General features: G+C 48.3%; 5 protein-coding genes and 1 pseudogene across 18 annotated transcripts; 2 read left to right on the top strand and 4 right to left on the bottom strand.

Moving 5' to 3' along the window:
• Positions 1-2,752, top strand: part of LOC121482495 — a 19,019-nt pseudogene extending 16,267 nt beyond the window's left edge.
• A 37,629-nt stretch (positions 2,753-40,381) lies between these two features.
• Positions 40,382-57,924, bottom strand: USP11 (ubiquitin specific peptidase 11). Of its 6 annotated transcripts, none has more exons than XM_041740944.1 (21): positions 57,654-57,924; positions 49,687-49,796; positions 49,398-49,528; positions 48,999-49,116; positions 48,481-48,626; positions 48,299-48,360; positions 48,076-48,175; positions 47,591-47,764; positions 47,322-47,480; positions 46,782-47,006; positions 46,565-46,648; positions 46,364-46,458; positions 44,580-44,786; positions 43,878-43,930; positions 43,440-43,664; positions 43,296-43,366; positions 42,979-43,091; positions 41,464-41,613; positions 41,257-41,372; positions 40,995-41,083; positions 40,382-40,910 (listed from the first exon to the last, which is right to left on the bottom strand). In XM_041740944.1, exons 1-21 carry the CDS (start codon positions 57,797-57,799, stop codon positions 40,773-40,775), a joined length of 2,712 nt encoding a protein of 903 aa, XP_041596878.1. In that variant the 5' UTR covers positions 57,800-57,924; the 3' UTR covers positions 40,382-40,772. The 6 variants fall into 6 exon arrangements, with proteins under 6 accessions (XP_041596878.1, XP_041596875.1, XP_041596874.1 ...); XM_041740941.1 differs by having other exon boundaries at positions 43,440-43,697; positions 57,654-57,923; XM_041740940.1 differs by having other exon boundaries at positions 43,440-43,700; positions 57,654-57,922.
• Positions 57,925-61,343: 3,419 nt separating this feature from the next.
• Positions 61,344-73,209, bottom strand: CDK16 (cyclin dependent kinase 16). Of its 4 annotated transcripts, none has more exons than XM_041740946.1 (16): positions 73,183-73,209; positions 68,174-68,381; positions 67,459-67,592; positions 67,232-67,357; positions 67,051-67,107; positions 66,839-66,953; positions 66,045-66,139; positions 65,898-65,960; positions 65,522-65,645; positions 65,203-65,323; positions 64,996-65,093; positions 64,805-64,910; positions 64,676-64,739; positions 64,409-64,499; positions 61,705-61,782; positions 61,344-61,618 (listed from the first exon to the last, which is right to left on the bottom strand). In XM_041740946.1, exons 1-16 carry the CDS (start codon positions 73,192-73,194, stop codon positions 61,581-61,583), a joined length of 1,530 nt encoding a protein of 509 aa, XP_041596880.1. In that variant the 5' UTR covers positions 73,195-73,209; the 3' UTR covers positions 61,344-61,580. The 4 variants fall into 4 exon arrangements, with proteins under 4 accessions (XP_041596880.1, XP_041596883.1, XP_041596882.1 ...); XM_041740949.1 differs by having other exon boundaries at positions 64,676-64,718; XM_041740948.1 differs by lacking the exon at positions 73,183-73,209 and adding an exon at positions 72,742-73,133.
• A 3,408-nt stretch (positions 73,210-76,617) lies between these two features.
• Positions 76,618-96,009, bottom strand: UBA1 (ubiquitin like modifier activating enzyme 1). Its single transcript, XM_041741470.1, has 25 exons — positions 95,785-96,009; positions 91,213-91,329; positions 91,019-91,077; positions 90,751-90,919; positions 90,522-90,656; positions 89,394-89,500; positions 89,046-89,136; positions 88,803-88,935; positions 88,193-88,290; positions 87,969-88,115; positions 87,441-87,839; positions 87,266-87,346; positions 86,733-86,888; positions 84,721-84,886; positions 84,382-84,578; positions 82,478-82,542; positions 82,044-82,239; positions 81,234-81,308; positions 80,900-81,089; positions 79,026-79,114; positions 78,647-78,739; positions 78,326-78,517; positions 77,288-77,389; positions 77,079-77,179; positions 76,618-76,954 (listed from the first exon to the last, which is right to left on the bottom strand). The coding sequence occupies exons 2-25, from the start codon at positions 91,327-91,329 to the stop codon at positions 76,819-76,821; spliced, it is 3,294 nt and encodes a 1,097-aa protein (XP_041597404.1). The 5' UTR covers positions 95,785-96,009; the 3' UTR covers positions 76,618-76,818.
• An 11,233-nt stretch (positions 96,010-107,242) lies between these two features.
• Positions 107,243-136,030, bottom strand: RBM10 (RNA binding motif protein 10). Of its 6 annotated transcripts, none has more exons than XM_041741487.1 (24): positions 135,704-136,030; positions 133,715-133,856; positions 121,974-122,157; positions 120,304-120,534; positions 118,309-118,378; positions 116,400-116,473; positions 114,925-115,011; positions 112,816-112,876; positions 112,515-112,691; positions 111,975-112,135; positions 111,691-111,788; positions 111,517-111,604; positions 110,733-110,847; positions 110,474-110,616; positions 110,236-110,353; positions 110,046-110,137; positions 109,792-109,956; positions 108,756-108,905; positions 108,595-108,660; positions 108,327-108,515; positions 108,167-108,241; positions 107,883-107,989; positions 107,677-107,806; positions 107,243-107,584 (listed from the first exon to the last, which is right to left on the bottom strand). In XM_041741487.1, the coding sequence occupies exons 1-24, from the start codon at positions 135,966-135,968 to the stop codon at positions 107,459-107,461; spliced, it is 3,114 nt and encodes a 1,037-aa protein (XP_041597421.1). In that variant the 5' UTR covers positions 135,969-136,030; the 3' UTR covers positions 107,243-107,458. The 6 variants fall into 6 exon arrangements, with proteins under 6 accessions (XP_041597421.1, XP_041597419.1, XP_041597420.1 ...); XM_041741485.1 differs by having other exon boundaries at positions 110,733-110,919; positions 135,704-136,028; XM_041741486.1 differs by having other exon boundaries at positions 110,733-110,919; positions 111,978-112,135; positions 135,704-136,026.
• Positions 136,031-136,361: 331 nt separating this feature from the next.
• NDUFB11 (NADH:ubiquinone oxidoreductase subunit B11) lies at positions 136,362-138,735 on the top strand. The gene is made up of 3 exons (XM_041741492.1): positions 136,362-136,728; positions 138,211-138,341; positions 138,509-138,735. Exons 1-3 carry the CDS (start codon positions 136,522-136,524, stop codon positions 138,633-138,635), a joined length of 465 nt encoding a protein of 154 aa, XP_041597426.1. The 5' UTR covers positions 136,362-136,521; the 3' UTR covers positions 138,636-138,735.
• The last annotated feature ends 2,098 nt before the right edge of the window (positions 138,736-140,833 follow it).

Raw genomic sequence — 140,833 nt, 5'->3', positions numbered from 1 at the left:
CTAGATAAAATGTCAAATCATTCTGATTACCAAGAAATCGATCTGAGGTTGGACAGAACAAACTGCACAATAAGAGGAAGAGAGGAGGCCATGTTGTGGAAGGGAAGAGGTGTGGAGATGTGGGTTGGGGGAGAAGCAGATCTCTGGTATTGCACAGAGGAGGGAGGCCTGGTCACAGAGAGAGGCAAGAGAGATTAGTGCACAGGGTACAGACAAGGAAAATACTTCCCAAAAACTATTGACTGGGAAAACGAGAGGGGCTGATTTTTGTGAGGTTTTACAACCAGTGGTGCTCAGAGACTGGACTTTTTGAGATCTGGGGTGTGGCTGCTAGGGAGCCCCGAAGACACAGCACTGGCCCCGTGGAGGGCGGCAGAGAACCTGGGGCAGACAGCACAATCTGAGGATCCCTCTGGGAGAGATGGTTCCCTTCTTGGAGCCCATCTGGAAGAAGTGGCATTGCCTCTCAGGGGACAAGAACTGGTGGGCACCATTACCCTCCCCCACCCTCCAGCATAGGGGCAGAGACACCTGCTGAGGGTGACTAACCTGGATGCCAGCTCTTTGCTCACTTTACTCCGAACACCATGCCCTTGCACTTTGGCACAACTGCCCACTTGATACAAACCTGTATCAGTCCCAGGTCAGCAAGACCCTGCCCCAGGGGACCATCATGGATCCCTGACATGCCAGGTGCCTAAAGTTTGGAGTTTTGAAACTCAGGCGGCCTGCCAGGGATAGAGTCCAAGGTGTACTGCCCTGCTAGGTGGGCAGATGGCCCAGACACAGACAGGATGAAAGTAGCGAGCTGAGGGACACCTGGGGCACACGAGGGGAGATGTGTCTTCCACTGAAGTCTAAAGACTTCCCAGACAGTGGAGGTTGCAAACTCCCCTCTGGGACGAGGGAGCTGGCTGGCACCATTTCCCTCCCCCACCCCTCAGCATAAACTAACTTCAGTAAGCAAGTGTGCTAACCTGCTACACCAAGCCCCACCCCCCAGCCCTCTGCAGGTGCTTCTGAGTGTGTCTGAGAACCACAGCAGCGGCCCCTTCCCAGAAGACCAGCACAACCCCCCACCACATGTATCACGTCTACTGACCATAGAGGTCTAAAGCTTCAGCTCTAGTGGGAATAAGCATCAGGTTGGTTTTAACAAATAGACCCTAGAGCACACCTAGTTAAAACTTGCCACACTCAGGACAAGGTCCAAACACTCCCTACTGCAGGCAAGGAGAAACTGCAGAGGACTGACCTGAGGGAAAGAGCAGCCACAAAACAGCAGCAGAGTGCACATAGTATATACGAGGGACACTACCTGAAGTGCCAGGCCCTGGACAGTATATGACCTTTTCTTCATTAAGCCATTAACTGTCAGAAGCAGGAAACATAACATGCTTTCCTTTTCTTTTTTTTTTTAATATATTTTATTTATTTATTCATGAGACACACAGAGAGGGAGGCAGAAGAAGAATCAGGCTCCTTGTGGGGAGCCCGATGTGGGACTCAATCCCAGGATCCCGGGATCTCGGCCTGAGTCCAAGGCAGACACTCAACCATTGAGCTACCCAGATGCCCCTCCTTTTCTTTTTAAGTAGGCTTCCCCATGGGCATGGGGCCCAGCCTGAGGCTTGAACTCACAACTCTGAGATCAAGATCTGAGCTGAGATCAAGAGCCTGATGCCTAACTGCCTGAGCCACCCAGGCTCCCTTGTAACAGGCTTTCCTAATACACAAAAGAAGACAGAGACCTAGACAAAATGCCAAGATGGGGGAATTCATCCCAAAAGAAAGAACAAGGAAAGGTCACGGCCAGGGATCTAATCAAAACAGATTAAGTAATATGCCTGATCCAGAATTTAAAGCAACAATCATAAGGATACTAGATGGGCTTGAGAAAAGCATAAAAGACACCAGAGAGTCCCTTACTGCAGAAACAAGAGACCTAAAAACTAGTCAGGCCAAAATTAAAAATCCTAGAACTGAGATATAAAACCAAGTGAATGGGCGGTGCTCTCGGCGGTCCTGCGGATCTGTCTCTTGCTTCAACAGTGTTTGGACGGAACAGACCCAGGGACGCCCCTTCTACCAGCCAACGGCCACCCTCCAACCTTTTTTCCAGTCGCAACCTTCGGAGCCATCTTCCTGGCCATCTTCTGCCACCGGCAGCGAACACCCAAGTTTGAATTTAACTCCTTGTCCAGGATCAACCGTGAGCTCCCAGATTCGTCAGAATTATTCTACCGAGGTGGAGGCCGCCGTCAACCGCCTGGTCAACATGCACCTGCGGGCCTCCTACACCTACCTCGCTCTGGGCTTCTATTTCGACCGTGACGATGTGGCTCTGGAGGGTGTGGACCACCTCTTCCGCGCGTTGGCTGAGGAGAAGCGCGAGGGCGCCGAGCGTTTCTTGAAGATGCAGAACCAGCGCAGCGGCCGCGCCCTCTTCCAGGACGTGCAGAAACCGTCCCAAGATGAGTGGGGGAAGACCCTGGACGCCACGGAGCCGCCCTGCTTCTGGAGAAGAGCCGGAACCAGGCCCTTCTGGATCTGCATGCCCTGGGTTCTGCCCGCGCGGATCCTCATCTCTGTGACTTCCTGGAGAACCACTTCCTAGATGAGGAGGTCAAACTCATCAAGAAGATGGGCGACCGCCTGACTAACCTCCGCAGGCTGCCCCCCCCAGGCTGGGCTGGGCGAGTATCTTTTCGAAAGGCTCACTCTCAAGCACGACTAGGATCCTCTGGAGACCAGCAGCCTTTGAGCGGCTCCTCTGGCAACCCCCGGGTGCCAGGGCTTGTGCCTGAACCTTTTCCCATGCAGCCACTAGGCAGCTTTTTAACCATTCTGGAGCCCTTTCCCAAAACGTGGACCAAATGGAGACAATAAAGCTTTTTGCAGCAAAAAAAAAAAAAAAAAAAAAAAAAAAACAAACAAACAAACAAAAAAAACCAAGTGAATGGAAGAAGCAGAGGAACAAATAAGTGATAAAGAAGATAAAATTATGGAAAATAATGAAGATGAAAAGAAGAGGGAAAGAAAAATACTGGATCATGAATATAGATTGATTGAACTCAGCAACTCCATAAAGCATAATAACATTTGTTTTTTTTTTTTTAGATTTTATTTATTTATTCACGAAAGACACAGACAGAGAGAGAGAGGTAGAGACACAAGCAGAGGGAGAAGCAGGCTCCATGCAGGTAGCCTGATGTGGGACTTGATCCTGGGACTCCAGGATCACGCCCTGGGCTGAAGGCAGGCACTAAACCACTGAGCCACCCAGGGATTCCCCATAATAACATTTGTATCATAGGAATCCCAGAAGAAGAAGAGAGGGAAAAGGGGACAGAAGGTTTATTTGTGGAAATGATAGCTGAAAACGTCCCTGATCTAGGGAAGGAAACAGATCTCCAAATCCAGGAGGCACAGAGAACTCCCAACAAAATCAGTAAAAGCAAGCCAAGACATGTTATAGTTAAATTTGCAAAATATAGAGATAAGGAAAAAAATCCTAAAGCAACAAGACAAAAGACATCCCTCCCTTATAAGGGAAGACAAATAAGATTAGCAGCAGGTCTTGCCACAGAAACTTAGCAGGCCAGAAGAGAGCACCAGGATATATTCAACGTGCTGAATGGGAAAAATCTGCAGCCAAGAATACTCTACCCAGCAGGGCAATCATTCAGAATAGAAGGAGAGATAGTTTCCCAGACAAACAAAAACTAAAGGAGTTGGTGACCACTAAACTAGCCCTGCAAGAAACATTAAAGGGGATTCTGTGAGTAGGAAAGACCAAAGCAGCAAAGACTAGAAAGGAAAGGAGAAAGTCTCCAGAAACAACAAAACAAGTAATAAAGTGCATTAAACTCATATCAAAAAATTACTCCAAAAGATAATAATAATTACTCTGGGGATGCCTGGCTGGCTTAGTTGGTGGAGCATGTAACTCTTAATCTTGGGATTATAGGTCTGAGCTCTACGTTTTGTGTAGAGATTACTTAAAGATAAAATCTAAAAAAAAGAAAAAATTACTCTGAATGTAAAAGAACTAAACGCTCCAATCCAAAGACACAGGCTATCAGAATGGATAAAAAAAAAAAACAAGACCCATCTATATGCTGCCTACAAGAGACTTATTTTAGACTTTAAGACATCTTTAGGGGACGCCTGGGTGGCTCAGCGGTTGAGCGTCTGCCTTTGGCCTGGGGCGTGATCCTGGAGACCCTGGATCGAGTCCCGCGTCGGGCTCCCTGCATGGGGCCTGCTTCTCCCTCTGCCTCTCTCTCTCTGTATCTCTCATGAATAAATAAATAAATAAATCTTAAAAAAAAAGACATCTGTAGATTGAAAGTGAGGGGATAGAAAAATATTTATCATGCAAATGAATGTCATAACAATACTTATATCCGAAAAACTAAAATGTTTTTTTTCTTTTTTTTATATTTTTTTAATTTATGATAGTCACACAGAGAGAGAGAGAGAGAGAGAGAGAGAGAGAGGCAGAGACATGGCAGAGGGAGAAGCAGGCTCCATGCACCGGGAGCCCAACATGGGATTTGATCCCGGGTCTCCAGGATCGCACCCTGGGCCAAAGGCAGGCGCTAAACCGCTGCGCCACCCAGGGATCCCCCTAAAATGTTTTTAAGTAGGCCCTACTCCCAATGTGGATCCCAATGAAGGACTTGACTTCATGATCCTGAGATCAAGACGTGAGCTAAGATCAAGAGTTGGATGCTTACTTAAATTGACTGAAAGACCCAGGCACCCCAGAAAAACTAGATTTTAAACCAAAGCCTATAACAAAAGATGAAGAAAGGAACTACAAGAAGATCTAACAACTGCAAATATTTACACTCCCAACTTGGGAGCACCCAAATATTTAAATATAAAGGACAAATATAAAGGACCTCATTGTTAATAATACAATAATAGTAGGGGCCTTTAAGACCCCACTCACAGCAATGGACAGATCATCCAAGCAGAAAATCAAAAAGGAAACAATGCCTTTGAATGACACACTGGACCAGATGGACTTAACAGATATATTTAGATCATTTCATCCTAAAGCAGCAGAATACACATTCTTTTCCAGTACACATGAGATATTCTCCAGAATAGATAACATACTGGGTCACAGATCAGCTCTCAGCAAGTACAAAGAGATTGATATCATATCGTGCATATTTTCTGACCACAATGCGATGACTTGAAGTCAAGCAAAAGAGAAATATTTGGAAAGACCACAAATACATGGAGGTTAAAGAGCATCCTACTAAAGAATGAAGGAGTCTACCAGGAAATAAAGAAGAAATTAAAAAGGGGCACCTGGGTGGCTCAGTCAGTTAAGTGTCTGCCTTTGGCTTGGGTCATGATCTCAGGGTCCTGGGATTGAGCCCCACATTGGGCTTCCTGCTCAGTGGGGAGTCTGCTTCTTCCTCTTCCTTTCCCTCTGCCTCTAAACCTGCTCATGTGCTCTCTCTCTCTCTCTCAAATAAATAAATAAATAAATAAATAAATAAATAAATAAAATCTTTAAAGAAAAATATATGGAAACAAATGAAAATGAAAATGTGATGGTCCAAAATCCTTGGGATACAGCGAAAGCAGTCATAAGAGTGAAGTATATAATAGTACAGGCCTTCCTCAAGAAGCAAGAAAAATCTCAAATACACAGCCTAACCTTATACTCAAAGAGTTAGAAAAAGAACACCAGGGATCCCTGGGTGGTGCAGCGGTTTGGCGCCTGCCTTTGGCCCAGGGCACGATCCTGGAGACCCGGGATCGAGTCCCATGTCGGGCTCCTGGTGCAGGGAGCCTGCTTCTCCCTCTGCCTGTGTCTGCCTCTCTCTCTCTCTATCATAAATAAATAAATAAAATTAAAAAAAAAGAAAAAGAACACCAAATGAAGCCTAATGCCAGCAGAAGAAGGGAAATAATAAAGATCAGAGCAGAAATACATGATATAGAAACAAACAAACAAACAAACAAAAAACCCAACCCAGTAGAACAGATTAATGAAACTAGGAGCCAGTTCTTTAAAAGAATTAATAAAACTGATAAATCCCTAGCCAGACTTATCAAAATGAAAAAAGAAAGGACCCAACGAACTAAAATCATGAATGAAAGAGGAGATATCACAACCAACACCCACAGAAATACAAACAATTATTAAGAGAATATAATGAAAAACTTTATGCCAACAAATTGGGCAACCTGTAAGAAACAGATAAAATCCTAGAAACCTATAAACTACCAAAACTGAAACAGGAAGAAATAGAAAATTTGAAGAGACCCATAACCAGGAAAGAAATTGCTTCAGGAATAGAAAATCTCCCAACAAACAGAAGTCCAGGGCCAGATGGCTTCCTAGGGGATTCTATGAAACATTTAAAGAAGAGCTAATACTTATTCTTCTCAAACTGTTCTAAAAAATAGAAATGGAAGGAAAATTTCCAAACTTACTCTACAAGACCAGCATTACCTTGATTCTAAAACCAGACAAAGATAAAAAAAGAGAGAGAGAGAGAGAACTATAGGCCTACATCCCTGATGAATATAGATGCACAAATTCTTTTTTTTTTTTTTTACAAATTCTTTTTTTTTAAAGATTTTATTTATTCATGAGAGGCACAGAGAAAGAGAGGCAGAGACACAGGCAGAGGGAGAAGCAGACTCCATGTGGGGAGCCTGATGCGGGACTGGATCCTGGAACTCCAGGATCATGCCCTGGGCCAAAGGCAGGCGCTGAACCGCTGAGTCACCCAGAGATCCCAGATTCACAAATTCTTAATAAAATACTAGCTGGGCACCTGGGTGGCTCAGTGGTTGAGCATCTGCCTTCAGCTCAGGTCGTGATCCCCGGGTCTTGGGATCCAGTCCTGCATCAGGCTCTCCACAGGAAGCCCGCTTCTCCCTCTGCCTATCTCTGCCTGTCTCTCCGGGTCTCTCGTCAATAAAGAAATAAAATCTTTTAAAAAAAATTATTTATTTATTCATGAGAAACACAGACACACACAGAGAGAGGCAGAGACACAGGAAGAAGGAGAAGCAGGCTCCACGCAGGGAGCCCGATGTGGGACTCGACCCCGGGTCTCCAGGATCAGGCCCTGGGCTGAAGGCGGTGCTAAACCACTGCGCCACCCAGGCTGAAATAAAAATCTTTTAAAAATCTCCAAAATACTAGCTAGTCCAATCCAACAGTATATTAAGAGAATTGTTCATCTCAATCATGTAAGATTTATTCCTGGGTTGCAAGGGTGTTTCAATATTTACAAATCAATCAACATGATACACCACATTAATGAAAGAAAGGATAAAAACCATATAATCCTCTCAGTAGATGCAGAAAAAGCATTTGACAAAGTACAGCATCCATTCTTTTTTTTAAGATTTTATGTATTTATGTATGTATGTATGTATTTATTTATTGAGATTTGAGAGAGTACAGTGAGCCCAAGCAGGGGGAGGAGCAGAGGGAGAGGGACAAACAGACTCTGCACTGAGCATGGAACCTGATGTGCGGCTTGATCCCAAGACCCCAAGATCATGACCTGAGCTGAAATCAAGAGTTGGACGCCTAAGTGACTGAGCTGCCCAGGCGCCCCTACAGTATCCATTCTTGATAAAAACCCTCAACAAAGTAGGAATAGAGGGAACATATCTCAACATCATAAAGGCCATATATGGAAGACCTACAGCTAATACCTCAATGGGGGAAAAACTGAGAGCGTTTCCTCTACAGTCAGGAACAAGCCAGGGATATCCACTCTCACTGGTGTAACTTCACGTAGTACTGGAAGTCCTAGCCTCAGCAGGCAGACAACAACAAAAAAAATAAAAGGCAATCAAATCAACAAGGAAGAAGGCAAACTTTCACTCTTCAAAGATGATGTGATGCCCTATATAGAAAACCTGAAAGACTCCCAAAAAATGGCTAGACCTAACATATGAATTCAATAAAGTCACAGGATGCAAAATCAATGTACAGAAAGCTGTTGCATTTCTTTTTCTTTAATTTTTTTTAGCTGTTGCATTTCTATGCACTAATAATGAAGCAGCAGAAAGAGAAATCAAGGAATTGATGGCATTTACAGTTGCACCAAAAACCATAAGATATCTAGGAAAAACCTAACCAAAGAGATAAAAGATCTGTACTCTGAAAACTATAAAACACTTAAGAAAGAAATTGAAGAGGACAGAAAGAAATGGGAAAACATTCCATGCTCATGGATTGGGAGAGCAAATATTGTTAAAATGTTTATACTAGCTTGTGGCGCCTGTGTGGTGCAGTTGGTTAAGCATCTGACTCTTGGTTTCAGCTCAGGTTGTAATCTCAGGGTTGTGGGATCAAACCCCGTGTTGGGCTCTGTGCTCAGCGTGGAGGCTGCTTGGAATTCTCTCTCCTTCTCCCTTTGTCCTTCCTGCTTGTTCTCTCTCTCTCTCTCTCTCTCTCATAGATAAATAAATCTTAAAAAAAATAAGTTGACTAATTAAAGAAAAAGAAACTAATGTAAGATTGTATGTTAATTTTACTCCAATTAAAAAAAAACAGAAAAAAAGTGAAGAAGGGAGGAAAGTTCTCAAATCAATAATCTGATTCCTACCCCCAAGAAACTAGAAAAAGAAGAGTGAAACAGATCCAAACCAAGCAGGAGGAATGAAATTATAAAGATCAGAGCAAAACCCAAGAAAATGGAAAATAGAAAAGTAATAGATAAAATCAGTGAAACAAAGGGGTAGAGCATTAGAAAGAGCAGTAAAACTGAAAACCTCTGGCAAGGGAATCCTTGGGTGGTTCAGCGGTTTAGCGCCTGCCTTCAGCCCAGGGCGTGATCCTGGGGACCCCGGATTGAGTCCCACGTCGGGATCCCTGCAGGGAGCCTGCTTCTCCCTCTGCCTGGGTCTCTGCTTCTCTCTCTCTCTGTATCTCTCATGAATAAATAAATAAAATCTTTAAAAAAAAAAAAAAACCTCTGGCAAGACCAAGAAAGATAAAAAGAGAGAAAATACAAATCACCAATATCAGGAATGAAATACAGGACCTCTCCGTAGATCCTATTAAAAAGATAGTAAGATAACCTGGTGAACAGCTTTATGTTCATAAATTCAACAACTTAGAAAAAAATCGACCAAGTGCTCTGAGAATACAAACTACCAGACTCCTCCAAATAGTCCTAGAACCATTGAAGAGATTACATGTGTTGTTTTGCCCTCAAGAAAGGAGTCTCCAGGTCCGGATGTTTTCACTGGAGAATTCTACCAAACATTGAAAGAGAAATTAGCACCAACTTTGTAGAATCTCTTCCAAATAAAAGGACATTTCCCACCTCATTTTATGAGGCTAGTTTCATTTTGCTACCAAAACCAGGAAAAAAGCACACACACACACACACACACACACACACAAAACCCCACAACAGACTGAAAGATCTCACTAACTCAGCCAGAGAAATTCAACAAAATAGTAACAAATCAAACCTGGCAATGTTTAAAAAGAATTATACAGTATACCACAACCAAGTGGGATTTATTCTAGGTAAAAAAATCACTCAACATAATTCACCATATCAAAAGAAGACAAATCATATGATCATATCAATTGATGCACACACACACACACACACACACACACACACACACAAAACCCCACCAGCATTTGACAAACTCCATCAGCCAGACTTCTGGTGCCCGGAAAAGATGGAGTGGACACACCTCTCCCTATTTCTAGTATTAATTAGGGAACCCGGAGCAATGATCAAATAAATAGTATTTCTTATTATAAGTCACAATATCACAGTAACAAAGACAAGCTATTTACATTCCTGGCTATGAGTGATTTTCTGTCTAAATATTTCATCCAGAGGAAAAAAGCATCAAAGAGATTATTTTTGGTCAGCCCAGGTGGCTCAGTGGTTTAGCACCGCCTCAGCCCAGGGCGGGATCCTGGAGACCTGGGATTGAGTCCCACATCAGGCTCCCTGCATGGAGCCTACTTTTCCCTCTGCCTGTGTCTCTGCCGCGCTCTCTGTGTCTCTCATAAATAAATAAATAAAATCTTTTAAATAAAAGAGATTATTTTCATTTGATTAGGGGAACTATGAAAAGGATCCAGAACTTTTTAAAAGATTTTATTATTTATTTGACAGAGAGGGAGCACAAGCAGGGGGAGGGTCAGAGGAAGAGGGACAAGCAGGCTCCCTGCTGAGCACAGAGCCTGACATTGGGCTCGATCCCAGAGTCCTGGAATCATAACCTGAGCCGAAGACTGATGCTTAACTGCCTGAGCCACCCATATGTCCCCAGGATTCAGAATTTATATGACTTAGCCATGGAGTTATGCATTAGGTTGTGTACCTGTGGCCTAAAGTACCTGTAATATTACTATTGGGAATTATACTTTAGAAATTTTCAAACTAGAAAGACAGTTGATTGCCTTTTTTGTTGTTTATTTAGTAATAATGGAAATCTGCCTTTGAGAGGAAACTCGGAATATTTTCTGCTTTAAGTTATTTTCGTGTTCTCTTAGAATAAGGACCAGCAAACTATGGCCCATGAACAAATATGGACTGCTGTCTGTTTTTGTAAGTAGTTTTTTTGCAACACACACACACACCCTAATAGCATTTCTATATGCTAACGAAGGTAAAAACACAATGCCATATATAATTGCTCCAAAGAACATAAAATACTTAGGTATACATTTAACAAAAAACATACAGGGTCTGTATGCTAAAAATTATAAAATATTGATGAAGAAAGTAAGAGGAGATCTAAATAAATGGAGAGATGTGTTATGAATTTTAAGAGTCAACATGGTAAAAAATGTCAATTCTCCCCAAATTGATCTATAGGGTTAATGCAATTACTATGAAAATACCAGCAAAGTTTTCCATAGATAGAGACAAGCTTTTTCTAAAACTTATATGGAAAAGCAAAGAGTAAAATACCAAAGACTAAAATAATTTTGATCAAGGAAGAAAACAGCAGGAGAAATCACACTCTACCTGATATTAAGGCTTATTATATAGCTACAGGAATCAAGAGAGAGTGGTACTGGCAGAGGAATAGACACATAGATCAATGGAACAGATTATAGAACCCAGGCATAGATCCACACAAATGTGCCCAACTGATTTTGGTCAAGGGAGCAAAAGCAATTCAAGGGAGGGACAGCTTATTTGACAAAGGTGCTAGAGCCAAGTGGGCATCAATGGAATTAAAAAAAAATGCGTCTGGACCAAACCTTGCACCTTACACAAAATTAACTCAAAATAGACCATAAACTTAAATATAAAATGTAAAACTTCTAAAAAAAAAAAACAGGAGAAAATCTTCAGGATATCAGGCTACAGAGTTCTTATAGATGACACCAAAAGCAAAATCCATAGAAGGGAAATGTGACAACTTGGGCTTTATCAAAACTAAAAGTTTTGGGGATGCCTGGGTGGCTCAGTGGTTGAGTGTCTGCCTTCAGCTCAGGGCGTGATCTTGGGATCCTGGAATTGAGTCCCACATCAGGCTCCCTGCAGGGAGCCTGCTTCTCTCTTCTGCCTATGTCTCTGCCTCATTCTCTGTGTCTATTATGAATAAATAAATAAAATCTTTATTAAAAAAACCACTAAAAATTTTTGCCCTGGAAGAGATGAAAAGATGAGCTACAGACTGGGAAAAAGTAGCCACAAAACATATATCCAACAAAGGACTTGTATCTAAAATACATTTAAAAACTCTCAAAACTCAACCAAACAACCCAATTAGAAAACCAAACAATTCCATTAGCAGATGGTGCAAAAGACATGAAGAAACATTTCACCCAAGAGGATGTACAAATGGCAAATAACGATGTCAATATCACTAGCCACCAGGGAAATGCAAATGAAAGCCACAATGAAATATCCCTGCATACCTATCAAAATGGTTAAAATAAAAAATAATGATAATACTAAATGCTGGAGAGGATGTAGAGAAACTGGATCACGTATGAAGTTGATTCTTGAATAATGCAAGGTTGGGGCACTGACCCACCCAGCCATGTATAACTTGTGACTTCCCAAAAATTTAACTACTAATAGCCTACTATTGACCAAAAGTCTTACTGATAATTAAAGAATCGATGAACACATATTCCATATGTTATATGTACCTTATGCTGTATTCTTAAAATTAAGCAGCTGGAGAAAAGGAAATGTTATTAAGAAAATCATAAAGATAGGAAAATATATTTATACTATTGTACTGTATTTATGGAAAAAATTCCACCTATAAGTGGACCTGTGCAGTTCAAGGGTTAACTGTTCGTTGCTAGAGAGAATGCAAAATGATCCAGCTACCCTGGAAAATAGTTTGGCAGTTTCTTATAAAACTGAACATGCAACTACCATATGGTCCGGCACTGCATTCCTGGGCATTTATCCCGGAGAAATGGAAACTTACATTGACACAAAAACGTGTACATGAATGGTCTTAGCAGCTTTGTTCATAATAGGCAAAAACTGGAATTAGCCCAGATGTCCTTCAGTGGGTGACTGGTTAACAAGCAGCAGACACATCCGTCAGATGGAATATACTCAGGGATGAAAAGCAACGGTCTATTAAAACATGCAGCAACTTAGTCGGATCTCAAAGGAATCATGCTGAGTGAAAAAGCCAATCTCAGAAGGTTTCATATTGTGTGATTCCATTTATGTAACATTCTTGAAATAACACAATTATAGAGATGGAGAAAGGATTAGTGGTTGCCAAGGAGACAGGGATGGGGGAAGGGGACTGTAAAGGCAATAGCACAGGGCTCTTTGTGCTAACAGTTCCCCGCCCTTACTGCAGTGCCATTAATCTACAATTGTGATAGAATTGCACAGCACTACACACACACATACACACGAGTGCACATAAAGCTGGTGAAATCTGAACAAAGTTGGGTTGTGCCAATGTCAAGTTCCTCTTTTTTTTTTTTTAAGATTTATTATATTTATTTGAGAGAGAGAGAGAGAACGAGTGGAGGGAGGGGCAGAGAGAGAGGGAGAGAGAATCCTCAAACAGACTCCCTGCTGAGCGCGGAGGGGGGGAGCTTGAGATCTCAGGACCCCAAGATCATGACCAGAGCCTATATCAGGAGCTGGCTGCTTGACCCACTGAGCCACCCAGGTGCCCCGAGTTTCCTCTCTTTGATATTGTACTATAGTCATGCAAAAGCTAAAAAAAAGGACACACGGGGCAATTTGGTGTGAATTTATGATCATTTCAAAATCTAAAATTTAAAAAAATTTGGGACGTCTGGGTGGCTCAGCGGTTGAGCATTTGCCTTTGGCTCAGTGCGTGATCCCAGGTCCAGGGATCGAGTCCCACATCAGGCTCCCTGCATGGAGCCTGCTTCTCCCTCTGCCTGTGTCTCTGCCTCGCTCTCTCTCTCTGGGTCTCTCATGAATCAATAAATAAAATCTTTAAAAAAAAAAAACTCTAAAAAAAAGTCTAAAAAATTTTAAGAATTAAAAAAAACCATGGAATCTCTTTGTATCATTTGGAGGGGCAATTTGGTGTGAATTATGATTATTTCAAAATTAAAAATTTTTTAATTAAAAAAAATGTTTTTTAAAGTAGCCTGTGTGGAGAGGAAGGCTGCATTCTGTGGGCAGAGTTGCAGGCTGTGGAGCTGCCCCGAACTCGGACAGGAGCCTGGCAGCGAGGCCACAGGGTTACCATGTGTCAGCCTCCACAGGGACAAACTTTCTGGCAGATCGCACAAGACCTACACCCTTGTCTGTGACCTATGTAAACGGATGCCGCGGAACAGGACCCACTTTGGGATGTGTCAATGGATCGACCAGCTAGTTGGCCCTGCATTGCCTGCATCAGGACCACGGACACCCAGACACGGCTGCACAGGGCCCGGGAACTGGCCACCATTCACGACTGGACCCCAGAACAAGGCCCGTGATTCCAGCACAGGAGACCAGGAAACCCAGCAAATGTGCTGAGGCTGCAGGTTAGTTACACAGTAAGGGTGACAAAGAGAGCATCAGGGCCCAGAGACCTCTAGAATCCTTCCCTCTTCGACTCTTTGAAGGTGGGGTTCGCTGACTGCAGTAGGTGCCTCTTCAGGGCATGGCCCGGCCACTCAAGGTCTGCACAGCAGGTGGGGACCTAGCACCCTAGCACTCCTAACTGGGCTGGGCTACATTTTGAATTATCCCAACACATCTGATCACACCAAACAGTGCAGCCTCTGAGCGCAGATGACCAGGCAGTGGGCTGTGTCGCAGAACGTTCCCTGGCCTGTATCACCTCCAGCTATGAATGCCATTAAAAAAATAATAAAACAGATTCATGAAAGAAAAAAAAATTTTTTAAACATTTTATTTATTCATGAGAGACACACACACAGAGAGAGGCAGAGACAGGCAGAGAGAGAAGCCGGCTCCATGCAGGGAGCCTGACATGGGACTCGATCCCGGGTCTCCAGGATCACGTCCTGGACTGAAGGCGGCACTAAACCCACTGAGCCACCAGGGCTGCCCCATGAGAGAAAAAATTAGACACCTGGGCCACCACAGCACAGCTCCTCAGGGGGAGCACACATTTTAATCAGGCAGTATGGGCTCCAGACGTGGCAATTCTCCTCAAGAGAACCTCCCACTTGAAGAAAATGTTTAATTACAAAGTTGAGGGCAAGAGGAGGAGGCCCAGACTGGCTGTAAGAGACCCGAATCACATGAGGGGTCCTTTTTACCTTATTTCTTCCCCTCCCATGCCTACCAGCAGGAAGCCAAACAACTGGAGTGGCTGAGAAGAGATGGGGTGAGGGGGGAGGAGACACTAACCTGGTGTTTCTCTTCCCATCCCGTTAGCCAGCAGGGCTGGATGGTTAGAGACTGATGACAATGACAGGAGACAGGAGGTGATGACTCCTCCGCTGGTCCTGGAGTGGTACACCCAACCCTAGGAAGGCCCGAACTACATAAAGAAACCACTGGACTGGGCAGCCCTGGTGGCTCAGCGGTTTAGCACCTGCCTTCAGCCCGGGGCATGATCCTGGAGACCCGGATCGAGTCCCACGTCAGGCTCCCTGCATGGAGCCTGCTTCTCCCTCTGCCTGTGTCTCTACCTGTTTCTCATGAATAAATAAACTCTTAAAAAAAAAAAACCACTGGACCATCTCAGGATGAGTCTAGACACACGGGGGTGGGGGGATATGGGGAAGATGACAATGCCTGAGTGCTTCAGAGACTGGACATGCCCATCACGCGGCCACCAGAGCACAGTGCCGTCCTGGGCGAAGGAACATGTCAGGCTAGGGGGGTTTGGTGTAGCGAGGGGTGTGTGTAGGGGAACCATTAGGTTTGCTTGGCTCTTGCCACAGGACACCCGACTCGTCTTGTCATCTCCAAATGCTGGGGAAACCTTGCTCTAGAGCCCAAGTCAACAAAGTGCTGCTGTAGAGTTGGCTACAAACCAAATCCAGGTCTCACCGAGCAGGCCGTGGCAGGTGGCTGGGCTGCCTGGGCTAGCCTAATGGTTCTCTGCAGAAACATTTGAGCCCATTCAAACGGTTTGTCTGTATTAAGGGATGCAAAATTGGTTTATTCTGGTTATAATAAATGTAATAAATTATTCCATCCTACTACAGCTTCTGTCCCAATAGGGTATCACTTCTTCTTCTTCTTCTTCTTCTTCTTCTTCTTCTTCTTCTTCTTCTTCTTCTTCTTCTTCTTCTTCTTCTTCTTCTTTTAGAATTTTATTTATTCATTTGAGAGAGAGAGAGAGAGAGCAAGCACAAGCAGGGCAGGGGGGAGGAGGCAGAGGGAGAGGGAGAAGCTGACTCCCTGCTGAGCCAGGACCCTGATTTTGGGGGGGGGGGGGTTGTGAGACTTGATCCCAGGATCTGAGCCGAAGGCAGATGCTGAACGATTTGAGCCACCCAGGCACCCCTAGGGTATCACTTCTAACACGGACATCAGGCCTGTACTTGCCTGCCATACACAAACCAGTCCCAACTCGCCGGCGTGCCTAGGGATGCACAATCCCATTGCCCTGGACTTCCTGCTGGCCACCCAAGGCAGGCTGTGTGCAGCTGCCAATACCTCTTGCTACATCTGGATTCATGGCATATTTAGGTGGCTTGGCTCTGGACCAGGAGCCTGGCTGTGGTCTGTCTGTCTACTGGGAGTCATAGCCATGATACACCCATCTGATTTTACTCAAGACAAATGGAAAAGCTTTCATTCAAGCCCCTGTCAGTTACAATTGATGTAGTTTTTTAATATCTATCTATCTTTTTTTAAAAAAGATTTATTGGGATCCCTGGGTGGCGCAGCGGTTTGGCGCCTGCCTTTGGCCCGGGGCGCGATCCTGGAGACCTGGGATCGAATCTCACGTCAGGCTCCCGGTGCATGGAGCCTGCTTCTCCCTCTGCCTGTGTCTCTGCCTCTCTCTCTCTCTCTGTGACTATCATAAATAAATTTTAAAAAATTAAAAATAAATAAATAAAAAAGATTTATTTATTTATTCATTCAGAGAGAGAGAGAGGCAGAGACACAGGCAGAGGGAGAAGTAGGCTCCATGCAGGAAGCCCGATGTGGGACTCGATCCTGGGTCCCCAGGATCACACCCTGGGCTGCAGGCGGCGCTAAACCACTGTGCCACCGGGCTGCCCCTCTGTCTATCTATCTATCTATCTATCTATCTATCTATCTATCTATCTATTTATCTATCTAGTCTGGTGTGGTCTGGAGCTGGCGACCAAGAAAGAATTCTTGAGGCATCTTCAGTGCAAAATGGTGTTTTTTTTTTTTTCAAAGCACAAGGACAGGACCCACAGAAAGAGCTGTGGCTGCCTGCTGCTCCCCGCTGCATCTGATGGCCTGAGATTATTAGGAGCAGATGATTATGTATTTTGGGATTGAGGGAAGTAAAGATAAGGGAAATCCCAAAAGGATCTTCATATGCTAAAGAAGACACAGGATACCAGAGGCCTGGCTATTGTCAAACCAAGGTTACTTTCCCCTCTAGCAAGACATTAACAGGAAGATAGTTAGGAACTTCCTGGAGGAACCTGTACTTTGCCTGCCTCAAGTATTTGTCAATGGGCTGCAGGTGATCTGGACATTTAATTTTATCTACATTTCCTTCTGCTTTTGTTTCCCACATCACAGTTACTTGGGCATCTGATGGGGTGGCCCATGCTTCTAAATTCTCAGGTGAATACATGAGAGATGGGCAGTCGGTTGTAGGGAAACAGCTCTTTTGTCATGGCGCCATGGTGACTTGGCACAGCCTCACACAGGCCACAAGGCGAAGGCCTGACCAAAGTCTGACAGGAGTCTTGGCAGAAGGTCCTTTGATCTTCTTTGGGACATGACTAGACAAGCAGCCTGGTGAGGCCTGGTAAGGAGTATCCCTTGCCTCCCTGGTTCTGGTCGCAGCTGGGACTTCCCACCTTGACTACATGTAGGGTCCAGACTCAGGCTTCTGTGGAAGTCCACAAAACTGGAGTTTTGTAGTTCTGGAAACAGAACTCCTTCTGTTTAGAATTGGCTCTTCAGTAACAGAGTGGCTCCCTGCCTGTGCTGCCTGTCATCTGGCTTCTCTGGTTCGGTGTCATCCTGTGGGACTAGGGACATGCAGCTGTCACCACGCTGGTCTTACTTTCTGTTGCCTCTGTAAGTAAAAAACTGAATGTATTTGGGCTTGTTGTCTCTTTCTTGGCTGGATCTGGGGACATGTGACAAGCTAGCCTAGCAGCTGCTACCACACTGCTGCTTAAGAACTGTTTGCCTGAGTGACATAAATGTTCTGAAATGCGAGGGAGGATAGGCTTCCTCATACTTTGGCATTTGGATGAAACGTCTTCCCAAAGTCACCTTATCTTACAATTGCCCACGTCAGTTCCCGGAGTCACATTGCCCTGGACGCACCGCCACCCGTGAGGAATGCAGAACTCTGCTGCACGTTAGCCATTGCGAGCCCCCTGGAAGCTGGGAGGTTGCTTAAGAGATTCTAAAGGGCAAGACAGGAAACCCTAACTGCCATTTTTCTTTTTTTTTTTTCTTTTAAGATTCTATTTATTCATTTGACAGAGAGAGAGAGAGAGAGAGAGAGAGCAGGAGGGGAGTGGCAGAGGGAGAGGGAGAAGCAGACTCCCCGCTGAGCAGGGAGCCCATCCTGGGCCTCCATCCCAGGACCCCGGGGCCATGACCCCAGCAGAAGGCAGACTTCCAACCAGCTGAGCCACCCAGGTGTCCCTGCCATTTTTTCTAGACAACAACCCCAATGGAAGGAAATGAGTTCATCCGTGTTAATATGTAAGATCACAGATCACAGACGTTTGACAGTGAAAAGGGTATTTGGAGAGTAGTTCAGCCAACAGCAGCCTCAATCAAACAGGCAAGGATTTCTGGACCTGTCTTACAGGTCAGGAACGGAGCCACAGAACACCGTAAGGTGCCTTGTCCGAAATCCCAGGCCTGGATTTGGGATTGACGATTGTCCCTTTCTTGCACCTACAGCCTGGCTCCTTACACGAGCTGTTGTTGCTGGAGCAAACAGCAACAATGACAACAAAGAATATGTGCTCACTCTTCGGCTCTTCGGTTTCTGATTCTCTTCCCCTTTGAAAAGTTAAAGCCTAACTCTTAGATACCGAGAACAAACCGGTAGTTGCCAGAGGGGAGGTGGGGGGGGGGAATGGGTGAAATAGGGGGTGGGGATTAAGACTTCACTTACATCCTGGTGAGCACTGAGTAAGTGATACATGGAAGTGTTGAATCACTATCTTGTACACCTGAAACTAATATAACAGTGTGTGTTAGTTTTACGGGAATTGCAATTTTTTAAAAAAGATTTTATTTATTTATTTGAGAGAAAGAGAGTGAGCGAGAGAGTGAGCACGCAAGTCGGGGAAGCAGCAGAGTCGGAGGGAGAAGCAGATTCCCCGCTGAGTGGGAAGCCCCAAAGAGGGCATTGATCTCAGGACCCCCAGATCATGACCTGATTTTTTTAAAGATTTTATTTATTTGTGAGACACACACACACACAGAGAGAGAGAGAGAGAGAGAGAGAGAGAGAGAGGGGCAGAGCCACAGGCAGAGGGAGAAGCAGGCTCCATGCAGGGAGCCCGACGTGGGACTCGATCCCAGGTCCCCAGGATCACACCCCGGGCTGAAGGCGGCGCTAAACTGCTGGGCCACAGGGGCTGCCCCTGACCTGATCTGATATCAAGAGTTTGACCCTTAACTGACTGAGCCACCCAGGCACCCCTGGAATTAGTTTTTTAAAACATTACAGTGTTACATGAAACAAAGCAGGCAAATAGATGAACGCTTTCACCCTTACAGAAAATGCCTGCCTTACAAATAAGACTACTTGGCATGCTCTAGTCATGTTGCCAACACTAATGTGTAGCACCAGTAGGTGCTGTCTTGTCTTTGCACAGTGCACATACATGAAGGGCGCCAGTCGTCTACACACTGGTCTTCCTGTGTTTAGAATGACTTTGTGCCTGGCCGCCTTTCGCTCCCAATCTCTGTTCTGAGGCTGTCATCCCTCCCCAGCCTGGTGTATTCTGAAATGGATATGCGGGCTTAGAGAAGGATGATTAGCAAGAGAACCAAAACCTTATTTTATTTGCAGTTTTTGGCCAAATACATTAATCAGAATTGCACAATAGCTATACAGTTAGTTGACCCTTGAACAAAGCAGAGGTTAGAGGTGCTGGTCCCCACACCATGCAGTCAAAAATCCGTGTGTAACTTTTGGCTCCCTAAAAACTTAACTACTAGGGGCACCTGGGTGGCTCAGTTGGTTAAGCATCTGCCTTTGGCTCATGGTCCCAGAGTCCCAGGATAGAGCCCCACATCAGGCTCCCTGCTCAGAGGGAAGTGGCTTCTCCCTCTATCCTTCACCCAGCTCATGCTCTTTCTCTTGCTCACTCTCTCTCTGTCTCAAATATATTAATATTTTTTAAGATAAACTAAAAAAAATATTGAAAAAAACCTGAACTACCAATAGCCTACTGTTGACCAGGAGTCTTACTGACAAAAGCCAATGAACACATTTTTTTGTTTTATCAGTTATATGCTGCATTCTTACACTCCAGTAAGCTAGGAAAATAAGAGGTTATTCAGAAAGTTATAAGGAAAAAATGATAAGGAAATGAAAATACATTTCCAGCACTATACTGCATTTATTTAAAAAAATCTTGTATATCGTGGGCCTACACAGTTCATACCCGTGTTGTTCAAGGGTCACCAGTATAGCAACTCACAGTTTGTTATATAACATAATCTCAGATAGTTGAGAAAGAAGCAAAATACTGGAAAGATCTGGCTTTTCCTTTGGCATTCCTATTTCTTTTCTGAGTTTCAGTGTGGCTGTTTGAAAAATCTCTACAGGAACGCCTGGGTGGATCAGTGGTTGAGTGTCTGCCTTCGACTCAGGTCATGAACCCCAGGGTCCTGGGATTGAGTTCTGCATTGGGCTCCCTACAAGGGGCCTGCTTCTCCCTCTCCCTGTGTCTCTGCCTCTCTCTCCGCATATCTCATGAATAAATAAATAAAATCTTTATTTTATTTATTTATTCATGAGAGACACACAGAGAGGCAGAGACACAGGCAGAGGGAGAAGCAGGCCCCAATGCAAGGAGCCTACATTGGATTCAATTCCAGGTCTCCAGGATCAGGCCCTGGGCTGAAGGCGGCACTAAACTGCTGAGCCACCCGGGCTGCCCAATAAATAAAATCTTTAAAAAAAAGAAAAGGAAAGGAAAGGAAAGAAAAATCTCTACAATTGTGAATTGCTTTGATTGAGCAGAGAACCTGATGCGAGGCTTGATCCCAGGACCCTGGGATCATGACCTGAGCTGAAATCAGATACCCAGCAGACTGTGCCACTGAGACACCCCGCTTTTGTTTCTAAGTTATTACTTTTTCCTCCCTTTATATACTGGGGGTCAGTACAATGAAAACAAAATAATCCTACTGAGTCATAGCTAAATCCTACCATTTGGTGGAGGCTCTGAGCCTGAGGCCTGCTCTTCTGTTGTCATAAATTCCAAACTGAGGCTTTCTACCTGCTGTAGCCACAGATGCTGAAGGAGCCCGGGGAAAGTGCCATCTCTCTCATCCTGTGATTCACTGATATTTAGTGCTGTGTCCATAGTTACCATCAGTGATAAAAGCATCCTGCACTTAGGACTGAGCGTCATTTTATTTAACCTTCAAAATATGCATCTGTTTAGGGATGCCTGGCTGGCTCAGCTGGTGAAGCATGAGACTCTTGATCTTGGGTGTGAGTTTAGCCACCCCCCGCCGTTGGAATAGAGTTTACTTAAAGAAAAAAAAACTCAAGTATTTTTAAAATGAGCTTCAGTTTAAATAAACAGATGAAATGGATAACTTTTATGTGGTATATGGATATGGCAAAAGTAGTGATGGTTGCACACGAATTAATGAAATCAGCACTGCATCATCTTGTATGTATGTGTTTTTTTTAAGATTTTATTTATTTATTCATAAAAGACACAGAGAGAGAGGCAGAGACACAGGCAGAGGGAGAGGCAGGCTCCATGCAGGGAGCCTGACATGGGACTCAATCCCGGGATTCCAGGATCACGCCCTGGGCTGAAGGCAGGCACTAAACCATTGAGCCACCCAGGGATCCCCTGTATATGTTTTATATGTATGTGTGCCACATAGGTATGTCACCTGTGTCATATGTAACAGATATAATATGAAATCCAAATATCTAGTTTTTATATATATCCTATATATTAAAGCTCTGGAAATCATGAAGAAAGCATCAGAGTCTCTGGATTTCCTTTTTTCTTCCATTCACACCTAAAATCTTTATGACAGAGGGGTACCTGGCTGGCTCAGTGGGTGGAGCATGTGATTGACTCTTGATCCTGGGATTGTAAATTGGAGCCCCACATTGGGTGTAGAGATTACTTGAAAAAATAAAATCTTAAAAAAAAAATCTTGGGGCACTTGAGTGGCTCAGTGGTTGAGCGTCTGCTTTTAGCTCAAGCTGTCATCCTGGAGTCCTGGGATCCAGTCTTGCACTGGGCTCCCCGTGGGGAGCCTGCTTCTCCCTCTGCCTATGTCTCTGCCTCTCTGTGTGTGTCTCTCAGGAATAAATAAATTTAAAATATTTTTTAAAAGATTTTATTTATTCATGAGAGACAGAGAGAGAGAGAGAGAGAGAGAGAGAGGCAGAGACAGAAGCAGGCTCAATGCAGGGAGCCCGACGTGGGACCCGATCCTGGGACTCCAGGATTACGCCCTGGGCTGAAGGCAGGCGCCAAACCACTGAGCCACCGAGGGATCCCCCAAATTTAAAATAAATTTAAAAAATCTTCATGACAGAGTGAATTGAGGGGAAGTCATTGGGAAAATTAGGCTATCAATTAATATATCACACACCAACTTCAGAGAATGGACTTCTATGGCCCTTTGCCATAGTGTTTCTAGCCTTACTTGATCACTAAGCCGGGACTCCAACCAGTTCTCTTGACTCCAGTGCTCCAGTAGTTTCTCCTATGCCTTGTGCGTAGTAAGTGGAAAAACCATAAAAGATAGGAAAAACACACAGTTAATGGGAACGGAAATTGATACATTCCACAGTGTTCACACAACATAAATGTGTCAAAGGAAGGATTTATGGTGAACACATTTGCATTATAACATAATTATGCACTGTTATGGGTGAGATTTTTTTTAAAGGGGGGGCATTAGGGACGCCTGGGTGGCTCAGTCAGTTAAGCATCTGACTCTTGGTTTCCGCTCAGGTCATGATCTCAGGGTTCTGAGATTTCGGGCCCTGAGGCAGACTCCCTGAGCAGGGAGTCTGCTTCCCCTCTCTCTCTCCCTCTGCTCCCCACCCCTGCTCGCGCTCTCTCTCAAATAATTCAATAAATCATTTTTTAAAAGAGGGGCTGGCATTATGGGACATTTCAATTCAAAATATTGCCCTGTGGTGACAAAAATTGGGTGGGGGGTGGATATTTATTCCATTGAGTTTAAGATAGATCAGTCCTGTAAATTGATCCATTTGAATGGTACTCTCTGAAATCCAAATGTTCAAAAGGCCAATCTTAAAATTTATAAAAAGGCTGCAACTGGATCCCTGGGTGGCTCAGCAGTTAAGCACCTGCCAGGGCGTGATCCTGGAGTCCCAGGATTGAATCTCACATCGGGCTCCTTGCACAGAGCCTGCTTCTCTCTCTCTTTCTGTGTCTCTCATGAGTGAATGAATGAAATATGTAAAAAAAAGAAAAAGGCTGCAACTATCACTTTAACACCCATTCTGTAAGTTCTTTTTTTTAAATTTTATTTATTTATTCACAAGAGACACAGGCCAACTCCATGCAGGGAGCCCAATGTGAGACTCTATCCCGGGTCCCCAGGATCAGGCCCCGGGCTGATGGCAGCACTAAACCTCTGGGCCCCCCGGGCTGCCCTCGGTTGGTTCTATTCACTGACCATTTGTTCAAAGCCTAGCAAATGAGGGACCCTAACAGGTGGCCTTCTGCCTCCTTTCTCTGGCTACTTCTCATAGCAGCTGAGTTAATCTATAAGGTAAAGCAGTCATTAAGGAGCAAAAAGTATAAGGGGCACCTGGGTGGCTCAGTCGGTTAAGCATCTGCCTTCAGCTCAGGTCATGATCTCAGGGTCCTGAGATCTAGCACCAGGTCAGGCTCCCTGCTCAGCTGGGGAGCCTGCCCCTCCCCCTGCTCGTGCTTACTCTCTTTCTTAAATAAATAAAATCTTTTTAATTTTTAAAAATATTGTGTTTTTTTATTCATAAGAGACACACAGAGAGAGGCAGAGACATAAAGGGAGAAGGAAGCTCCTCACAGGGAACTTGATGCGGGACTTGATTCCCAGACCTGGGATCACGCCTTGAGCTGAAGGCAATTGCTCAACCACTGAGCTACCCAGGTGTCCCAATAAAATCTTTTTTTAAAAAAAGAAACAAAACGTATGTTCACAAAATCCTCCAACTCACCTTTCAACTTTTTTCCAGAGGAAAACAAGAACTCTGCAATTCACATATTGAGACAACTTTATTACTAGGACTCAGAGGAAAAGCCTGTTTGGGTCTAGCAAAGTTCTACAGAAAGCTCCTATATTTGGTAAAGCAGAGAATATTTTTTTAAAAGATTTTATTTACTCATGATAGTCACAGAGAGAGAGAGGCAGAGACACAGGCAGAGGGAGAAGCAGGCTCCATGCAGGGAGCCCGACGTGGGATTTGATCCTGGGTCTCCAGGATCGCACCCTGGGCCAAAGGCAGGTGCTAAACTGCTGAGCCACCCAGGGATCCCTAAAGCAGAGAATATTGAGATCCAGCAGCTCACTAATCTTTTTTTTTTTAAGATTTTATTTATTTATTTATTTATTCATGAGAGACACAGAGACAGAGAGGCAGAGACACAGGCAGAGGGAGAAACAGGTCATGCAGGGAGCCCAACATGGGACTCGATCATGGGTCTCCAGCATCACGCCCTGGACTGAAGGCGGTGCTAAACCGCTGAGCCACCCGGGTTGCCCACAGCTCACTAATCTGATTAATGAAATGCTACCCTCCATACCACACCTGGATTATTAATTTTTCCAAGAATTGGAATGCAAAAAATTTGCCACTAAATCTGAAGATAATTTCAACTTCATTTCACAATGGAGAAAGTGTGTCACAATCCCACTGAGTTATAGGTGCCTGCATTTTACCACTCTGCTAAGAAACAAAGATATCCTTTCTGGAGCACAAACTGTTCCCTGGCCATTCCATCTTTGTCAGATACATTAGGGCTCTGGGAGTAATAAAATGAGAGCTTCATTTGTTTGCTTTTCTTTTAAAGATTTTATTTATATATTTATTTGAGATAGAGAGAAAGCATAAGCAGAAGGCAGAAGGAAAAGCCAACCCCCTGCTAAGCAGGGAGCCCAATATGGGACTTGATCCCGAAACCCTGGGATCATGCCCTGAGCTGAAGGCAGATGCCCAACTGACTGAGCCACCTAGGCACCCCCATTTGTTTGCTTTTTAATCACTGTGGTCTTTAAAAGAGCAGCAGTTGGACTTCCAAAAAAGTCGTGGGCAATAACAATATACCAGAGCAAAAGCTGAAGATTATTTTCAAGGCCTAAGAAAAGCAATGCATGGTACATACTATGCATTATCTGTTCAAATAGCCCACTGTGGTGAAAGATCTTTGGTAGGAAAAGTAGACATTTTTACCAACGCAGAAGAAAATGTTACTTCTCTGGGTCTAAGTACAGTAATGAGGACAAGGAAAAAAAATGTCAGAACAAGCAGGAAAATCAGGTTCTACATCTTGAGAATAGAAACCTCTTAGGAGTCTCACTAAGAATTACTGTGAGGGGCACCTGGGTGGCTCAGTCAGTTAAGCACCTGACTCTTGGTTTCAGCTCCTGTCATGATCTCAGGATCCTGGGATCCAGCCCCATGTCCATCTCCATGCCCAATGGGGAGTCTGCTTCCCCCTCTTCCTCCCTTCTCTCCCTCTCTCAAATTGATAAAATCTTTTTTTTTTTTTTAAAGAGAATTACTGTGAAAAAGAGGCTGAGTTTTACAGCAGCATGGAAGCTAGAAAGGGAGTGAGAAAAGCAGGAAGCAAATTCAAATAGCCACTGGAGCAGCTTTGACCGTGGGTCAGGATTTCAGGAGGGATAGAAAAAGCAGGCAGGCAGATGGCAGACAGATTTATTTGCTGGAAACTTCAAGCCATAAGCAAGACTTCTGAATATGTTATCATTGCTTTAGAATGCTTTCACAGCTATAGCTGTCTGTGAGGAAAAGCTCTGCTAGCCTTTGAGACCGATGAGGACTGGTTGTCCTGCCATGGGAAATGTGGGAGGTTTAAAATGGAAAAGCCTAGGGTTTCTTTTTTTTTTTTTTTAATTAATTTTTATTGGTGTTCAATTTACCAACATACAGAAAAACACCCAGTGCTCATCCCATCAAGTGTCCACCTCAGTGCCCGTCACCCATTCCCCTCCAACACCCGCCCTCCTCCCCTTCCACCACCCCTAGTTCGTTTCCCCGAGTTAGGAGTCTTTATGTTCTGTCTCCCTTCCTGATATTTCCCAACATTTCTTTTCCCTTCCTTTATATTCCCTTTCACTATTATTCATATTCCCCAAATGAATGAGAACATACACTGTTTGTCCTTCTCCGATTGACTTATTTCACTCAGCATAATACCCTCCAGTTCCATCCACGTTGAAGCAAATGGTGGGTATTTGTCGTTTCTAATTGCTGAGTAATATTCCATTGTATACATAAACCACATCTTCTTTATCCATTCATCTTTCGATGGACACCGAAAGCCTAGGGTTTCTTGATGAGAAGAAATCTGTGATGGAACATTCACATCCCAAGCATTATTTTTTTTAAGATTTTATTTATTTATTCATGAGAGACAGAGAGAGAGAGAGAGAGAGAGAGAGAGAGCTACAGGCAGAGGGAGAAGCAGGCTCCATGCAGGGAGCCCAATGTGGGACTCCATCCCACGGACCCCGGCCAGGATCACGGCCTGAGCCAAAAGCAGACACTTAACCACTGAACCCTCAGGATCCCTTAGCATTATATATATATATATATATTTATTTATTTATTTATTTATTTAGAGAGAAGCTAATTGGCATTTCTGCATGGTTGTTTAGGTGTTATAAGAAAAGAGGCTTCAGGGTCGCCTGGGGGGCTCAGTTGGTTGAGTGTCTTTTGGCTTGAACTCAAGTCCTAATCTCAGAGTCCTGGGATCCAGCCCAGTGTCATCATTGTCATCAGGCTCCATGCTCAGCAGGAGGTCTGCTTGTCTCCATCTCCCTCTGCTTCCCTCCCCCACTCACGTGCTCCTGTTCTCTCTCTTCCAAATAAATAAAACTTTTCTTTTTAAAAAAAGAGGCGGGTTGGGCAGCCCCGGTGGCTCAGTGGTTTAGCACCGCCTTTGGCCCAGGGTGTGACCCTGGAGACCCAGGATCGAGTCCCACATCGGGCTCCCTGCAAGGAGCCTGCTTCTGCCTCTGCCTATGTCTCTGCCTCTCTCTGTGTGTGTCTCTCATAAATAAAATAAAAGAGGCAGCTGGCTCAATCAGTTGGGCGACTGCCTTTGGTTCAGGTCATGATCCCAGGGTCTGGGACCTCCCGCTCAGCTGGAGGTCTGCTTCCCCCTCTCCCTGCTACTCCCCCTGCTTGTGCTCTCTCTCTCTCACAAATAAATAAATAAAATCTTTAAAAATAAATAAAGGCTTCAGGAACACCACCTTTTGTGATACTTAAGGCCACTCAACTGTCAATTCCACTTCTGGTGTCACCAGCACACAAACAAAATAAAAGCATGCTTCCTTAGGCCAACATAGATCACAGAGGGACTCCTGCTCTCTCTGGGTCCTTCTGATAATATGCGTTTTCACAGCTCACCTAGGGGATGACCGTGAAGCTTGGTAAATTCATCAGGGACTCTTGGTACATTTCTAATAGCACCGTGAAAGCTACCAGAAGGCCATGGAGAGAAATGACTTACCAGCTACCTGTGCCTTGATGAAGTCGTGGCCCGAGTGTACAACTGGCTGTTTTACTTATGAGCTCATGTTCACAATGTGACAATTTGTTCAGCCACCTGGTTTAAGGAGGGTGATGAGGATGTTCTGTGGTAGTTCTTAAACTCTCATGAGGAGACTTTACCAAATGAAGACCTCAGAGACTTGTCCCCAACAAGCATAAGATGACTGAGCAGCTCAGCCAAAAAGATTCCCCCAAATTCACTTAAATGCAAAGTGTTCTTAAGTCTAGGCAGCACTTGAAAAAAAGCTCCAGGGGCACCTGGGTGGCTCAGTGGTTGAGCAGCTGCCTTTGGCTCTGGTTGTGATCCTGGGGTCCTGGGATCAAGTCCCGCACTGGGCTCCCCGCAGGGAGCCTGCTTCTCTGTCTGCCTCTCTGTGTCTATCATAAATAAATAAATTAATTAATTAATTAATTAATTAAAGAAAGGAAGCCCCAGCCTGACAGCCTTGGTTGAAGGACAGAGTCGATGCAGAAAGACATTACCATTAAAGAAAGGTTTTGAGGCGTGGTTGGTGAGGGGAAGTCGATACTAAAATCATCTTTTTTCTGAAGTAATCACGTTTGTTCCAGAAAAGGTTAAAATGAATCATCTCTCTCCCTGCATCTCTGCCACCCACCGCTTCCACAGCTCTTATGATTCCAGAGCAGAAACAAGACCAATAATCACTGCGATTACAAGTAATTGATGATCATGAATGCATGATCATGAGCATAAAATCATTTATATTTTAAAATACGAATTACAAAATGGGTGAAAGCTGTACACTCAGAGCCAGTGGAGGTTACCATAGAGACAGTCAGCTATATTGTTCCCAGTTTTACTGTTTATCATTGCTCAGGAATGCATCCACATAACTATATTCTTCCTAGAATACCAACACACACACTGAAGTGCCACATTTCTACAGAATTTAGGTTACATTGTTCTTTCATTTGTGCTCTTGGAAGCATGAAAACTCAGAGCAGCAAGAGCTCTGTGTTTAGAGCATCACCCAATGTATTATGTTTACAGATGTAGAGAATGAGAAGCCAGGGATGGGAGTTAGGAGCAGCCTTCTAACTAGACGTAGAGTAAGAGGGCATGGTGGAGACCTCTAGAAAATGCTAACATCTGACAGAGGAGGCACCCTATGGCTTTGGAGAATGAGGTCTATCATAAATAAAGCACCATTCTGAAGACACTACTGGGCTCTGAAATGTGAATTATTCCTCTGTCTCATATTTTATCATCTAATAAAGCTTTAAAAGTGCAGATATCACTTTTTGATGCTATATTTTCACTGAAATTAATAAGTGACTGCTGTAGTTTTTAAAATTGTACTTCTAAAATAGAAACATAACTCCTGATTTCTTGGGAATACTTATCACATAAGAGACTGGCTCATAAAATTCCAACCTTAGGGGTACCTGGGGGGCTCAGTCAGTTAGGCCTCTGCCTTTGGCTCCAGTCATGATCCCAGGGTCCTGGGATTGAGCCCTACATTGGGCTCCCTGCTGAGCAGGGAGTCTGCTTCTTCCTCTCCCTCTCCCACTCCCCCTGCTCATGCTCTCTCTCTCTCCCTCCCTCCCTCTCCGTGCCCTCAAATGAATAAATAAAATCTGCAGGCTCCTTACATGGATCCTGCTTCTCCCTCTGCCTGTGTCTCTGTCTCTGTGTGTGTGTGTGTCTCATGAATAAATTTTAAAAAATCTTTAAAAAAATGAATAAATAAAATCTTTAAAAATTTTTCCACAGGGATGCCTGGGTGGCTCAGCAGTTGTGTCTGCCTTTGGCTCAGGGCATGATTCTGGGGTCCCAGGACTGAGTCCCACATTGGGGTTCCTGAGTGGAGCCTGCTTCTCCCTCTGCCTGTGTCTCTGCCTCTCTCTCTCTGTGTCTCTCATGAATAAATAAATAAAATCTTAAAAAATTTCCAACATTAAAAAAACACAGTTTTCCCACAAATTCTACTTTAGGAAACTGTTGGAAGAAATGTAGGTGAGGGGATAAGGAGGGGTGGCAGGAGGATACGATGGGAAAAATAAACATCACAGCATTCCAATAAAAATTAAAGATGTCTGTTCTTCCTCCAAAAAGATCTTGCTGTGTGAGGTGACAGGTGTTCACTGAATGTATTGTGGTGATCATTTCACAGTATATATAAACCATATTATCATCTCAGAAACTGAAAACTAACACAATGTTATATGTCAATTATATCTCAATAAAACTGGAAAAACAACAACAACAAAAAACCTCTAAAAATATAAAGATTTCAGGAGAACCCACACCTGCTGTGGGTTCAGCATTCACTTGCCCTGCAGACTCACCTTTTTTGCTCAGATTTGAGGCTTCAGATGTAGTCAGCAAGTAGTACATACACCCACTACATTTCCTTGTCATCAAGTTAATTCAGTAAGCCCAATAAAAGTCACCTACCAGATGTGTCTAACTCTGTGGGGTGGTTCCTGACCTATTGCCAACAAAACAACTACTGTCGGTTTTCTGCTGAGTTTTATTTTATTTTTTTTAAGATTTTATTTATTTATTCATGAGAGACGCAGAGAGAGAGACAAAGGCACAGGCAGAGGGAGAAGCAGGCTCCCTCAGCAGAGGGGACTCCCCTGCAGGGAGTCTGACAGGGGACTGATCCCAGATCTCCAGGATCACACCCTGGGCTGTAGGCGGCGCTAAACCACTGAGCCACCGGGGCTGTCCTGAGTTTTTTCTTTTTAAAGTAATCTCTACATCCAACATGGGGCTCAAACTCATGACTCCAAGATCAGGAGTGACGTGCTCTACAGACTGAGCCAGCCAGGCTCCCCTTCTGCTGAGTTTTATTTTTATTTTTTTAAAGATTTTATGTATTTATTTGACAGAGAGAGAGAGAGAGAGAGAGAGAGAGCACACACCCACAAGCAGGGGGGAGGGCCAGAGTGAGAGGGAGAAGCAGGCTCCTCAGGCTCCCTCCTGAGTAGGGAGCCCCATGCGGGACTCGATCCTAGGATCCTGGGATCATGACCTGAACTGAAGGCAGACACTTAACTGACTGAGCCACCCAGGTGCCCTTCTGCTGAGTTTTATTATTTATTTATTTATTTTTTTTCTGCTGAGTTTTAATATCAGAAAAGATGTGAGTTTCTGGCTATGATTATATGATAAACTCTTATAAACACAAAATAATCTTTATTTTCTTTTAACTTGTCTTGTAAATAAGATTATTGCAGCTAAGGGGGTGGCTGGCTGGCTCAGTCTGAAGCACACGTGACTCTGGATCTCAGGGTCATGAGCTCAAACCCCACGTTGGGTGTAGAAATTACTTAAATATATAATATATAATTTTTTAAAAGAAGTTACTTCAGCTGAATACAACAGCACAATCTGAAGCTTCCAGTATTTCTGTGTCCTGTTAAAACAGAGAAGCAGCCCTGTGCTGTTCCATCATGGGAATTCACAAAAGCCAAAGATAGGGATGAAGACATGGAGGCCTTACATTGTAGTGGTCAGTAGTTGATATTCTCTCTGTGTGGGCAACAAAATAACCACCTCCTCTTTTGATTCTGGGTTAAAACAAAAAGCTACACAAATAGCTGAAATTTTTGGGGAAATATTTCTAGAGAAGGCAGGTTTTGCTAATCTGCTGATTTTCAAACCTCATGCCAGAACCACCAAGAGAGTAGCAATCCCAGAGACATCCCTCCCTTGACCATCTTATGACAAAGAGCCTTTCAGAAACTAGAATGGCATTAATCTCACCTGGCAGGGTGCAAAGTAGTAAAGCTAAGCAATGAAATGATCTAAAATAATGAACTGATCTCTAAACATTCAGCCCTAACCAACATGGCTCACTCCTTCAAATTATAGGACTACATTTCCTTTTTTAAAGCTTACACAAGATCAAAAGCAGTAGGAGGGGGCACCTGGGTGACTCAGTGGTTGAGCATCTGCCTTTAGCTCAGGGCCTGATCCTGGGGTCCTGGGATTGAGTCCTGCATCAGGCTTCCCGTGGAGAGCCTGCTTCTCCCTCTGCTTCTGTCTTTGCCTCTCTCTGTGTGTCTCTGCCTCTCTCTGTGTGTCTCTCATGAATAAATAAATAAAATCTTTAAAAACAACAACAAACAAAAAGCAGTAGAAGGATGGAAAGTGCTTTCTTTTTCTTTAAACAAATAAGATTGCTTTTTAGCACATGCTACAAGGAATAGAGTAGTAGGAAAAGAAGGGCTTTGGGCAGAAGACTTGGCTAAAAAATACCACTTGTTTGCTACATGACCTTGGGCAAGGACAGACTTGCCTAGCCTCAGCAGCCGCTCCATCATCTGTTAACATGGCAACAACAACACATCCATCCCATAGTGTTATCACGAGGGCCAATGAGAATATATCTGGAATTCCTTTTAAATTTTTTTATTTTTAAAGATTTTTATTTATTTATTCATGAGAGACACAGAGAGAGGCAGAGACATAGGCCGAGGAAGAAGCAGGCTCCCTGTGGGGAGCCTGATGTGGGACTCCATCCCAGGACACCGGGATCACGACCTGAGTTGAAGGCAGATGCTCAACCACTGAGCAACCCAGGCATCCCCTATATCTGGAATTCCTGAAGTCCCATCTACCTAATTGTATTTATGACAGAGCTGTACAGTTTTTAATAATTGTTAAAGTATTTTTGTTTCCAGGGCAGATTCAAAAACATTTTATTTTGAAACATATATTTTACCTTCACTGAAACTCAAGCTCTATTCAAACCACACAAAAAGAAAGGGCTGGCTGAAAGCCAAGGGCAGGAGCTTGGGAAAAGGCAGGAGTGTTTCCAAATGGATACAAAATCTGCTGCTTTCAAAGCAGTCTCCTTTTGGAAGGAAAAAATCCTCTTGATCCCTCCCCCACTTCCAACTGGGCACAGTAGAGCCTATTGACCGAGGTAGGGGGAGGAGAAGCCCCTTGGTGAGTATAACTGCTAGTAGCAAACCCAAACAGAAATTTTGTTAGGATCTAGAATGGAAAGAATCAAGTTTCTAGAGCTGCTCAGAGATTGGGACATGGATCTTCTATGGCAATGGGGGGTAGGGGGAAGGATGGTCCCTTAAAACCCTGTTTTCAGACATTGTTCATTCTTAACACCAAAAACCTATATTCACAGTTAAGTTTTCTTCTATGGTGCTTTTACCATTTCATAGAGTAGTTAATGTAGGCAGCAACTCACTCGGTGGGATGGCTGGCAAATGCATGTGGACCGTGACCAGCGGTACATCACGTTCTGAGGAAACTGTAATTGTAAACCTTATCCATGTGCTATTCATTTTTTCCTACTTTTCTGTTCCTCTTTCTTGCTTTCTTCTTTCCATACTTCTTTTTAATTTCCAGATTGCTTTCTCTCCTATCTCCTTACTGCACTGGAAGAATGTACAATTTTTAGAAGGTGATATAAAAAATGTTTTTATTTATTTATAAACAATGGAGTTTTAATTGTGTTTTTTCAATTGCACAAATATTCCAGGTTTCCTTCTATAATCAATTAAGCAATCAATCTGCTTCTTTTTTTTAAGATTTTATTTATTTATTCATGAGAGGCACAGAGAGAGAGAGAGAGAGAGAGAGAGGCAGAGACACAGGCAGAGGGAGAAGCAGGCTCCATGCAGGGAGCCCTATGTGGGACTCGATCCCAGGACTCCAGGATCATGCCCCGGACCAAAGGCAGATGCTCAACCTCTGAGCCACCCAGGCACCCCAAGAAAATGTTTTTAAAATATAGATACTTGGGGCACCTGGGTGGCTCAGTGGGTTAAGCGCCTGCCTTTGGCTCAGGTCATGATCCTGAGGTCCTCGAATGGAGCCCTGCATTGGCCTCTCTTCTCAGTAGGAAGTCTGCTTCTCCCTCTGCTCCTCCCCCTGCTCATGTTCTCTCTCTTGCTCTCTTTTTCTCAAATAAATAAATAGTTTTTTAATTTTTTATTTATTATTATTATTTTTTAATAAAATCTTTTTAAAAACAACTGTTACAGAATAGAATAAATATAGATACTCATGTTTATATCCATTTTTGTGCAGTTGTAAAGAAGCTTTTTTTCAAGATAAGGATAGCACAAAAAACCTGTAAGCATTTCACAAATGTATCACTTTTTATTCAAAGAATTTAAATAATCCAACGGTGTTAAAAGTAATAAATCAGGGGCACCTGGGTGGCTCAGTGGTTAAGTGTCTGCCTTTGGCTCAGAGCGTGATGCTGGGGTCTCGGGATTGAGTCCCAGCATTGGGGTCTCCGCAGGGAGCCTGCTTCTCCCTCTGCTGTGTTGCTGCCTCTCTCTCTCTCTCTCTCTCTCTCTCTCTCTCTCTCTCTCTGTCTCTCATGAATAAATAAAATCTTTTGAAAAAAAGTAATAATTCAATGTATATGAGGTTTTTACAATACATATTCCTGTCTTTTAGTACCTAAGAGTACAAATATATCAAGACAAAAAGTTGGAAAAATTAATGGGTTAGGCCTCCATCTCAAGAAGTGAGAAAAAGGAAGCTAAATTTAACAAAGTTGAGGAAAAGTAATCCTGCTTCCAGTAGCAGTGGAGCAGCAGGGACAAGACTTCTCTTTCTGCCTGAAACAAGAGAACGAGACACAACACATGAAACAATAGTTTTCCAAATAAGGGACATCAGGGAAATGAAGGACAGTGATCCCAGAGAGATGGGAAACAATTGAGGTGAGCCCTATGAATTCCTCAGCTTACTGCCTGGAGGGATTGTCCAGGCCACAACTTAGGGAGAGGAACCAGGCAGAGCCCAGCAGACCCTTCAACTCAAGGAGACAGAGCAGAGAGTCCATGGAGACCAGCATGGCTAGAGTCCATAGGACAGAGTCACAGAGGAGATTGATGTACAGAAGACCGTGGAGATTTGCAGAGAGTCCTCCTTGAACAGTCTTCAGAGTATGAATCAGAGCCTGTGTGTGAGAATACTACTCGAGCCTGGGGAAAGAGCCATCTGAATGGGTTATGGGAACCATGCCTAGCATTCATTCAGGGTGAGGAACAGAGGCTAATCCCACTAGCAAGACTGGAAATCCTCTTAATTTACAAGTCCTGGGCTAGAGAACTCAGTAGCGGGGAATAATTAGCCCTAGAACCAACATTTCTTTGGAACTGCCTAACAAGTCATAAAAGCAATACCTTAAAGGATCAAACTGTTTCTAAGAAAATTAGGTGCCTAACAGACAAAGATCCAGGAGATTTATAGGAAGACAAAAAAAAAAAAATATCCAGCAACTAGTAAGATAAAATCCACAATATTTAGAATCCAGCCAAAGATGGCCATAAATGCCTTTGCAGAGAATCAGCAATTAATGAAAACTAACTTAGAACTGACTTTGATAAATTAGCAGAGAAAGTCACTAGTGGTTATTAGCAGGACTATATGCCATCTGTTCAAAAAGTAAAATAGAGACACTGAGAATATAAAAAGGACCCCCCCCCCAAAAAAAACCTACTGAAAATGAAACATATTGGGCTCGTGACTGCCTCAGTGGATGGAGCATGCAACTCTTGATCCCGGGGTCATGAGTTCGAGTCCCAAAATGGGTAAGAGATTACATAGATAGATAGATAGATAGATAGATAGATAGATAAAGATATTCTATATAAAGGAAAAGAAAATGAAACACATTGAGTAAAAAGAATTTTAAAAAATTAAAAGTGCATCAGTGAGCTATGAGACAACTTCAAGCAGCCTAATACATGAGTAACTGAAGTCCATGAAAGAGAAGAGAGAGGGGAACCTCAGAAAAAAACATTTGAAGAAATACTGGCCAAAATGTTTCCAAATCTGATTAATACTAGAAATCCAGAGACCCAAGAATATCAAAGAAACCCAGACACAATAAATTTGAAGAAACTACACCAAGGCATATCATAATCCAATTGCTCAATACCAGTGCTAAAAAGAAAAGTATTCAGAGCGGCCAAGTGCCAAGAAGGACATACTAGGTACACAAGCACAAATGACAGATTTCCCACTGGAAACAAGGTAAGCAAGAAGACAGTGGAATAACATCTTAATTTAAAAAATTTTTTTTAAAGATTTGTATTTATTTGAGAGAGAGAGAGAGAGAGAGACCATGAGCAGGGGGGAGGAGGCAGAAGGTGAGGGAGAAGCTGATTCCCCACCAAGCAGGATGCCCAATACAGGGCTCAATCCCAGGACCCCAAGACTATGACCTGAGCCAAAGGCAGACACATAACTGACTGAGCCACCCAAACATCACTGGAGTAACATCTTTAAAGTACTGAAGGAACTAGAAACTGTGTACCTAGAATTCTATACCCGTGAAAATATCTTTCAAAAAATAAGGTGAGGGACACCTGGGTGGCTCAGCAGTTGAGCATCTGCCTTCAGCTCAGGGCATGATCCCAGGGTCCGGAATAAAGTCCCACATCGGTCTCCCCACAGGGAGCCTGCTTCTCCCTCTGCCTATCTCCCTCTCTCTCTCTGTGTCTCTCATGAATAAATAAATAAAATCTTAAAAAAATAAGGTGAAACAAAGACATTTTCAGACATTCAAAAACAGAGAATTCATCACTAGCCAGCCTACACTCTAAGAGATATTAAAGGATGCCCTTAAAAAAATAAAAATAAAGGATGCCCTTCAGGCAGAGGGCAAGGGATACCAGATGGAAATTAGGAGCTACACAAAGGAATAAAAAGCGCTGGAAATGGTAACCATGGTATGGCATGATAAATATACACAATTCCTTTTCTTATTATTTAAATCTCTTTATTTTTTTAAAGATTTTATTTATTCAAAAAAAATAGAGATTTTATTTATTCATGAGACACACAGAAAGAGAGAGAGAGGGAGAGGCAGAGACACAGGCAGAGGGAGAAGCAGGCTCCATGCAGGGAGCCCGATGTGGGACTCGATCCTCGGTCTCCAGGATCAGGTTCTGGGCTGAAGGCAGCGCTAAACCGCTGAGCCACCGGGCTGCCATATTTAAATCTCTTTAAAGCGATTAACTGTTTAATGAAAAAATACCCAATGTATCTTGGGGTTTATACATGTAAAAGTAAAAGTCCAAGCAGGAGGAAATGGAAGCACACTATGGGGAAGTTCTTTTTTTTGTTTTGTTTTTTTAAGATTTTATTTATTCATGAGAGACACAGAGAAAGGCAGAGACATAGGCAGAGGGAGAAGCAGGCTCCCTGTAGGGAGCCTGATGTGGGACTCGATCCCAGGACTCTGGGATCTGGAGCCAAAGGCAGATGCTCAACCACTTAACCACCCAGGTACCCCAGGGAAGTTCTTATACTATATGCAAAGTGGTATCTATCACTTGAAGTTAAAGATGTATACTATAAACCTCAAAGCAATCAGTAAATAAAATCAAGAATCACAGTTAATAAGCCAACAAAAGAGCTAAAGTGGAATCATTAAAAAAAATACCTAATCCAAAATAAAGCAGTAAAAGAGGGAAAAGGAAAAGAGGGAATTGGATAAATGGAAAACCAACAGCCAGATGAAAGACTCAACTTGTTTAAATGTCAATAATCACATTAACTGAATGATCACCCCAATTAAACACAGATATTGTCAGATCAGATTAAAGATCCATCTAAATGCTACCTAAGTGTGTTAAGAAATACACTTAAGGGGATCCCTGGGTGGCTCAATGGTTTAGCGCCTGAGTTCAGCCCAGGGCCTGATCCTGGAGACCCGGGATCGAGTCCCACGTGGGGCTCCCTGCATGGAGCCTGCTTCTCCCTCTGCCCTTCTCTCTGTGTCTCTCATGAATAAATAAATAAAATCTTAAAAAAAAGAAATACACTTAAATACACTTTGGCATCAGCAAAATGGCAGACTGGGAACCTTCAAGCTCTCGTTCTTCAACAGAAACACCAAAAACCAAACACCAAGAAGAAACATCAGAACAAACCATGTCAGAGCCCTAGAGAATGGAGTTTTACAGCAATGGAGCAAAGCATCAAATTAAGAGAAAGCCACCTTCAAAGCTGTAGGAAAGTTTTGGGCATTCTTACCCACCCTCATCCGACCCTCTCCCTGGCACGGTGACAGCCATGCTCTCGAAGTGGCAGCCCAGTTCCCAGTCCCCTTCCTTGAACTGAGGGGACAGAGATGACTTTATTTGTAAATGATCATTTATGTGCTCTCTATCCATCCACCTTACTCTATGTTCCCTTCTGGATTGATAATTCATCATTCTATTTCCCTCTATTTGTTTGAAATGTGTATCTTTCCTATTCTTTAATTGGTTACCCTTGGTTTATCAAAATACAGTTTTTAGTCCAACTTAAAATCTGCAAGATACTTTCCTTGGTACACTTAACCTCTGTTATATATTTTATTTACTCATTTTACATAAGCTCTATGCCCAATGTGGGGCTTGAACTCACAACCCTGAGATCAAGTCACAGGCTCTACTAACTCAGCCAGCCAGGTGCCCCTGCTTTAACATCTACCCAATTCACCAATTTCTTCCTTGGCTGCATGTAGTGTGTTGTTCAACAAACCTATTGGTTTCTTAAATTTTGTTATTACCTATCTCAGGACTATCACTTCTTGGTTCTTTTTCAACTTATTTTCATTTTTAAGTTTTACATTTCTTGTTCACTTAAACTATCAACTTTATTTCCATGACCAGAGTCAGCACAACTTTTTAAAATTGATTTCTGAGAATTCTAATGTAGACATCTCTGTGTAGCTGTGTCCATTGCCTCACGCTTCTGATTCTTTTTTTTTTTTTTTAAGATTTCTTTTTTAAAATTCATGAGAGACAGAGGCAGAGACACAGGCAGAGGGAGAAGCAGGCCCCATGCAGGGAGCCTGACATGGGTACTCAACCCGGGTCTCCAAGATCACGCCCTGGGCCAAAGGTGGCTAAACGCTGAGCCACCAGGATTGCCCCTCACACTTCTGATTCTTATGCGTGTTGTCATTCCTTTTTTTTTTTTTTAAAGAGATCTTATTTGAGAGAGAGGAGAGGTGGGGGGGGAGAGGGAGAGGGAGAAGCAGGCTCCCCACTGAGTAGGGAGCCCAACTGGGGGCTCGATGCCAGAACTCAGAGTTATGGCCCAAGCCAAACACAGTTGCTTAACCGACTGAGCCACCCAGGCCCCGAACGTGTTGTCATTTCAAGAGATTTTTGGTTACATCAGGCAAGTAATTTTTTTTAATTTTTTTTTCAATTTTTATTTATTTATGATAGTCACAGAGAGAGAGAGAGGCAGAGACATAGGCAGAGGGAGAAGCAGGTTCCATGCACCAGGAGCCCGACATGGGATTTGATCCCAGGTCTCCAGGATGGTGCCCTGGGCCAAAGGCAGGCGCCAAACCACTGCGCCACCCAGGGATCCCAGGCAAGTAATTTTAAATGGGTTCCCTTTAGGCTTTTGTCCAGGACTGATTATGCATAGGTAATGAGGTCTTCCTGTACTTAAGGAGCATTCTGAACTAGCTCTTTATACTTGTTTCCTCATTTGCAAAATGGGGTAAGAGGGACAACTGGGTGGCTCAGCAGTTGACCGTCTGCCTTCCACTCAGGGCTTGATCCCGGAGTCCCGGATTGAGTCCTGAATCCAGCTCCCGGCAAGGAGCTTGCTTCTCCCTCTGCCTAGGTCTCTGCCTCGCTCTCTTTGTGTGTCTCTCATGAATAAATAAATGGAATCTTAAAATACAAACAAAAAACAAAAATCAGGTAATAGTGTTCAAATCATAATGGTCTTTGTGAAGATTAAATGACCACTTTTTTGAGTTCCTGGATCTGGTCCTACCGGGAATTAGTGTCTATTGAGTTGGGTTCCTCACAGCAACTACCTCCATTCTTGCCGGGGGTCAATGGCGTGACTGGGATGGGAGGTTTGCCAGTGGTAATGCTGGGCTGAGTGACCCTCAGTGTGGGACTCACTACAGGGATGTGGAGGCCCCTCCTGTGCCAACAGTCCTTCAACCAACCACCACTGTGCAAGATTCCCTTCCTCAGTGTGAAGGGCTGGGGGCTTGTCTACACTGCTCCACTCCCCAGTGGCTCTCACAGGAGCCGTTTTTCAGAGGAGGTGGCTGGTGCCTACAGAATGGGTCAGGTGGGAGGTATGTTTAAACGGTCTTATACCCATACACACTATGCTTTTCCCATTCTGTGGTAGGTGTTCCATTTCCCTCTTTCCTGGGATGGGGCTGGAAGGACTGTGCCTGGTCAGTGAGCAGGAAGGCTAAGTACAGGGACAACACAGATAGCACATTTGTCCATCAGGCTGGCTGGCTTGGGTCAGGTGTACCACCTCTGCAGTTCTCAGAGTACACTACTGGGAGTCTGTGAGGTGGTATGATTACTCTGTGTCCAGAAACCACACATTTGCCCACATGGATGCCTGTCTGTTCCAGGGCACCTTTTTCAGATCAGCTGTAAGGTAGGCCATGTCCACAGAAAGATTTCTGACTGGGTCCAGAGAGGTCAAATGCCCCCTCCAGGAACCAACACTGGTGTAACTAACAAGGCAGGATCTCCTGACAGAACCTGAGCGATTACTTGATCTCTGTACCTCAGTTTCCCCAACTGAAACTGGAGAGAACTCCCACATGAGACAGTTGTGAGGATTATGAGTCAGTGTGTAAGATGCTCTGGAAAACCCTGGGTACGCAGTTGGTGCTGAGAAGCATGTCTGCCATGCAGATGGTGCTAAAGAATTCCCAAAATGGTGCTCAACGAGCACTTGGAGAAGCACTCATCACACACCTGGCATTCAATGAGCACACATAAGCACACAGGCATCCAACTGGCGCTTAGTAACCATGTGGGGGGAAAAAACCACACTGCCAAGGAACACACTGGCACTTTATATATACACAGCAGAAGGTACAGGGTCTCGATAAGAAAATACACTCTGTGTTCAGGTGCACCCCACCACCACCCCCTCAGAACACCCCAGGTTGAGGACAGAGGGAAGGGGACAACCATAAATAGAGAAGAGAAGGGAAGATTAATGCTCTACGGGGCAAACACAGGCGGGGAACACACTGCCGGGAGGAGACACAACCTCCTCTTCCCCGGGAGAGAGCAATATAAGCAGCACAGAACAGTAGCCACAATCAGGCCTGCAATGCCTGGCAAGGGGCACCTAATGCGGGTAGGAGGGCGAGGGTGGGGGTGGATGGATGTGGGAAGGAAGAGAGCAGAGATGGCTTCCTTCCCTGTGGCAGGGCCAGAGCCCCTCAGTTTACATCCATGAACTCAGAGTTGGGTGGGGAACCGCAGGCAGGGGATGCCGGGGGGTCAGATGAACTGGGCTGGGGTTGCAGGCGACGCGCCACATCCTGGCGTTGGTAGAAGAGGACATAGGCTGCCTTGGACTGCAAGGAAAGGACAGGAGTCAGCGTGGGCTGGCTGCGGGCCAGGGGTCAGGAGAGGGGGAGAAGGAAGGGTGGAGATCACACCTCGATCTGATTCTCAGTTACAGGTGAGACACTGTTGTCATCAAAGTAATGCCACTGGCCGCTGTCCTTGTTGCAGGCAAATGTTGTGTCTGCAAGAGAGGGGTGCTGTCTACACCTACTCTCCTGCCCCAGAGGGGGTCCCCCCGGTCACTCCTCACTCCACCCACCATGATGACCTTGCCACCGGCTCACTTATCTTAGTCACACATGGGACATACTGCCCCCCGACCCCGGGCAAGCCCTGCCACAGCCCGGCACATACAGTGTCCGTCACGCAGGCCCCCGTAATGATTGGAAACTGCGATGAGATCATATTTGTACAGCTCTGGAGCTGACTCATTCTGCGGCTTGATGACAAACTCGGAGAAGTCCAGGTCCCTGTGGGAGAGGACAGTTACTCCCAGTGCGCCCCTTCCGTACTCCCTGCCTCCCCCCACCCCAACCATCCTTCTCCAGCCTTAGCCCAGACCGGATAGGAAACTCCACAAGGGTGTCCAGCTTCTCGCGGGAGAACTTGGTATAGGAGAAGCGCTTCAGGTGGATGATGAGTGTCTCGGGCAGCATCCACAGGTCCAGCTTCTTGGTGGCCAGCTGGTGCTGCTTGCAGGTGGGGCAGTACCTACAAACCAGAGCCCAAGTCAGCACACACACTGGCTGGGCATCTACCGCATGCTGTCCATTCTGTGTGGGTCCCATGGGCCCCGAGCAGTCCACAGAGATGCTGCTCTTTCTTCCTACCTGCCCCTTCCTCTCATCTGCTCTCCTGACACATTCAAATCCTGTCATTCATCAGGTACTACATTGCTTTTTTTTTTTTAAAAGATTTTATTTATTTATTCATGAGAGAGAGAGAGAGAGGCAGAGACACAGGCAGAGGGAGAAGCAGGCTCCACGCAGGGAGCCCGATGTGGAACTCGATCCTGGGTCTCCAGGATCACACCCTGGGCTGAAGGCAGGCGTTAAACCGCTGAGCCACCCAGGGATCCCTACATTGCTTTTATACTAGTGTATGTTTTGCTTGGTTTCTGCTCCACGAGCCATTCTTTTTTTTAAGATTTTATTTATTCATGAGAGAGAGAGAGAGAGAGAGGGAGAGAGGCAGAGACACAGGCAGAGGGAGAAGCAGGCTCCACACAGGGAGCCCTATGTGGGACTTGATCCCGGGACTCCAGGATCATGCCCTGGCCAGAAGGCAGGCACTAAACCACCAAGCCACTCAGGGATCCCCTGTTCATCTTATTTTAGAGCATGCCTCTGTCCCTCCACTTCTCTGTTTTCTCCATTCGCTCACTTGCTGGGGACTTACCAGCTGACCACCTATGGCTGACTCCTTTGACTACTATTTTGTATTTCTGTTCTCCTCCTGCTCCATGGAGATGCTGCTCTAACTTTTGAAACTAGTTTTACCTTCTCGGTTGCCCTTTATATTTTGTTTATTCTGCAAAGATCTACTGAGCATGTCCCGCACCTCTCCCCCCACCCACCATTATGATCAGTGAGAAGAGACACATGGTAAAAACTTAAATTAAAAGTCTTCACCCTCAAGGGTTTACTCTTCCGCAAAAAAAAAAAAAAAAAAAAAAAACAAAACCCAAAAACCAAAAAACAAAGAAAGATACAAAAGGGGATCTAGGACAGGACACCAAATAGTATTACAGAGCTTGGAACAAAGTAATGCTTGGCTAGATGGAAAGGGCACAGGGAGGGGATAGGTCAGGGGGAGTGGCTTCTAACAGGGTAGTAAGAGAAGAGCTCTGATAAGCTGATATGAGCCAAAGGAGTCCAGTCCTACACACAGCTGGAGAACTGGAAGAAGAAACAGACAAGTGCTCTTAGGTGGGACACTAAGCCTGGGTGTTAGTGGCCAGAGTGGCAGGAAGGGTCCGAATGTGGGGCAAAGGAGGGAAATGTGCAGGTAAGAGGGATCTGGGCAGGCCATCCTACCCAACTACACCCACCACAGACCCCCATACTGGTCCCTCACCAGGGATTTTCCTTCTCCAGAGTCTCGACAGTGGTGAAGAGCTCAATGCACTCCTGCAGCCGCACAGGAGCCTTCTTCAGCACGTACCCAACACAGTCATGTTTCACGTAGCCCTAGGCCAGGGGGAGTCGATGGCCGGGAGTGAGGACAGTAGATGAAAGGGAGTGGAGGCAGAAGACACATGCCCCGTGGTGAAGGGCATGGACTCTGAAGCTAGGAATCCAAGACCCTGGGAGCTCCATGGTCATGGCTTGGAGGGGATGGGAGTGGCGGGTATGAAGGGTTTCGGGGGTGGAAACAACTGGGATCTCATTTACCTCAGCCTCCACCTCGTCATAGTAACGCTTCTTCATCTCTGGCTCCCAATCGATGGCAATGTACGGCTGGGCTGGGGGCGAGGGAGGTGGTCATGGGCCCTGCTGCCAAGGAAACCCCCCTCCCGCCTCCCAACCCTGGCTCACAGCTGAAGGAGACACCATGGGTATCCTCGTTGAAGGTTGAGCGGTCGCTGGTCCCATTAGAGTTCACTGTCTGCAGGGTGAACAGGTGCTTGCGCCGTGCCCTCTGGGGCCAGTGAGATGGTCCAGGGGAGTTGTCCACGGGGGCACGGCTTCCGCCTGCGACTCCAGAGCTGGGCCCCGCCTGCTCCGGCCCAGAATCCTGGGAGCTGGCCCCAGCCACGTGTCCTGGTTTGGGGATGTTGTCCTTATCCTCTATGTCTGCTAGGATTAGGGGAGGGTGGCAGGCACAGGTCTGTGTGAGCCCCAGGCAGCTGAGACAGCAGTACGCATCCAGGTGGACCTATCCCAGACCCGCACCCCCATGACCCTCCCTTGGGCCCTGGCATGGCTTATATAGACCCTCATCCTTGTCGATCCTCTCTCCTTCCTCTTCCTTACCTTTCTCATCCCCATCATCTTCGTCATCTGAGCTGGGTCTGGTCACATAGCGCCTGCCAAGAGAACACAGGAGCCTCTTGAGGAGGGATGCAAGGGCAGGGAGGCCAGGGCCCAGGATTCTACTTTGCTTATGATGGGAAACCACTGGCACACCCCCACATGAGCAGCTGAGGAGATGACATAGAAACGCATGAAGAGGTGGCTCGACAAGGTAGGATCTCGTGAGCCATGACTAAGGAGTATGGACCTTAAGTACGATAAGCCACTTTAAACAAACACACGATCTGCTGTAAACTTTGATCAGGGAAGGCCTCTGAGCAACAGACTCGTTAGGGAGAGATTAAGCCAGAGAAACATGGGGAGAGATTAAGCCAGAGAACGCACGGCTCCGGATTTTAGGTACAATGGAAATCTCTTAGTAAAAATCCAAATAGCCATGCCCCTTAAGGAGAGAGTGATCACGTATAAGACAAAGTTGTGTATACTTTGTCCTTTTTGTTGACCCCTGTTATCCCCAACACCCAGGAGAGAGGGAGGAAAAGCCAGAGGTTTAGACAAAGGAAAAAACCCTACAAGCTCCCCTCTGGCCACGTTAAGCTTAGCTGTCTTTTGGAAGTGGATGGGGGTTGGCAACAAGCAACTCAACACCCAGGTCTGAGTTCAAACCCCATCCTTCCCTTGCCCCTCAGAAGGCAGACTCACGAGAGGCGGTACAGCAGGATGTGATAGAGGGCATCCCAGGAGAGCCGGTCACGGGGCACCGACACCAGGAGAGGGTGCCCAAAGAGCATCAGGCCATAGTAGGAGTTGTTGTAGTCCCGGGCTGGGGTGCGCTCCCGCAGGTAGATAGGAAGTACAACGTCTTCCCTGGAGTTTTCACCAATAGCAGACCTGCCCGACACCTCATATCTGTGGTGGGGTGGGGGAGGGGAGACATCAGGTCACACCTGATCAGGACACTCAAGAGGGACTTGTGGACGCTGCCCCAGTTGCCCCACCCACTCACCCCACACAGCCCAGCCTAGAACTGTGTTTTAAAGGGTCTGAAGAGCCACCCAGTGTTATGTGCTTTACAAACTGGTAGACGGTACAACACTTGGTTTCTGTGATGTTTTACAAAGCACTCTGGTGTTAGGAAAACACTGAGAAGATTAACACCAATTTTTAGTGACAAAGGGATCTAAAACCATTTTGTTTTTGGAAAACACTCCTTGGTTTAAAAAGATCTTGGGGATGCCTGGGTGGCTCAGCAGTTGAGCATCTGCCTTCAGCTCAGGGTGTGATCCTGGTCCAAGGATTGAGTTCTGCATCAGACTCCGTGCAGGGAGCCTGCTTCTCCCTCTGCCTATCTCTCTGCCTCTGTGTCTCTTATGAATAAATAAATAAATAAAATCTTAAAAAAATATATCTTCTCCACTCAAGATGCACTTTCTATTTTATTCTTTTTAGCTTTTTTTTTTTTTTAAGATTTATTTGAGTGAGAGAGTGAGAATGAGAGAAAGCACGCATGTGTGCACAAGTGCAAGTGGGAGGGAGGGGCAGAGGGAGAGAATCTCAATCAGATTCCCTACTGAGCGGGAAGCCGAATGCAGGGCGCCATCTCATGACCCTGAGATCATGACTGAGCTGGAATCGTAAGTCGGACATTTAACTGACTGAGCCATCCAGGCGCCCCTGCACTTCATATTTTAGTTACCCAAAGATTCTTTTTTTTTAAATAAAAATTTTATTTATTTATTCATGAGAGACACAGAGAGAAAGAGACAGACAATAGGCAGAGGGAGAAGCAGGCTCCATGCAGGGAGCCCAACGTGGGACTCTAGGATCATGCCCTGAGCCAAAGGCAGACGCTTAAATGCTGAGCCACCCAGGCATCCCACTACCCAAAGATTTCAAATTTTTTTAAAAATATTTTATTTATTTATTCATGAGAGAGAGAGAGAGAGAGAGAGAGAGAGAGAGAGGGAGGAACAGACACAGGCAGAGGGAGAAGCAGGCTCCATGCAGGGAGCCCGACGTGGGACTCGATCCCGCGTCTCCATGATAACACCCTGGGCTGAAGGCGGCGCTAAACCGCTGAGCCACCTAGGCTGTCCAAAGGTTTCAAATTTATTCTGAATGCTCTTATGTTCAAAAAATATCTTAGTGTTCCCTATTTCACAAATCACTTTTGATTTTTGAGGACTGCAACAGGAGTTAAGGAATGAAGATCGAGCTTCTGATACACACAGGAGGTACTTAGTGACTGAATAAGATAAAGAAACATGAGCCTCCACCATGTAAGAAGAAAGAGAACACCAGAGAACACCCTATAAAACGATGTCTTGCCCACCCCACTGACAGCCCCAAGCCTCCTGCCCTACTAAGGCACATGGCTAAAGCCCTGAACAAGGCAGGTGCCGTGGGAGTCAGGCCAAAGGGGACAGGGAAGTTGGTTACGAGGAGATTCCTGAGTAGCCCCTAAATCCCCTGGTCCCCTCACTCACATGAAAATATCATCGCGGTCCAAGATGCTGCTCAGAGACTCCTCCAGCTGGTAGATCTTATAGAAGCGGTGGCTAAAGACGTCAGCCACCATCATCTGGGAATGGAATGCAGAGAGGAGGCTGGTCAGTCTGCAAGGTCTCCCCAGGCCCTCTGCCTCCCTGCCCCTAAATCCCACTCTCTCTGTGCCTGCAGAGCCTCACCCTTTCTGGCGACATGCCAGTGTGTTTGGCCAGAGCCACACACAGATCCGAGATCTTGCCCTTCTTGGGGACCACGAGCCGGTGCTGAGGGAGGAACAGTATCCACAAAAGAGCAGAAGGGTATGTGATGAGTTAGTGTGGGCAACATTAAGGTATGGCAGAGTAATCAAACTGACTACACTCCTTATTCTATTCTCGTATCATCATCACCTCATACCTGCTCCGGCTTGCGGCGAGGATCCATGGAGACAAAGAAGACCTCCATGACCCTCTTGTGGCTGACAGGCAGTGGGACACTGAGGTAGCAGAAAGGGTCGAAGGTCACAGATACGTTGCCGCAATCAGGGCACACCAGCGTGGACTTGAAGAGACCATGGAAAGTGTCCACAATCACAGAATCATTCCGCCGTTTGTGGTTCTGCCAGGCCTCCTGAGCGACCTCCTATTGACAGTGTGGGTGTCAAGGTTTGCCCAGGGCAGGGGAAACCATAGTTTGGGGTGGATATGCATGGGGTTGAAGTCAAGGTTAGGCCATGGCAAAGTCCAGAGACAGAATTACAGCTAGGGGTATCTGAAGCTATCAGATTGGGTTTTATTTGGGCAGGAGACTGAGTGAGGGTCAACTCTGGGCTGGAGACCAGGCTGGGACTAGGGTTGGAGATGATGTCAGGCGGGGTGTGGGATACCCCGGGGAGGCCAGAAAATCCCGGGTGGTTTTAATGGAGCTCTCAGGATGGGGCCTCTGAGGAGTGCCTACCTGATCTGGCCGTCCAGCAGCATCACACAACTCCACATATTCCTTCTTCTTGACACGATTGAGGTCCTCATGTAGCCCATCCAGGAGGAACGACAGCAGCTCCTGTGAGTCATGCTGCTGGTAGCCCAGAAACTGGGATGCAAAGTGGCCAACCTTGGTCTGAGAAGATAGGTAGGGTGGTCAGAGCGAGAGAGTGCCAGCTGGGGCAAGGTGGAGGTGGGTGGTGGAGGGTGGAGGAGGGGCAGGGGCAGCCCAGGGCTGAGTCACACCTTGAACACATGGGGCACAATGGACCGGTGGTGGCCGGACCAGGCCTGCTTCACCAGGTCTGCGTAGGCCTCTGCGATCTCACCCTTCATGCCCAGTGGGTTGCAGAAGTTGAGCTCTTCTAGGTAGCGGTTTTTGAGGAAGTACTCGGTGAGCTGTGGCACATTGCTGAGGCACTGCAGGAGGCAGGGCCCAGGAAAATGAGGCAGAGAGACCGAAATAAGGAAGCGAAGAGGAAGGGGGGGCAGGGAGGCGGGGGAGAGAAGGAAGAATGTGGTGACAAAGGAGAGAAGAAACCAGGAAAGAAGGGGCAAGCAGAGGGAGAAGGTACTGGTGTTTCTGGGAGGACTATGGCTAAGTCAAGTCTGACCTGTGGGGCCCCAGCTTCCAACCTGACCCCTTGCCCTGCAATCCCCTGCCCCCCACAATCCTCATCACTCGGAGCCCACCCCTGTGGCTGTGCCAGACACAGCTCTACTCGCCCAACCTGCAGGGCTGAGTTCATGAAGCACGTGTTGCCCAGGTTGGTGAGACCGCAGATGCCTGGCTGGCCCTGGAATTCCTCCTCCTCCTCCAATGCAGTGTTCCTAGGGTGGAGGGGAACTCTCATCAGCTGAAGGCCAATTACATGCAGGTGTGATGGGCTCATGAGCACTGTCATCCTGCCTACTGGGGGACCCCACTCTGGGCCGGATACTGCATGTGCTTACACAGCCTGTGGCTGGGCACTGGGCCAAGTGCCATCCTTGTTTCGGGTCTCCATAATGACCACCTGAGTTGAGGAAGAGAAAGAAAAGCAGGAAGGCACTCAGGGAGGGCCTATGGGAACCTTACCCTCACTTCCACCAACCTGAGCACTGCCGGGGAGCAGGAGAGCCCTCCCCACCCTCACCTGCCCTGTCTTGAGGGCAGCGTCAAGCACTGTGACACGTGTGTTGCACAACCTCTCGAAAGAGCCCTCTGCGTTCTTGATCCACAGCCGTGTCTCTTCCTGAGGGCTCACCAGGAAGTGCTCTCGGGCGGTGCGCAAAACGAGGTCTGTGGAAGTGGCAGAGCACATTCAAGGTCTTCCTGGGACCCTGAATGATCGACCCATCTCAGCATCAGACCCTGACGCATCCTCATATACCTTGCACACTTGAGTCAATACCTGTGTTCTTGAGCAAAATGACCTGAGACCCCCAGTAAATATTCTCTGCCACACCATCTAAGCCACCAGGCTGCAACTCACATACCCTCAGGACCATAAGGCACCCCCTCCAACCAGGGCCTCTGCCCAACTTAACCAATACCTTCTTGGTCCTCCAAAGTCTGACCAATGCCTTCTCAGTTGGCCATAGCCAAAACCCAGGCATTCCTAGATCATTGAGCTATGGGAACGCCAACTCACTCTGTGAACCTCAGACTCACCAACAGAATCTGTATGGCTGAATTGAGCAGTGTGAGGTGTGTCCATATCACTGTGCCGGACAAGCAGCAGTTCTACTGGGTACACTTCCACCTTCTGGACGCTGGGCAGCTCCACAACCTGGAAGGTGGGAGGTGCATACACAGGTGTACCCACATGGCACATATACACAGGCACAAGCACGACAACCTCTGAGATCAGAGGAGCACGCATATAGACAAACACACACTTGAGAAACACTGAAATACTTGAGGGGAGAGGAGTGCAGACAAAGGTATATCTACACAGCATAATGGAGCCCCGTGTACACACAGGTCTAGACCCACCCTGGGCCTACAGGGCCTTTCTCCTACTCCATTCCTCAAGAATCTAACCCGAGCACCCTCCCTCATTTGCTATACCTTGCGTTCAATGGGTGGCTGGCCATGCTCTAGACCATACCAGTTGACCAGGTAATGCCAAGCAGCCGCTGGGAGCAGCACATAGTCCTCACCTTCCACTAGACCCTTCCTGAGGTGCCAGTTTACCTGGTCTGTCGGGGGCAGAGGAAGAATCAGGGTAAGAAAGTGGTAAGTCACTCTGGCCATCTCATCAATGATCTAGCTCAGTGAAGAGGCTTATGATCATTTGTTGTAGGGACAGAGGGGACAAGAACTCTGGGGCTGGGCTAGGTAGGGAGAGGCCAGGTACCTTCAAAGAGGTCAGCATTATTGATGCAGCCAGGGAATGTGCCGGAGTCCTGGTCTCCTCCCTGCACGTACACTTCCCACTGTTTGTACCAGTGCTGTTCCACGAGGAACCTGGACCAGACAGGTAACAAGGGTATCACATGGTTACCTGGAGTTAGTGGCACCACTTCCCATGGTTATTAGACTAAAAGAATCAACCTGCTGCAAGTCAAGATGTCAAATTTCACGTACATCTAAAACTAATACTGTGGCATATGTCAATTATAACTCAATAAAAAAGGGAAATCTCTCCCAGAATTCAACAAGAAAAAAATTGTTTCACCATCGTATGAAAATAATCGAAAGCAAAATATATTCAGTGCAATTCAGGTTTGGATAGATTACCAAATTTCTTAGGATACTAAGAGACTGGATTAAGAACAAAAAATGGCAAAACTCCAAACAAAACAAAACAAACCACCAACTCACACTCATGGTGCCAGGAAATATGAGGTTTTATTATAGAACAAAGAATTAGGCTGAAAATTGCCTGTTATTTACACCTAATGTTATAAAGCTTTAGCCATTCATTAAGTGTGCAGTCTTTGTAAAGAATATATAAATGGAGAATAAGAAATTAATTTTTTTTAGAAATTAATTATTTAAATTCTGGAAACCTGCTCAGAAACTGAGAGGAATTTAAAATGCTAAAAGAATTGTAAGGTTTTCCTTCAAAGACTGCATCTCACCATGTTTCATCATTTTTGTGTTGAAAAGTTTATTTTGGGGGATCCCTGGGTAGCTCAGTGGTTTAGCACCTGCCTTCGGCTCAGGGCATGATCCTGGGGTCCCGGGATCGAGTCCCACATGGGGCTCCCTGCATGGAGCCTGCTTCTCCCTCTGCTTGTGTCTCTGCCTCTCTGTGTGTATCTCTCATGAATAAATAAATAAAATCTTTTAAAAAAAGAAAAATTTATTTTGGCTTTATAATAGGTCTCTGAGCTTATGGTAACTAGCTCATTCTTCTTCTTCTTATTATTATTATTATTCTTATTATTATTATTACTATTATTATGGCAAAAAGCAGCACATGCCATAAACTTTAGCATCTGAACTATTTTTAAGTGTATAGCTTGGACAGTTCTCTTTTAAAAGAGAAAAAAATTTTAAATGTTTTATTTATTTATTCATGAGAGAGAGAGACAGACAGACAGGCAGAGACACAGGCAGAGGGAGAAGCAGGATCCATGCAGGGAGCCCGATGCGGGACTTGATCCCGAGATTCCATCCCGGAACTCCAGGATCATGCCCTGAGCCGAAGGCAGATGCTCAACCGCTAAGCCAGCCACCCAGGCACCCAAAAGAGAAACTTTTATATGTACTATACTTAGGATAAACATTTAGGACTGCTAAAGCCTGGCTCTATAAAATGTCATGAGCCTTAATTCTTAAGTCTGGAAAAGACTTGACAGAGTAAAAATGCTAAATAAATTTTAGCAAGTTACTGTTTCAATCCCAGGGTTTGGAACTCAAAGCTCACATACACAGACACACAAACCCGGTCCCACACTTAGAAATCTGCTCTGCTATGGGATTTTTGATACATAAGAGGCTGTCCCAAATAGTTAACCACCTCAAATAAACACTTTTTAAAATACTACTCTCACACTGTAGTGATTAGTGTGCTAGCAATCTAACCCTTAAATGGGATTCTTTAAAATGACAACTTTCCTGTATTCATAAAAGGCTGAGGGAGATGGGGGAGATGGAGGGCTAGAAAACCTTGCAATAGTCACGAGTAACCTGGACAGGCACGCATGCACACATTTTGGTGGGGTTTTGTTGTTTTTACTGCACTGAGCCCCACAGACCCCGCACATGACTCATGCCAGGAACACACATCCTCCTTATCCCAGTGGCACATGCCCCAATCTCCCATCACTCTTCTGGAATACCCCATCACTGACCCTACCCCTCCACCACTCATACCCGTAAACCCATCCCTCACCCTCGTGGCTTTCACTGCCTCCACTGACAGTCTATGAGGTTAATTTCTTCAGTAAAGCTCCATTATGGTTACCAGGACTTTCAATGCAAAGGACATCATTGCTCAACTTTTTTTTTTTTAAGACAGATTTTTAAGGAAAACCAACATTAAAATCACTCGGTAGCATACATCTGAAACTAATATAACACTGTACATCAAGTATACTGCAATTTAAAAAAATCACTCTGCAGCCCTTAGCAAAACCCCCATACCTGGCTACAACCTGAATTTCTAGAGTCTTCACAGGAGACTCAAGTTTTATACCAATTTTCACAGAACAGGACTACCAGATTTCTTTGCTTCAAGAACACTTTAAAAATGCCTCTGAAATTGGGATGTCTCATCATCTGTCAGACCAGATGGCAGTCATGACACAGTTGTCATTGTCTGAGAGGGAAGCACCCACACTGTTAGATTTATCTCTAGGTATTTGATTTGAAAAGATGTGATCATAAATGGTATACCTTTCAAATTTAAATTTTCCTACTTCTTCCTGCTAGTATATAGAAATACAACAGATCTTGCTAAAGCCACTTATGTGTATTTCCTCAAATTTGCTGAAATGCTTATGAAATATGTGCTTATGGAAAAAATTACTAACAATGTTTTTTGTCCTCTAGTTTCTCTCATGTGTGAAGAAAATTGGTTATGATAACAATATACATCAATTAATTTACTAGATACAACGATCAGAAATAGAAATATAGACATAGGGATCTCTGGGTGGCTCAGCGGTTTAGCACCTGCCTTTGGCCCAGGGCGCGATCCTGGAGTCCCGGGATCGAGTCCCACATTGGGCTCCCAGCATGGAGCCTGCTTCTCTCTCCTCCTGTGTCTCTGCCTCTCTCTCTCTATGTCTATCATAAATAAATAAATAAATAAATCTTAAAAAAAAGAAATATAGACCTAAATGAAGAGATAGGATTTCTGACTTGTTTATCAAAAGCTTTGTTAGCTTAGCTTATTCAGGTGGTAAATCTAATAGTATGTTGCTCTAAGCTTACCATTTACGTATCCGTATAAGCCTAAATAGATGTACAGAGGCATATAAATGAATTATTTACTATAAAATATTACATGAATAATGTACCAAAGGAGAAAAATTAAAATTTGGGCCCTTCCTGTAAAATGTCATTATTTTATGCCCAGATTAGAAGTTCCTTCTTTATCATCAAATTATTGTTAACTCTTGGTGTTTTCTGACATCCTCCTAACTCATTTAAAAAAATACCTGAGCTCGTTTTTAGAAGAGAATCCTTGTTTTAAAAAAAAGCTAGGCTTCTAATCATTTTTGTTATTTATCACTGTGTTTTTACAAAGTTGACTGTAAGTATTTTCTGTCCTTACTTCAATTTATCTTTTTTCTTTTTTTAAAAAAATATTTATTTATTTATTTATTTATTTATTTATTTATTCATGATAGAGAGAGAGAGAGAGAGAGAGAAGGAGGCAGAGACACAGGCAGAGGGAGAAGCAGGCTCCATGCCGGGAGCCCGACGCAGGACTCGATCCTGGGACTCCAGGATCGCGTTCTGGGCCAAAGGCAGGCGCCAAACTGCTGAGCCACCCAGGGATCCCCTATCTTTTTTTTCTAACGACTATTCTTGATTTGTCTTTACCAAATTCAGAATAATAGTACTGTTAAAATGTTCTTTTATGGGGATCCTTGGGTGGCTCAGCGGTTTAGTGCCTGCCTTTGGCCCAGAGCGCGATCCTGGAGTCCCAGGATCGAGTCCTGCGTCGGGCTCCCGGCATGGAGCCTGCTTCTCCCTCTGCCTGTGTCTCTGCCTCTCTCTCTCTCTCTATCATGAATAAGTAAATAAAATCTTTTAAAAAATGTTCTTTTATGGCTAAACTATGTCTGAGAGATAACACAAAGATTTGCTCCTTTGACCTATAAAAGGAATGGCAATAGGCATAATTAAGTTTAATTAAAATTCTCCAAATTTCAATGAACTTAAAACTTTTATAAAAGCTCTTTCATTTTCCAAACTTAGTATTTTCTTTCAATTTTATTAAGTTTTTAATTTTAATTCTAGTATAGTTAACTCAGTTTCAGGTGCACAATATAGTGATTCAATAATTCTATATACGTTACTCAGTGTTCATAATGTACTCTTTAACAAACTTAATGTTTTTTAAAAATGACAAATCAAAAAGCAAATTTATCTTCCTAGCTTAATTATATTAATTATAATTAGATACACAAGTATCTTTCAATAATTGCCTATTTTTCAAGCTAAAAAGCATACTCCTGTTCAAGCAACAAAGACTGGTACATTTACTGTCTACCAAAAGATTTCCCACTCCAGGACTCTAAACTCATAAATTCTCTCCCCCCAGTTCATGAAAAGTCTGAACAAGCACTAGGGGGACCAACTCAATGACAAGGGAATTGCCAGTCTTTGTTTATTTCAGTCTTTCATCATATCCAGAAATCAAGGCATAGCCACCTTGTTTAAGAGCTACGCAGCAATTACCAAAGAAGCGAAAACTGTTGATTTAGTTCTAGCATCTTCGTTACACTTAAAATGGTCCTCCATGAAAAAAAAAAAAAGGTCCTCCATGTTGTACAGACTTCTCCACTGACAGAAAAGCCTCAACATTTCTAAGGCTAGTCCTTCACCTCTAATGGAACACTGTCACTTTCCCTTCACACATCACTATCCACTCTGCAACACTGAACCCAGCCACACTCCTTCTTTGACCTGAACAAAGAATCTCTTGCCTGCTGGTTACCTGTTAGAAAACTACCCACACCCTGCACAAACCATCTAGAAACTCCCTTTCCTCTCCCTGATTTAATTATGTTTGTAGATGGTTCATCCTCAAAAAGAAAAACTGGAATTTGCCAAGGAAGCTATACTATCACAGATATTAATTTACTCTTAAAATATAAGCTTCTCCTAGAGATTTAAATCAGTTCAGATAGCCAAATTACTTCCCCTTGCCCAGATCTGCCAGCTGATGAAAAGAAGGTGTAAAATATTAATATTGGTATTAGATATGATTTGAGGATTATTAGTCTGTGACTTTGTAAACACACATTTCCTGACCACTGCAGCAAACCTCTATCAAATGAACAGCAAATTAAAGAACCTTGAGATGCTTTGCTCTCACCTAAGTAGATAAGCATTTAAAAAATGGAGCTATGGAAAAATGCTTCATGGTATCAGCTACAATAGCAGAGATAAACTGGCGTCAATACTGAACCAACATTGGTGGGGTAATTTTTTTTATTGACAGAACATAATTTTATTTATTTATTTATTTATTTATTTATTTATTTATTTAATTGGAGTTCAATTTGCCAACATATAGCATAACACCCAGTGCTCATCCCGCCAAGTGTCCCCCTCAGTGCCCATCACCCAGTCACCCCAACCCCCTGCCCACTTCCCCTTCCACTACCCCTTGTTCATTTCCCAGTTAGGTGTCTCTCATGTTTTGTCATCCTCACTGATATTTTCACTCATTTGACAGAACATAATTTTAAAAATTTCACATAAAATTAGCCATTTTCAAGTGAACAGTTTGGTGGCATTTAGTACATTCACAATGTTGTGCAACCGTGACCTCTATCTAGTTCCAAAACATTTTCAACACCCAAAAAAGGAAATCCACACCGGTGGGGTAACTAAAGGGTACTGTCACAAGGAGGCTGTAAAGGCATGATGCATCAGGAACCAAAGCCCCCAACCCTGTTTGAACACATCCAAATGAACTATAAAAGATGATCCAGTTATTGTTTATTCTCAACAGGGTGGAATGAGGCTTTTCCTTGCCCGAGAGCTACAGCACAACAGTTAAAAAAGAAAAAAAAAAAAAAGATTCCGTATTTTCTATTTGGGGAATTTCAATTTGTCTCTGAACTCTCCAGTAACAGGGATACACACATTGTGATTAGAGAATTCTAAAATAAGCAAACCTCACTCAGAACAGCCCTCAGGTGAGAGCATGCCTGCGGTGTCTGAGGAACAGGAGTCCAATATGGCTGGATGGAGAGAGTTGGGGGGGTGGGCAGTGGTAATCAGAGCAGGGGGACCAGACTTGCTAGTCGTTGTAAGAATTTTAGCATTTACACTGCACGATGGGACGCTGTTAAAACGTTTTGAAGAATGGATGGCTATAATATGTTTTTAAAAGAATTACCGCATATGGAAAGAGAAAAATACTACCTTTATAGTGGAGAAACAGGGCAGATACCATCTTCACCAAATGATCAAGGTTAACGTCACCAATGAGGTAATATGGATACCGTATACCATCTGATATGATGCAAAGGGCACACGGTACGCCTCTAGTAGGATTTCACATATATCCTCCATGAAAAGAAAGCTTAGACCACAAATACTATTTAGGGATGCATACAGAAGCGGAAAAACGTTAACAAATTGAAAAATTCAGAATAATAGTGGTGCAGGGAGAGGGATTTCCATCCTGGAGATTTCTTAAGCTAACGGTCTGAAATCTTAACCTGAATGGTGAATTCACAAATTTTTATTATTCTTTTTTTTACTTTGAAATAGACTCAGAAAAAATTGCAAAGATAATATAAAGAATTCCCGTATACCCTTCATCCACATTTCCCAAATTTAACATTTTAGCCATTTGCCTCATCGTTTCTTTAAATACACCTTTACATACGCTATTTTTTTCCAACCATTTGCGAGTAAGCGGCTTACACGATGGTTCTTTATCCGAAAAATTTCAGCATGTATTCCCTTTAAAAAATTCTCTTTCATAACCACAATTATCCAAAGCAAGAAATTATCACTACTAATATCTAATCTACAAGCCTCAAATTCCATCAATTTTCCCATTAACATCTTTTACAATAAAAAAAAAGAGAAATAAATCTTATGAGAAAAATCCTGATTTTTAAATAATTTATTTTTCTGCTCCGGGATCCAATGCAGGATCACACATTGCATTTAGTTATGATTCTTTAAATTCCATTAATTCATTCAATCTGGAACAGTTCTTCATCCTTTGTCTTTCACGACCTTGAAATTTTTGAAAAGCACAGGCCGTTTATTTTTACAGAATGTCCATCAATCTGGGCTACGTAAACGTTTTATGCAATCTTTTTAGGTCTTACGTATATCACAATTTAAAAAATGAGATGCAACTTGGCGAGAAATAAAATAAACCCAGAAACAGTGTATTTCAAGCACTGGTTAGTCAAGAAATCAGTAAAACAATCCGATTTATCAAGACACGCATTGACATTTTAAAAAATAACTATTTCTCCTGATTACAAAAACGAAGCAGTACTAAAACACAAAACAAATGTAATAGCGAAGGCCCCTCCCGTGCCAATCACCTGCACTTTCTCCCGTCCTGGGAAGAAGGCCTCGGCCAGAGGCAAAAACCTCGCCGCGTCACAAACTTTGCTCATTCGCAGGCGCCATTTTCTGCTTCACAAGCACTACCTCCCCTCTGCAGTCTTTCCTTGGCCTCAGGACACGCCCCTCAGCGTCCGTCACAAGCCTCGTTCCCAGGCGCCAGCTCCCTCCACCACGCAGGCTCCGACTCCTTCCCTCCGCCCACAGCCCTACGGCTCGGATTCCGTTCTTCTGCCTGACGTCATCCCCGCCTAGCTCTCAGGCGCGGAGAAACCGCAGGCCTCCCCGCCGCCAGATGCTACTTAACGCCACGCAGACCACGCCCCTCGGCCTCGGCCACCGCCCCTTCCCAGTTCCATCACGCACTCCCGGCCCCACCCCCTCGCCTTTCCAAAACAAACCTCCAGTTCTCAGGCCTGGGGCGCCACCATACAGGCCCCGCCTTTTTCCCCAGACAAGGCGGTCCACTCACAGGCACTTCCCCGCCCCTCCCGTCCTCAGTCTCACAGGCCACTCCCCCGCCCCCACAGCAATTCTTCGGACCTCAGCCTCCACGTTCCCCCAGCCGAGGCTCCGTTCGCAGCCCTGTCTCACCAGCTTTCGCCCGCACGCAGTGGACGCTCTCGCCCACTCTCGCTGTTCTCGATTTGGCGCCACTGGCTCTCCAGGCCCGGCACCGCTTCGCGCTGCGGCTCTCGGTCTTCAGCCGCAGCCGCCACATTCGCTGCGACCGCCGCCATCACCGTTCGCCCTCCTCTCACAGCCACCGCAGCTGGAGATAGGAAGAGGCCCCTCAAAGGCCACTTCCGGATTCTGGTCCCGGAAACGGAAACAGAGCCCCCCAAACAGCCAGGGGGCTACTGCCATCTTGGAAAGGGACCCCACGCTCGCACGCGTGGACCGGCTAGGCGGGCGTGGGACTGTGGGCGGTGATCTCTGCGGCCAATGGGCGGGGCAAAACCTCCAGTTAGGGACTAAGGAAGACAAAGGTGCCTTGTAGGATTTTAAAGCCATGTTGAGTCAGGGCAAAAGGTGGTGTGGAAAGGTGGAGGCTGAGGTCCTGTTATGGACGAGGACATTTTGGGGAGTGCTCAGGGACACGAAGGTTCCGCGCTTTCTCGGTCCCATGCTTTACTGGGGACCACGGCCCCTACCCTGAGAGTTTTTGTTAGCCTGACCAGAATGCCCTACCTATTCACTGCATTGCTCTTGTCCATCAGAACCTAATACAAAAAAAGGTCACCACCCAAGCCTACGGGCTGCTTCTCTGCCTGAACTAGATTTATTTTCCTGACAAACGTGTTGAAGGCAAGTCAGCCTCAGGCCCAGTGTATTTGTTGGCATTATAGCAATGATAACTAATAATAGTTGGCCCTGTTTAAATGCTTTATTGCACGTAAAAGGTAGCCTTAGGCAACAGATAAACATCACCGTCCCCTACGTCCCCTACGGACATCAAAGGGGCAAAGTGAGGACCAGAAACACTCATTCATTTTGCCCCAGCTAGTAAAAAACACCGAGCTGTGGTTCGAACTCAGAGCTGTGACCTTAAGCACAAGGCCAAACTGTGGTTTCAGGCTTCCTACTGGTTCAGGAGACCTTCTCAGGAGGGTTCACAAAGTCAAAACTATTTTCACAATACTTTTTCATTGTCAAGCTGTCTTGCGTGTGTGATGGAATATTCTGAGGCTACATAAGCAAAAGCTCTTTAGATGTCCTCAATTTTTAAGACTATTAAAGGGATCATGACCAAAAAGTTTAGAACCATTGCCCCCCTGCCCTTTACCCACTGGATAGCAGTATCATCCCCTAATTGTCTCATCACCAAAGTGTCTCTAGACGTTGCCAGTGTTCCCTGGGGGTGGAGATCTCTGGCTGAGAACCACTGCACTAGGCTCTGCCATCCTTTTCTGCTGAGGCTTCTAGCCCTACCTCTTGTTGATAACTTTAGCATTTCACTCTCTGGCTCTCTTTATCTACCTGCGTTGGCTGCCCCACCTGACCGTCCCACATACTCCCCCAAGATGGGCTCATGATTCTGGCTCTGGTTCAGTGACTTATCACCACCCATTCCCACAAGCAAGACCACACAGCTTGCCTTCCTATACCTCTAGGCTGGTGCACACAGCTCCCTGGGCCTGGAGTGTCCAGAATACCCTCACCTCTCCCTGAACAATTTCAAATCCCACTCATCCACCAGATATCATGATTTACTCTTTTCAGTTAACCTCTACAGGGCAGGGATTGTCTTTATTACTGTGATTCCTGCCCCTGGCCCAGACCTGAACAGCTGAGGGGTTACAACTGAGTTGTGTAAATTCTGGGGATGGAAAGAGAACAGCCCTTTCACCCAGGGTTCTCTATAATGGCATTGAATTTGGTCTGGCACATGGCAAGTAGCTGCTTTTGAAGCCCAGCTTAATCTGGTCAGGTCCTCTGAATTGCCTTTCCTCATTGCCCCTCTGCAGACTCTCCCTCCCCATTTATTGGATAGCCTGTCCTTCCTACAATTCAAGAGGCCTCCCTTCCCAGGCCTAGACTGTTTGGTTTCCTCACCTTCCAAAGGCCAACCTCTGCACACAGCAATGACCCTACCACTCCCAGGACAAAGGTAATCAAAGCCCCCATTATCCTCACACTTGAGTCCAAGTTCTAGGCTGTGCTATTTGGCCTCTCACAAACCGCTGCATCCTTCTCAGGATTTCTGTTACTCCCTGGACACCAATAATCCAAACTTCCAGTTCCATCCATCGGTGGCTCCATTCCTGAATTTGATCCATTGATTCCCCTACTTACTCAGTGATCCAAAAATCTATCCCTCCTCCCATACTCTCTCTCCACCTGGCCTGCCTCATGGTGTCCAGTTCTGATGTGTGGTTATACTGGTCCTCCCTGCCTCACCTCTTGGTTTAACGGAGTCTTCCAAGTGTCTCTCACAGTCCCTCTACATACACCTGCCCCCACCCTATTTGGCATTCTCATATTCTTGGGTAAATCTCACTCTTCTCCTTGATTCTTAGCTCATCCTCTTTTCAGCCTGCCCTACCTGCTTCAACAAAAATGTTCCACTATTGTGTGTGCAACCCCTCAGATGGCTTTCAGTCATGCCATGTCCCTGGCCCATCTCAGTGCTCTCCTAGATGTCAGGGGCCAGGTATGAATTCTCCAAGGTCCCAGAACTCACCTTGGACTGAGCCCACCCCCACCCCTGCAGGGACTTGCAATCAGGTTTTTCACTTTAGACTTTTTAATATTTCATACAGCGATTATGGTGCATTCAGGAACCCAACCCCCCAAACCCCACTAGGAGGGCCCCCACCCCAGCCCTCCCACCCCATTTGAGGGCCCCAGGTTTAGAGTGGAGGACGGGGAGGTAACCACCCATCTGGGACTGACCCCAGAGACTGTCCCTGCCCTGCCTCACCCTCCCCAGGGGTTAGGGGATAATGCCTGGGCACAGACCCCCATGCACCCCTCTGCCCCTGTATATGTGCTTGTGCACATATACACACTATGGCTCCTTGAAGAGTTGGTCAGTTCCTGGCAGGGCCCCTACTCAACAGCACCGAGTGGGACAGGGGCAGGAGGGTTGGGCTAAGGAGACCCTGAGAAGGAAGGAGGCCCCAGCTGTGGGACTGCAGGAGGGAAAGAGTGGGGGCCCCCCCACCTCATCCACCTCCCAGAGAGTCTCCCGTAGTCCCCAGGTTCCCCTGCTGCTGGGGATGGCGGGTGGGGGTGGGGTGGGGTAGGAAGGCGAATGGTCGAGGCATGCTTTCCCTTAGCCAACCCCAGGGTCTAGTGATGGTCAGGGTTCCAAATAGGGGCTGTGTCCCTGCCTTGGAAAGGCTGAGAGCGGGGCTTCATTGCACAAAATACTGTGGGAGGGCCACACGCAGGGGGTGGGGCCCAGCCAGTCTGTATACAGAGATATTGCATTTAAAAAATGAAAACCTCATTTAAAATAATTAAAAAACGACAATGAGTGAAACAAACAAAAAAAAAAAAAGCCTACACAACATGAGGCAAGTGGGGCAGGCAGGAAAGCAGGCAAGGGAAGCCTCAGACCCAAGGCATTGCCAGATCCTGTCTGAGCCGAGATCCCCAGCCTGGACTAGCTCCGGACCCCTGGCTGGCCGTCGGGTAGCGGTCAGTGGTCCTGGGGGAGGATATGATGGGGAAGAGGGGTAGGCCTGGCCTCAGTGTGGGAGGCTGGCACAACCATGCTGTCCGCCGGCAACTACTGAGACAGAGACAGAGACAGACAGACAGACAGACAAACCAGGCGAAGGAGCGATGAGAGCTTTGTTAGCACCCAGCAGACAGGCCAATGGGTGGGCTGACAGGCCAATGGTCGGGTGTTCGGACAGGCAGCAGGGAACATGTGGGCAGGCGAGCATGAGTCAGGCAGGTAGGCAGGCAGCAAGCAAGAAGGATGCAGTTGGGGGCTGCCCTGTGAGGGGAGTGGCATCCCTCCAGCTGCTGCTGCCTGCTGGGGCCTCGGTTTGTGGCTTAGAACTCAGCTTAGAACTCGGTGTCCACCACGCGGAAAGCTGGCCTGCCTGCAGGGAAAAGCAGAGCGGATGGCTGTTGGTAGGTAAGCAAGTAGGTGGCTGGGGCAGGGAAAGAGGGCGAGGGCCACACCTACCCGAGTCAGGCATTGACGAAGACCGAAGGCTGGCCTCCTTTTGTAGCTGGATCTCCTTTAGTGCAAATATGGAAGTAGCTGTGGGTGGAAGACAGACAGTGGAAAATGACCCATAGGCCCATCCAGGATCACTGCCCACATGGCCCAATTGGAATTACCAAAAATTGCCTTTTCTTTGAGAGGCAGGGCTTTCACCTGTCAAATAATCCTTACACACAAACCAGCTACAACTAGGGATTATGGAATATGGATTATTACAGGACACTAGGAAATCAGTAATTTTGTCAAGTGTGATAATAGTGTTGCAATTACCATCTGTTGAGTCCAGGTGATGAACACTGGGATTTGATTTAGATTAAACCACTGGGGAGATACAGGAAGTGGGCCAATTTTTTAAAGCTATAATAACGATAGTTATTAAATGTTTGAGATACATGCTAAATTTATAGATGAATGATATATCTGGGATCTGATTCAAAATAATCAGAGGGAATATAGATAAAACTAGATTGGCCACAAGTTGATGAGATGTTAGAGTACTTGGGGACTCACAGTATTTCATCTAATATATAAATAAGTATCATTTCTTTTCTTTTTTTTTAATTTTTTTAACTTTTATTTATTTATGATAGTCACAGAGAGAGAGAGAGAGAGAGAGAGAGGGAGAGAGAGAGGCAGAGACACAGGCAGAGGGAGAAGCAGGCTCCATGCACCGGGAGCCCAATATGGGATTCGATCCCGGGTCTCCAGGATCGCGCCCTGGGCCAAAGGCAGGCGCCAAACCGCTGCGCCACCCAGGGATCCCGTATCATTTATTTTCTAAAATAAGATTTTGAGAGAAAGCAAGCGAGTGAGCAAGAGAAAGAGAAGTGTGGAGAGGGGCAGAGAGGGAGGGAGGGAGGGAGGGAGGGAGGCAGAAGGACAAGCAGATTCCATGCAGAGCATAGAGAGTGATGTGGTGCTCACAACCCTGAGATCACGACCTGATCCAAAACCAAGAGCTGGACGCTTAACCAACTGAGCCACCCAAGGGCCCCTATTTAATTTTTTTCAAGTAATCTCTTCACCCAACATGAGACTCAAACTTACAACCCCAAGATCAAGAGTCCTAGCTCCACTGACTGAATCAGCCAAGCACCCCTAAATATATATAATTTTAAAGTGTCCATATTAAGAAGTTTTTAAAAATCAGGCATGAAGGGGCACTTGGGTGGCACAGTTTAGCATCAGACTCTTGGTTTTGGTTCAGGTCCTGATCTCAGGGTCCTGAAATTGAGCCCTGTGTTGGGCTGTGTGCTTAGCATGGAGACCGTTTAAGATTCTTTCCTTATATTTATGTCCCTCCCCACTGCCTACTCTCTCTTTCTCCCTCTAAAATAAATAAATATTTAGGGTGCCTGGTGGCTCAGTCAGTTGTGTCCAACTCTTGGTTTCGGCTCAGGTCACGATCTCAGGATCCTAGGATCAAGACCCAGTTGGGCTCCATGCTTAGCTGGGAGTTCGCTTGAGGATTTCTCTCCCTCTTCCCCCCACTTGCTTGCTCACTCTTGTCCTCTCTAAAATAAATAAATAAATAAATCTTTTTAAAAAAATTAAGTATAAAAAGAGAATACCCTATGTGATTCCATTTCTGTAGAGTACAAGGATGGGGAAAACTTATCTATGCTGTTAGAAATCCAACTAGTGGGGATACCTGGGTGGCTCAGTGGTTGAGCATCTGCCTTTGGCTCAGGTTGGGATCCCAGGGTCCTGGGATCGAGTCCCACATCGGGCTCCTTCCATGAAGCCTGTTTCTCCCTCTGCCTATGTCTCTGCCTCTCTCAGCTTCTCATGAATAAATAAATACAATCTTAAAAAAAAAGTCCAAATAGGGGTAACCCTTAAGAAGGGGCTAGGAATACCTAAAGCAAACAAGAGGGCACTTCAGGGGAGCTTCTCATATCCTTTCATATTCTTTCTCTCTCTCCTTTTTTAAAGATTTAATAAATTCATGTGTGAAAATGAGCAAGAGAGGAATGAGGAGAGAGCACAAGCTGAAGGAGGGGCAGAGGGAGAGGGAGGAGCAGACTCCCCATTGAGCAGGGAGCTCAATATGGGACTTGATCCCAGGACCCTGGGATCATGACCTGAGCTGAAGGCAGATCTTAACCAACTGAGCCACTCAGTTGGAGCCCTCACATCCTATTTCTTGATCTGTATGCCAGTTACATGGGTGTGTTTAGTTTGTGAAAATTCATTGTGCTGTGTATACTTATGACCTGTGCATTTCTCAATATGTATTTTTTTAAAGATTTTATTTAGAGAAATAAATTCATGAGAGACAGAGAAAGAGAGGCAGAGACACAGGCAGAGGGAGAAGCAGGCTCCACGCAGGGAGCCCGATGTGGGACTCGATCCCGGGACTCCAAGATCACGCCCTGGGCCAAAGGCAGGCGCTAAACTGCTGAGCCACCCAGGGATCCCTCAATATGTATTTTATAAAAAAAAATATTTACAAAAAAAGGGAAAGTGATGTTGCATCTATTTTCATGTAGGTTTAAAAATTTCCATGAAAGGTAAAAAGTAACTGAAAGCTAAATAGTTTTTGTAATAAACACATCACACTTGTGAACAAGGGTGTGCCTCCTCAGAGATGACCTAGCCAGAGCCCTGCACAATCTGCCCCATGTCTTGTTCCCCACACCCCCCTACCAGTTCCACTCACTGTCAGGAAGTTTGTGGATCCGCTCCCCCAGACTGAGGAAGAATGGATGTTTCATGGCATCCTCCGCGGAGATCCGATTGCGACCTTCAAACTGAGTAGGGGAAAGAGGGATAGGAGCAGGGGCGGTGGCAGCACTGGTGGTGTACTGACACCTTCAACAAGTAGGCCTCTCTTCCTCCCCACCCCAGACCCTCCCCCTGGAGCTCCCTGTCTCCCCACACCTAGGATCCCCTAACCCCCAAGGCTGGCCCAGGAGGGTGGGCTTACCTGCAGCAGCTTGGTAAGGAGGTCAGCCCCATCACTGTCAAGTCTACCGCAAGGACAAGAGGACCTGCTTTAAATTGAGTTTGGGCATTCTGGCCCTTAACCCCCCCCACCCCCTGCCATGAGCCTCACCGGGGTGCATGGCTCAAAAGGGCCTCGGCTCGATACTTGGGGTAGTTGTATGTCTTGAACTCTTCGTTGGACAGAATGCCTGGCCACGTCTCTTCAGTTGGGGTTCCTGGCAGGGAAGAAAAATTACTCTAAGTGTTCACAGGGCACCTCTAAATGTCTCCATGGCTCCTAGTGGGCTCAACCATCCTCACCCAAGATGCGGAAGATGAAGTGCAGCTGTTCCTCCACTGTGGAGCCTGGGAAGAGGGGCCGGCCCGTGGCCATCTCATAGAAGATGCAGCCCACACCCCTAAGCAGGGAGAACACAGTGAACAGGGGAGGCGGTCAGCTGGTTGGCTGCCATGACGAGCCACCCCCTTCAGCACACTGGCTCCTGCCACACTTCCACATGTCCTTACCACATGTCAATCTGGGTAGAATAGTCTGTGGAGCCAAGCAGGATGTCGGGGGGCCGGTACCACAGTGTCACCACCTCGTTGGAGTAGGTCTTCGTTGGAATTGACTTAGCTCGGGCCAGGCCTGAAGGGTTGAGAGAAGGGGCAGCTGGAATTGAGGAGGTCCCAGGCAGTCTGGGGGACAGTAGAGCTGGGGACTAAGGGCGTCTGAAGCAAAGTTCAGAAAAGCTGAAAGGAACTGAGATGAGGTGGTCATGAGGAAGAGGGAAAACAAGAGGGTAAGGCTGGGGGATCACTGGGAGGAAGGGGGAGGCCAGGGTACCGAAATCCGCCAGCTTCAGCTCTCCTCTCTCATTGATAAGCAGGTTTTGGGGCTTGAGGTCTCGGTGTAGCACCTTCTGCCGGTGGCAGTAGGCCAGGCCACGGAGCAGCTGGAACAGGAACAGCTAGGACCCACGAAGGGCAGGGAGAGGTCAAAGGGTATCCAGTAGCCTGACCCCCAGCAGATACTGTTCCCCCTCCCAAACACAGACACTGAGCTCAGAGCCTTATCTCACAAAAGAGGACAGGGTCCCAATGCCCTCCAAGGGCTCCCAGCAAAAAAAAGCCAAACGGGAAAAGTCTGTTTCTGGGATTTTGTGGGGTGGAGTGGGTGAGTGGGGGCCCCCATGTGCCCCTGCTTCCTGCCCCACACCCACTTTCACGTTGTGCATGTTGATGACGTTCCCACAGTCATCCAGGTACTGCTTCAGGTCCTTGTCCTGAGAGAAGAGGAGATAGTGGAAAGAAGAGGAGATAGTGGCCATTTCATCTTCCCCCCAGGACCCACTGCCACCCAACCTTACCAGGTACTCAAAGACAAGGGTGAGGGACTTCTCCGTGTGGATGATGTCATGTAGTGTGACGATGTTGGCGTGTTTGAGGTCCTTGAGCAGGGACACTGCAGGAAGCATGAGGGTGAGATGGGGAAGAGTCAGGACCTCACCCTCAGGATAGAAGTGAGAGCAAGGACCAGACAGGGATGAGCCCAGGGTTTCCTTGTTTCCCTGAGCACTCTGGGCTGATGGAGAGCCATTGGCTCTTTCCCACCTAATACCAAGAAGGTGTTTCCTTATGTTCCAGATGTGGAAACTAAGGCTCAGGGAAGAGCGTGGAGCAAGAACCTGGGACTGCAGCCCCAGTTTTATGTGACATTAGATTTTCACAACTTGTTTTTTATTTCTGTACTGATTTCCCTCAGTACAGAGGCCTGCAGCTTTGTGTGAAACTGAGTTTGCACACATAATACCTATGCAATTCAGGTTCATTCCATGTGATATTATGACTGGAAATCGTTGTGTCAAGGAAATTGGTGAGCATCTTCACGGGTGCTCTCAGAACCAAGGCAAGTACCCTGCTCTCTAATTCCTTGGCCTCTTCTCCAAACAGGAACAGATTCCTGGTTATCTTGATTATTATCTAAATATTTGCATGATGGGCACTTTCTCCTGAAGCCTGGAGTGTCAGGAGGGAAGTCCCCAAAGCCCCAGTCTCTGTTCTCACTATGGGGCATGTGTGTATGTGTGCGCACACACGTGCATGTTAATGTGCCATGGGGAGAGCCCGGGAAGCCTGGGACAGCCTTCCTGGGTGTCTGTACCTTCCCGGATGGCGGTGCAGGGTGCCCCCTCTTCGTGTTCCAGTCTGATCTCCTTGAGTGCTACAAGGTTGTCTGTGAGCTTGCTTTTGCCTTTGTAGACGGTGGCATAGGTACCCTAGGGTGTGGGGAAGAGTGATAGGAGAGGAGCTTGAGGCTGCAGGAAGTTCTCACAGACCCCTATCCCCACCACAGGCCCTGTGACTGTCTCTCACCTCGCCCAGCTTGTCCAGCTTGATGTAGGTCTCCAGTTTCCCAAAGCCAATCTCAGACTGTGGGGTAAAGGGGTAGGCTGAAGCAGGCTCACAGGAGGGGACTGGCTAGGGAGAGAAGTGGGGTGGAGGTGGGGGAGAAGCTGTGGTGGGGGGGAAGAGGACCAGAACAGGAGAGGCTCACTAGGCTGACGCGGCGGAGGCGGCGGCTGAGGGGCTTGTCGAAGATGGGGCTATTGAGGGTCAGCTTCTCAAGGTAGCCCTCAGGCAGCCGGATGTCGGCTGGTAGTGACAGGCGCTTGTTGATGTCCTAGCAGGCAAGACAGGTGAGAAACAGGGCCATGAGCTCCACCTCCCCAGGTTGAACCCTCTTTTCTAGCCCCACCACCAGCCAGATAGGGGGTTAAGCACCTCAGTGGAGATCTTGCGTGGGGGATGGTTGCGCATGCGCACCCTCACTGGCGACTGCACCTCATCCGAGGACGTGGCTGAAGCCTGGTCACTTTCCCCATCAGACCCCATCTTCAAGTCCTCATGTACAATCTCTGGTAGTGAGGACAGGGGGAGGAGGGCAGACCAGTTGAGGTCTGGAGCCCCAGGAACCCCCCTCCCCAGAACACATTCCCTCATCACACATGTACACACAAGCCCCCAGAGCAGCCTGGAGTCCCTCAGGGAGAGGGAGGCAAGGCCCAGGGAAATTCAGACAGGTCGAGACTGGTTGGATAGGGGTGGAGGGACAATAGTCACCTAGTGGAGCACCCCATTCCAGAGGTGAGCTGAGACTGGTGCTGGCCCAGGGCCAGGAGGCAGGCAGTGGCAGAGTAGCCAAAGGCCCTGGGAAGGCAGGCACCAATAGGCCTAAGGGGGTGCAGAGTGCAGGAGAAGGGCAAAGGGAAGGTTGGGGCAGCTGCAGCAGGCAGGGCACTCTTTCTCCCCCTGAGGCCTGGGCACAAAGCCAAGGAAAGGGACACAGATGGACAGAGAGAGAGTGTGAAGAAGATGGCAGGGAAAGGAGAGAAAATGGAGAAAGGAAAACGGAAATAGCACAAGTCTAAGGGGGAGCTCGGCTGGGAGGCAGCACCTGGGGGCCAGACTCGGGGGCAGGAGTGGTCAGTGGACCTACCTGGTGCAGAGCTGAGTGGGCCCCGTCCAGAGCGAGGTTCCCCAGGAACGGAACGAGTGGGTACCTCTCCAAGGTCAGTGCCACCGCCACCCCCACTCTCATCCAGGCCTATCTGTTCAGGGGCACCATTGGTCTTGTCCGTACTTCGGCCCCCTCGGAGTGTCATCGACAGCTGCCGCTTGATCTTCTTCATCCGATCCATGGCGACCTGAGCAGGGGATAGAGATGGGAATGGGTCCCACATTAGTACCCATTACTAAAGGGTACCCCTAAAACCCAAGACAACTCAGTGAGGCACACTGACATGGATTTGTATCAGTGCCCACCCAACCACTGTTGAGCCCTGGAACCGCTCGGGAATCCTAGAAACCTGCCATAGATGGGGACCCTTGTCAGTACCTCCCACCAGCCCCTGGGGACCCTGCTCCTAAGTAGCACACCTGGGTATTGAGGCTTGGGTGGCTGGCTGAGGGTAAGGGCCCAACAGGTGAAATGTTGGCCTCTATGGGGGCAGCCTCACTGTGGGAGCAGAGGCCTCCACAGCAGGCCTTCTCAGGTGCAGCAGCAATGATGGACCCAGCTGTGGATGGGGTGAGAGGCTCGCCCAGGACCGAAGGGCCACCAATACGGCCCCGGGCACGCCCATAGAATGGCATGTTTCGCCGGCACCAGCCCCACATCACCCCCAACTGCCAGGGCAGAATGCTCCCCACAACCACAAGGAGGCTCCTACCTTCCCTAACAACCATCGTCATGGTGACTAAGTGGACTACCCCACTGGTCTACCTGAGTGAGGGGTGCATGGAGAGGGGAGTCTTGCCCAGACCCAACCACTGGGTAGGGTTGTGGGGGGGGGCATGGATCTCAAAGCATACCAGCTGTCCTGAGGGCTGCTGGAAAGTTTCAATCAGGTTAGGACCCTATGGGTCCCATCCAGATTTTTATAAGCCAGGTCTCATTTCTCCTCTACTTGAGAGTATACATCTCCCTTATCACCCCAAATAAATGTCCCAGTCCTCAAGGGTGGGCCACTAGGTCTTACCCTATTAACCCCTATTATCTCTTTGGCCTCACCTCCCCCTCAATCATTGCTAGTTGCTGGTCTGCAACCACACCCAGCAGTCCTACCTCAGGGCCTTTGCACTGGCTATTCCTGGTATGTGGAATACCCTTCCCCCAGATTTCAAAATAGTTCACTCCCTCGCCCTCTTCGGACCATTGTTCAAATATCACCTTTTTAATGGATAACCCTGCACAAATAACCCTATTTAAAATCTCAACTACACTGAGCTCCCTCTCTTTGCCAAATTACCCCCCCCCAGCACTTATCACCTCCTCAGAAATAACACCATCTATTTATTAGTTTCTGTATTCTTAACTGTCTGTCTCCTCACCGCCATAACGATCAGCTCCGCCAGGGTAGATTTCTGTTTAGGTCACGGCTATATCCTGAGGACCTGGAACAGTGACTGACACAGAGTAGATGCTCAAAAAGTGCTTATGGCAGAAATTAATGAATCAGGGTACTGAGGGCCTAAGACCAATCTCTACCAGGATGGGCAGGGTAAAGTTGGCTCTTCGTGAACAACTCCAGAAAAGGTGGCCCAGGGACACTGGCATCGGCAGGAAGATGACCTAGATGGGGCTGCTGGAGGGAACAGGGCCACCAAAAGGCTTAGGCTGGCCTTCTTCTGCTTCCTCCTGGGCTCTAGGCCAACAAGGAGGGGGAAAGACCTGGCCTAGGAACCATCTGGACTCACAGCAGGGCCTACAATGGCCCTGGGCCCAAGGGAAGTAGAGCTAGATAGGAGGTGGGAAGGTGGGAAGGTAGGAAGGTGGGGCTGGGGCTGAGGCTGGATTCGAGGAGAGAAGTGGGTCATCTGTTACCTTGAAATCAGGTGCTTACCTCACTGGTCCCTAAACCCTGCTTCCGCCTACCTGACCTCACCACCCCCAGGAGGGGCCAGCCTAGCAGAAAGACCCCAGTAAAGAAGATGAGGTCCATTCAGAGAACCCAGAATAACAACAAAAATCCTGACCCAGTAGGCCAAACACTGGACCTGAAGCTGAAGAAGCATGGCCAGCCCCCAAAGGCAGTCTTGCATCCATGGTACAAATACCCAGTCGCTTTGCCTGTTGTGGCAGGGAATGGGACATCTGGGGGGACAGTAAGTAGGGCTGGATGGAAGATGAGGAGGGAGCCAGAAGGAGCCAGGGTCCATGACCTCTAACTGGAAACTCCAAGGGCTGGACATGTTCCAGAGTTCAGTTTTTTGGGGATTTTAGGAAGACAGGATACAAAACCTGCGTATCACACAACATTCCCAGCAGGGGTGCCCTGGGCAGACCTTTGTGAACAGAGACACTTGAACATTAATATACAATAAAACTTTTAAATGTTATTATTTCCATCTTCTGAGCTTTTTAGATTTTAGAATAGTGAGGGAGGGAACAAGAAATTGGATACACAACTCCACCAAAAAAGGGCATATGTCCTTCCTGACCCCTGAGGACATACACCCATCCTCAGAATACTCTCACACATAAGGGCACTCATCACTTCACACCACACTGACCACTGAGGACATAGCCATTACATTTATTCACTCCCACCAAGAACACATCACCCTCAGCCTGTCCAGACTCCCATAAGCACACATTGGACCCTCAAGAAGGCCTCCCTGCATTCTAACTTTCAGCACCTGCAATTTCTCCATTTATTTCCAACCCCCATCAGCACACAGAGCCCCCAAAGAGCAGAGAATTCTGTTTGAATATGCTTGGGCCCCTCTAGTTTAACTCTTACCACCCCACATTCTTGGGTGCCTCCCAGGCCCAGCCGCCTGTTAGCTTCTCCAAAGCACTTACCCCCATTAACACACTGTTCCCCGTGCATGATTCTGACCCCTATTAACACGCACTTGAGACCCTCTACAGCTGACCCACATTAGCACTCACTGGACCTTCACACTCCCCTGAATCTCATTAACACAAAGTGAAACTTGCCAATCCCTGACCTGTTTTTGCCCACACTCAGACCCCTCCACGGCTATAACCATCATTAAACACATATTCTGATTCTTCTACACTACCCTGTCCCCACCACTTCCTGTCAGCACAAGCTGGACCTTCACTTCACCCTGACCTCTATTAACACACACAGTACTCCCTATTAGCACACCCTGAACCCTTACTCAGCCCCATTCCCCATGGACACACGAACACTGTTCTATAATGGCCTGACCCTCATTAGCGCACACAGGTCTTCATTCAGCCTGGAGCCCCATTAGCACACTTTAGCCCTCCATCATTCTAAATCCACTTTACCACACCTAGACCTTCACATATTCCTGTCCTTAATTTCTCTTTGCTTCAACTCCTCCACAGTTATGCCTGTTCCCTTCATGACCCCGATCCTTCTTACTGCACCCTTTGGAACCTCAACACACCCCAGTTCCCCGTGGACACAAACACATACTGTCTTCGCAATGTTCTGACACTAGCATTTTCCAGACCTCATACTGCTGACTCTTCCCCTGATGGCACACATTTAAGCACCTCTAAGGCTCTAAACCCATATCAACTGTCATTAGAATTTCATACATAACTGCCCCTTATCGCATCCCAGAATCTCATAACCCTTGTCCTCATGGATACACACTAACTTCACACCATCTTAACCCTTAATAGACTGAACCTCTTACAGTGCTAAGACATTTCCCTCACCACTGAGCCCTCCCACTCCACATGGACCCATAACTTCTGATACCCAGTAACACAGCTCAGGTCTTCCACCACTCTGTCCCCATTAGCAATATACTGGGCCTGATACTACTACCCAGACCTTTATATAAACACAGGAACGTACCCTCTACAGTGATGACCCCCATTAGCACACTCAACGCTCCGAGTTCTTCCACTATCCTGACCTCCAGGAGCACTCTCCAGACCCACACGCTGCAGTCCCTCATGGACAAATACATAGTATTAACACCATCCTGAACGCTCATTACCACACATAGGGCTTCAGAGCTCTGATGCTATTAGCATACCTCCTGCTATCTCTACCACCTTATCCCCCATTAACACACACGGGGTCTCTCCGCACCTCTAACTCCGTTTGCATACCTCAGCATTCCTCTGACATGCTCTCCCATATCACACACCGTCGGGGCCACCCACTGTCCACCCCCCGGTTAGCATACGCTGGGCGTCAAGCCCTACACAGCGGTAAGACTTATCACCGGCTCCGACCCCTCCAAAGCTCAAGCCATTAGCAAACCTCGAGCCTTTCACCACCCACTTCCACATCTTTTGGTCTTTTGATCACCCTGCTCCCCATTAGCACCCACAGGACTGCCCATCCCCAGCTCCCAGACCGGGCCCAGGGCGGGGCCAAGGTCAGGGAGGCCCCGAATGACCCTTGCCCCGGTGCACTCTGGGAAATTCGCTGGGGGAGGGGGCACATGCCAGCTGTGCAGCCCAGACCCCTGGGCACCGCCCGGGGTCTGGGTTGGTTCTGGAAGAGGAAGGGCAGCCCCCACCCCACGTCTCGCGGACGCGCTCACCGGCGGGGGCGCGCGAGCAACCTCAGCGCCGCGGGGCCGGCGCGGCGGCGCCTGGGGCGGCGGCCCGGGCTGAGGCCGCGCGACCTCCTTCTCCTCCTGTTCGCCGCAGGCGCCCGTCCCAGTAGTCTTCGGCCATGGCTGCTGGGCCCGGGCCGCCGCCGGCTGAGGAGGAGGAGGCGGCGGCGGCGGCGGTGGCTGAGGCGGAGGCGGCGTCCCGCTCAGCCGGCCATGAGCTTGGCCGCTGCGGGCGATGCCCCCGGGCTCGCTGGCGCCGGCTCGAATCCGAGAGCTCACGGCGGCTCGCGGCTCAGAGCCGACTGCTTGCGGAGACGCGGCGGATCCCAGGGCCGAACACCCAACGGCCCAACCGCCGCGCGCGCCGCGCTCCGCGCATGCGCACGCACGCGCCGAACAGGCTGAAGTGGGAAGGAGGGGACTCACCTCGGACTGCATGTACCAAAAGACCCGTCCGCACCGGGAGGGGGCGCGGCCATTGCGCGCCCACCGGGGAATGTGGCGCCAGCCCTGGAACGGCGCCAGGGGGAAGTGTAGAGGTTGTTTAGTACTCAGTTCCGATTTCGCTAGAAGTTTGCTAGCCCACCGAAGTGGGCAGCAGCCAGTAATCAGCGTGCCGGTCACCACTCGGTCCCCCTACTTGGTCTCACTTGGTACATCCTCATGGTGGCAAACGGGACTTTTGCAAGGAAGAAAAAGACAGATGAGGCTGTCAATTTGAGTCCCTTGAGCTGCCTCAGAAGGCAGGAATTTCAACGGTTCGCGAGAAGATGACTTTTCTAGGAGAAGCAACCTGGAGAATCATTTGCCTTTACCACCTTAAATAGGACAGAGTCTAACCCCGCCCAGCTTCCCCCCCCTCCGCTAGCTCATTCCCACTGTGAACGTGTGCGGCCCCGCCCTTTGAGGTTGTCGTCCAGCCAATCGGATTTGCCCCCTGGGGTGAGGCCGCGCAAGAATGAAGGGCGTGGCTAAACTGGAGAGGCGTGATTCATTGCCCCCCCCACACCCCCGCCTCTGCCCGGTTTTCATTGGTTTTCAGCGCCGGAGGCGGGCATTTCTTTTTGTTCTGAACGCCTCTCACTATAGGCCGAATATTTCACAAGATGATTGGCCAAAAGAGCGTTCAATCGCCTTTAGTCCCGCCCCTGGCCCCTCCTATTTTCCCTTTACAAGACTCCCGAGGTGGAGCTTAGGCTGAGAAAAGAGGAAAGGCGGACCTTTAGAGGGGAAGGTGCGTTAGTGCGCATGCTTGAGGCTTTAGGTCGGGAGACCTCTTTACCGCCTCACACGAGCGTTTGCGTATGCACCCGGTTTTGGGTTTTCTTTCCTGCCACCTCTCAGCTAACACTTGCCTGCCAGAGTCGTCCTCCCGCCCCCGTGGCTCTTCCCAGGTCTGCGGTTTTCTGTTTTATTTATTGCATGCCTGTTATGTGTAAAGCACTGACAGCATACCTAAATCCCTCACTGCTCTATGCCTGGAAAACTCTTATCAACAAGCCCAGCTCAAATGGCGGCAGCTTTTGGCAGGCCTTCTGGGACATCTTTAATCTTTACACTGTACCCCAGTCCAAAACCAGCTTCCCCGCCTCTTCTGGGCTTCGTTTTATGGCAGCCTTGATCACACTGGTAGATTCATACTAGGGAGGATTTACCAGAGCACGATGGGAGCGGAAATACTTGACAAGGACTAAAGTCCACCGTGGGCTAGACCATCAGGTCCATCATTTCTCTGACTTCATTCTCATTTCCTACCCTTCTTTGTCTCACTCCAGACATATTCGTTTCGTTCTAGCTGTTTCTGAATAAAGCAGGCACAATCCAGCCCTATGGACTTTGCACTTGCTGTTCCCCCTGCCTAGTATATTCTAGATACCCACATGCTTAATACCTTCACTTCTTCTAAGTCTTTACTTCAATGTCACCTTCATGAAGCCTACCCTGAATTCCCTACCTGCATTAAAAATGCCTACCTGCACCCCCAACATTCTAGACCCCCCCAGGCCTGGTCCTTTCGAATGATACCAGTTAACTTCTTACAATTTACTTGTAATTATTGTAATTTACTTGTGTTTGTCTATTCTGGGTCTCACCCTAGCAGAACATAAGCAGCACCCCCCCTTCCCCAACACACACCCAAGGCAGGGATTTTTTTGATCCATTGCTGTCTCCAATGCCTAGAATAGTGCCTGGCACATAGTAAGCACTCAAGGATTGCTGTGGCAAGTATTTGGTGGCAAACAGCTCTAGGCCAAGAGAAAACCACGTACCATCCTTTCCTTCATGCCTGCTGGGTGCAGGGGGCAGGGGGCTCAGTGAAGTGACCCAAATCCTGCCCACTAACCCTCGTCTTCCATCTTGTTGGTGTTACAATGGTAGCCAAACATGACAGAAAATGGCACACATTGGGGAGCTAAAATGCAACCAGGATGGAGGGGTTCTTGATGATGCTGTTCTTGGTGTTTCAGGTATGAGTAAGGTAATAAAGGGGATCCAGGAGCTGGGGTGCTGAACAAAGGGACAGAAGTGTCTGGAGAATCAAGAGCTGTAATGGGGGAGATCATGGACAAAGAGCTGGGATAGTAGAGAAAGGGAGCAGAGGAAGTTTTTGTTCAAGTCTCAGATGGTAGCAATGGTGGACAGAGGTGTGGGGTACTCTTGAGCAGCAGTAATGGAAAAAGTATCTCTGGTGGGAAAACCTCTCCACTTAAACAGTTAGAATCACCACTAAATAGATGCCAGAGGTAAAGCACTTCAGTCCCCAGTGTCCTGGAGGGGAATAAAAAGGAAGTATGGAAGGATGAAGTCACCCAAGCAGGGTAGGCCAAGGGAAAAAAAAAATAATCACAGGATGGAGGTGGACAAGGGCATACACTGTGCCTGGGGTCTGGAGCTGGCCCAGGAGGCAGCAGATGTGGGGCAGGCTGTGATGAGTGTCAGGCCAAGTTCCAGGATAGGTTATACTATTCCCAGTACCCAGGTTTGAATGAAGGAACGAGGGGTCTATTTCCAAGTAGGAGAAAAGTTGGGCTTCTGGCTGGCTGAGGGAGAGGTAGGATTGGCATCCTCAAACACCAGGTAGCCAGTCTGATTGGCGCTTTCAGCTGTCTGGAGTACTCAGTCAAGACCAAGAACGAGCTTGGGCAGCTCTGCAGTCCTGGTAGGGCCTGTGGTGAGCCTGCTCTAACTAACCAACAACCCAGAGCTCACTCTCTTCTTAAAGGTAGGCAGCCTTGGGACAAGCAGACCAGGCACGAGGGGGAGCAGGGTGGAGTGGGAAAGGGGCTTTTCCTCTACAGATGTTCTCAGCCAAATATTTTCATAAAAACTGCAAAGTCTGAACAGTTATGATCTTCCTCAGTCCAACAGTTGTTTAGAGCCCCCTGTAGCTGGGAAGTTGACCTTGGGCACTTGGTCCTGGGAACCATGATTTTAAGACTTGTCTGGAGTCTCAGTGCTTTAAGCCACATGGGAAGGGATCTGCCCCCCAAGGACATAAGCCATACTAACCAAGCCCTGGTCGACGGGTTGCAGTAACGTTCTTCTTCACTAAAGACAAGGTTAGAGAAGCTGCGGGGCTTGCTCAAACATGACTCTTCACTACCCCTCAAAATCAACATGGTGGTGGGGAGTTGGGAGCTAGAGCTGGACAAGATGGAATTTGAACCCAGCTACCTCCACCCTATGCCTCCATCCAACTCTTCTCAAACACGGAGGGTGGGAGGAAGAAGCGGTAATTCCCATTTTCTTTGCCCAGGCAACTGGCTGCTGGGGTGGGGTTGAGCCCTCTGGGCTACCACCTGAACTGGACAGCTCTGGGAAGTCTCTTCCTTCCCTGGAACCAGCAGGTAATGCCAGGTCTAGGTTAATAATTCTTTATTAGGATTCAGGTTCCAAATAAGGTAGAAAGCAGCGGCAAGAGGGGTGCAGGGAGGGAGATGAGGAGGGGACACCAGGCGTGGCTAGCTGGACCACTGCCAGAGGCTTGATGGGAGCCCTGGGCTGGGGGGTGGGGTGGGGTAGGAGCCAGGGCTGGGGCCAGCCTACGGGCGTGGACAAGGGTCAGCGGATGGTGTATCGTACATAGGGAACCTCGACATCCTCACCGCTCTCATCATTGCAGCACAGCTCAAGGACCAGTGCCCGTACATGGTGGCCCAGCTTTCGCTTCGACACACGGCTTACGATCTCTGTCATCCTGAGGGGTGGGGGGAACAAAGGGTCAGGGAGGCAAAAAGTGAGGGAGGGCTGGGTGGCAGGGACAGAAGCAAAGGGCAGCCAATTGGGCTGGAACAGCTGTGAGCAGAAGCCCCCCAACTTACGGCTGATCCAACCGTTCCCTGAGTTTGGTAGCTGGCATGAAAAAGGAGTACAGCATGGATATACCTTGGGACAGCATGGTAATCTCTAATTTGTGCTCTTTCTGGAGGAGGGGGAAAGGGGACAGCAGTGTCACGGGGGTGGGCAGCCTAGTGAATCTCACCAGCACACTCTGCCTGTGGGTAGGGGTGAGAGTGAGAAAGGGTCTCACCTTAAAGTAGTCAAGGAACTGTTTGAGTGTCATCTCCTCGCCGTTAGGCTGCAGACCCTGGACCTCAAAGCGATCCCACAACGTCCACTCCTGGTTATAGTACTGTGGGGCAAGAAGTGGGCTGATGGGATAGGGGCCAGCACAGGGCCTAGCCCCGTCAGTCCTGTCCTCACCCCTACTGCCCACCCCCACTCAGGCTAATGTGCTCAGACTGCAAGCCTCTTCCATCAAAAACGTGGCTTCTGTCACAACTTGAGCTAGCAACCGAAACCTTTCAGTGACCAATGACTGACAAGCCTAGGCACTGGGAGCCTGTTCTGGCCTAACCTCCTACCCCCTCATCCAACCCCAGCTCTACCAACTTATTCTTCCTCAAACACACCAGGCATCCTCCTACCTTGGGACCCGTGAAGAGAATGGTCCCTGTGGCCTGGGAATGTTCTCCTCCCAGGAGCCTGCATGGTCTGTCTCCCTCCGGAGGGAGGGAGCCCAAGTCTGGGCTTACAGGTCATCTTTTCAGCAGGGCCTTTCTTGACCATCCCACATTTGAAGGCCCCATCCCATCCCCCTGCCACCTGGTAGTCTCAAGTCCTCCTTGCCCTGCTGTTTCTTGGGAGGTTCTAAAATCATTTATCATGTTATATAATCTGTTGCACAAATACAATCCTACTACCTACAAGACTATCTGGCACACAGGTGCTCAGCAAACATTTGAAGTTAATGAATAAAGTGAGTAAAGGTACTTGCCATAAGCACCCAGTAAATGTTGATAGCTATTATTATGTTATTAATAACCTCTTAGGGTACAATTAAAATATTCCATCTTTTTTGAGGGCTTCTACAGGCAGATTCACACCAGTGCTTAGTGCTTAGTGCAAAACAGGGCAAGGAAATAAATGAATAAGGTGTGCACAAAAGGAGTAGGTGCATGCTAACAGAAACCCTCACCTGGTGACAGGCTATGCAAGCAAACTAAAGCCAGCTCCACAGAAGAAACCCCCCGCTCACAAACCTACCTGCCCTGATACAGGCCCTTACCTGGTGACGGGGTGGGGCAAGTGGTTCAGAGAAGCTGAAGAAGGGCAGGGCCAAGTTCATAAAACTGTTCTTGTAAGACTCAAGCTGCTGGTGTCCCTGCACCACTTTGTATAGCTCCAGACACACGAGGCCAACTATAGCTGCTGTGGTTGTGGCAATGGCAGGGATGATCTTTCCTGCAATCAGCTTGCTCTGTGAGGCAGGAAGGATTAAGAAACACGGTAGTTAAGGTGGAAGCGGCTCAGAGCCTACATTGAATGAATGGAATGTAGAGAACTCAAGCCAGGGGTGAGGGGGAAATCAGGTCCAGACTCCCCTCACCTTATGCCGGTCCGCAGGGGGAATGTTATAGTTCTCTGCTCGGAGGTTGGAAGCAGCCACGATGAAATCCATATGGAAATTGCTGTCATCATCCTTTTATGAATGAGTGAGGGAGAAGGGGAAGGGTGGGGAGAGGACGAGAGAGGATCAGTGTCAGAGGAGGAAGAGGATTCCTGGCCTCTGTGGACAAGTATCCTCCACTGCAATTACCTGCCAGGCTCTCAGATCACAAAGGCATGGCTGGGAACATCTATACATTCAGGGCCATATAGCAGGCCCATGATCCAATTCCCATAAGGGCCTGGGGCTGCCATCAGATTCCCAAAGGTCAGTTCTGTCTAGCCCATCCCCCTGCCTGCCCAGGGCCCCCACCCAGCACCTTCTCAAAGTCGATGGGATACATCTTGAATCCAGGGAGCTTTTCTGGACTGGGCAGTGTGGCCTTGAGCTCCTCTAGACGGCTGTCATCTGCAGGAAGAAAGGGTCACCATCAGCCCCTTTAGATCCAGGCCAGTGTCTGAGGTGGAAACAGGGGCCCTGGGGTGGGGGGATCAGGAAGGGCAAAAGATGTTCACATAGAGAAGACTTGAAAAGGAACCTATCCTGGGAGAGAAAGGAGGTCCAGAGGGAGAGGCAGAGCAGGACAAGAGAGAACAAACCTGAAGGAGACAGAAAGGGGGTTGGGTATATCAAAAGAGAGCTCTCCAGAGACACTAAGGAAGACATCAGGATGAAGTGGACACGGATAAATCCGAATGGGAGAGCTGCAGATCTTAGGGAGAATGTTATATAAAAAGAGATGAGGAGGGATCCCTGGGTGGCGCAGCGGTTTGGCGCCTGCCTTTGGCCCAGGGCGCGATCCTGGAGACCCGGGATCGAGTCCCACATCGGGCTCCCGGTGCATGGAGCCTGCTTCTCCCTCTGCCTGTGTCTCTGCCTGTTTCTCTCTCTCTGTATGACTATCATAAATAAATAAAAAAATAAAAAAAAAAAATAAAATAAAAAAAAAAAAAGAGATGAGGAGACATGGAGAATATGAGTGAGGGGGAAGGAACAGGGGATGAAAAAAATATACAGAGAGGATACTGGGGGGAACACACAGACATGGAGATAGAGGAAAGATATGGTGTGGGAGAAAGAAGATCAAAAAGGGGAGAATGGGGACATGAGACATGTAGGTGTTCTACTTTTCACACACTCTTTACATGTATCATTTATATACATTTTACATATATGTTACATACGTTATATAAATCTCGTGTACAGCTACACAGCTTCATGCACATATGCACATGTCTATGAGGAGAAAAGTGGAGAAAATACAGGAGTGAAGTGAAGGGAGATGTGGAAGGAAAGATGGGAAGAAACATACAGAGAGGAACATGAAAGGGCAGAGATTTGGGAAGGGAGATGGAGAGATGATAGGGGAGACAGCAAGAGAAGCGAGAAGATCTATGGAGAGGAAGATGGGGGGCATAAAAGGTAAATGCAGGGGGATCCCCAAGCTGCGAGTGCAGTATCTAGTCTATGGATAAGAAAAGGTACGGAAGAGAAGATAAATCTACAGGGCTGGGGGGGGGAGGGCAGGGCGGCAGCAATGAACGAAGGCCCTGAGCCAAGGTCAGCCCACCCGCCCTATGTTGTATCAATAAAATTTTACTGGAAAACAGCCACACATGTTCATTTACACGTTGTTCATGGCTGCTTTTGTGCTTCAATCATGACAGGTGATTAGCTGCATACAATCTATAGCCCGCAAAATCTGAGAGTTACTATTTGGCCTCTTACCTGATTCACAGCATGAGCTAGAGGAAAGAGATGGAGAGATGGGGAGGTGCAGGGAGATGGTGGAGAGGGAGATGGGGAGGGAGTGCTGAGAAAAGATATGGAGGAAGATATTAGGGTGAAGACACACACAGAGGAACTCGGGGGCCAGATGTCAAGGGAGAGAGACCACTGGTGGAGATCATACCCCCAGAGAAACATAAAACAGAAACAGAAGTTGTGCTTTCCAAGGCAAATACAAACAGAAGGCCAGAGAGTAGGGAGAAGGAAGAAGTGAGAGAGACAACTTGCCCCAACTGACCACCTTCTTCACACTTCAGAAGGAGAGAGGTTCAAAGGAAGGTGTGGGGAAGCCTCAGGCCTGGGGTGGCAAGAGCTGAGCCAGAGGTGGAGAACTGGTGGGAAGCCTGGCCCGGGCAGGGTACAAGTGAAGTGGTGACTCCTGGCCGACTGGCCAAACACCCTCACCAACTGAGGCATTGGCGCTCTGCAGCTCCTGGTCAGAGATATGGATCTTGACACCAGACTTGGGGGTAAACTCGGGGACCTGCACAGACCGTAGGAGTGTGGCCACAGCAGCTCGGTCCTGAGACCCCATCAGCCCGTAAGTCTGGGCAAAGAGGTTGGCAGCAGCCATCACATAATCCAGATGCAGGGGCTGGGAGAAGGCAGGGCCCAGAAGGGTAATAAGCACATCGGCTCTTGCCTGAAGAGTAGGCCTCCTTCCCTCCCTCCTGCCCTCCCTTCCTTCCCCCTTCCAACCCTCCACCAGACCTAAGAGACTCACAGGGAAGAGACTTACATTGTTAACATCAAAGGTGAGCGGGTGTGGACAGCGTTTGGGCCCAGACCAGAATGGAGCTCCTGAGCTCGTGAGCTAAAGGAGTAAAGAGATTTTTGAGGGGCAGGACCTGAGAGCAGAGGCCTCTCTAACAAGCCTAACTCCTCGCCTTGGCCCCAGATGTGCCCTCACTACCCCTGGCTGGGCACACACAGGGTGCTGGAGTCAGTCATGAAAGACCTCACCTGTAGGGTCCTATAGATGGAAGTTCCGATGCCAGGCTTAATCAGGGACCTCACCGAGCACACAACTGCCAAATTCCTGGGCACTTTGTTTTGTGCAAGATACACAGCCATCTCACAAACTCTTATGGACTACCACGCACCAGACCAACTTACTATTAGTTAAGTACCAATAAATTCTGACAAAAACCCCCATGAGGTAAATTACTGTTAGGTCTCCTGCACACATGACAAGACTGAGGTGCCGAGGAAGTTATGTGATTTTGCCCAAGTGCAAATGCTACTGGGATTTGAACCCATACTGATTCCTACTCTCTTGACTACAAAATTTCTTCCCCATAATCTATACAGCCTGGGAGTCGAGTAGGGCTCAGAGTCTGCCACTGGCAAAGGAAATAGAAATGCAAGTTTCTTGCTCAAAGGCAAGGCAATGGGAAAAACAGGTCAAACTTAATCATTCTTCTCAGATTCCCCATGCCCTGGGGGTACCTGCCACAGTTGGCTTGACAGAGCATGTGGAGAGCCCAGAGCAGGTCCCTATTTCAGGGAAAATGCATTGCACCAAATGGACCTGGCAAGTGGGCATTACCTGGTCGGGAGGGAAGTTATGCAGCAGCTGCCGAATGTTGTTGGAGTACTGAGTGTGCCAGTGGTGGTACGCCCAAGTCACACAGTCAGCCCAGGTCTCTGGCCGCTGTAACAGCAGGCTACGCTGCACAGCCTCCAGCATCTCCAGGGGTTGGGTGCCTGCCAGCCGCAGGGTCCGCTCCACAAACTTGGGGTCTCTATCAGGAATTGGAGGGGTCAAAGGGGCAGGATTACACAGCAGCCCCAGGAGTGGGCTCCAGGGCAACCCCACTTTCTCCAGGGAAAGCTAATCCTGACCCCCAGTGGTATGAGGCCCGAGCCTTCACTGATTCATTTGCAAAGTGTGCCTGGTGCTGGGGGTTACTGGCAAGAAAAGTAGACGGGATGCCTTGGCTAGCAGGCAGGGGTGGGCTGAAGGGGCGTTTGGTTACTTACGTGAGGTACTGGTTGACGTTTTCTGCTGGCTGCTTGAAGAGGCCTTCAAACTCATCCCGAGCCCACTGCAAGACAGAGCAGATGGACTGCATGGAGTGACAGCTGACAACTGGCTATTTGTCATTACAAAGACCGTCCGTAAATAAACCCAGTTAGAAGAACACCGCTGCTCTGAGCAAAGAGAAACCTTCCGCCCCTGCTCCCCAACCTTCCCCACACCCCCAGTGCCTCAATTGAAAAACGAATGGACTTGATTTGGGCCACGGAATAAAATTATTAAGGATCTGTGTACCTCACTAGAGATCCATATGTCTCGATTAAAAAAAAACAACAAAAACCAAACTTTTAGCTATGTATATTTTACCAGTTTTAAAAAAGAAAAAAACCATCAGACGCAAATCAAAAATGATTGCCATACAGGCCCTGGGGCTGAGCAGCAAACCAGATAGACACTCTATAAATTCCTAAGGAATTCCTGTACTCTGAAAATTCCTAAAGACAGTAAACGCATTCACTGGTGGAAGGGCTGGGAGGAGAGGACATCTAGGTTCAAACCCCAGCTCTCCTACCTAGTATCTAGTTTTGGGACTTTAGAAACACACAGCAACCCTTACCTTCGCACTTTCCTTCCTAAAATAGATATTGTTACCAGTAACACCTATCATGAGATGGGCTTGCATGAGGTGGGCTTGCAAAGAAATGAGCAAGGATGTATCCACTCAAAAATTCGCTTAAACAGCACCAAATACACAGTAAATGCCAAGTGCTTCGCAACCATGACACTGACAATGCTGTCAGCCCCGTTTCACAGAGGAGTCAGGCACGATGAGGTAGAATCCAAAGTCACACATGGCTCAGTGAGACCATGGAGGGCGCACAAATATGAACGTGCACACTCTGGAACTAGAGGCAGAAGGGAAGGTGGCCGAGGAAGCCAGTTTTGCCCTGTTTGGATCTCGCCACCCCCCTCCCCCTTGCTCCTAACTGAACACTCTGAATGGTTTGTTCTCGAAGACTACAGTCATTCTGATAGCACAATCATTATCCTCAGGTCACCCTTAGGTTCTCCTTCATGGCCCTGGTATACCAGTTACATAGGGGCGTTCACTTTATCAAGACTCAGCCTGGTGAGAGGTGCACAGGATCATCCTGAGAAACTAGCTGTTGAAGCCATTCTGAGCATCACCTGGTGACACGTGAAGAAGAACTAAAACATTAAAGACCTAAATAACTGCAGGAGGTAATCACCAGTAATTTTGTTTAGCATGCAAGCAGGATTTGGGATAGATAGCAGTGGTCCTCACCTGGGAGCAATTTTGCCCCCTGGAGGAGTGGGGGAGTGGGGGGATATCTGACAATGTCTGGAGACCTTGTGAGTAGTCGCAACCGCACCCTCCTGCAGCCAGGGATGCCACTAAGCACTGGACAGTGCAGATGCCACCCACCCACCCATCCACCCTGCACTGGTAAGGAAATACCTGGCCCCCAATGTCAACAATGCCGAGGTCGAAGAGACCCTGTTAGGCAGAACATACAGATGCCTGTTAGAATGTTAAGGAGTTAAGTGCTGTGATACCTATGAGACACTTCAGCACAAAGAAGGAAAGATATGGCAATCTAAGAAGAAAATGTGTCAAAACATTAACTATTACATCTAGGTGACGAACGCTGAGTGTTCACCATACCGCTCTTTGTCTTTCTGTGTTGACAACTTTTCAAAATGAAAGATGAATGAAATCGCTCTAGAAACCCGGCTGTTGGATGGGAAGTGAGGGAGGAAAGTTTGGAGAGAAAGCACATCTTGAGCTTTGGCTGGTGACACCGTAGGGGGAGGGGGCCTAGTTGCCATGAAGGTGCCTGCTCCCTCCCCTCCCTGCCCCTTCCCCCCCCACAAAGCGGATCACCTGCAGTGTGTGTTCGATGGCATTGGGGAAGTTCTTCAGTGTGCAGATGGGGATGGACTTCTCAGGAGGGTCCTGGCTGGAGCTGTAGGACTCTGTCAGGAAAGGGATAACCACCTGCACGTTGCCCTTCGTACCCAGTGTACCTGATTCCAGCAGTGGTTTACGGTAGTACACACAGCGGCGGTCCATGTACAAGCCTAAGGGAGATAGGGTGTGTGTGTGGGGGGGGCACATGTGTCAGGACAGGAATGTCAACAGAAGATGGAAAGACAGGCATCCCTGATGGCACACATGCACACCACCTCCCCCGCCTACCTCCTCACCCTCCTCCAAACTCACGGGCATCCACGTTGTCAAGGGCATTGGCCACACCATCCAGGTTTTGGAAGAAATCATCATCATAGATGCGTTCTGTGTCAGGGCCCACACGGTTCTGGTGGCTTGTCACCCGGATGTGCGGATTCATCTGGCGCACAGCTGCAGCGGCTGTGTCAGACTTTAACTTCTAAGGGGGATAAGGGTGGGACAGGGAAACACAGAACTCAGTTATTCATGCATTCACCCAACAAACCTCTACAGGGCCATCCTCCTAAAAATGGGTTTACTTAATGCCTAGGAAGAACCAGGCTCTGAGTTCAGAAGGCTACCTGATTTAGCAGGAGACAGTCTGTGACAGTACCACACGGCTAGGGCTGTGACAGTAGTGGCAGGGGCTCAGTGGAAAGCGAAGCAATGAACAAATGTAGACGAGAGGCAAGAGGCCACCATCTGTTTCTATGACTACCCAACATCTATTGTTCTTTCCAGTAACAGCACCCAGGCCTGGGGTCCATCCTCTCAAACAAAACAGGATCTTTCCAAAGCCTAGGTCAGTCACGTCCCTCCTCTGCTCAAAACCCTCCTCTGGCTTCCCCCTCCACAGAGGAGAAAATGAGTTAGCCCCCACTTCCTCTAGCTCATCTCCTACATCCCACCCCGCCAACAGGATCCTGGCCTAGGGTGCTCTGAACCCAGAAAAGGGGTCTCTACTCCCTTCTACCTTCCAGGTGTGCAGGACTGAGCCCTTTCCTAACCACTGCCAACCTGTCTTCCAGACAGGCCCAACTTCCCTTGCCTTGCTTTTGTTGTTTCCTTTGCACAGCACTCATCAACATTAACTACAAATCTATTATACTGTATTGCTTGCTTGTGGTCTGTCCTCCCTCCTTAGAACCTGTGTTTCCTTGCTGTATCCCAAGTGCCGAAAGCGGTGCCTAGGCCATCACTGAATGGAAAGGAGAACATCTTTAAAAAAAAAAAAAAAAAAAGGCAGCCCGGGTGGCTCAGCAGTTTAGTGCCATCTTTGGCCCAGGGCCTGATCCTGGAGACCCGGGATAGAGTCCCACGTCAGGTTCCCTGCATGGAGCCTGCTTCTCCCTCTGCCTGTGTCTCTGCCTCTCTCTGTCTCTCATGAATAAACAAAATCTTAAAAAAAAAAAAAAAAAAGGAAAAAAGAAAGCGGAACAGATCCCAGGCAGGCAAACAGGGCACTATCCCCCATGGAAGGCTTCCCAGCTCGAGCCCCTGAATGACCTAGACTCCATCTGGCAGAGAAGAGTGACCCTAACACAAACATTCTCCTAGGGAAGGCCTACTGGCAAGATCAGCCCTTGGTCGGCATCTGGGAACCTGGATTTCCAGAGGGTTCTCACCAGGCCTTACCTGCTAAGGGCAGCTCACTGTACCTAGACTCCTTATGCAGTGTGGTTTCTGTTGAACTCCTGCTTTCCTTCTGGGAGGCTGGAATTTGGGTATGTGCCCAGTGGAGGGTGCCTACGTGACCAGCCCATAGTACAAACCCTGAGTACTGAGTCTCTAACGAGCTTCCCTGGTTGGCAACATTTCACACGTGTTGTCACAACTCGCTACTGGGGGAGTTAAGTGTGTCCTGTGCGACTCCACTGGGAGAGGAGTCTCGGAAGCTTGTGTCTGGTCTCCCCCAGATGCCTTTTCCCTTTGATTTTGCTCTGCATAATTTTGCTAGAAGAAATCATAACTGTGAATAGGGCTATAAGCTGGGTCCTGTGAGTCCTCCTAGTCAATCATCAGACTTGGGGGTGGTTTGGGGGACCCCCCCAACACACTGGCCCAACCAGCACTGATAACAGGTCAAAAAGAAAAAAAGATGAAAAAGTGGTAGATTCAATGCAAGGATGCTCAAGAAACGTTTGCTAAAGGAGTGTCACAGAGAAACTGAAAGAGCTGAAGGAAAAAGATGGAGAGGCCTCCCTCCTTTCCAGAAAGAATGGAAACAAAAGACAGGAGGAAAGGGAGAGGATAAAATCCCACTCCCTTCTCCCCATTCCACTCACCGTGACGTCCCACGGCCGGAAAAGAAACTGCCGGTTCAGATTTGACTTCTCAATAGTGTCCATGTCTGTGACAACAATTTCTCCACCCTCCCCACAGCCCAGCCCAATCATGGCGAAGTTCTTGAGCAGCTCACAGCCAATGGCACCTGCACCCACCTAGAAGGCAGCCAAGAAGACAGATAGAGGCTGGTTGGGGTAACACAGGGGAATGTGACAGTATGCATCACTCCACACTCCCCACCCCCTACCCATGACAGAAGACAACAGGAGAGGTGGAGTGGGGCTAGTGCCACATCCTCAAGTCCCAGGGCTATCAGAAATAACCCAGAGCCATCTGAGGGAAGGCAGCGCCAGAGGAGGAAACAGAAGGACAAACCAGGCTTTCTCTTGAGATAAAAAAATAAGTGGCAAAAGGCACGCAACAGAGTTACGAGAACCAAAAGACCCTCCCTTGGGACGCAGGAGACTCCAGAAGAGGGGGCCAGAGGCCCAGGGAGATGAAGGCAGTGGGTGTCTAAGGGGGTCACACTCACTAGGAAGTATTTCTGTTTGCCCAACTTCTCTTGCAGGTCTGAGCCAAACACGGCCACCTGCCCATCATAACGGTTCTGGCGCTGAGGAATGCAAAGGGAGGAGGGTCAGAGTGCGGGGGGAGCCTCGCCAGAAATGCCCCCAATGACATCTTCCCCATGGGCCCCACTCCCATACCGGGAGACACTTGTCCTCTGTGAGGGCCTCTTTGTCCTCAGGGAGACACTCAAGGGCATCAAAGTACAGCCACTGCATAATGGGCATAAACTTCCCAGAGCAGGCCTGCGGGGTGGGGAGGAGGAAGCGGTCAGTGGTTAATTGAGGCAGATGGACAGTAAGTGATGGAATCAGGGACAGGCCTGGGCCACTGTTGGTCCTGCCCTTCCCCACTGTGCTGACCTTCATGACCTCCTGGGCAGCCAAGCCCCCAATAAAGGCATTTATGGGTGCCAGGTCCCCAGCAGCCACATATGACAGCTTTCGAATGAGGTCCTCATCCAGGCTATCCTGCTGCACTGCTGGCAGGGCTTGGGCATTCACGGCCCGTGCCAAGGTCACCAGCTCTGTTGCATCTTCCTGGTGGGGCAGGAAAGACCAAGAAGACCTCGGTCAGGCCACTGTGGGAAGAGGGATTTGGGGGGGGGGGTGCAAAAGGAAGGGAGAGCAGACAGGTAGAGGCCCTGGCTGGCCCACCCACTCACCCACCTCATTGTGGGGACGAGGGGACCGGCCATGCTGAGCACAGAAGTGGTGCAGGGCCTGGAAGCCAATGTGCAGCTGGGCAGGGCGGGAGTACTTGGCAAAGTCCGTCATCACAAAGTCAGGCTCTGCCAGTGAGGCCAGCAAGGATTTCTGTGGGGGATGGGACATCAGAGCCTAGAAATGCCCAGGACCAACCCCTCCCCGCCCCCACTACCCACCACACTCACAAAGCTGATCTTCTTAGGTACTTTGACCTGACTGACAATGCCTCCACGGATATAATCGGAGAAGTTGGAGGTGTCACAGATGCTAAAGGTGTAAGGACCTAGGTAGAGGAGGAAACTGTCAGGCTACCGGCCCTCCCCTAAAACCCACAATACCCCCAAGATAAGGCAAACTCCATCCCTGACCCAGCTCAGTCATCAGGAGCCAACTCTCCACCCCAGGTCCTGCTGGGACATCAGAAACCATGTCCCCTCTGCCCAAGACACAGGCTTGCAACCCACAAGACCCTGGGCCCTTGGACCCAAGTCTATACTAGAAGACATTCTCTACCCCTGTCTACATCAGCTTAGACAGGAAGTAGATCGTCTCTGGTCTGCTCTGTTTAAACACCAAAGACTTTTCCCCCACTTAGCACAGATGCCAGGGACCTATTATCCTAGGAATAGCTCAAACACCAGACAGTACCTCTACCCCATGCCCACCAGCTCTGGTTGGACCCAGGGGACTCTGTCCTGGTTCATCTCAGACACCCAGCATGTGTCTTTCTCCCCTCGCTCAGAGCCCAGGGACATACCTCCTACCACCCCTGATTCCTCCATGGCCTTAGCTCACCCAAGACTTTGATCTCCATGGGCTGACTTCCGTTGAGTTCAACCATGCCCTGGACTTCTGAGAAGGAAACATAGTCGCCACTCTCAAACCCATGCCGGGCCTCATCCAGGCAGGTGACGACACCGGGGCTATCCTGATTAAAGGAGGAGTGAGCCTCAGAGGCAGGCTCAGGGTAACAGGAGCAGACAGAAGGCCTGCTGCTGCCCATCGGCATTCTAGGACCCCTGAGGCTCATCTCCTTACCTTGGTGACCATAGAAACCATAGCACTGAGAGGCTGCTCCCCAGTGGAATCTGTAAGGATCATTTCCTCTCCAAAGTCACAGAACAACTGCCTGTAAAGGGAGGCAACAGGGCTGAAGCCCCAGAGTCCCATGCTCATGGGGACCGGACATATCCCTTGAGATAGAACGAATACTTGCTGAGCAAATTCAGCCCATCACTGCTGGGAATCACAAAGCACTCATGTCACGTGGGGAGGGGTGGACACACAGAATCTGAAACCCAGGTGGCCAAGGGGCAAGGCGGTGAGAGCTTAGGGGTCTTGGTGCAGGCCTGGCAAGGGTTGGGGGATGAGGATAGGGGCACTCACCCAAACAGGCCCCGTGTGTCTGCCACCACCAGCTTGATACCACGGCTGTGACAGAACTCACCGACCCGCAGCTGGTCCTCCAGGGGGGTGTTGGTGAGGACCACCACCTGTGGAGAGGTGGAGGCTCAGGACAAGGGCCCAGCACTGGGACAAGAGGGAGAGAATAATGCAGGAAGGCCGGAACCAGGGGGGACTCAGAAGAGTCCTTAAAGCTTTCACAGAGTTATCTACTACGGTTCAGTGGATACTGTCTCCCAAAGCATCTACTACGTATCACATTCAGCCAGGGCGAAACCCAGCAAAAAGAAATGCGAATCCCTACACGAGGGCGGGCAAGGTAGCAGACAAGGTAATGAGCCAGGAGGGGAGAGTGTAGAGAGGAGCTGACTCATTTACGCATCAACACCCACTGCTGCCCGCCTATAGGCCTGCCTTGCCCTGGGAGACACAGAAGTAAACCTCTCTTCACAGCCAAAGTCTGAGCTCACTCCTACCACACCCATTTGCTTCCAATTCTCCAGACAATGCCTGCTGAACCAGGTACCTTGGGACTTTTCTTTCTACCCGAATGCTCACCCTTGCCCACCAGGGTGAGCTCCTACAACTAACTACTTCAGGTTCAGCAGCAGGGTCCGGCCACTGGGATGCCCCAGGGCACAAGCTCAGCTCCCATAGCTCCTCTTTCAAGCTCAGAGTTTTTATTTAACAAATAACCAGATGGCCCTTATCATGCACCAGCTGCTATTCTAAGCACTTAGCCGTCACAGAAACTCTACAAAGTAGGTACTACTACCGGTCCCAAGTCCACAAACAAGGAAAAGAAAACAAAGCAGAAGAGATCAAGTGACCTGCCTGAGATCATACTAATAGAACTGGAGACCCACTCAAGGGCAGTCTGGCTCTGGCCTGTGCTCATAATCACTACGCTCTATGGCCTGCCCATTCACACCCCTGCCCCCCGAAAAAGCAGGTCCAGGGTCTAAAACCCACCTGCATCTCCAGTGTGAAACCTGGCACACAGGCTGGCCCATTTAATGGAGAACTAATGATCAAAGGAAAAGTGGGTTTGGAGAAAACTGGGCAGGAGGCTGGGTGGTGTGCAACCCCCCACTGCGCCCACCAAGGTACCTGAAAGCCACTAAGGAAGTCCTCGACCAGAGGCCCAGTGTAGGCACTGACAGGCACATAGCTGTTGAGCTCAGCAAGGCGGGGCTGTGATACCTCAGCCCGGTTTTTACCAATGTCCTCCTCCCGCAGGTAGAACTGCAAAGGGGAACCAGAGAAGAAGGGAGTGGCAGTCGAGTCCGGGGGTGGGGGACCAGCACCTCAGCAAGGGAGAAGGGCTAGTTAGAGGTACCTGGGAGGAGAGGTCGGCCCACTGGGCAGTGCCCTGGTCATGCAGTGTGACAGCTTTGACCCCACCAAGGATGATATTCTTGGCAATTTCCACTCCTAGGCCCCGGAGGCCTGACACCAGTACACTGGATGTCTGGAGATGCTTCATTGCCTCATGGCCAAGCACATACCTGAGGAGTTGGGGGGTGTTCCAGGTGAAGGTCTGGTCCTCCAGACCCAATCCTCCCAGTGCCCTTCCCCGTGCTTAGCCCAACTGAGGCCCCACTTACAGCTGCCGAGAGTAAAGGCCCTCATCTATGTCTGCTTCACTGCCGTTCTTCGCCATTCCCTAGAGACAGAGGAGAAGAACAGGTTTGGTTAGAAACAGAGGAGGGTGTGGACAGATGCATGGTGATACCGAAGCCTCTCCCACCCACCACTCTCACTACCCTAACCTGCCAGGGTCCAGGAAGGAGACACTTACGTTGGTTGGCACCGAGGGCACTTCAGACAACACGGAGTGGGCAGGGGAACAGTTAGAACCCGGCTTTGGATCAGGCCCGGACACGCGACGTTTCTTGGACAGCGGCGAGCTGGACATCTGGAAGGGAAAAGGAGTATCAGAGGTGAGCCTAGGGCATGTAGGTGTTACAGTTGGTTAGTGGTGACTGTAGGGGAAGGGAAGACTTAAGGGCTGGTATCTCCATTTTACAGAAGAGGAGGCAGGTGCAGAGAGGTGAGGTGACTTGCCCAGGGTCACACAGCTGTCAGAGCTAAGATCTGAACCCAGGTGGTCTGGCTTGCAATCCATGCTGCTGACCACTAGGCCATTCGCCTTTCTCCCCAGCCCAGCATGAGGGAGAGACTCCAGTCCTGCGGGGTGAGAGGAGTGACAAGAAGAATGTCCTTGTGGGAAAGTCAGAGGAGGGTATCAGCTCAGGTCAGACCCTGCTACTCTTTGACAGACCTCATTCAAGCCCCATTGGCTCAATTGCCTCACCTGTGCAAAGGGCTAACAGTGCCACTTACCTACCCCACGGAGTTGCCGAAGTGATGAAAGAGAGCTCAGACCACAGAGCCTGGCACAGAGCAGGCAGGCAACAACAAGCAGCCGTTCTCCTCCCCCTTAACCCCCGTGACAGGGGTGCAGGAGGGAAACGTGGCTTAGACTTCCATCAGGGTAGCATGATGGCAGGAGACACCTTGCCGGAGACCCAGTACCCGGAGGGGCTTGGGGAAGAGGGTTTTCCAAAGCCCCCCTCCCCCCCACCCAGCTCTGGGAGGGGAAAGGCCCAAGCCAATAAAAAAGGTCACAGGAAGAAAAAATACACACTTTTGCCTGTGGAGTCCCTTAAACAGGTTAACAATAATGGCAGATGAATATTTATTAGGAATCCTCCCAGTGCCAGATGTCACGCTAAGCCTTGCTTCACTTTGTCCTTAAGGCATCTCCGTGAGATCTGGACTACCATCAATAACATCCCCCAACTCACAGTTGAGGGAAAAAATTCACTCGGGGACATTTGGTGACTCGACCAAGGTTCCCATAAACACAGTGGCCAAGCAGAGCCCAAGACAGGATCTGCTGACCCTGAAGCCTAGGCTGTTGCCTGAGGTTATCACATTTCATCCCCTCGATGGTCCCGGCCCTGCAAGGCAGGGCTGAGCACCTTTGCCAGACAAATGAGAAAACCTGAGCTCGTGAGGTTGAGCTAACCTGCCAGGCATCACACACTGGGTCCCAGAGACAGAACAATGGAGTCTGCTGTGGGAGTGAGATCTGTGTATGACCAGATCCCCATGCCAGAGACAACAGGACCCTCAATCATTTCCCCTCGCCACCGATGCTCTCCCCACTGTAAGCCACCTACACTGAGACTTTCCTGACCCCCAAACATACCGAACACCCCCACGGTACCCAAGATTCCATCTTGGCACCTGTCACACTCTCACACTAACCAGGAGAACAGAAGCTCCCTATCATCTACCAAGAGCTTACTGCCCGTCAATCACAGGGTAAAGGGCTTTGTCTAATCCCAACAATGCCCACGAACGAGATAACCTCATGCCCACATCACAAGTAAGAAAACAAAGGCTCAGAGAACTCAATCACTTGCCCACAGTCATGCAGCTGGTGCGGGCCTGTTTGCCAAATGCCTCCGGGGAGAAGAGAGTCAGGACCAAGCTCAGGGCCCAGCCCACAGAGCTAAGGGATGAGGTGTGAGGAAGGAGGGACCCAGAAGGCAGGAGGCTGGCTAGGACCCTGGAGCCAATCAACCTAATTATTGGGAATGCAAAGCACCAACCTAGACAAGAAAAAGTTGGTGAATTAGTATGGAGACAAAAACAAATCATGATTTTTCCATTCACTGACTCTCTGACCTGGGGAAGGGATCTCATTTACTCGGAGCCCTACTTTCTCCAAAAGCAGGAAAGAACAGAACTATCCTCAAGGGACTGCTGGGAAGGGTAAAAAAAAAAAAAAAAAAAAAAAAAAAAGAGTCTACTTCTGTGGTCAAAACTCAGCAACTTGAAGACCTAAGTAAGATCCTCCCTGGATACCTGCAGTGGCCTCTGTTACTCAGTTATCTCCTTGTCTTGTCACTGGTTTGCTCATCTAGGACATACCATCTCCCTTGCTTCCTAGGTCAGAGATGATCCAGGGCCAGAGAGATCTTTAATATCTGCATTTTTTACCTCAGGATTCTTGTTGCTGCCAGCAAGGGTCTAAGCAGGATTTGGGTGACTGTTGCAGAGATTTCAATTGCAGAGATTCGGAACAGCCCAGTCTCAAGGCAAGCAAGAGGATTCTGGGACAGAAACCCCAGAAAGGAGCTAAAGATCCCCCATTTCTCCCTCAACATATGCTCAGGCCCCAGTAGGATGCACGTACTATCCATTGTTCAACAAAGCTGAACTGGGCTTAGTGAGTTTTAGAACTTGCCTGAGGTCTCCAAACTGGTGATTCTGAAGCCTGAACATTCTCTACCACCCAAATCAGAGAAGGTTTGAGGGAGGAGTCCTGGAGCAGGTTTGAGAGGGGGCGGGCACAGGGTCAGGTTATCAGGATAGAGAAGTTAGGGAACAGGATGCTGGGGCCTGTCAAGCCTCCTGGGAGGGATTAACTGAGAAGTCCCTGGTAACATAAAAGAAAGAAGTCAGGAGGTAGTTGTTTGAGCCCATGGAGGCTCAGAGGGAGACGGAAAAGGGGGTTAGAAGTCATGGGGGGCAGGCAGGACAGAGCCAGGCCAGGTTGTTAAGACCCCTATCTGGCTCTTTGGAAAGAATCTTTTAGGGGAAGGCCAGGAAATTGCACTAGAGGCCCCCTGAGGCTGCAGGGAGGTAGGAGGGCAGTAGCTGAGCCCCATGGAAGCTACACAGGGGATGGGTGGGGGATTCTGGGGCCCAAGAAGGCCACAGGAAAATGCTAGGGCCTGCAGGGAGAGGTGCTCTCCATCAGGAGGATGCTAGGGCCCTAGGGGGTCTCTGGAAACGGATGCTGTCGGCACAGAAAAACCTCTGATCAAAAATAACAGGGACACGTAGGAAGAGAAGAGCCTATGACATCAACGTCAGAGTCGCAGAAGGCTATGAAGGCAAACGTGGAGTCCTAGGGTAGAGTTTGGGAGGGATTTCTAATGGAGCACAAAGGCCTTGTGTTGATATCTCTGACTGGTACATGCTAGGTATACCAGCTGCTTGACAGGTGGAAGGGGAAGGCTGAGCCCAGACGGTTCTGGCCCTAAAAAGTTCAGTAAGCAGATACCGGCTAGGTCTCCAAGTAGGGTTGGGTTTCTCTGACCAATTCTGTGGAATCCTATGGAGGCTCTGAGAGTAGATGCTGAGAAGGGGATTGTCTACTCTGACTGAGGACAACTGGGCCTGTTGGGGGAAGGGACATCTATATCTGACAATGATGCTGAGATCCTACAAACCTAAAAGCCTCTAACTGATGCTGGGACCTTGAAAGACTCCAAGGGCAGATTCTGGGGCCTTATGTGAGGTTAAGAGATCTATGTGAGAAGCTGCAATCCTGGTTGGCTTTTGAAGGCAGAGGCTGAGTGAAGGGTGGGGTTTGAGGTGAGTTTGATAGAGCTAGAAGGCAACAGGGTCTGCAAGGGCAGCTGCTGGCAGACTGATTGGTAATGGGAGAATTATGTATCCAAACAGTTCTGCCCTGGTATCTGGTCCTCTGGGAGGCTCTGAGGGAGCATCCCGGGAGTTAGAGGAGTATGTAATCAGGAAGATGCCAAGGCCCACAAAAGATAGTCTCTGAAAAGAATACGGAGACCATGAAACGAGGCATTCCCTTAGAGTAGAAAGTCTGTAAAAGCAAATACTAAGAATTAAAGAAAATCTTAAAGGTAGTTGCAAAGGAGAACCTCTGACTAGAAAGGCCAGACCCAGAGGGCTTTGTGATGGAAGATGCTAGGGCCAGGTTGGGGTTATAGATGTGAAGGAATCTCTGACACGGAAGCCAGGCCCAAATCGTCTTTCAAAGTCTAGTTTCCTTGGAAGTTCTGAGGGCAGAGAATGCCTGTGAGTTGGGGGAGCGGTCTGAAGGAATATACTAGAGAAGACTTACAGAAATGAAGGCCCTCCCTGGGGTCTAACCCCTCTTGGAAGTGAGCATCACTGAGGAACTAGGAGGGCCTGAAAGAAGATTCTGGGGTAGGGCTTTAAGCATACATTGGTTGGGGGCTTCCAACAAAAATGCCAATCCCTTAAGTCTCTACAGGCGATTGAGGGGCGTTCTGACCTGCGATACAAGGTTCTGGATAGGGTTCCGGTCCCTGACTAGGGATACTAGGCCTGAGTCTCTAAACCCAGATCTCAGGGGGTCTGACCCCAAGGTCAGATTTCGGAGGTTGAGGGCTGGTCCAGGATGGGAAATGTCGACCCCGCCCCAAAATCTACCCCCCTACCCACGGATCCCTAGCATCCGAGTCACCCCCGCCCATCCCGGCATCAGCCTAGCCCAGCACCGACCCAGGCTCCTCCAATGCTTCCCGAAACCCTTGCCCCGGCCAAGGCGCTGAGAAAGGCCGTTTGTTACCAATGCCGGTTCCCCGGGTCGCGCCGCCGCCAACTCCTCTAGGAGCCGAAGCCAAGCCCGGCCGCCACCCTCCTTCTCCTCCTCCTCCTCCTCCCCGCCGCCTGGGCCGCGTAGAATCGCCGCCGCCTGGGCCGCCTTCTCCTCCCCCGGCGGTAGTACTTGTGCTCGTCCCTGCCACCTCCTTCACCTCCGCCGCCGACACAAGATGGCGGCCGCTGAGCCCGGGGCCGGAACAAAACCTTGAGCCCCACCCCCCAGGAACCCGGATGCAAGCAGGCCGCGCCTATTCATGAATCATGTAAAAAGGTCCCTGCCCGTCTGTGACTCATTCGAAGAGGAAGAGCTCCACCTGGTGGCAAAGGTGGCAGTAACTAGGAAAACAGGTAAAAAAAAAACCACCAAAAAACGCAGAGGCCACGCCACATGGAACGTGAATAATGAATACATTGTTGTATCCAGGCTGCCAAGGAGGCGAAGAAAGGACCTCAAGGCCACACTTCCTGATCATGAATTATGCACGAGGCCGGGTGGTTGGACTAACTCCCTGCAACCTGAAAGCCAATGTTAAAACATGGAAGCCACGCCCCGTTGCTCATGAATAATTAATAACTTCACAGCAGCCCGGAAGCCAAGGAGATTAAGGCCACATCTTTTCATGAATAATGCATGAGGCCCGGTGGGCTGGAACAAAAGATACAGGTCCTCCTATTGCTGCATCTAATACCCTGTAAGCAGGGAAAAAGGGCTACCACAGGGAAAACACACTCCCTTGGCTCATAAATAATGAATAACGCTGCTGCTGTAGCGGCTCAACCTGGAAACTCAGAGAGGTCAAGAAAGGTCCCACCTAGTTACTTATGAATTATGTACGAGGCTGGATGGACAGAAACACTCAAGACAGCCCTAGCTACTGGAGATTATAGTACTCCAGCCAAGGCAACACAGCCACGCCTTCCTATTCATGAATAATGAAAACCGATGCTGCAGAGCCACAGGGGAAACCCAGGGGAAATGTAGATGCCTTCTCCCCACCCCTGACTAACTGCATAGGAACCAGGGCTGCCTTGGTCCAACGGAATCCAGACTCACTAATATGACTTTGGCAGGTGCTTCAGTTTCCAAAACTGTAAAATGGGGCTGGAAATAGAACCCATTTACCTCATAAAGGCAAAATGTGCTATTATGAAAATCAGAGAATATGGATTAGGGAGTGAGCTGGCAATGCTGACACAGGGCGCTGTTAAATTAAAGTATTATATATTAACATAAAAGAACTATGTAAATATATATTTATATTAATATAAAACTGGTTAGGGGTGAGAGTATACTCAGCCACCAGAGAAACCCCCAACTGGGAGCATTATTTAAAAAACAATGTCTTAAAAAATAAATAAATAAAAAAATAAAATAAAAAACAATGTCTTAACCAGACAATGAAATATCATTCAGCATTAAAAAGAAAAAGAGAGGGGATCCCTGAGTGGCTCAGCGGTTTAGCGCCTGCCTTTGGCCCAGGGCATGGTCCTGGAGTCCCAGGATTGAGTCCCACATCGGGCTCCCTGCATGGAGCCTGCTTCTCCCTCTGCCTGTCTCTCTCTCTCTCTCTCTTTCTCTCTGTGTGTGTGTCTCTCATGAATAAATAAATAAAATATTTTTTAAAAAAAGAGGGATGCCTGGGTGGCTCAGTGGTTTAGTGCCTGCCTTCGGCCCAGGGTGTGATCCTGGAGTCCCGGGATCGAGTCCCACATCAGGCTCCCTGTGTGGAGCCTGCTTCTCCCTCTGCCTCTCTCTCTCTCTCTCTCTCTCATGAATAAATAAAGTCTTTAAAAAAATAAAAGAAAAAGAAAACAATGCCTTGAGTCAACCAACCACAGAAGGACAATGGAAAACAGAATGCTAAAGCCTCCAATGTCTACTGAATAGGTAAGATGGATAGAGGACCAGGTCACGAGAGATACAACTCTATAGCAAAGCCTCAGGTACACAATAAACACCCAATACACTTCTCTCAAATAATAATAGATCATATTTAACAGATCACGTATTATGGTGATGTGTTCTTCCCATGCATTGTGCCACTGTTCTCAGGAATGCAGAGCAGGAAATTGGTTCCTTCCTGGCCTTCAGGTCTTAGCTCAAAGGTGACCTCCTTAGAGAGTTCTTGAACCCTCACAAAAGTCATTTCCACCCACCTACAACTGGCTGTGTGACCAGGGGCTAGACATTTTGCTTTTCTGGGCCACCGTTTCTCCAGTCATAAAATGAGAACAATAGTAACCTACCTTGTGTGATGGGAGTTTGAGTAAATAGGCAGAAAAGGCTTTGAACAGTGCCATACACAAGTGCTATATGACTAACATCAGTAGTAGTATATGCCCTTAAAGTGGTGGTGGAGGGTACATTACGGCATTTGATTAAGACTACAGACTCTGGAACTAGATTGACTGAAGGGGTTTGAATCCTGGCCCAGCCACTCACTGACTCTAAGTAAGTTTAGGCAAATTACTTAGCCTCCCAGTGTCCCAGTTTCCTCATCTATAAAATGGGATAATAATAACCTATCTCCTAGGATTGTTGTGGGGATTAAATGGACTAATAAAGTGTGAAATGAGTGTAAACTCATCTGATCATTATTGTGCCCATACACATTTTCAGGCTCACAGAAAGATCTGCCAAAGATCACAGGGTTTGGCAAGGATCGATGGGATTTGAATCTAGAGCCTTTGTGGATAATCTGGAATTACTGGGCCATAAGGAATGAACAATGTAGGAGGCCTCGTCCCTTTGGTTGACTTAAGGCTTAAATCTTGGAACCTGTAAGGGAAAGCTAACAGCGGGTCATGCAGGTGAAACTGCAAAAGCTACGCCCGTCATGAATTATGCACAATGCCCCTACAAAAGCCACAGAAAACTCGGGGCGCTACTCACCTTTACGATTAATCAACGAGTTCTAGTTTGCCCGGGAGACTGCAGAATGCCCGTTCAGCACATCCCTCCAGCACGCTGATCCGCCCCCTCGTGAATAATTCACAAGCCGATACTTCCAGCGGACCAGGTGTGAAAGCGGCAAAAATGGGCTTCCTTAGCAGCCCCACCTCCTCATGAATAATGAAAAAAGCCGCGACCAACGGAGGCCCGGTAGCACGCCGTCCCCTCGGGAAGAGCCCAGCACACTGGGTTCCAGCGTCCCTTCAACAGCCTGGGCTGGGGGGGGGGGTCCCTCTCCCTAAAAACGTGTGGGCCCCGACGTGTCCGGTCGCCTCGCCGCGAGTACCTAAGCGCGGGGGGACCTCATCATAAAACTAGAGGTCACAAAGGCCATAGATACATCCACAATGCCACGTCGGTCCCGAACGTTTCCTCTGTCATAGGACCTTGCTTGAAACAAGCTCTCCCAAAATTCCGCCTGGACTTCGGGAACCTCAAACTTCGCTTCTCCCTTTGGAGAGCACCTCCATATCCTGCCTCATGGACAGAGAACTCATACACGGACCTTAAGGGTCTCCTCAAATATCCCCCTAACGCCTGCCTCCGAGGGGTATATAAATCCTGCCTCCCTCCCAGTGATACTCCTTAAAACAGACTCAAAGTACCATCCTGGGGTCCCCAAATGCCACTTCCTAAGGGACCCCTCGAACACAACCACCCCTAAACGCCACCCCGGGCCCAGAGCCTCCAAATGTGCCCATCAGGGGATCCCCCAAATTGAGTCCCCTCCCCCAAATGCTGTCTAGGGTTTGGGGGCACCGTGCTCCAGCTCACCCCCTGCGCCGGGCGGAAGCCTCGCCTTCCTGCTGGAGATGAGCCGAAGCCACGGGGCAACGGAAGAGCAAACCACCTCCGTCGTACAAGAGCCAGAGTTTGCGCGGAGCTCGGAAGCGCGGGGCCTTGAAGGGCCCCCAGTTTGGGACGTACCACAGATGCTTAGCTAGAGGGGCGCCCGCCTCTGCTCCCGTGCCGTCGACGCCCGTGTCAGACCCAGACACCCCTACGGGCTGTGGTACGTCCCTAACGCGCGAGGCATGCTGGGAGTGGTAGTCCTGTCTGGCCCGTGCCTCGTGCACGTGGTGGGCTACAGCGCCCAGAGTATGGGAGAATGTAAACCCTGACTGTGGGATTCCCGGAGCTGCGCTCTGGGGGATGGAAAAAGGATGTGGAACATGGGGTACCTCCAGATGTAAAGGCACACCCATCCTATGGATGGGAAGACTGAGGCTCAGGTAGCCAAGGAGTTCATTCACTTGACATTTATGGAGTTCAAGCTGTGGGCGAGGTGCTAGGGATTCTTTCCCTGCCCTCACGGAGCTGATGTTCTAGCGAGAGAGACCAGAAATATGGCAAATAAGTAAAACTTAGCAGTTTCGCATATAAATACTTATTATAATAGATATATGTGACTGTATAGTATAAATTATATGTAATAAAATATGCATATAAATACTACTTATTGACATAACATGATAGTGTCAATATGTAAATAATTTACCTCTGTATGTGATAAATGTCTTGTATACATTGTGTGTATTCTATATTCATATGCGATATAATTAAGTACACATGTAAATACGTGTTGTATATATGTATGTGACAACTGCCAAGTACTATGGAGAGAAATAGAACAAGATCAGGGGAAATCTGGGGGTTAAGTCTGTATTTTTAGTATGGTCAAAGAAAGCCTTGCTGAGAAGGTGATATTTGAGCAAAGGTGTTTAACAGAAAATATCTTTATCATCCTATCCCAAATTCTGCATCTCATATCCTGTCAATAACCTCCAAATTTATTCATTTGAAAAAGATTTCTTGCATGCCTACTAAGTGCAGAACACTAGGAATGTAGCAAAAAACATGAAGGAGGGGATCCCTGGGTGGCTTAGCGGTTTTGTGCCTGCCTTAGGCCCAAGGCGTGATCCTGGAGTCCTGGGATCGAGTCCCACATCAGGCTCCCTGCATGGAGCCTGCTTCTCCCTCTGCCTGTGGCTCTCTGCCTGTGGCGCTCTCGCGCGCGCACTCTCTCTCTCTCTGGTGTCTCTCATGAATAAATAAATAAAAATCTTAAAAAAAAACATATGAAGGAGATTACCCTTGCAACAGTCGAGAACACTCTTCAATCAGATCTTTTCCTTCCTATTTATCTTCTGCCACCCTCAGAGAGACCTCCACTGAAACTCCATGTTAAGTGGTCAGGGACCGCCTCTCTGAGGAAGTGGCATGTGAAAAGTGAGGAAGCAGGCCTTGTGTCACATGGGGGAAAACATTCCAGACCGAGGGATCATCAGGTGCAAAGCCCGAGGTTGTAGTTTTCTTGTCTGAGTAAGAGTGCAGAAGTCTGTGTAGTCAGAGAAGAGTGAGGAGCAAGGAAGGGAAAACACTGGTCATGAGATCTGAGGCCATGTGTGTCAAGGAGGGTATTATAAGCCTTAGAATAAACAAGCTGGCTGCTCTGTGTGGAGAGAGAACAAACTAAGGGGAAAGATGGGAGCAGAAAAACCAGCGGAAAGGCCACTGCAAGAGCCCAGAAGTGCAGAGAGAGGATCAGACTAAGATGGTAAAAGGTGAAAGTGGAAGTGGTGAGGAGGGATTTGATTTTGGATTGATTTTGAAAGCAGAGATGCCAGGACTTGCCAAGATATCAGAGGATATGAAAAGTAGAGAGGAATCCTGGCTGACCCCCAGAGTAATTAGCTGGAGCAGCTGGGAGGATGGAGTTGTCTTAAACTGACATGGGAAATACTGTTAGGATCAGGTGTGGGGTAAGATGAAGAGTTTGGTTTTGGATGTGACATTTGAGATGAATGTTGGACATCCAAGTTGTGGTATGTGTTGGTCAAGTGAACAATTGGGGACCAGGTGTGAAATTCAGGGGATGGAGGGAGGTCTGGGGCTGGAGATACAGATTTGGGGACCATCAGAGGTGACAGCTGAAGCAATGAGTGTGGCCGAGTTCTTTGAAGAATTAATTGCCTTCAAATAAATCAGTGGGAGGAATTGAGGCAGGATTTGGACTTTCCTAAGTGAGAGGGAAAAGCATTCCAGCTGGAGGGAACAGCTTGAGCAGAAGCCCATGGAGGTAAGAAAACAGGACAAGGAGAGAGAGGGGGAGGTGGAGGTGAGAAAGAATTGTACCATTTCGCTTTGCCTCCAGCCATGTATGAGAATGTCTGCTTGTTCACAGCCTGAGTGGATTGCCAAGTCTTTGGATGTTTGCCAATCTGTTGTAATTACAATTTGAATTTCTCATAGTAGGAGTGAGCTTGGGCATCTTTTTATAGATTTAAAGGTATTTGTGGTTCTTGTTTTGGGGAAATTTTGTGTCCTTTGTTCATTTCTCTTGGGCTGCTGTACTTCTTCATGGATTTTTAGGGACTCTATTAACCTTTTTTGTTTTTTTTTTTAAAGATCTTATTTAATGGGTGATGGGCACTGAGGGTGGCACTTGACAGGATGAGCACTTGTAATACTATATGTTGGCTAATCAAACTCCAATAAAATATATAAATAGGGCAGCCCCAGTGGCGCAGTGGTTTAGAGCCGCCTGCAGCCCGGGGTGTGATCCTGGAGACCCAGGATCGAGTCCCACATCCGGCTTCCTGCATGGAGCCTGCTTCTCCCTCTGCCTGTGTCTCTGCCTCTCTCTTCGCTCTCTCTGAATGAATAAATGAATAAATAAATCTTTAAAAATATAAATAAATAGATAGATAGATAGATAGATAGATAGATAGATATTTTATTTATTTATTCATGAGAGACACAGAGAGAGAAGCAGAGACACAGGCAGAGGGAGAAGCAGGCTCCATGCAGGGAGCCTGATGCGGGACTTGATCCTGGAACCCTGGGATCACACCCTGAACCAAAGACAGACACTCAACCGCTGAGCCACCCAGGCGTCCCATTAACCTTTTTTGGCTTTGTTTTTTTCTCCTAGCCTTTTTTTTAAAAGTGAGAGTGATTTGAACAGTTGTGTGTGTATTTATTCATGCTTTTGAGTCCTGGTATATGTCAAACCCTGTTTTAGGCATTAGGGACACGGTGGTGAGCAACACAAGACCAAAGTCTCTTCCCTCATGGAGCTTTTGTTCTGGTGAAAGAGACAATATAGAAAAGGGGAAAAATATATGGAGAGGATGTTAGAAGTTGAGAAGTGTTATGGAGAAAAGTAATGCAAGGAGCAGAGCCTAGGGAGTATGGTGGGGGAGGGTTTGGAATTTTAAATAGAGTAGCCAAAGCAGGCCTCATTAAGGAGGTGACATTTGAACTTTCAAATGGTATGTCTCTTTCAGTCTGAAACAGTTCTTCAGTCTTCCCTTGACCTTCATGACCTTGATATTTTTGAAGATGACAAGCCAGGAATTTTGTAGCATGTCCCTCAGTTTGGTTCTGTCGGATGCTTCCTTATGGTTAGATTCAGGTTCTGCATTTGGGGTGGGAATATCACAGAAGTATCGCTGACTCCTCATTTCATTCTATCAGATGGCTCATTATTTTAGTACTGGTAAGGTTTGCTTGTTCCCTTCATTAAGCTGCTATCTGCCAGGTTTCTCTACTGTAAAGATATTCTTGTTCCCTTTGGAATTAACTAATATATATTTCATAGGGAGATACTTTGAAACTGCAAACATCCTATTCCTGATCAAAATGTGACCCACTGACTGCTACTATAACCACTAGTTTTAGCACCTATACATTTTTAAAAAAGATTTTTATTTATATATTTGTGAGAGTGAGAGAGCATGAACAGGGGGAGGGGCAGAGGGAGAGGGAGAAGCAGACTCCCCACTGAGCAGGGAACCCAAGACCTGAGTCAAAGGCAGACGCTTAACTGAGCCACCCAGGGGCCCTACACCCATAAATTTTCTACCTCTATCATTGTTGACAATTGTTAGTATTATTAGTTGACATTCCACTGTAAAGAATAATATTTCCCTTCCTTTCCAAGTATTTACTCTTTCACCCATTAATTTATGTAAGTATGGAAGTGCTTTTTCTGTGTTTCAGATGCTTATGTTTTGTTTACTTTGGGTCTGTTAACATAGAGAACTACATTCATAGCCTTTTCTGATGTTGACCCAATTTTGCATTCCTGGGATAAATCCTATTTGATCAAAACACGTTTGCTGGGACACCTGGGTGGCTCAGCAGTTGAGTGCCTCCCTTCGGCCTAGGGCATGATCCTGGAGTCCCCAGGATCGAGTCCCACATCGGGCTCCCTGCATGGAGCCTGCTTCTCTCTCTGCCTGTGTTTCTGCCTCTCTCTCTGTGTCTCTCATGAATAAATAACATCTTTTAAAAAAACAAAACAAAACATGTTTGCTAAATATACTACTGGATTCATTTAGCAAAGATTTTGTTAAAGATTTTTACACCTATAGATATAAGTGAAATGGGCTTGAAATTTTCTTGTATTATCTCACCTGCCTCAGGAATAGAGATTACACTAGCTTCATAAAATAGACATCTTTTCTTCTTTTTCTAATACCTGGAACAACTTTTTTAAGGTAGCAGTTAACTATTCCTTGGGAGTTGGGTAAATCACACCTATAAAAACCATTTGCCCCCCAACTTTTTTTGGTGGGAAGAGGAAAGCTTTTGACTACTGTTTCAATTTATTACTTTTTGCTCCATTCAACTAATCTGTTTCTTCATGGACCAGTTTTGGCATTTTGTATTTTTCTAGAAATGTATTCATTCCACCTAGATTTTCAGATATGTTCATTCTTTTTATTTATTTATAAAATATTTCATTTATTTATGACAGAGAGAGAGAGAGAGGCAGAGCCGCAAGCAGAGGGAGAAGCAGGCTCCATGCAGGGAGCCTGATGTGGGACTCGATCCCGGGTCCCCAGAATCACGTCCTGGGCCGAAGGCAGGTGCTAAACTGCTGAGCCACCCGGGCATCCTCTGTTCATTCTTTTTAAAAGGTCTGTTGCATTTGTAGTATGTTCCCCTTCTTAATTTTGTATTCGGTGCTTGCTTGCATTTTTGATCTTTAATTGATCAGTCTTGCCAGAGGTCTGTCTTTCCTCTTACTTTTTGTTTCAAAGATTTAACCTTTGATTTTACTGATCTGTTGTTTCCCTATTTCATCTATTTCTACTCTTATTTCCTTGCTTCGTATTGGTTTGCTCTGGTGGCCTTTTTCCAATTTCATGTACATATGATAAAATGCTCAGATTTTATTTTATTTTATTTTTAATTTTTAAAAATTTTTTTTATTTATTATTTATGATGGTCACACACAGAGAGAGAGAGAGAGATAGAGAGAGAGAGAGAGAGGCAGAGACATAGGCAGAGGGAGAAGCAGGCTCCATGCACCGGGAGCCTGATGTGGGATTCGATCCCAGGTCTCCAGGATCACGCCCTGAGCCAAAGGCAGGCGCCAAATCGCTGCGCCACCCAGGGATCCCAATGCTCAGATTTTAATTGTACAGCTTGAATTGTACATACACACCCATGTGACGAGTACCCTAGTCAAGGTCTAGAACCTTCTCATTATTCCAGAAAGCTACCTTATGACCCTTTCTAGTGAAAGACACCCTCCCCACCTCCACTCGGCTCTATCACCAAGAAAATCTTTAAGATTTTATTTTTAAGTAATCTCTACACCCAACTCGGGGTTCAAACTTACAACCTTGAGATCAGTCACATGCTCTGCTGACTGAGCCAGCCAGGTACCCCACCAAAATGTGTTTTGATGGAGACCTTCACATAAATGGAATTCTACAGTGTGTACCCTTTTCTTTTTTCACTCATGTTTGTTGAGATCCATTTATGTTGATATTTGTATTAGTATTTTGTTCTTTTTATTGCTGAGTTGTAGTCCATTGTATGAATGGACAATTTATCAATTCTCCCTCTTTTTAAAAATATTTATTCATGGGCAGCCCCGGTGGCGCAGCGGTTTAGCGCCGCCTGCAGCCCGGGGTTTGATCCTGGGGACCCTGGATTGAGTCCCATGTTGGGCTCCCTGCATGGAGCCTGCTTCTCCCTGTGCCTCTGCCCCTCTCTCTCTGTGTCTCTATGAATAAATAAAATCTTAAAAAAAATTTATTCATGACACACACACAGAGGCAGAGACACAGGCAGAGGGAGAAGCAGGCTCCATGCAGGGAGCCTGATGTAGGACTCCATCCTGGGTCTCTAGGATCATGCCCTGGGCTGAAGGTGGCGCTAAACCGCTGAGCCACCCAGGCTACCCAATCCATTCCCCTCTTGTTGGATGTTTGGGTTCCCAGTTTTTGGCTACTGTGAACACAGCTGCTACTTTCCATGTACATATAGCAAGTCTTTTTGGTGACATATGTTTACATTATTTGGGGTAAATATCTAAGAATGAAATTGCTGGGTCATAGGGTAAGCATATATTTACTTTTATATGAAAGTTTTCCACAGTGGCCTCACCATTTACTACTTCCAAACACACAGAAGGGTTCCTTGTTGTGGGATTCTGAGAGCCCTGGGGTGTGGGAAGAGAGAACATGTGGGCATCTCCAGGCTAAAAGTCACCCATCCTGAGACACGTGGCTTCCATTTCCTGTCCCTCTCCCCTCCCGGTGTCGGGAAATCACATCACCTCCAGGGGGCACCCTCTTTCTAACCTTGCCTCCTTCTGCTGGTGCAGGGAAGTGTCACAATGCAGGCCAGTTAATGGAGGGAGGGGCTTTGTGCTGACTGCCTTTTCCCTTGGCACCTCCCCTTCCACTTTCTCGCCTCACAAGCCTTTGGAGGAGGGGCGGTTCTGGCCCCATTTCTGGCCCAGCCATTCTCCACCGGTAGAGGGCAGCCCAGCTTCAAGTTCCACTGCACCCAGACCCGTGCTGAGCATACACATAGTTAGGAATCACAGGGTACAGACTGGCCTGTTGTGACCGGAAGGCTGGGTCCTGTGCTAACAACAGTTGTGGAGAGGACAGGAATGAGTGTGGGCCCAATTGGTCCCGATGAAGCATCTCTGAGGATGTGGGATTGGCAGGCTGAGCTGCTCTATCCCTACCCTTCTGGGGTCATCTGTCCACTGAGGAGGGCACAGGGGTGACTGGTGCCAGAGTGGCCACTTCTGTCCGTTTGGAGATGCCCTTGGGCAGTCCCCAGATTCAGGGAGGGTCAAGTGTGGTTCGGGTTTAGCCCTTCGATTGTACAGCTGGTACAGCTGTTGGGTGGAAAGGCCAGGGGGTGGGAGGTTCTCAGTGCTGACTCTGACTCAGGGGGACTTCAAGCCCTGGTGGTGTGGGATTTCCTGGTAGGTCAAGACCTGCTGGACTTGACAATGGTGAGATGGCTATGACTAGGATCTTGTGGGTTGGGGCACAGACCAGAACTTCCTGTTATATTTATCCCAAGTGGGTAGCCCCTATGCACCAGACACTGTGAATGCTACCACTGCCACCCACCTTATCCACTCATGTTTATGTTCATGTGTGAGACACAAACCACGCTGGTGCATGAGAAAGAAACATGCAAGCTATTGACTTTTCAGCTTTTATTACAAAAAGAAGAGCATGATCCCAGCCCAGTTCTCCAACAAAAGTCACCAACTCAAAGTCTGACTTGGTCAGGGCCTCTCTGGCTGGGGAATAGGCTGGTAGACAGGTGCAGGGCCCCACTCAGACCACCCACCACTTCACCCTCCCCTGTCCCGGGCTGGACACCCGACATAAGTAGAAGCAGCTCCTGCAGCTGCTCACTGAGCCTCGTTGAAGCGGGTCACCATTGTCTTGTGCAGTGTCTCCTTGTAGGACTCAGTCGAAGTAACCCCATAGGAGCTGCCTCGGGCACCTAAGCCGGAACCCCGCACCCGTGTCTGGGCCTATGTGAGGGAGGCAGGCTGTTAGGTCGGCTGCAGGATGGGGGTGCAACAGAGAATGCTGGAGGATGGGGATGGGATCACAGGAGACTCACCTCAATAGGCGTCACAATGCCCTGCTTCTTGCGGCCCAGGCCACTACCCTCTTTCCAGCCCATGGCCTGAAGCATGCGACTGCCAATGTTGTCACTGCCCAGCCCATCCCTTGTGGGCTGCTCAAAGTCCCTGGAGGGGCCAGTGGTACAGTGTGAGTGACTGGCCCACTGGCCCTAAGCCCCTCACCTTGACCCTGGGCACTTACACAGAAGCTGCAGACATGCCACCATACTTCCTCCTCTTGGGCTCTGGTGGCTCAGGGATGCCGTACTTCTCTCTGCGTTCAGCTGCACGGTCCCGGTACTTCATTTGCTGAAAATATGTGTGTGAAAATAGGGTAGCTGGTCACTCTTTGCAGGAAACACCAGGGGTCCTGTGGGGACTGGATCTGGCTAACAGATGGATGTGAGCAGCCAGGCTACCTCCAGCTGAGGGACCTGAGCACCAGCTGCTTGAGGGGAGACAGTCCAGGAATGGGTCACCCCTCACCTCCATGTCGTTCTTCTCCAGTGCTTCCAGCTCGTTCTCTGATAGATGGGCTCGCCGGTGAATCTCAAGGTTTTGCTGCAAGGGGACAGACAAGAGGAGGTGTGATGCAGCCAGGCCACACAGGGCCGAGCTAAGGTTCTCTGCCAATCCTCTCTGTTACCTTGTGTAGCCCGGAGAGCTGCTGGTGGCGGATGAGCGCCTCCTTGCTGGGGAACTGGCGCCGACAGAGCAGACAGGCCAGCTTCTGCCAGTCAGTGAGCTTCTCCTCTCGCTCTGGACCCCCGCGTTCCTGCTCCTCCTCACTGTCGCTCTCCCCACTGTAGGCTGCCACCAGGCCCCGAGGTGGGCTCTAGAGAATGTGAGAGTTGGGGAGAGAGGTCAGGCCTGGCTACACTGGAGCACCGCCCCCTCCTGCCCTGGCCACTCACTGGGCGGTCGTCGCTGGCCAGTTTCGGGAGGTCCATGCTGGTGTGCTGTCTCTCAGCTAATGCTCCCTGGGGTAGATGGACACACAAATTCAGGGACTTCACAGAGGGACCACTGCGATGACAAGACTAGGGGGGATAATGGAGGGGTGGCCACAACACACCTTCTTCTCAAGGATGGCATAGCCGGCATCTGCAGTGGCTGACTCCCGCCTCTCGTCATCTCGCAGAGAGCTGATGGGCTGGAAGCTGTTTTTGAAGTTTTCTTTTTGCTTGTTGAGGCTGCGGGCCCAGCGTTCCATGTCCTTGGCAATCTAGGGGTAAAGGTGGGAGTGAGGCTCTCAGGGACCCTCCAATGGCTGGGACGGCCAACTCCATCCATTGCACCTTCCTGCCCTGCAGTCTCAAGCAGGTGAGGAGGTGGTGATGAAAGTCATGGTTTCTCGCCATTCTGTCGTCGGTGCCTCTTGCCAAGCCCTCTGGGGCTGTGCCTGCTCTCCTCACAAGCACTCACACCACGATTATGCTTTCATCTTATCATTTTACAGTGCAGATGATGGCTTCCTCTAGGTAGGATTTTAATACGTGTATCCCATATTCCGTCTGCTCCCCCGCCCCTCCACTTTTAGAATTTACCAGGTTGCCAAGGGAACACTTAGTTCTTGCTTCTAAGTGCTACACTCAGACTGTCATACTCTTCCTCCACAGGAGGACACCGAAGTTCCTTCCAACTGCCCACTCCCATCAGACACGGCAGTGGCCATTTTCCACAGCCTGATGGGCCCATGAGAAGTTCTCTGGGTAGACAGACCCGGACACATACCCAGGAGTCGGGTTCTGGGCCCAAAGGAGGTCTGCATGCCCATTTGCTTCCACAGGCAGGGTTAGTCTGGCTTCAGGCATGCAAGCAACGTGAAGGTTCCCACTGGGGGACAGAAAAGCTGACTGGTCTCACTCGGATGGATGGCACTGGCCACTCAGGAGGTGGGCAGCCCTACCGTGTACAGAGGCAACTGCCTTGGCTCAGTCATGCATCAAAGAGCAGAGCTGGGCCAGGAGCCTGGTCTCTCTTGAGCATGGTCACTCCTATGCCCACATCCACCCCTGTCCCTCAGTAGCAAAGGCTTAAAGATGATAGAAATGCATTCATCAGAAGACATTAAATAGCTAGCCAGTGACTGCTGGACCCCCAGTGTTCACCTGTTGGGCTGTCTTGGTCTTGTGCTTCTCCTTCTTCTCTTTACCCTCCTTTGAGGGGGCCCCCGTCTCCTTATGCCCGTCGGCCGACTGCTCCAGGGCAGGGACGTAGGTCCGCCTTTCCCCGTCCCAGTACAGGTACTGCTGGCTTTGAGCGTTGTAATAATACTGGGGGAGGGGTGAGGGAGGGGGGGCGTGAGGGAAGACCTCCGAAGGGGAACTGCAGACCCCACCCACTCCCTGGGCTACCCTATCACCTGGGAGTTGGGGTCATAGTAGAGACCAGTCTGGGGGTCATAGTAGTAGCCAGATGTCTCATCATACTGGTAGGTAGAGACGTCAGGAACAGCTGGGGGGGGTAGTGAGAAAGGAGGGGGGGTCACACTCCTCTCTGCTTTGTTAAGGAACTCCTCGCCTCCCTACCACCCACAGGCCATGGCTACTCACGGTACTGGCTGTAGGACTCCTGGGCAGTGGGACTGGTGGCCGGTGGCAAGGCAGAGCTGGGATGAGTAGGGCTCTGGAGCTCAGATTTGAGCACAGCAGGTGACATGATGGTATATGACTGGTCATGGGGCCAGACAGGGTAACAGGGCTCAATGTCTGCCAATGCCTCCTGTACCCACGCCCCGCAACAACCCAAGATCCCCTGCCTGACACCCAGGAACCCCTCAAGCTCCCTCACCTGGCTGTTGGCAGCAGCCCCCTGGCTGCCACTCGCTTCAGCTGCTGATTGCTGGTAGATGCCAGGGGCAGCACCAGGCTGGGCTCGAGAGAAAGCCTGCAATGACACGGGGTCTGCCCCAGGCTCCAGGGAGGCCTCTGAACCTGTAATGAGAACAGGAAAGGAAGGAGAATGCCTGTGAACAGGCAGGGCCCAGGACCCAGGGCCTACCACCCTCCCTAACCCCACAAAATGCTCAGAGACAGATGTTGGGCCTCACCTGCTCCAGATGGGTCCCCTTTGGTTCCAGTGATGCCGGGGCCCTTGGTGCCCTTGAGGTAGCCATGGGCATAGAGGGATGACTCTGTGCCCTGGCTGCCGCCATAGCCCTCATCCTGTTGGTAGTAGCTGTAGTCGACCGGTGGCTCCTCGGGGGTGGCCCAGGCACCCTCCCCACCCTGGGAGGCCTGAGGGGCAGTGGGAGGGGCTCATTAGCAGAGGAAGGGGCGCAGGGGGAGGGGAACCTGCTAAGAAGCATTTGCCCACAGGAGGGGCTAGTGTCTGTCTGCTGACAGAAAGCATGCAGGCCTCAGACAAGTGAAGTGTGAGGGCCACCCAGCCACAGCAAGGCAGGGCACCGAAGACATGTGCCAAAACGCCCCCAGGGCTGACACTGGTATGTGTGTGGCACAGTTCGAGTGCTGGGTTGTCAGGTCAAGAAGACACTGTCCTCCCCTTCTTTATTCTCCTCTCCCAATTTTCTTTCAGCCACTTATAAATTCCGTTTTATTAACAAAGTTGTAACAATGCAGGTCGATAAAATAACCACCAAATAGAAGTGAAAAGCAGTCACGATGGTGTTGAAGTTGAAAGCCTGGGAGGAGGTGACTGGGAAGGAAGCTGCAGCAAGGCCCCCAAAGCCAATAGCAGCCACTGTGAGAGGGTTTGGGGTCCAGGGAAAGCCAGACAGCAAGCCAGCCCTCTTGGTTGCAGAGAGGGCATGAGAGGGTCGAGACCGTGGCCCCAGTATGGGGATGCTGGGGCAGAGGGGAGTCTTTGAGTACCTGTGAGATGGCCCACTGGGCCGCGGCAATGGCAGTACTGGCCACAGAGGCAGCATTGATGCGACTGCCTTCGTTGGAGGCCATGTCCCTGGGGAGGATGTCAGAGACTAGGAGTGAGATGGGAAGCCCCAGGCTGGGGGGCCAGCTAGGAAGGGGCATAGGTGGGGTCCTGACCTCTTAGAACCCTTGGCAAACTCAACGTTGATGGTCTTGCCGTCAATAGTGAGTGGTGGGTGCAGGGCCTGCAGGATCTGCAGGAGCTGGGCTGCCTCCTGTGGGAGTAAGGGAGGCAGGGGCAGAAGGGTCAGGCCCGGGGAGGCCCCCGGCTCCATTGCCCTGTTGCCAGGCTTGGAGTCGCGGTGGCGCGGGGTGAGATGGGGGGGGTGGGTCAGGGTCCCTCCTCCCCACCCCGGGGGCCGGGACCCTGGCTGCCCGGCCCCCCCCTGTGCCGCCCTCACCACGATGGTGGAGAGCTGGATAAAGGCGAAGCCACGGTTCAGTTGGGTCTGCTTGTCCTTGATGACACGGACATTGGAGGAGGATAGCACCGCGTAGGGTGCCAGGGCCCCCAGGATGGAGTCCATGGTGCTGTGTGGGTTCAGGTTGCGCAAAATGATGGCTGTGGGAAGCAGCCCAGCATTAGGGGGCACCCCTGACACTCTGCTCCAGCCCTACCCCTCTGATGACTCCCCACTGCCCCTCTCCTCTGGCCTCTGTGTCTTTGCCCTTGCTGCTTCCTCTCACCTCTTCCTCCTGGATAAACTCTGCTTGTTAGTCCAAGTCCCAGCTCAGTCGCTCACCTGCCGAGACCCTTCCCAACACACCCCCAAAGTCGAGTCGGGCAATGCTCCTCCCCTCCTCTCCCTACATCACTTCTGTACCCCTGCCAGGCAGAGACCCTGGGAGGATTGAGTCCTGGTCACCACCATCTCTCTGGCCTCAGAGAGCCCAGCCCAGACACCCTAGGGCAGGGAGAAAGGAAGGAACAACTGACTCACTGTCATTGGCGTTCTCCGAGCTTGGCTCTGAGCCCTGTGACAGGGCTTGGGAGGCCAGCACTCCCTGGGCCTGGTAGGGCTGTGGCAGGGGGAGCAAGCCCTGGCTTAGCTCCCGTCCACCCAGTGGCAGCGTCTGCTGATCCAGCCTTGCGCCCAGGGGCAGCTTCTGCTCTGCCTCTGTCAGGGGTGGCAGAAGATAGGCCGATGACAAAGGGGGAGGCTCCAAGGCTGGTCACCCTCTTCCTCCCCTCTTCCACCAACACCCTGGGTGGGGGGGAGGGAGGAGGCAGGAGGGCCTCACCTGACTTGGGCACACCACATTTGAAGCACTTCTCACGGCGTTTGAAGTTCTGGACACCACACTGTGAGGCACAGGCCAGGCTGTCAGAGTGGGTGGGGCTTTCCACCACACCCTGCAAACTTGGGTTCAGAGATCACCCAGGGAACCCCGCAACGCCCCCGGGAAGGAAGATCCCAGGGTTGGGGTGGCGGGGAGCTCTGGCTGTCGCTCTCAGTCGGAAATCTTCCCTTCACAGGGTCTCAAGTTTGTCCTCAGTGCCACCTCCTCAACTCAGGAATCAACAACTAACTCCCCTACCTCTGCCATAAGCGCCACCTCCTCCGAGGTTCCAACTCCCAGGATTGCCCCCCTGTTGTCCCTTTAGCAAGTTCTTCCTAAAACTTGCTTCCCTGTTCAGAAACCTTCAGTGTTTCTACCCCTAAAAGCCAGCAGCCCTTCTCTTGCTAGACTCCCATCCTTCCTTCATCTCGAGACTAGGTTGGTATTCTTGAGAAACTAGCCTTGGGCATGACAACCTCCAGGAAGCCCCAGCTTTCACCCCATCTTTATCTCTGTTCCACATCGGGGACCGTGCACCATTCCTGCGCCAGGCTCTGCGCCATATGCCCAGGATGTGGCCTCTGCCACTCTTGTGTCCCCCTAACAGGGGGCAGGTTAATCTGTGGGGACTCAGGAAGGGGAACAGTCCCAGAGGGGCCTGGCTCACTCAGCTGGGGACAGTTGGTGCAACATTGGATCTAGGAGGCCTAGAAGTTTGCTTTGGTTTGGTTTTGCTGGGAAGCTACTGCTGGTAAAGGGAACAAGAGATTTTCTGCAGCTGGTGTAGAAGGGTGAATGGAGAGGCAAAAGTGGAAGCTGGAGAAGGCAGGTGGTACCAGATTATGGAGGGTGGTCACACGTAGCTCAGAGTTGGGGAGGTGGTCTTCAGCAGAGGAGTGACGAGGCTAGAGGTGGTTTTGAGGAGTATTATAGGTGAGAAGGTGGGAGAAAGAGGCAAGGGGCCAGCACAGCAGAAGAGGGGCCCACTGTAACGGAGGGAGTGGGTGACGACTGGCCTAGCCAGTGGGAATTCCAAGGGAGGGCATTCTTGTGATGGAAGGGACAGGACCTGGTGATCAATGGGATGTGGGGAATAAAGGAGAGTAAAGGAGAGAATTCCCTGGTTTTGAAAAATAGCTGAAAATACAAGGAGGGACAGAGTGCCACTGTCACTTCACAGTCCCTACCCCTACAGAGACAATGGACACCAGTGCTACTCCCCTTAGTAGACAGTTCTTCATGGGGAGAGGGTTGGGGGCTCCTCCCCTTAGGTCTCAACACTGCCAGCTGGCTGCAGGAGGAGGGGCTGTGGAGCTGCAAGGCTGCTTCAGGGCTGCTTGGGAGGCTGGCCCCAAGAGAGACCTGAACCCAGGGTGGGGATCCATGGCCCCCATGATCATGATGGTGAGCATATCGCTCAAGGCTAACTCAGGTTGGCACCTCTCTGAGCCTTGCCTTCCTCGTAGGGAATATAACTGGAAATACCACAGCTTGAAGCCTTGACCTCAGATGGACATGGCTTTGTCAGAGTGACAATCAAGGTTACTGACATAGGGTCCTAGAACAACCTGTGCTTTTCTTTGGGGGAATAGGCGGACATTCGAGGGTGCTAACAGTGGACCAGCTGTTGTTCCAACTGCTACACTGGAATCCTCCCAACCACCTTGGGGGAGAGGGGGTCATTACTATTCCTGTTTTGGAGATGAGGAACGTGAGGCAGAGACCAAGGAGGATGTAGGAGGCTCTAATTCCAGCCAGCCTGCTCGGAAGTCCACCTTTGACACACCACACGTTGTGCCTCCACTGTCGTTAGGTAGTCGCTTATGTTAAGTACTTGTGGAAAGTATACTGGGGCTTCAAGAAGGACTGTGCCTCCTGAGGGCAGAGCCTGGTGCTGAGTGAAAGCCCAGTACACATGGGTGGGTGGGCAGGCGGCAAGGGACGGTGGCTACTTGAGCTGAGCCAATCCTCAACACCTATGCCATTTCAAACCCCAGGGAGATAGATGTTGCCACTGCTGCCGCCGCCTCTCTCTCTATCCATGGCAACTGCTGCCCACCGCCCCTGTACCTTATTACACAGCCAGTCCTCATTGATCTTGGGCTTGGGGTCGCTGTAGTGCATGGACACCTTCTGGCCCAGGATGTTGAGGGAGTGCTGCAGGAAAAAGCAGAGCACAGTGAGGCCCAGGCAGCAGTGCCCCACGCACCGTTTCAGCACAGGAGAAGAGAGTGAGCGAGCCCTTCAGCTGGATGGATGAGGGACAGGGAACGGAGGGAGGTCGGAGAACGGACGAGGGAAGAAGGAAGGGAAGGAGGGAGGGAAAGCGCCACAGCCCTTGGGCGCAGCTCTTTGCTGCCTTCCGGGCACGCGCACGCACACGTGAACACACGCCACCAGGCACACAGTGCTCGGCTGACCGACGCTTGCCGGACAGTGGGGAAAACCCCCCACTCGGCCCTGACACTGCCAGGCCACACCCAGGGCCAGCACTACACAGGCTACACTCGGGATGAGGGGGACAGGGAGGGAAGGGAGAGGAGGGGAGAGAGAGAGAGAGAGAGAGCGCACGCGCGCTATTGCTGGAGAAGGGGAAAAAGAAAGAGCCATATTTAAAAGATGGAAGTTCCTGCTGTGAGGCTGTCTTCCTGGGGCTGGCTGGGTCCTGGGCCCCGAGGCATTAGGGCAGAGATGGCCCCAGGGCTGCCCTGCTGAGCCCCACTTCCACCACACCTGCCCCTTCCTCCCCTGAGGCTTTTCTTCTGTGCCCAACACCAGTGAGCCGGGCTCTGGGTAGGTGAGCAGAGCAGGTCCTTGGGTCTCTGAAGGTCCCAAAGCTGCTGGGTGGGGAGACCGCGCCAGGTGGGGGAGCAGGCTCCCTTCCCTTCCTGACAGCAGGACTCCTTGCTGAAAAGGCAGGCCTGCCCCCAGTGGAGTGGGCATGTGGTGGCTCCCGTAGGGGGTAGGTGCAGGGGGAGGGCTAGGGCACCCGAAGTGAGTTCTATCGCATTTGACTGGTACTTTAGGTCAACAGAGCGGTGCTAGCCTCTCACATGGAAATCAAAAGGCCAAACTCACATGCAGGGAGAGAGCTGGCAAAACGGGACTTGCTAGTTAGTGTGCCAACAGCTAAGTTCCCCAGTGGCTAGACTTCCAGTGATGCCTGAAAGTGGAAAGAAATCCTGTCTCTGCCTAACCCCCAGAGCAGGGTGGTCCCCGAGGAGTGGGAGCCTCAGTGGAAGAAACTTCCCCCTTGCAGCCCTTTCTCCAAAGGCTCAGCTGGGAGGTGGAGGGGCAGAGCTAGTGCCTGGTGGTGGGAATGGGCCAGTGTTGAGTGTGGGTTCTTGATGGGAAGCCCAGTGGGTAGCAAGAGATGGGAAGAGGAGATAGTGAGGGTCAGGAAGGGGGAGAGAGAGGGGGCGGGGGGGGGGGTGGGACACAGGGCCACAGGGCGGGGAACTGTGTCCATAAGAATCAGGCGATGGGGAGCGCTCGATTACAAAGTAGTATTTGTTTGGGGGGGGGTTCAAGTGCGGCAAAGCAACCTGATTGGCTTCCATCCATCGTGTAGCGTCCTGCAAGTGACTAAACTCGACGAAGGCGAAGCCCCGGCTCTGACCTGGAGACAGCATTCAGATACAGACGCAGTGGGTTAGTCAACAGCTTTGGACACACGGCGTTCCCGGGGGTGGGACCCGAGGGGAGAGGACCAGGGGGCAGAGAGGGAAGGGGGGAGAGGAGAGAAGAAGAAAGGGAGAGAGAAAAGTAATCAGAGAAAGAAAGACCAAGGGGTGGGAGGCAAGGTAGATGGCCAGGAGGGGCAGGAAAGAGAGATGAGGGAAGAAGGATAACTGAATGGGAGTGGGGGTTGGGGGGAGAGGGAGATACACACACGCCATCTGGGAAAAAAGAGAGAGGGGCTCAGGCAGACCTGCCTGGGGTGATGGAGACGGAGAGGAGGAGGTGGGAGGGAAAGGGTACAAGTAGGGATCTCAGAGGAAGGAAGGAGGGCAGAAGGGCAAACTATTGGCTCCACATGGGCCAAAATAAATAACTGAAGGGTTGGGCCCAGCATAAGGCTGGGGTGCCCAGGAGGGGTCTTGTGACAGGTGTTTCATCAAAAAAGCAAAAGAGAACCTGGGCCAGGCTGCTCAGTGAGGCTAGGAAGGCTCCAGGCCCATCAAGAACCAGGGGGAATTAGGGACACAATGTCACCTCAGCCTTAGCACAGTGCAGGGGAGGTGGGCCTTAGCAGGGAGCCACCTCAGGGCCAAGCCAGGAAGATTACGTCCACCCACAATGCAAGTCCTCCTAGACATCAGGAGAATGGGGGCCAGGTTGGCCAGGCAGACGTTAAAGAATCAGTGGGTACCTGGGAGAAGTGCTGGTGGAGGGGGGAGGGCACACCTAGGACACTACCTTATGGAGAGAGAGAGAACAGAACCCTGTCAGTGTGTGGTTTGGCTGGGGTCAAACAGCAAGACCTACATGCAACCAAGAGAGACTCCAGGCCTGGCCAGGGCTGGGACAGGGATCCAGGGCTTGAAGCTGCAGGAAAGCAGCTCCTCTTCTGGAGGTACACACACAGGATGGGCTTAGACATGGCAGGGCTTTTCAGGGGAGCATGACTGATCTCCATAAGAATAATGGTTAGGATGCACAGGAAGATGAAATGGTATGATCTGGGGTGGGGGAGGGAAGGAGAGACAGAGAGGAAAAGAGAGCGGGGAGAGAAGGGAAGGAAAGGGAGAGGGGGAGGGGGAGGTAGAGAGAGATATAGAGAGAGATATGGAGGTGTGGGGAGGAGAGAGACTGAGAGATGGAGAGAGAAGCCCAGGCAGTGAAGCCCCACTGTGCCTGCCTTGGGGAGCCTGGGCCAGAGGTCCTGCAGAGACAACTCCCCCCCACCACCCTGCTAACCTCAGGCCAGCTCCAAGCAGCCTGCAAGAGGGAGGGAGGGAACAAGCAGAGGCCAGAAATCCTGGCTGCTCCTTGGGATGCACCCTTGGATAAGAGCCATCCTCTGCCTCCCCTCTTGGGACACGTGGGTGCGACCGTGTCAGACCTACTTTCTGGTGACAGGCTGTTACCAGAAAATGTGGGGGAGATTGAGGGGCAGGGGAAGGAGAAGAAGGGAGAGGGAAGGGAGTATATGGGGGGAGGGGTTACCACCTCAGATACTCAGAGTCCCAAAGAGGAGGTTCCCCGGAGCCTGGCCCTGGCCCTGCCCCCGGGGAGCACTCAGCTCAGTGTTGCACCCCCTCCCCGACAGCCCCAGAGCTGTGAGGAGGATGGGTCGAGGGGAAGAGAAGAAGAGAGGGTACCCCAAGCTGCCCATTCCCAGCTGTGGCAGGAAGGCAGGGCAGGGAGGGTGAGGGAAAAGGCAGAAGCAGGAGGGAGACTGGAGGCTGAGGCTGGCCAGCGGAAGGGGAGGCACTGGGAACAAAAGCTCACCTGAGGATTTGTTCCGCATCAGCCGGACCTCTCGAGCTTGCACTCCATGGGACTGCAGCTGGCCCCGGATCTGTACGGGGAGATACGGATTGGGGCAGGCTCAGCACATGAGGGTGGGTGGGGGGTACCGGAGGCCTCCAGGACCCTGAGCAGCTGCCGGGGATGTGCATGCACTGCCTTCTCTTGCATTCTTGGGGCTTTTCCCCAAGTGGCTGCGGCCCCAGGCCCACACCAGCACCTGGTCTTGGTGCTCGGCCCCAGACGTGCAGAGAGTGAGTGAGATGAAAGGGGCATGGTGCGAGGGTGGGGGGCATGGCAGCGTGATGGTCCTCAGAGGCGGAGAGCAATGAGAGAGCGAGCCAAGCCAGAGCTCAAGAATGGCCTGCCTGCTGGGGTGATCTGACAACAGGCTTGGTGTAGTTGTGGTGAGGAGAGCTGGGGCTTGCCTCAAGAGACCCATGATGCAAATATCAAAACGGGAAGGACTGGAGTCTGAGCAGAGCCCAGCTGCATGTGGAGCAGTATCTTGGGGTGGAGACCAAAAGGTGTGGTCAGAAGGTTGGGAAAGCTTCCTGGATGAAGCCAGAGGGAAGCTGCAGAGGCAATTTGGGGTTTGGACCAGGTGAAGCAAGGTCTCTAGGCCAGTGGTGCCTCTTGCAGAAGCCCAGAAGCACGTACTGGGCATTCTCAGGCAGCAATCTTATTGCCTCTGGGCTTAATTTTCCTCATCAGGTGACCAGTGGTGCCTCTTGCAGAAGCCCAGAAGCACATACTGGGCATTCTCAGGCGGCAATCTTATTGCCTCTGGGCTTAATTTTCCTCATCAGGTGAAAAAGAAAGGAGATCTCTATTTCTCACATACACGCACACGTGCACTCAAGGATAAAAAGAAACATACATAGAAAAGCTTGTTACTTGTTAGGACTACAAATATTCAGGGAGGGCTCAGGAAATGGCAAGAATGTGGGCTCTGGAATCCAGTTGCCTAGGGCCAGACCCCAACTCCACTGCCACTCACTGGCTGTGGGAGTGGGACCTGGGGCAAGCTGCTTCACTGCTGGGGGCCTGGCTTCCTGATCCGTAAGATGGAAACACGCAGAATACCTTCCTCACAGGGTGGCTGTGAGGATTAAATGAGACCTGCCCTGTGGCCCACCCTGTGATCAATCCTTAACACATGTCAGCATAGAGCTACTGTCTGACCCTGAACACAGCAGCTGGGCCAGACCTGAGAAGCTCCCAAATACACAGGTGGGATTCTCTCTGCAACAAAACAGGCAGCTGGTAGGTTTCAGAGAAGAGCTGGGCAGAGAATTCAGGGGAGGTAGAGAGGAGACTCAGGGAGGCTGGGGAGGAGGCTATTCTAGTGGCTCCCTGGGGTTTTACTGCGACTCATTAGGGGAAGCCTCTATGAGAAGAAAACAGAAGAAAAGGGAGGAATACGGAAGGAAATGTCACAGAGCATGGGGTGGGGAGGCTGTCAGTAGCAGCAAAGGAAGTCAAAGAATGTAGGACTCTGTGGCCAGGCCACTGAGATTTGATGCTGCTAACAAAATAGGGAGGGGGTGAGCTATGGGGAGAGAATGTGAATAAAATCTCAGAAAATCTCATGGGGACCCTCCCTATCCCCAGGGCTGCAGGGCCCTACATCATCTCTGCCACCAGGAATACCCAGCTCTGGGCCTGGTGAGCATCTGGCCCTCAATCAACATACGCCAAATGGATGGATGACCAGTGGAATGTTTGGGAGGAATGCTCTGTTCCCTCCCACACCCACCACCGCAGCCCCTTGGCCAAGCCAGCCTATCCGACACTCCTCCCTTCCGGACCAGGAGAGTACAAGGGCCTGCCCAGAGGACGGATCAGTGCTGGGGGAGAGAAGGGATAAAAGGTGCTGAGGTCGGGGTGAGGGAGAAGCTGGGGGCCCTGGAGGAGACCCAGCCTGGCCTCCTGCTCTGTCGCCTGCCCGGAGCCATGGGGGGGGGGGGCACGTACGTCATCCTCAGTGGCTGCCTGTGGCAGCATCCTCAGCATGACGATGTTACTGGCCTTCTCCTCCTCCTCCTCCTCCTCATCCTCCTCCTCCTCCTCCCCTTGCTCGGTCCGATAGTCCTGGTCCCGATAGTCGCCGTCTCGGGGGAAGCCTGGCGGGCCGGTGGGGCTGTGCCTGTGCCGCCGCCGCCGCCTACGCTGAGTCTCGGAGCCCGGGGAGGCCTCGTAGGAATCCTGGCCAACAGAATGAGACGAGAGACACCAGACGGGCAGTCAGTCTGGGGTGGGCCTAGGGGCTGGCCGCTGGCTCTCTGAGGCAGGCGGGCTCTGAAAGCCAGGGGTGGGCGGGCTCCGGCTAAAGACTCAGGGCAGGCAAAATGGGTCAGCCCTGGACTGCAACCCTTCTGGGGTGGGAAACTGTCCCCGGATGCCTTTTGGGGGCTGCCTTGGTGGGGAGTGGGGAGAGGCTGGTGGCAGTAGTATTACTGTAGGGGAGAAACTCCCACAGACAGGTGACCAGACTGCTTAAACTTCCTTGGGTCTGGGGTCAGCACCCTAAATCCTGCCCCCTGTTTCTCCCTCGTCCTCCCTTGCCAGCTCGGCTAGAATGTGCACAACTGTTCTTTATGCCTTATGATTTCCGGCATGGGCCAGGGTTCTAGGAGTAGCTTAGTATCTCAACCAGAGCCAGTCAGCAGGGACTGGCAAAGGTGTGAGGGCCACAGCACTGCCCCCAGCCCCTGATCCTCCTCTGCCTGGCCGGTGCTCTATCATCATTAGGCTCCCTCCTAACAGGGTGTGGTCACAGAGTTCTTGGATGTTGCCCAAGCCATCCTGCCAGGACTAAGCAGGCCAGGCCAGGGTCCACACCCCTTCTGCCCTCGGGGGACCAGATAACTCAGCTCTCCACTCCCACTCTTCCCAGTGGGTCCACCCAGGGCCTCCTGGTGCCCTGGAGACATCCAGGCACAGATCACAGCTGCCACTGTGAAGCTTGGCTGCCCACTCTATCCCCCGGGGCTGGGTTGCAAAAGTACCCTTCCCACCCTGCTGGATAGGAGAGCTGCTTGCTTGCTTGGACCCAGGGTCCTCTCAAACTGGGGTTCCCTTAAGGCAAGTCTGCTGCTTCTCCTCAGATGGTGAACGCCTCCCCTCCTCAGGCTAAGGCTAACTACCCAACGTGGAACTGGCTACCCTCTGAGCTCAAAGGGAGAGGCCCTAGAGGGTCTTTCCCTTTTGTATAGGGGCTCTGTTGCCCCTGTAAACGCCCATGGTTGGCCTCCCAGAGCTACTCTGCTTGGTGATATCCAGTGTCCCCACTGCCCTCCCAAGCCCCACATGCTGGGTCTCATGCAAGAGGCTCTTCAAGGACCCCAAACTGGCTGGGAGCAGGCAGTAAAATAAAGGGCTTGCAGTGAACCATGAGCCCAAATTAAAAAACAAGGAAGAAGGGAAAGAGGTGATGGCCAAGGGCCCTCAGAAGTACAGAGCCAAGCAGGTGGAAGTCAGGGAAACCCAATTTGGGAGAGGAGCCCTCAGAGAGGAGCAGGGACAGACCCTCCAGGTGAGGCAAAGCCACTGAGCACAGTCTGAAGGCATGGGAACTGAGAGCTACCTGCACATGGTGCTACAACCAGAGGCCCTGCAGGAATTCTGTCCTCCTCGGCCCTCACCTCTGCACTCTGCTCCTCAGATGAGTCGTCGTAGTCATGCTTGCCCTCCTGGCTACCATACTCTCGGGGATATGAGCGGTAGTCCATGTCCCGGTAGTCGTGGTCTCTGCTGCGATTCTCCCCGCCATCATCCTGCGAACGGTCAGTGGCCCCATAGCGGCCAGTCCTGTCCCCACGACCACCTCTGACGGAAGAAGAATGGGGAGGGATTAGAAGGCAGTCCTTTCTGAAAGGCGTAAGAGGTGGGGGGCTCCCACTCATTCCCTCTAGACCCTAGATCCCACTCCTGACAGGGGTCCCAAGATCCTGACTCCATGAGGCGAGCTGGTCCTTACCTCTCAAATCCAATCCATTTCTCTTTCCCCCTGCCACCTCTCCAGTCCATGTCTGTCTTCCTTCACAGGGCCCTCGGGTGTGGCATCAGGGCCTGGCTGACCTCCACCAGGCCTCTCCTAGATCATTCTTTATGCCCCAAATGTGAGCGAGTGTTCAATCAGGCAAAGCCAATCAAGCCCAACCACTGCACTCCCTTCAATGACTCCCTCTCATTCTCAAGATAAAATACCAAAATGCTCACTAAGGTCCTGCAATGTCTGCATGGTATGTGTGGTGATGTCCAACCGACCTCTCCCTCTGCCTCACTGTGCTATGCTACCCTGCCCCTCTGTTTCACAGTTGCCCTGCTAAGCACTGGTAGCTGTTTTGTTAAAATTTTTCCTATTGTGATTACTGTAAGATAATTATCTCTAAGTTGACTTTATGTGCATTTCTTTTTTTAAAAAAAGATTTTATTTTTAAGTAATCTCTACACCCAACATGGGGCTTGAAATTACAACCCTAATATCAAGAGTGGTGTGCTCTACTGAGCCACTAAGGCACCCCCCACTTAAATTTCTTTGATGATTTAAAAAAAGTACTCGACTGTGAGTTCTGGGAAAGAGGGGACCACACCCAGAGGGTCCACTGCCCTATTCCTCAAAGCTTAGCTTAGTACCTGATACTTCAGTAGGTGCTCAATAATTTTTGTTTGGTGAAATAATGATTTAAAAAGTATTCTAAAATACATGTTAACTTCAAACAAGAAAAAACCAGACACCATACTAGACTAGCAGGGTCCCATTCCTAGTCAGGAATGACACTTTTAGAGTATTTAGCATCAATACCACTATGAATGTTATTCTAAGATACTAGATGAAACAAATAAGAGAGTAAAGAAAAGAAGAGTAAAGGCTGGGGCTGGAAAGGAGAAGGCAAAATTACCATTATTTTTAAATGATATGAGAATATGCCTGCAAAGTCAAAGAGAATCAAATGAAAAATGGTTATAAACAATAAGAGTAAAGATGCTGAGTACAAAAGTAATAGGCAGAAATAAATACATTGCCTCTGTTCAGAGAGGCACCATTTAGAAATGGGAAGATCCCAATTATAACGGAACCAAAAAGGTTAAATACCTAGACAAGCGCAAGATCTCATGACTATGCTTCACACATGTAAACCAGGATATGGTTAAAATGGGTCAAAGATTTGCAATGACATGGATGGAGCTAGAGAGTACAATGCTAAGTGAAATAAATCAGTCAGGGAAAGGCAAATACCAGATGATTTCACTCCTATGTGGAATTTAAGCAGAACAAATGAGCAAAGGGAAAAAAGGGAGGCAAACCAAGAAACAGACTCTTAACTATAGAGAACAAAGTGAAGGTCACCAGAGGGGGTTGGGTGGGGGTTAATGGGGCAGATAGGAGACAGGGGTTGAAGCATACACTTCTCATGAAAACAAACTTTAAAAATAAAACAAGAAAATGTGAAAAAAATAAAATGCATTGTTCAACAGTAAATAATAATAATAATAATAATAAAGCAGGTCAAAGATTTAAATGAAGAACTGAAACCATAAAAGTAGAATATATGAGATGATTTGAGAATCTTCAAATGGGGAAAACTATGACACAAATCCAGAAGCCACAGAAAAGATTATTACAGTTGACTATATAAAAATAAAACACTTCTGCTTAGAAAAGGAAAAAACCTTCATGAGCCCAGTCAGGACAAATCAACTGGGAAAAAGTATGGGAAGAGGAAGAGGAAGGGAATTCACAGAAAAGAAATACAAGCAATTTGTATTTTTAAAAAGATGCTCAGTCTCACAATGAAGGATGAAAATGAAAACTACCCTGGACAGGCCGTTTAAAAATAAATGTCTAAAATTTATTTTTGTAAAGTTTTAAGTCGTTTTTATTGTGGTAAAACATGTATCTCACAAAATTTACCACAAAGTATATTCCCAATGTTGAGCAACCATCAGCATCTATTTCCAGAAACTTTTTTCATCATCCCCAACAGAAACCCCATACTCACTGAACATTAACTTCACACCCCACCCCATTCCCTCTATTCTACCTTCTGTCTCTATGAATTTGCCTATTCTAGGGGCCTCATATAAATGGAATCATATGTTTGTCCTTTTGTGTCTGGCTTCTTTCACTTAGCATCATGTTTTCATGGTCCATCTATGGTGTAGCATGCATCAGGACTTCTTTCCTTTTTATGGCTGCACATGTATATAGGTATGGCATAGACTACACTTTATTTGGCCATGCATCTGTCAACGGACACCTAGGCTGTTTCCAGCACCAGTTGTTTGGGTGTTGTGACTAATGCTGCTATGAACACTGGTGTACAAATATCTGTTTGACTCCCTGCTTTCAATTCCTTTGGACAAATACCCAGGAGTGGAACTGCTGGACCATATGGCAGTTCTAGATTTAATTTTTGGAGGAGCCTCTGTACAGTGTCCCACAGCAGCTGCACCATTTACACTCCCATAGGCAAAGCAGCAAGGTTCTAATCTCTCTACATCCTCACTGACACTTGTTATTTTCTAGCTCTTCATGTGCTTAGTGGCCACTGTGTATCTTTTCCAGAGACACATCTATTCAAGTCTTTTGTCCATTTCTGAATTGTGTTTTTCTGTGCTGCTGTAGGAGTTCTTTTTTCCATTCTGGGTGTTAATCCCTTATCAGATATATGATTTGCAAATACATTTTCACATTCTGTGAGATGTCTTTATACTCTCTCGAACCATGTCCTTTGATGTATTTAAGTTTCTAAATTTTTTCTGACATTTTATTTATTTGACAGAGAGAGCATGAACAGGGGGGAAGGGCAGGGGCAGAGGCAGAAGCAGACTCCCTGCTGAGCAGGAGCTGACTCAGGACTCCATCCCAGGACCCCAAGATCATGACCCAAGCTGAGGGCAGATGCTTAACTGACTGAGCCATCCAGGGGCCCCTTAAGTTTCTAAATCTTGATGAAGTCAAACTTATTTTGAAATAATTTTAGATTTACAGAAAAGTTCAGAGATAACAGAATTCTTGTATACTCTTTACTCAGCTTCCCCTAATATTAACAAGGGACAAATATAACCACAGTACATTTGTCAAAACTAAGAAGTTAATTAAACTATAGACTTTAAGTAAGATTTCAACCATTTTTCTACCACTATCCACTTTCTGTTCCAGGACTGAATCCAGGATACCACACTGCTTTGAGTCATCATGCACCCTTAGTCTCCTCTGGCTCTGGAAGGTTTCTTAGTCTTGCCTTGCTTTTTTTTTTTTATGACCTTGACAGTTTTGAAGAGCACTGGCCAGCTATTTTGTAGAATGTACTCAACTTGAGTTTGTCCGTTGTGTTCTTGTGATTATAGATTTGAGGTTATGGTTTTTTGGGGGGAGAATACAAGAGAGGTGATATGCCCCACCAACTGCATTGTATAAAGGAACCCATGATATTAACATGACTTATCACTGGCGCTGTTGACCTTGATCGTGTGGTTGTGGTGGGGTCTGCCAGGTTTCTCCACTGTAGTTTCTCTTTTTCCCTTTCTATACTCTGTTCTTTAGAAGTGAGTCACTAAGACTAGCCCATATTCAAGAGGAAGAGAATTAAGCTCTACCTCCTGGAATGGAGAGTACCTACATATATTATTTGGAATTCTTCTATAAGATTTGTGATAGAACATTTCTAATGCAAGTATCTGTTTAAAAGCCAAATGTTTGGGGGCACCTGGGTGTCTCAGCGGTTGAGTGTCTGCCTTTGGCTCAGGTTGTGATCCTAGGGTCCTGGGATCGAGTCCCTCAACAGGCTCCTCACGGGAAGCCTGCTTCTCTCTCTGCCTATGTCTATGCCTCTCTGTGTCTCTCATGAATAAATGAATAAAATCTTAAAAAAAAAAAGCCAAACGTTTGACAACACACTGTTAGTAAGACTGTATGAGAAATAGGCACTCTCATACTGCTGGTAGGAGTGAAAATAGAACAGTCACTAAGGAGGGGAATCTGGCAATAGCTGGTAAAACTAAATATCTACCCTCTGACCCCCAATTCTCCTGAAAATTTAGCATACTAATATATTTGCACACATACGAAAACATCATTCAACAACACTGTTTATAATGGCAAAGGACAAGAAACAACTTAGAAGAGTCAAGAAATTCTGTTAAAAAAAGATTAACAAGAGGGATCCCTGGGTGGCGCAGCGGTTTAGCGCCTGCCTTTGGCCCAGGGCGCGATCCTGGAGACTCGGGATCGAGTCCTACGTCGGGCTCCCGGTGCATGGAGCCTGCTTCTCCCTCTGCCTGTGTCTCTGCCTCCCACCTCTCTGTGACTATCATAAATAAATAAAAATTTAAAAAAAAGATTAACAAGGGGGAGAAGAGCTCCACCAAATATTAAAACATATAATATATAAAGGTGGAACAATTGAAACACAAATAGATCAGTAAAATTGAACAGAGTCCCTACTACACAAAAACACATGGAAATTTAGAGTAACCCAAAGGTTGTATCTCAAATGAACAGGGTGAAAATGGATTAGTCAATAAACACCAGCTGCAGTAATGGTCTGACCCAGAGATCAGCAACTACAGCCAGTGGACCCAATCCAGTCACCTGAATAAAGTTTTCTTGAACACGGCTATACCCATTCATTTACATACTGTTGTGGCTACTTTCAGACAAGTAGTTGTAACAGAGACTGTGTGGTATGCAATGCCAAAAATATTTACTATCTGGTCCTTTACAGAAAAAGTTTAAGAAAATAAAGTTGTTTATCTACATTACTTCTTATACCACGTAAATTCTAGATAAATAAAAAATTTAAATCCCTGAATAGAAACCATAAAGACATTATAAAGAAAATATAAGAAAAAAATGAATCACCTCAAGAATGGGGAAGGCCTTTCTGAGGAAGATAAAACTCTGAAGTCATTAAAAAAACCCTGCTAAATCTGGCTTTGTAAAAACTTAAAAAAAATGTATTAAAAATAAACAAATACACGTCATAAAACAAGCATGGTAAAATGTTAATGGTAGAATCCAGTAATGGGTATAGGAGTATTCGCTGTAAAATTCTTTTTCTTAAAGATTTATTTATTTATTTATTCATGAGAGACACACAGAGAGAGGCAGAGACATAGGCAGAGGGAGAAGTGGGCTTCCTGCAGGGAGCCTGATACATAACTTGATCCTGGGACCTTGGAATCACAACCTGAACCAAAGGCAGATGCTCAACCACTGAGCCACCCAGACATCCCTCACTGTAAAATTCTTTCAACTTTTCTGTGTGTTTGAAATTTCATAATAAAATATTGGAAAGGGACACCTGGGTAGATCAGCAGTTGAGCATCTGCCTTTGGCTCAGGATGTGATCCGGAGTTCTGGGATTGAGTCCCACATGGGGCTTCTGCATGAAGCCTGCTTCTCCTCCCTCTGCCTGTGTCTCTGCCTCTGTGTCTCTCATGAATAAATAAAATCTTTAAAAATAATACTGGAAAAACACCATAAAGCTCAAAGTTAATTAACAAATAGGGAAAATAAAATGTTTTCAGACATCTGGTTGGTTTCCAATTTTTCATAATTGTTCTTTCATTTATTCATTCAACAAATATTACTAAAACATTTGCTAAGTATCAAGCACTGTTCTAAGTGTGAGGGCTACTGCTGTGAATAAAATGAAGTCCCTGTCCTTGTAAGCTTGGCTTGAAACCCAAATTGTTTCTTTATGATAAATACCCAGACAAGAAGTGGCTGGTATGAGTGGTGTATTTTTAAGGGTTTTGTTTTGTTTTGTTTTAGAGGAGGAGAGGGTGGGAAGGGGGAGATGGAATCTTTTTTTTTTTAAGATTTTATTATTTATTCATGAAAGACACAGTGAGAGAAAGGCAGAGACGTAGGCAAAGGGAGAAGCAGGCTCCATGCAGGGAGCCAACGCGGGACTCGATCCTGAGATCGCTGATCACGCCCTGAGGCAGGGGCAGGTGCACAACCACTGAGCCTCTCGGGTGTCCCAGGGAGAGAGAGAATCTTTTTTTTGTTTTTGGAGTTCAATTTGCCAACATAGAGCATAACACCCAGTGTTCATCCCGCCAAGTGCCCCCCCCTCAGGGCCCATCACCCAGTCACCCCAACTACCCACCTACCTCCCTTTCCACTACCCCTTGTTCGTTTCCCAGAGTTAGGTGTCTCCCATGTTTTGTCACCCTTATGGATATTTTCACTCATTTGAGAGAGAGAATCTTTAACAGGTTCCATGCCTTAGCGCAGAGCCCGACTTGGAGCTTGATCTCACAACTGAGATTATGACCTGAGCCAAAATCAGGAGTTGGATACTTAACTGCCACCCAGGCACCCCTAAACCAAATAAAAAAAATTTTAAAGATTTTATTTATTCATGAGAGACACAGAGAGAGAGAGGCAGGGACATAGGCAAAGGGAGAAGCAGGCTCCATGCAGGAAGTCTGATGTGGAACTCGATCCCAGGACTCCGGGACCACGCCCTGAACCAAAGACAGAAGCTCAACCACTGAGCCATCCAGGTGTCCCCCAAATAAATTTTAATATTGAACTCTTGCTATCTAAACTCGGGAAGAGAACAGATTTTGACAGTAAAGCATGCTATCCAAATCTGTTCTCTTCCCTGTTCATAATACATTTCCACAAAGCTGGACTGAATCCTACTATGTGAGGACCTCCACAAAATGAATATATTTCTGAAAAACATAAACTGCCAAACTTGGCAGAAGCAGTAGGCAGAATGATCATTAAAAACCCAGGCCCTTCTAAAGCTCAGTTTTACCAAGCTTTCAAGATAATTCTTACATAAGTTTCTCCAATAAAGAGAGAAATGGCAAAAGCTGCCCAAATCACACCAAGGGGCTACAGTGACTGTCAGATGGATACTAGAAAAGGAAATCTCCTAGACTACTTTACTGAGGGACACAGACACACAGATACAACTGTCTGTTACAGTATCTAATCAAATATAACAGTGTTTTAAAAATATACCAATTAAGGGGCACCTGGGTGGCTTAGGGGTTGAGCATCTGCCTCTGGCTTAGGTCATGATCCCTGGAGTCCTGGGATTGAATCCTGCATCCGGCTCCCCACGACGAGCCTGCTTCTTCCTCTGTCTATGTCTCTGCCTCTCTCTCTGTGTCTCTCATAAATATACATCTCTCATAAATATATATATGTATTAAGTAATTTTTCTGCCAACAGTTCATGAACAAACATTAGGAAAACTCAAATTCAGAAGCATCTACAAAGCAAATGACCTGTGCTCTTAAAACGTATCAAGGCCATGGAAGAAAAAGAAAAACTCAGTAATTGTTCCAGAGTAAAGGGAACCAAATATATAAAGTAGCTCCATGTAGTATATGATCTTAGACTGGATCCTAGATTAAGGAACCAATGCCATAAAGGACAAGGGATGACAATTGTATACACTTTTTAAGAGAACAAAAGTATTGTAATAATGTTAAATTTCCTGATATTCAGAAGTGTACTATGGTTAAGGAAGAGAAAGTCCTTGGTCTTAGGATATACATGCTATTGTACTTAGGTCACCTCCTTCACTAGCTGAAATGATATAGAAAGAAAAGTTGCCTATATATAGATACATGGATATATATCTGTATCTCTACCTATACATAGAGAGAGATGGGGGAAAGAGAGAGATGGTGAGGCATGTAGGTAGGTAAAATAAATGTGGCAAATGTTTACAGTTAGTGGTTCCAGGGAGAAGATACATGGGAGTTTACTGTACTTGCAACTTTTCTGAAAACTGAAGGTTTTTCAAAATAAGAAGTTATAAACATACACATCTGTTCAAGGAAGGTGTATCTCAACAATGGCAATGATATAATTTACTGTAATTTGTGAAACTGATGGACAAAAGGAGAAAAAGAATGTAATTATAAAGTTTGATTCTCATTTTTTAATGTTCTTTGAACCCAACATTGATTATTTTTTAAGATTTATTTATTTGAGAGAGCGTGCACATGTGCACGAGTAGGGGGGAGAGGGAGAGAGAATCTCAAGCAGACTCTGTGCTCAGTGTAGATCTGGTATGGGACTCAATCCTAGGACCCTGAGATCATGACCTGAGCTGAAATCAAGAGTCTGGTGCTTCACTGACCGAGCCACCCAGGTGCCTCCAATTCTCATTTCTTTTTTTTTTTTTTAAGATTTTATTTATTTATTCATGAGAGAGAGAGAGAGAGAGAGAGAGGCAGAGACACAGGCAGAGGGAAAGGGAGAAGCAGGCTCCATGCAGGGAGCCCGACGTGGGACTTGATCCCAGGTCTCCAGGATCAGGCCCTGGGCTGAAGGCAGCGCTAAACCGCTGAGCCACCCAGGCTGCCCTGATTCTCATTTCTGATCAATCTTGGCAAACTAAGATTAGAGAGCTTTCTTGGTATATGAAAGGCTACATTCTAACAGCCTATAGCACACATTGAATTTGATGGCTAAGCAGAAGGGGCTGCCCATCAGGCCGGGACTGACTGCCTATCTGCAGATGTCCTTTATGAGAAAGAGAATAAACTACATTGTTAAGCCATTATTCTTCAGGTTTTCGGTTACAATCTACCAAAATGAATCTTAATTTGTACACCAAGCATCACTGACACCATTTAATATGGTACTAAAGTCTAGGACAACATTGTACGTGAGGAAAAAGAAGTGACAGGACTGATTTGCATTCAGCACGACCAACTACTGAGACTATCAGAATCAACAATGAATAATCAGAAATAACAAGAGAGTATAGCAGGGATAAGATAACTTAAAAAAAATCAACAGCTTTCCTCTACCCCAACAAACACAAGCTTGGAAAATATAAAAGAAATAAGATGTCAATGAAAACTACTGAAGCGTCTAGCAATGACAAAAGACTTGTATTTTCATTTATTCAGATTTGAATATTATTCATTCATTCATTCATTCATCCATCCATTCATTTTTAAGTAGGCTCCATGCGCAGTGTGGAGCCTAATATGGGTCCTGAACTCACCACCCTGAGATCAAGACCTGACTGGAGATCCAGAGTCAGACACTTAACCGACTAAGCCACCCAGGCACCCCGTGGATTTGTATGTCTTTTAAACGAATTTTAAAATATTTTCCATACAGGTCTTGGATGAGATCACTACTTAACAAAGATAATTCTCCCCAAATTACTATACAAATTTGATGGAGTCTCAATTAAAATTCTTGAATGTTTTTGAGGGACTTGATATATATACATATATATATATATATATTTTTTAAAGATTATATTTATTTATTCATGAGACACACAGGCAGAGGGAAAAGTAGGCTCCTCTCAGGGAGCCTGATGTGGGACTCGATCCCCTGACCTCGTGATCACACCCTGAGCCGAAGGCAGACACTCAACCACTGAGCCACCCAGGCATCCCGATATATCTTCTATATAATTCCTACAAATGGCTAAAGTCAACTTTGATAAATAAGAGAGCAAAGTGGGAGCTAAGTTAAGAGATTCTACAAAGCCACAGTAACAAAAACAATAAGGTTCTGGTATGAGAATTAAGCAAGAGACCAACAAAACAAATCAGATTACTAAAGACAGATCCACATACATGAGGAAGGAGACTTGAAATGAGATGACTTGGTACCAATCAATAAAGAAAGAAAGAACTATTTAAAAGGTGGTACTGGGAAAACTGTCCACTATATGGAGGAACACAAAACCAGAACCTTATTTATAACCATATTCAAAAGTGTACTCTACATGTTATTAAAGATCTGAATGTGAAAGGTAAAACTTCAGAGTGTAAACAATCTTTGTAATCCAGAGGTAGGAACAGAGAAGGTTCTGAAAGCACAGATTATAAGAGAAAAAAGTGATGAATTTTACAGATATCCATCCTTCAGGGAATCATTAAGTAAAAGGCAACAGGCACACACCATGGTGTCCTTGGGACCAATTAGAAGCAAAGCACTCATATACACATGGCAAGGGAGACAGATCTTAAAAATGCAGTGCTGAGTAATACAAAGTTCAGGAAACAATGAAAACTCTGCCATTTGTATAAATAGAAAACACACGCTCAAAGCAGGGCTACATATTTTAGAAGAGATAAATTTCAAACAGGAGAGAGAGCAGCTGCCTACAGCCATGGGCATTGGAAATAAAAAGGAAAAAAAACAAATATGGCAAGAGAAGGCCTTATAGTGACCCATGATAGAAATCAACCTTGAACTGAAAAGGTAGGATTTAACTCAAACCTCTGCACTTGAGGTCCTCTGAAAGCCAAAAGAAAGACAGTGGCTTTATTTGGTTATAAAGTCTGAAGCAAGTATGTCACCTACTCAAACTCAGAAACTGCCACAGAGCATTTCCAGAGAATACTACCCAAAATTGAATGCTTTCAAAAGACATTTTTTTGAGAAGACTGATTAACACTAGATGATGACCACATCTCAAACTTAGGTTCGCTTTTCAGAAAACATTTTTTAAAAGGGTAGTAGAAGAAGAAACCTTTTGTAAGACATTTAAAAAATTATTTCCTCTACTGACTTGATAGAGGCTTTCTGGAAGCATTAGGTCTACTTTCCTATGCACTTTTAAAATGTCAGGAATAGATCATCTGCATGATAATCAACTGGGGAGATCCACCAGGATGGTAAGCGTTGGCCCAGGATCTCTGTATTTTACCAAGTGTCCCAACTGTTTCCTGTTTGTACCAGTTTAAAAATAACCACATGGAAAAAAAAATAACCATGAGAGTATCCCATTCAAAGACAAGTATCCCATCAGCTTTAGCCCACTTTGTCCCTGAAGTTTTCCACTATATGACATGGTCTGCCCCATACTTGTCCTGTACAAATGCCTGACTGAAGGCACCACTCCCATCCATCCCTCCAACCCAAAGCCACAGTTCACACCTCTCCCGTTAGAATCCACAGGCGTTTACAACCCGCCACCCACCTGTCACCCACTTCTGCCTCTCCTCCTGCAGTGGCTGTCCACACCTTGGTGAATAGCACCATATGCCTATCTGAGTCACCCAAACTGGAAACTTGGGCCTCAGCCTCCATTCCTTCCTTTCTCTTGATTATTTCCCAACTTCACAACCAACCATGTCACCTATCAAGTTGTTTCTTAATCACCTGTTTACTGTATGGTCTCCCTTGTGAGACCCTGAGGGAAAAAGGTGAAGTCTCATCTGTCTCGCTCACCACTGCACTGCCAGAGCCTAGCACAGGTCCTGGCTCACAACAGGTGCCAAGTAAATGTCTGCTGAAAAGAAACCAATCATCTGCTGCACTGTTTCCTCTGCCCAGAAGTCCCCTCCTAGCACCTAACTGGATCAATTTTTACATGACAATTAGCCTAGGATGCTTGGTAGGGGGTGGGAGTGGGAAACTTACCGTCTTTCATACTCCATGTCCTGATAGGGCCTGCGGGGGCTGCTGGGGCCCCTCCTCAGCCGCTGGCTCCGTTTCACTTCCCAGCTACCCCCGCTGCTGCCACCATGATCTGCCAGCCTGGGTGATGCCTCCTGCAGGGACTCTGGGAAAGTAGAAGGAAGAGAGGTGTCAAGGCAGTTGGGGCCTCCTGGAGAATCCCCTGTCAAGGCTATTTGCTGTCCCTCAGCCCAGGGACGTTATTTCCCAACTTCCTGGTGCTCCTGGGGACTACAGCGGGAAGGCAGCCTCTACTGGGCCTGCTCCTTCCTTTCCTCACAAACGGGAGGCTGTAGCCCATACCACTAAAACAGCAAGGACAGGGACACCTGGCTGGCTCAGTCAGTAAAACGTACAACTCTGGATCTTGGGGTCATGAGTTTAAGCCCCACACTAGGCACAGAGCTTACTTAAATAAAATAGAAACAGCAAGGCCTTCAGCAGAGAGGGATCATCCTGCAGAGAGACCAGGCATGGAGGCAAGACTTTACAACAGGAGTTGTAGGCACCCACCAGGCTCCTTCCATGGGCCCCCAGGTGCCATTTCATCATCCTCCCAATAAGATGTTGGCTGTCTTCTATAAGAGAGCAGGAGACCACAAAAGGCCTAGAGGGTAAAGGGGCTAACTTGGCAGTGAGACAGTTGACGCCTCCCTGGGCTCCTGGCCAACACAGCTTTGGCCCTCACTCTGCAACTAGCTGAGCCTCCAGCCCTGTCTCTTATGTGAAGCCAGGTCCCCAGGTGGTTCTCTCCCTGGGGCTCTGGGCCCAACTTATTCAGAGGCAAAAGGAGCCCTTCTGAGGCTGCTCCCAACCACTGTGCTGTTCTGCTGGGATGGAAGGGCAGTCACTTCACCCAATCCGCAGGGCTGCCATGAGAACTAAGTAAGTCCCGAGAGCCCCGTGACCTGGCCGGGGGTCACCAAGAAGTATCCCAGAATCTTCAGGCCCCACCCTCTGAGCAGGAATCAGGCAAAGCTGGGCAGTAACACTTGCCCAACACTAGGTTGCCACCACACCTTTCCTCCATGTATACACACAACCAATTTTCTCTTCTTCCTTAAGCCACTGGGAACCAGAGCTCCTTGCTCCCAGATGGATAAGAGTTAGAATCACAACCAAGGGCCCCAGTGGATGAGAGCCAGATACAAAACCCTCAGTAGACTCTGGCAAAGAGGTGAGAGTCACACACTAGTATCCACAACAGATAGGGACCAAAGTCACAGACACGCACCCCGAATTAAAATGGACCAAAATCACAAGACAGGAACCCACAATAAATTCGGGCCATAATCACACACTGAGGTCCTTTCAAAGGATGAGCGTCAGAGTCACAGATACGAACCCCTCCCCAAAGAAGGAGCAGTAAGTCATACACACATTCCTTGTGCTCCCTCCCCACCTAGCAAGTGGATTAGGGCCAGTTCCAAGAAGACTCCCTATGGATAAGGACCCTTCCCCATGGATAAGGACCTGAGTTACAGCAGAGACTGCAAGAATAAAGATCAGAGTCATACAGATGTTTTCCCTCCTCCTCCTCCTCCACCCAAGAATAAGGACCAGAGCCACAGAATACTTTCCCATGGACAGGTAAGTGCCCAAGTCACACAGAGAAGACAGCACACCCTCTCCCCTATGTATAAAGACCTCGACCTCTCCACGGATAAAGTTCTGTGTCGCAGACACAGTAAGCCACATTAGCCCACTCTCATCGGTCCCTCCCTTCCCCCAACCCGCGTGCACCCATCCTGTGCTCCAATCGCGCACGCGCCTCCGCTCTCGAAACCGAGGGGGGGGGAAGACACCCCCCTCACGGGCTCAGGGCATGCACCCATCTCCTGGTTCCGTGCGTAGCCCAGGCCCACATCCCGCAGTCCGCCCTCGAGCCTCCTCTCCGCCCCCGCCCGCCCCCGGCCCCTTACCTCCGCCCCCACGACCAGCGACGACGCTCACCTTCTCGGCCCGGGCTGTCAAGGGAGGGCTCCCGGACATCACCTCGGCGCGCCGCCACCTCCTCCAACTCTCCCAGCTCAGCCGGAGCCGGCCCGCACCACCGCCAAGTCCGAGGCTGGAGGCAGAAGGGTGGAGGAGCGGGGAGGGGAGAAGCGCCAAGCGCGCTACCCTCCCCAGGAAACCCACTGCCGCCTACTCCCAGCCGGCCGCAATCACCAGCACAAAATGGCGACGACGAGCAGAGAGCCGGCGCTTCGACCACCATCCACCTACTAAGGGAGCGCGCTCTGGCCGGCCTCGTCTATTGGTCGCTGGCCGCCGACGGCCAGCCCTGGCCAGCTCTGATTGGCAAGCGTATGCCACCTCCCCACTCTCCTTGCGAACGCTCGCAAGTCTGGAAAAGGAGTAGCTATTGGCTAATCCCGCGAGGCCCGCTTTTTAGAAGCTTGGCTTCCTTCGAAGATGAAAGACAAACGGAAACTCCGCCCCTTCCCCCAGAGGGCGAGGGAAATCTCCGTGCCATTGGCTGGGACTTGCACCCACCCAAATGTCAACGCTTTCTTATCAAGGAAAGGGGCAGAGTTATCCGCCAGAAACTCCTTAGCCTGACGGGGGGAGGGGGAGGTTAAGAAAATGGTAGCCCCCATGAGGTCATGACAGAGGGCTACTTAGCGCCTCATCTCATTTGAAAAGCAAATCCAATCTCGGGACCTATTTAGTGCGGCGGGGCGGAGCGACAATTGTCGCGCTCGGGTCAACTGCAGCTGCGCACAATCGCATTTCCGTCCCCGCCCCTGAGAGCCTGCAGAACCATTGTCATGGCGGCGGGGCTGTTAGGTCTGGGCGCTCGCCGCCTTTTGGCAGTAGCGGCGACGCGAGGGCTCCCGGTCGCCCATGTTCGCTGGGAATCCAGCTCGTCCAGGGCTGTGATCGCCCCGTCGGCTGTGGCAGGAAAGCGGACGCCGGAACCGACTGTACGCTGGCAGGAGGACCCAGATCCGGAGGACGAAAACCTCTATGAGAAGGTGAGAGGGAGGGGAAACGGGTCGCCAGAAGGGTCAATCGGTGGCCGGTGGACGGGGCGCTGTAGAGGACGTTCTTAGGCGGCTGTGGATTGCGCTGCTGGTGAAATCCTCGAAGACTTGGGAACTTTCCCTAGCTTGATTTCCTTCTTTGTCCTCTGGTAATCTCAGGTCAGGGCCAGAGGCGAGACTGCCTTTATTTTGCAGACATATATCAAACCTGAAGTGAGCAATGCTCAAAACACGTTAGAAACAATACAGTTTGACGATACTCACATGGTGCTTCCTCAGTGCCCGTGCTCTAAACGCTTGACTTACGTTATCTAATCCTCAAAACAACCCTGTTTAGAAGTAGGTACTATTAGCATACCCATTCTACAGCTGAGGAAACTGAAAAATAAAGATGTTAAGTGACTTGCCCAAACTCGCACACCTGAACGTGTGATCCAACCAAGTCTGCTGGGCTGTGGTGATAGCAGAGACTCAAATCAGAATGCCGGAGTTGGAATACAGGCATTGACAGTTACTCATCTTGGTGACCTTGGGCAAGTAGCTTATCTCCTTGGTGCTTCTTTGTAAAATGGGGAAAGTATTAGGACACCTTCTAGAAAATAAAATACTACATCTGCCTGATGTAATCAAATGGATCAAAATGCTCAGAACAGCAGTTGGTATTTAGTATCCAGCATTAGAAGGTGTTAATTATTGTTGCTACTTTCTGCCTTACTGGGATATTGTGATGTTTGTGTGTGGCGCACAGTAGGTTATTCATCAGTACTGTCCTCTGGCTTGGGTATATAGAATGTTTATTCACTTATTCATTCATTTTTGTGAATAAGGAGCCAGGGCCTGTTGTATGCCAGGGGCAGTTCAGGGCTCTAGAGGTTCGGCAATGTGGAAATAAAATAAAGCTCATGCTTTTGTAGAGCTCATATGATAATGGAGAACACAGAAGATAAACATGTAAAATATTTGGAAACAGTAACATTGAGTATGTAATATATAAGACAATGTGTTAGGATCTAGGGAGATGCTACCTTGGTAAACTAGTAACTGCTAGAAAGGAAGTTCAGTAAGATAAATAGATGGAGAGTGACTTAGGGATAGAGGGTAATTTTATTAGATGAAACTATAGGAAATTGGCTATATTTAACCATTTTTAACCTATAAAAGTGGCAATTTCCTGTAGTTTGGATAAAGTGACTAGGGAATGCTCTCTAAGGGAAGTGATTATGAAGCCAACACTTTGAATGAGGAGACAGATCTAGCTATGACGAGATCTGGAGGAAAGGCTTTCCAGGCAGAGGGAATAGCAAAGGCCCTGTGGTAGGAAGGAGTTTACAACTCCTAAGACTAGAAGGAGGAATTAAATGAGAGAGAGGAGATTGGTCTGAGGTGAAATCGGAGACCAACTGATGCAGGGCCAGCATAAGGCTTTTTGTGGAGCCATAGGAAGCCCTCATTGTCCTCTTCTTCTTGCCATAGAACCCAGACTCCCATGGCTACGACAAGGATCCTGTTGTGGACCTCTGGAACATGCGGGTCGTCTTTTTCTTTGGCTTCTCCATTGTCTTGGTCTTTGGCAGCACCTTTGTAGCTTATCTGCCTGATTACAGGTGCATGGGAATGTCCAAGAGAGTGGAATGGGTGGGGGTGGGGGCGGAGGTTGAAGGGGACTGTGCCAGGAATCCCATTCTTTGTGCCAGTGGGGAAGGGGGAGCTAACATGGGGATTGGTGTCCAGTGAAGCTCCCTCACATCTTCCCCCATTCCACTGCCTCCAGAATGCAGGAGTGGGCCCGCCGGGAAGCTGAGAGGCTTGTGAAATACCGAGAGGCCAATGGCCTCCCCATCATGGAATCGAACTGCTTTGACCCCAGCAAGATCCAGCTGCCAGAGGATGAGGACTGATCTGTTACCAAGCGGGGCTCAAGAAGCATCACCTTCTCCACTGCCTGCCTGTCGTTCTGCCGTTTCTTTAGAGCACCTAATTAAAGGGACTGAAAGTCTGGCTGGCTGGTGTTGGTTTTGTTGTGTGTGGGGAGGGGGATGTGGGAACGGGGTGTTGGGTCTTAAAAGATCACTGCAGCCTTTTCCGGGTGTTCTGGTTTCTGTTGCTGGGTAACGAACACCATAAGACTCGATGGATTAAGATGACAATTTAGTATTATCTTCCATGGTCCTGTGGTTGACTGGGCTTTAGCTAGGTGGCTCTTCCTGGGGCCTTAGGTGGTTGTAGTCAGATGGTGGCTGGGGGGCCCCGGGGCATCTGAAGGCTTAACTGGGATGGACGTCCAAGGTGGCTTCTTCACTCACATATCTGGCACTTCGGTGTCCTTCCATGTGGCATCTCTCTCCAGCAGAATAGTCTGAGCTTCTTATATGGTAGCTCAGGGCTCCTCTGGATGGAGGTGTAGCATATAGGAAGAAATCAGTGGCAACCATCCTAGAAGAAGGGCCTGGATGACTGGGGATTGAGGGTGGTGTGTCAGAGCAGGGCTTTTCTACTGCTGAGATGAGTGTTTGTCTCCCTCACTATCTTCTCAGTTTCTCTCTGTGCTTTGGAGTTTCTGCCTGTCTTGCGTTTTGGTGAGTCTGGATGGGTCTCTACCTCAAGACGCACATCTCTGTATGCATGTGTGTCTTTGCCTGCTCCCCTTCTCTGTATCTCTCTCTTTCTCTCACAGGAATTCTCCCCCTGCACATTCTTTCTCTGGGAATAGGCTGTCTCCTTGCATCAGGGGCTCATTCTGTCTCTCTGGTTTCTGGAAGATGAAATAGGAGACTTGCTCTGGCTGTTTCTTTCTAGGGAGTCTCTCCTAAATCCCTGTTAAGTCTGGACATCTAAGCTCCCTGTCATGCCCCTAGCATCTCTGCCCTCTCCCCAGTGGCCCCATTCCACAACTCATACCTCAAAACTCCACACCACATGCTCATTGCTACCATCTCCGTGCATTCTCTGCTTGGGACTTTAGAGAGTGCAGGAACCCCCATTTACTGGCTACCAGAAGAAAATCTGGCCTGCTGGACCCACTGCTAGAAGGTGATGTCTCTACCCCTAGCTACTGAGTCTTAAGAGGAGCCCTAGTCCACTGGTATGTGGCCAAGGTGGGAGCACTGTCCATGTGAACAGTGACCACGTGAGCTGTTTCACTCCCTGAGTGCTTCCTTGTGAGCCTGTCTCCCAACCTGAGGATAGGCCCCAAAGCAGAGCATCCTAACATGTAAAGGGTACACTCTCCACCCTCCAGCCTGTAGTTACTGGGACTGGAAGTGAAAGGGACATGTCCCAGCCACCGAGTACCTGAGTACTCTGGGGTAATGCTCCCTATAATAAACCTCAGCCTGTTGCCGTCATCCCTGCTGTTGGTCTGGAGAACCTATCCCCCCATGACCCCATCCAGGAGGTAAGCTCCATGAAGGCAGATTCCCAGGCATGCATGTTCACTTACAGCAGGAGTTGGTACAGTGCTTGAGAAACATGGTATTGTTACCTCAGGTATAGGTGCCATCCCTTACCATCAATGCCCTTCAGGCTCACTGCCGCTGGAGATGAGCACTCCAATGCACCCCCCCACCCCCCACCCCCGTTCTGCCTCCTCATCAAGCTCTCAGGATCTCAAGAAACTTCCATTCTGGGGCAGCCTGGGTGGCTCAGCGGTTTAGTGCTGCCTACAGCCCAGGGTGTGATCCTGGAGACCCGGGATTGAGTCCCACATCAGGTTCGCTGCATGGAGCCTGCTTCTCCCTCTGCCTGTGTCTCTGCCTCTCTCTGTGTATGTCTCTATGAATAAATAAATAAAATCTTAAAAAAAAAGAAACCTCCATTATGGCCAAACTGGAGCCTGCACTTAAGACTAAATCCTGAAATCTATGCCTTTGCTTCCTTTCTGATGGCAACAATACCACCTACCCCCAACCTCCCTCACTGGGGCCCAGCCCCACTGGCCACCTCAAAACTCTTTTATTCTGACCATTGAATTAAAATGTACATACGGCCTTCAAAGCTCATTTACTTTTTACAAGCTGGACGCTCTCATATAACCAGTACCCAGGTCAAGAAAGAACATTGAACACACTAGAAGCTCCCTTCAGGTCCATCCCCCCCG

This window comes from Vulpes lagopus, chromosome X, assembly GCF_018345385.1.
Source record: "Vulpes lagopus strain Blue_001 chromosome X, ASM1834538v1, whole genome shotgun sequence".
NCBI classification, from domain to species: domain Eukaryota; kingdom Metazoa; phylum Chordata; class Mammalia; order Carnivora; family Canidae; genus Vulpes; species Vulpes lagopus.
This window is presented reverse-complemented; position numbering and strand designations above follow the sequence as displayed.

Excerpts from the sequence above, each read along its gene's own strand:
- USP11 (XM_041740940.1), bottom strand. The coding sequence starts at position 57,799 with ATGGCGGCGGTCGCAGCGAATGTGGCGGCTGCGGCTGAAGACCGAGAG. Across the intron at positions 48,176-48,298 it reads AGTGCCCAGCCACAGGCTGT|GAACACTGCATTGGAGGAGG; the intron begins GTAAGCACATGC and ends CCTCCACCCTAG. Across the intron at positions 41,373-41,463 it reads CTTGTGGAGTTTCCTATCCG|GGACCTGGACTTCTCCGAGT; the intron begins GTCTGGGCTAAG and ends CCTCTCCCACAG.
- CDK16 (XM_041740946.1), bottom strand. Across the intron at positions 67,358-67,458 it reads CACGCAAGATCTCCACTGAG|GACATCAACAAGCGCCTGTC; the intron begins GTGCTTAACCCC and ends CTTGCCTGCTAG. Across the intron at positions 65,646-65,897 it reads TCAACATGCACAACGTGAAA|CTGTTCCTGTTCCAGCTGCT; the intron begins GTGGGTGTGGGG and ends CGTGGGTCCTAG.
- UBA1 (XM_041741470.1), bottom strand. The coding sequence starts at position 91,329 with ATGTCCAGCTCGCCGCTGTCCAAGAAACGTCGCGTGTCCGGGCCTGAT. Across the intron at positions 89,137-89,393 it reads GACACACGGGGCCTGTTTGG|GCAGTTGTTCTGTGACTTTG; the intron begins GTGAGTGCCCCT and ends CTCCCTTTACAG. Across the intron at positions 76,955-77,078 it reads AGGGAACGGTTGGATCAGCC|GATGACAGAGATCGTAAGCC; the intron begins GTAAGTTGGGGG and ends CCCACCCCTCAG.
- RBM10 (XM_041741485.1), bottom strand. The coding sequence starts at position 135,968 with ATGGTGGTCGAAGCGCCGGCTCTCTGCTCGTCGTCGCCATTTTGTGCT. Across the intron at positions 133,857-135,703 it reads TGACAGCCCGGGCCGAGAAG|AGTCCCTGCAGGAGGCATCA; the intron begins GTGAGCGTCGTC and ends CTACTTTCCCAG. Across the intron at positions 108,906-109,791 it reads AGACCAAGACAGCCCAACAG|ATTGCCAAGGACATGGAACG; the intron begins GTGAACACTGGG and ends CTTTACCCCTAG.
- NDUFB11 (XM_041741492.1), top strand. The coding sequence starts at position 136,522 with ATGGCGGCGGGGCTGTTAGGTCTGGGCGCTCGCCGCCTTTTGGCAGTA. Across the intron at positions 136,729-138,210 it reads ACGAAAACCTCTATGAGAAG|AACCCAGACTCCCATGGCTA; the intron begins GTGAGAGGGAGG and ends TTCTTGCCATAG. Across the intron at positions 138,342-138,508 it reads GCTTATCTGCCTGATTACAG|AATGCAGGAGTGGGCCCGCC; the intron begins GTGCATGGGAAT and ends CACTGCCTCCAG.